Source organism: Chiloscyllium plagiosum, unplaced genomic scaffold (genome assembly GCF_037043375.1).
Source record: "Chiloscyllium plagiosum isolate Xiang-an unplaced genomic scaffold, Cpla_swu_hap1 HiC_scaffold_36, whole genome shotgun sequence".
In the NCBI taxonomy this organism is placed as follows: Eukaryota; Metazoa; Chordata; class Chondrichthyes; order Orectolobiformes; family Hemiscylliidae; genus Chiloscyllium; species Chiloscyllium plagiosum.
Genome location: NW_028270174.1, coordinates 41,913,139 through 42,018,256, shown reverse-complemented (window position 1 = coordinate 42,018,256; position 105,118 = coordinate 41,913,139). Strand labels below are relative to the sequence as shown.

General features: G+C 42.4%; 1 protein-coding gene across 1 annotated transcript; it reads right to left on the bottom strand.

Annotated features, from left to right (window-relative positions):
• Positions 1 to 14,415: 14,415 nt before the first annotated feature.
• anxa5b (annexin A5b) lies at positions 14,416 to 82,760 on the bottom strand. The gene is made up of 13 exons (XM_043674025.2): positions 82,664 to 82,760; positions 82,358 to 82,383; positions 68,219 to 68,303; positions 53,216 to 53,310; positions 51,391 to 51,504; positions 37,482 to 37,572; positions 31,134 to 31,213; positions 25,196 to 25,252; positions 22,275 to 22,368; positions 19,825 to 19,920; positions 19,416 to 19,474; positions 17,235 to 17,357; positions 14,416 to 15,040 (listed from the first exon to the last, which is right to left on the bottom strand). Exons 2-13 carry the CDS (start codon positions 82,373 to 82,375, stop codon positions 14,978 to 14,980), a joined length of 975 nt encoding a protein of 324 aa, XP_043529960.2. The 5' UTR covers positions 82,376 to 82,383; positions 82,664 to 82,760; the 3' UTR covers positions 14,416 to 14,977.
• Between the last annotated feature and the right edge of the window lie 22,358 nt (positions 82,761 to 105,118).

The following is a 105,118-nucleotide window of genomic DNA, read 5'->3' as shown; positions in this document are numbered from 1 at the left end:
CCATTACGTCGTGTGGCACCATCACCATGTTAAATGGGACCGACTTCAAACAAATCTACCAACTCAGTATTTGACATCCATGAGACACAGTGGGCCATCAACAGCAGCAGGATACTGACTGCATTATGCTGTTGTCTCCTTTCTGCCAGCCAGCCAATTTTTAATGCCTGTTTATATGTTACCTCTACAACACGTGTCCCTACTTTTCACAATAACCTTTCACATTGCATTTTGCTGAGTGCCTTCTGGAATCCAAGTACACTACATCTACAGAGTTCCCTTTAATTTTCGTGCATGTTATGCCTACAAAGAACTCCAGGAAATTGGTTAAACATAATTTCTCCTTCACAAAATCATGCTGATTCTTTAAATTGGTTGGAATTTTTCTAATCGTCCAGCTATAAATGAAAGTGAAACTCAATCATATAATGGTTATTGCTACTTAAGGATGCTTTTACTATATGATCGTTAATTAATCTTTGTACATTACACAATACCATGATGGTATAATCTTTTCTTTGGCTGTTTCCAGAACATATTTTTTAAAAAGGTTAACTTGAAAGCATATGAATGCTTCCTTCAGGCTATCTACGGTCTGATGTTTCCTGTTTAAATGTAAATTTAAAATCAATCATGATTATTACTGTTCCTTTAGTACTTTCACTCAATAGTCCTTTTCACATATTCATCCTAGAAATAGTGGTTTACTTCCCTGACTACAGTGAGGGATGAGTACTGGAGAAATGCTTTATACTTCTCCCCTTTTGAAGAGGGTAAGTTGTTGTTGTGTCACCACAGTCTTACCAGACCATGGGGCTGCTCTCTCGAATGAGGTGGTTTAACCTGAGGGCCACCATACCTCAGGCAAGGGGAGAGGATGAGAAGGAGAGTCTTTCATGGGAACCTCAACTGATGATGGGAATTGAACCCATATGATTGGCATTCCACTGCTTCGCAAAACAACCCTGCAACTAACTGAGCTAAACCGAACCCAAGATGGAAAGTAACACCTTGGGGAAGTACCATGGTAGCACCATGGTGTGGGGAGGGGCGGGAAGGAGAGATAGTCATAGAGTCATAATTATTGTTATGATTGTGTAAACACATGCATGTGTGTAAGAAGTGCATAAACCAATTGAAGTTGGCAAAGTTGTCAGGAAAGTGCCCAAATAAAGGAAATGTCTGCAATAACAAAATGGTGCCAGGCATTTCAGAGTGCCTGTTCACATGAAATCATTATAGGATTTGAACTGCTCAGGTGCAGGATGGTTAAATGGGCATAAGTATCCTTCATCAAAATGTCATTCAAATTATTGGTGTGTCTGTGTCAAGATATCAAATAATCCTTGAGACTGATGCATTAATTAGTCATCCAAAAATGGGAAGTCTGAACATTCAAAGGAACAAAGGATGAGAAAAAGCCATTTGCTATACTCTGGTTTATTATCTGTTTCATTTTTCACCAACTCGCGGTGGCACAGTGGTTAGCACTGCAGCCTCACAGCGCCAGAGACCTGGGTTCAATTCCCGCCTCAGGTGACTCTCTGTGGGGAGTTTGCACATTCTCCCCGTGTCTGCGTGGGTTTCCTCCCACAATCCAAAAAATGTGCAGGTTAGGTGAATTGGCCAGGCTAAATTGCCCATAGTGCTAGGTGAAGGGGTAAATGTAGGGGAATGGGTCTGGGTGGGTGGCGGGTTGGTGTGGACTTGTTGGGCCGAAGGGCCTGTTTCCACACTGTAATCTAATCTAAACTTATCCAGGCAGGTTTTTGAGATCATCTCTGTTGGTCTAATCTTCCTCTCAGCTGGGATGTTTATAATCACCACTAGATGGATACAAGCCAATGGTAAACATCAAACAAAACTTCCTACAAAAATACTAGTTAATAAACTTATTCCTATTTAAACTCCAGTTGAAATATTAGTGAATAATGGATTTAAATATCTGAGTAATTACACTATACTGAGGAAGGCCTGCAGTAAAGCATAGTAATACACAACGTCCCCTCCATCATGTTAGCAAACTTTGTTAATGTTTATCTTATTTTCAGGTTTTATTGCTCTCTCCGTTAAATCTGCCATTTTCACCCTCTTCTAAAATAAACAACTCTTGACCACGCTCATTACCATTGCAAACTGTTGCCCATCTCCATAGTACCAACCTCTCCAAAGTCCTTCAATTTATTGGCAACTTCCAATTTCTTCATCCAGAATTCCAAATTTAAATTTCTCTAATTAGGTTCCAATCTTGATGGAAATGATTGTTATCAAACTCAGGATGATATTCAACATCATTGGGATAAAGAAAATATTCCTCCTCCTTCCTAACCTGTCTGCAACCTGTGACGTGTTTGAATACATCATCACGGAAGCTCATTGGTTAGCACTGCTGCCTCACAGCGCCACGGACCTGGGTTTAATTTCACTTGGGCGACTGTCTGTGTGGAGTTTGCACATCTCCCCACATCTGCATGGGTTTCTTCCAGGTGCTCCAGTTTCCTCTCCTAATCCAAAGATATGCAGGTTAGGTGAACTGGCCATGCTAAATTGCTCATAATGTTCAGGGATGTGGACGCTAGGCGCATTAGTCAGGGGTAAATATAAGGTAAAGGGGTTTGGGTGGGAGACTCTCCTGAGGGTCAGCATGGATCTGTTGGGCCAAAGGGCCTATTTCCACACTGTAGGGATTCTAAGATCCCCCACCAATGCCTCTTTACTGTCGTCCAACTGGGTGGGACGACAATTGCAGGATTCCATTCTTATTGTTCTAATAGATGATTGGGACAGTTAGCTCAGTTGGCAGGACAGCTGGTTTGTGACACAGTGTGAAACCAACGGTATGGGCTCAGTTCCCATACTGGCAGAAATTACCATGAAGGTCTTACCTCCTCAACCTCATCCCTCGCCTGAAGTATGGTGACCCACAGGTTAAACCACCACCAGCCGTCTGTAATGTCGGAGGGACACTATGGTGCCAATATATTGGAGAAGATTGGGATGATGGAGATGGGCAGCAGGGTGCAATAATAATGATAATAGTCAAGAGTTGTTTTTTGAGAAGGGGGTGAACATGGTAGATTTAAAGGAGAGAGTAATTTGACATGAAGAGAAACATTAACAATACTTACTAATATGATGGAGGAGAAATTATCTATTACTATCTTTTACTATAAACTTTAGCCAGTATAGAGTAATTACTCAGATATTTAAATCCATTATTTGTTCATATTTAAACTGGAATGAAATGGTAATAAGATTATCAAATGGTATTTTTGTAGAAGGTTGTCTTTTATATTTACCAGTTGTTTGTTTCCATCTAGTGGTGACTATGAAAACCTCAGCTGACAGGAAGATTAGACCAACAGAAATGGTCCTTTTATCTCGTCATATATGAAAACATCACTTTCAATGACCTCTTTTCCTGTTCCCTGTTCTGAGCTCTGCTGTCCTATAAAGATTTATCCTGGTCACTCTCTTGTTTCCCATCTACATGGTGACCTCCAGCAACACCTGAAAGCACAGTAATAGTTTACACATGGATGCTGATGGCAGTCAGTTCTAACTTACCACGTTAGTCCACCCTTCCATTTCTGCTGAGTTATCAGTCTGCTTCTCGAACAAATAGTCCTGAAGGAACAGAAACTTCTGCCAATTAAATTTCTGGGAAAAAGATGAAACCATTATTTTCAGTCACTGAATTCCAAGCTACTGACAACATCCTTTCTCCTGGCGACATTTTGAGTGTAAACCATACTGTTCATTACTTTGGTGACATGGGTGTTAATCTACTGACAATACATTCACATCATTACGAAGACTACCTATCTCTACTCCCTTAACAGTGTTGGAATTCACCCTGTTTCAACTCATCTGCTGCTGAATTCCTTATTCTTATTTTCTGCACATCTAGGGTTGACTACTCAACATACTGCAGGCTGAACTCCCACGTTCCTGAGGTAAATTTGAGGTCATCTAAGACTCTGTTACTTGTGTCCTAACACACAAAGGCCCTTTCACTTTACATCTCTGTGTTCGTTCACCTGCATTGATCAAATAATGTCCTCTTAAAAAATTCGCTCACTGTCTGGGTAATCTCCAGCTGCCCCACAACCCACCTCACACAAATATCTCTGCTAATTAAATCTGGCCCCGGAGCTGCTCCAATTGTAATCAGAGAGTCATAGAGATGTACAGCACGGAAACAGACCCTTTCCACCTTTTTTCTTCCTTTAAGATATCTTGTAAAACCTACATTCCCTTAAAAGTGCTTTAGTAATGTTATGTTTTATTTTGCTGTGGTTGGGTATAAACATTCCTGATTCAGTTGTTAAATAGGAGGTAAGCCCTAAGGGCATTTTGACCCAGTCCTATAGTGATGAACACAATGTTAAATGACCCATTCTATCATTTTAAAAAGAATCACAATGTGATCAATCAAAGTAAACAGGTCAGACACAAGCATTTAACAAAACCTATTCCAACACCTGATCAGAACAGATCATTACTGGATCATTTGATGCTATCAACAATAAAATCTCTATTGCAATCATCATTTGGCAAAGAATTTATTGTACATTTTAGTCAAATATTGGCATTAAATGACAATTCGTTAATGTCCAAATTGTCAGGAATCTGAAAGGGAATCGATTGGCAATCCTGGATCCATCCAGTTGGCTTATTTTGCTGACCATGTAAATGTGCCTTAGTGTCCACTTTACCCACATCTTTGATCTTCCAGCAAACATTCTGAAGTCTTGGTCATTACTATCATAACATATACATTTAAAGCTTCTGTTGGTACACTAGCAGTCTATTTAGGAACATTCAGTCATCTCCTTTCTGTGCTTCATTATACCTTTTGCTCCAATTTAGATGGGAATCATCTCCGATTGGATTGTCACAATATTTTATTATGTGGCATCAGTTCCACTTTATTAACAGAAATAAGTTCTAATCTCGCATCTCAATTTGAACTAATTAATCTCCTGTCTACATCTTCAAGTACAACCTGCAATTTTAATCTGCCCTGATTTTGTGGTTATTGGGAAACGAATGGTGATGAAGGACCTCATGTGGGATTTTTCACCAGAAATTGCTGTCAGACAACTACAAATCTCGCAGAGGCGCGTGAACACAGCATGCGGCTATGCGCTTTCTTAAGCAATCGTAACCAATTATATTGAGGAATCGGTAATGGATAGCAGAGACTGAACAAGGTGCTGTCAGAATAATATATTCAATGTCAATGTATGCTCAAAAAGGGAAGTTAAGAGAGGAAGAGGAAGATATATTGAGAGATGCCACTGAACCCAGAAGAATAAGTCAAGGGCATTTAATTTTTTGTTCAAATCTCCAATAATTGAAATCTGAGGGAATGAGACTCCACAATTACATAAGTTGATTTTCAACACCAGAGAGGTTACTTGGCAGTAACCAAGATTATCATGCTGCAGTAAGGGTACATATACAGGAAACATTGAAAATTTAAGGCACAGAAGAGGTCATTCATCCCACTGTGTCTCATCCAGTGAAAAAGAGCTATCTAACCTTTTTCTAGTGCTTTGTAAAATAAACCTGTATGTAACCCTAATTCACTGTTTATAAGTGGCAGAGGATGATACAATGTATCTGGAGGGTGGTGGGATGGAATGTGAGGATCAAGAGGTTTCTGTCCTTGGTGCGATTGGATGGGTGGGGTTCGAGGGCAGAGGGGCAGAGATGCCTCACCTCTATCCAAGGCCCCAAAGGATCCTTCCACATCCGACAGAAATTTACCTGTATTTCAATATGCGTCCTCTACTGTATCCATTGTACCTGATCATCTCCACCCTTGAACCCCACGCCTCCAATCGCAACAAGGATAGAAACCCCTTGGTCCTCACCTTCCACACCACCACCCTCCAGATACATTACATCATCCTCCACCACTTCCGCCACCCACAGACTCCACCACAAGGGATACACTTTCCTCCCCACCCCATCTGCATTTCAGATTGTTCCCTCCATGACTCCCTTGTCAGATCCACACCCACCACCAGCCTACACCCCACTCCTGACACCTTCCCTTACCAATGCAAGAAGTACAAAACCTGCACCCACACCTTCCCCCTCACCTCCATCCAAAACTCCAAAAGATTCTTTCACATCAGCAGAAATTTACCTGTACTTCCACAAATGCTATCTACTGTCTCAGCTGCACCTGATGTGGTCTCCTCTACATTGGGGAGATAGGACGCCAACTTGCAGATCATTTCAGAGAACATCTCTGGGACACCTGCACTAAACAACCCCACCACCCTGTAGCTGAACACTTTATGCCCCCTCCCAATGCGCCAAGGACTAGCAGGTCCTGGTCCTCCTCCGTCACCAAACTCTAACCATCCATCGCTCGGAGGAAGAAAGTCTCGTTTTCAGCCTTGGGACCCTGCAACCACATGGGATCAACATGGATTTCACCAGTTTCCTCATTTCCCCTCTCCCACCCTATCCCAGTGCGAAGCCTCCAACTTGGCACCATCCTCTTGACCTGTCCATCTTCCTTCCCACCTATCCACTGCATCCTCCTCTCCAACTTATCACCTTGTCCCCACCTTTACCTACCTATCCAGCTGTCTTCCACCACCCCCCTCCCATTTACCTCTCAGCCCCCTATTCCTGAAGGGCTTATGCCTGAAACGTTGACTCCCCTGCTCCTCGGATGCTGCCTGACCTGCTGTTGTTTTCCAGCGCCACATGCAGCTCTTTGAACCTGTTCTGTTATTCTATACGATCATGGTTAATCTGATTGTGGTCTCAACTCCACTCCTGTCTGTCCCACACAACATCTGACTCTTTAATCCAGCAAGAATCTATCTCACTCAGCCTTGAACATATTCAATAATCCCGCCTCCATTAGTTCTTGGGGCAGAGAGTTCCATAGGTGACCTCCAGAGAAGAAAAATTCTCTCCCTTTGTCTAGAGTGGGAGGCCTCTTATTTTTTAACTATGTCCGCTAGCTCCAGTCTCTCCCATTAAGAGTAAACATTATTCAATTCTTATTGGAATCTTATACGTTTCAATAAGATCACCTCTGATCGTTCTAAATTCTAATGAGTATAGGCCTAACTTGCCCAACAAGTCTTCATAATATATGTCTTGCGCCCCAGGAGGGAGCTAACCTTCTGTGAACTGTTAAGAATGTAATTTATTCTTTCCCAAGTAAATAGACCAAACCTGTACATGCTACTCCTCATGTGATCTCATCAAGACCTTGTACAATTATACCATCCCATCCCTCCTTTTATATTCCTTTCTCTTTATAAAAAGTGCTAACATTCCATTTGCCTTCCTAATCACTTGCTGTACCTGCAAACTAATTTTTTACGATTCATTTCGCAGTATGTCCAGATCTTCCTGCAGCATTAAGTTCTACAACTCCTCTCCATGTTGCTTTTCTATTCGTCCTGCCAAATTGGATAAATGTACATTTTCCCATGTTTCATCTGCCAATTCGTTTCCCAGTCACTTAATCCATGTATATTCCTCTGGAGACTCCTCAGCTCTTTTTGACAAATTCCTTTCCTTTGTGTCAATGGTAAATTTACCCACCGGACATTTGAGTCCCTTCATCAAAGCCATTATTCTAGGAACAGATGGAGTAGTCCATTCAACCCCTGGAACCTGTCCCACAATTGATCTGTGGCCTAACTCCATCTACCTGCCTTGGGCCCATATTCCTCAATATCTTTGCCAAATAAAAAATTATCTATCGCAGATAAAATTAACAACTGATCTAGCATCTGCTGCCATTTGTGTAAGAGAGTTCCAAACATAAGACCATAAGATATGAGTGGAAATAAGGCCATTTGGCCCATCAAGTTCACTCCACCATTCAATCATGGCTGATGGGCATTTCAACGCCACACACCCGCACTCTCCCCATATCCCTTAATTCCTTGCAAGATTAAGAATTTATCAATCTCTGCCTTGAAGACATTTAATGTCCCGGCCTCCACTGCACTCCGTGGCAATGAATTCCACAGGCCCACCACTCTCTGGCTGAAGAAATGTCTCATTTCTGTTCTAAATTGACCCCCTCTAATTCTAAGGCTGTGCCCACGGGTCCTAGTCTCCTCACCTAATGGAAACAAACTCCCAGCATCCACCCTTTTAAGCCATGCATTATCTTGTAATAAACATCTACCATCCTTTGGGTATACAAGTGTTTCTTAACATCGCTCCTGAATGGTGCAGCCTTAATTTATACATTCTGCCCCCTAATTATAGAATTCACAACCAATTGAAATATTTCACCTTTATCTGCCCCGTCCTTTCCTGTACTAGCTTGAAGATCTATGCACCAAAATGGATAACTTCACATTTGATAATGTTGAACTTCATCTACCAGTTTTGCCCATTCACTTAGTCTATTAATATTCTTTTGTAATTTTATGCTATCATCTACATGGTATTCAATGCTGCCTAACCATGTGTCATCAGCAAAGTTAGGTATATGACTTTCTGAGCTATGTCACTAATAGTCATTAATACATAACATGAACAATTGAGGCCCCTCCACAGATGTTTGTGAGACACCACTGGTCCATCCTGCCAATCTGAGTACTTACCCACTATCCCTATTTTCTGTTGCTTGCTGCTAATCAATTTCCAAGCCAGACCAATAATTTGCCCTCAATTCCATTGGCTTCTATTGTACTTAATCTATTATGTGGAACTTTATCAAATGCCTTCTGGAAGTCCATATAAACATCTATGGACATTCCCCTGTCCACTACCTTAGTCACCTCTTCAAATAATTCAGAGGTTTGTCAGTCATGACCCACCAAACATCAGGCTCCCCGATTAACTGAGAATTTTCAAGGTGCTCAGTTAACCCATCCTTGTTTACAGACTCCAACAATTTCCAAACCACAGATGGTAGGCTAACTGGTCTTTAATTCCCTGGCTTTTTTCTTTTTTGCCCTTAGGGTCATAAAGTCATAGAGATGCACAGTACGGAAACAGACCCTACAGTCCAATTCGTCCATGCCGACCAGATATCTAACCTAATCTAGCCCCATTTGCCAGCACTTGGCCCATATCCCTCTAAACCCTTCCTATTCAATACCAATACAGATGCCTTTTAAATGTTATAATTAGATCATAGAACATAACAGCGCAGCACAGGCCCTTCGGCCCTCGATGTTGCGCCTGACCTGTGAAACCAATCTGAAGCCCATCTAACCTACACTACTCCATTTCCATCCGTATGTCTATCCAATGACTACTTAAGTGCCCTCAAAGTTGGCGAGTCTACTACTGTTGCAGTCAGGCTATTCCATGCCCCTACTACTCTGAGTAAAGAAACTACCTCTGACATCTGTTCTCTGACAATGATACCAGCCTCCACCATTTCCTCTGGCAACTCATTCCATACATGCATCACCTTTTGCATGAAAATGTTGCCCTTGGAGGTCTCTTTTAAATTTCTTGCCTCTGACCCTAAACCTATGCCCTCTAGTTCTGAACTCCCTCACCCCAGGGAAAAGACCTTGACTATTTACCCTATCCATGTCCCTCACCTCTATAAAGTCACCCCTCAGCCTCCGATGCTCCAGGGAAAACAGTCCCAGCCTATTCAGCTTTTCCTTGTAGCTCAAACCTTCCAACCCTGGCAACATCCTTGTAAATGTTTTTCTGAGCCCTTTCAAGTTTCACAACAACCTTCCATAGCAGGGAAACCGGAATTGCGCACATTCTAAGCGTGGCCTAACCAATGTCCTGTCCAGCCGCAACCCTTCTTAAAAATGGAGTGACAAGTGCAATGTTCTAATCTAAAGGCAAGACTCCTGTATAGGAAACTTTTGTGCTTCCCTTAACACTCTCAGATGGAAACCATCAGTTCCCAGAGATCTCTCACTCTTTGATTCCATTCATTTTTTCGTTACTAATGTCCTACTTATATTAATCAGTCCCTCCCCTTATCCAGTATGAATCTCCTCGGGACCTCCAGCAAACTATCCTCCTTTTCTATACTGAGTACTGAGGCAAAGTTATTACTTAACATGTCTGCCATTTCCCCATAGTCATTGACAAGATCCCCCTTTGAGTCTTTAATGTGCCAACATTGCTCCTGACCACCCATTTCTAATATATCTGGTGATAGGCAGTATACATTGCTACCACAGTGCATTAGTGAAGGATTACTTACAAATGAAGCAGTCCACAATGTTTTGGATGTTGCAAGTTTTAGGTTAGATTAGATTCCCTACAGGTCCTTCGGCCCAAGTCCACCCCGCTCTACTAACGCAACTAACACTATGGGCAATTTATCAATTGACCTGCACATCTTTGGACTGTGGGAGGAAACCCACACAGACATGGGGAGAATGGGCAAACTTCACACAGTTGCCTGAGGCTGGAATCGAACCTGAGACCCTGGTGCTGTGAGGTAACAGTGCTAACCACTGAGCCACCATGCCACCCATCTTGGTTTCTCGAGTGTTGCTTGAGTCATACCCAGCCAGGCAAATGAAGAGAATTTCATTGCACTCCTGATTCATCCCTCACAGAGTGGACACACAAAGCTTTGGGAAACCAGCAAGTGAGATACTCTCCGCAGGATTGCCGGATTCACTAAGTGTTTACAGGACCGGCCCAGGTAAGAGTTTGGTGGACGGTAAGCTCGGAATGTTGATGTTTTGGGGCTGAGTGATGGTAACACCAAGAGAAGTCAAAGAAATATATTTAGATTCTCTCTTGTCAAAGATGGTCATTGATTGGTACTTGGGTGACATGAATATCACATCCCAAGAGTGAATGATGAGGCCTTGATGCAGGTGTTAGAGGAAAATACAAAGCACTGTAAAACAAAGAGACCCTAGGGATTCAGATACATAATTCTTTGAAGTTTGCATCACATGCAGATAGGGTTGTTAAAAAGACATACTGCACACGTGCCTTCCTTGTTCAGATCTTTGCGTATAAGAGGTGAGAAGTCATGTTGAGGTTGCATAGGACACTGGTGAATCCACTTCTGCAGTAGTGTGTGGAGTTCTGGTCACACTGTTATATTACCAAGCTGGAGAAGGTGCTGAAAAGACTTATCAGGATGTTGCCAGGACCGCAAGGTTTCAGTTATAAGGACTGGCTGGATAGACTGGGACTTTTTCCATTAGAGCATAGAAAGTTAAGGGATGCCCTTATTATAGAGATTTCAAAATTGTGAGGGGTATAGATAAGGTGAATGGCAGGTCTCTTTTCCCTAGGGTGGGGGAGTTCAAGCTTAGGGGCCATATATTTAAGGTGAGGGGAGAAAGACTGAAAAAGGACTTGAGGGGCAACCTTTTTACACAGATAGTGGTTCATGTGTGGAATGAACTAGTTTAGTTTGGGATTATGGTCAGCAGGGTATATTTCCGTGTTTGATGACAGGATGACTCTCACCTCCTCCTCTCTCACACATTCTTGTTTGCAGCATCTTTATGATGCATTTTACGCCAAGCACCAGATCAGGCAAGTCTTACCATTCTGCAAATATGCCACATAAACGCAAGGAATAGATGCTGCTATAGAAATTCTGGAAATAGTGAATTATTCAGAGTGACGATTATCACACAGACTTTGAAGGAGAATTTTGATCTATGATTTGTGCATGCAAGGAGTTTGTTGATCAATTGCCACATAAATAACAGCGAACGTTGTTAGCGTCACCATTAATTTTACACCAAAATCTGGCCTAACAATACTGTCTAACAGTGAATCAATGTTCACATTATTCTGGGTGAATGGAGTGCATGATTCTTGATAGGGAAGTGACTACAAGGAGTCAATCAAAGTATATGACACTGATTGGACTCTTGGCCAAGGCATAATCAGAGTCACATATTTTGATTGCCTCCTTGAAAATCCAGTGTGAAATGTTGTCCAATGCAGAGTCAGCGTAACAAACAGCATTCCTTCATCAAATGTGAAAGTTAACTATTACATAAATTATTTTCTGCTCATTCACAGTAGGCAAGGAATTAAATGTTAACTTCACATAGCGGTCTGCTAAATTAATCTGCAGGTAACATGCTATAATTGTATCAAGAAGCAACCTGTATAAAGTACATAGCTCAAATTGTATTGACCACAACATTGTTCTATCAAAAACAAAACCAAAAACAACAATTTCACTGGCCCAAACTTTCAGCACACCTGAGGTCCTCTCTGTAGTGTGAAACCCAGGCAGTAAAACCATGAGATGTGAAAGCAGAAATGTTCCCTTCAGCCCAATCAGTCTACCTCACCATTCAATAAGATCCTGGCTGACTTCAGAACTGGTATACAATGACTCCCATGTCTTGTTGCACCTCCCCCTTTCCCAAATCTCTCATCATTCAGATCATAAGCTGTGTTCCTGCCTCTGCTACCGAAGTGGATAACCTCTCAGTTCCCACTGGTGGGGAGGAAATGAGAACTAGGGGCTACAGCCTCAAAACAAGACAGAGCAGATTTAGGACTGAGTTGAGGTGGAACTTCTTCACCCAACGGGTTGTGAATCCGTGGAATTCCCCGTCCAGTGAAGCAGTTGCTGCTTCCTTGTTTAATGTCTTTAAGGCAAAGAATTTCTGAATGGTAAAGGAATTGAGGGTTACGGTGAGCAGGTGGGTAAGTGGAGCTAAGTCCAAGAAAATATCAGCTTTTGTGCTGATAAATTCCAATCTAACACTTATTAAAGCATAGATGCATTAGCTTGGAAAATAAAGTCTTTGAAAAACAAAGTTTTTGAATAAAACCAATTATTATTGGCTTCTTAGATTGGAGCTGCAAAGTGAATTTGTGATCTCCCCTTGTTGCACAGTCAGAGTTTTGGAAATCTGTATCCTGGTGTGTTTGTCAACATTCATTTTAAACCGAAATATTCAGGGAAACGAAATGGGCAGAGCAAAACCTGAAGAATGTTGGAGTGTTATTTGCTTACAATTATTTTTTTAATTTTAATTATATTTTATAAAAGGGGCTGCAAATGTGACACTCAATTCTGATAAATTTGCTTTATGCTCAATAGTTAGAATTTTCAATTTGGATTTAGAGAATGAAAGATGTATTTATCATAATTTAATTAGAATCTGGAAATAAAACATTGAGATAAATGTTGAGATTAAAGTAACATAAACGTAGACAAATACCAAACCACATCATTTAATGAATGAGTTAACAAGATGAAAATTTCAGGAATCCTAGGAAAATATTCTTTTGCCCTTTTCTTCGAGAGTTATGTAAAGTAGCGAGGTTAAACAAATCAGGATAATACTCTCTGGAATTTGAATGGTTAGGGCTATGTGAACTTTGTCCCTGTGCTCCTCTCACTTTCTTCATCCCATTGGCAGCCCTGCAAAACCCCAAAGTCTGAAATTCCCTCTAAATCATGTCTCTTCCTTCAGTCTCTCTCCTTTTTCAAAGTTTTTTCTAAAACCTGCCTCTGACCAAAGTTTTAGTCATCCCTCCACCCATTTCCATCATTCATCATCATCTTCTTCTGTCATTGTTGTTTGATTTCTTTCCTGTGGTACACGAAAAGGCACAGCATTAATGTAAATTTTTTGTTGTTCTTGTAAACACCCTTTCCCCAACCTGCATGCAAGACAGTTGATCCCAACAGCCTTATTCAGTAGTTGAATCCCCTTTGGCGCACCGGGATTAGTAGGGGGATGATAGTCGCTTCAGTCATCAAATGGCTTTTTACTCTCCATTGGTCATTAACACATCAGTTCAGATGCGGATCCGCCAGGAACAGTTGGGCGAGTGCACTTGGCTCACACTGCATCCACCAACTGTACGAGGTTTCATTCACTGAGGTCACTGGTGCAATTCCATGGGCCCATGCCAGCTCTGTGGTAGTCCTAACCTCCTAACCATTATCATACCACGCTCCAATCTCTAGCTACTACAAGCTGTGGTCTATTCAGCAGTGGTATTCATGTTCATTTAACAGGATGTACATATGTAGGAAAAACATCAACATGAAATCAGCAAATATTTGTGGCAAAGTTATTTGTAAAATAAGTGCAACCATGTATTTGTTGTTCAATCAACTGATTGAATTCCAGTGTTAGACTCAATAACAAGATCTTTAAACTGCTTAACTTAACATTGATTCAGAACAGTTAAAGGGAAGCGACTGCTTCAAGTTAAGCTCAAGATGCATATTGGTATTCTCTCTACCCGTCTGAGCTCACAGACCTGGATTCAAGTTCCACTTGCTCTAGAGATGCGTAATAATATCTCTAGACAGGAAAGAAAAATAGCTACTTGTTGACTCCCCTTCTTGCAACTGCATTACAATGTCCAATGCTAATTATTTGCAGGCTGCAATAGTGCACCTGATTGACATATTAAACAATAAAGTAACCCTGAAGGTTAATCAGGACAAAGAAAAACACAACGCCTTGGTCTATTGCTATGACAGAAATGGGTATGTTTAATACTGATTGGCCTCCTTCATTTATTTGGTTCCCTCAGGAGCAAAGCAAAGACAATATCTGGTACTTAGTTAATCTCAAAAAGCTCCAAATTCAACCTTATGACATTTACATTTAGTTTCAAATTACTCATTATATTTCATTGACATACCGCTATGGCAATAATAAATTGTTAAATTGGCAGCTGCATTAACTACTTGATTATGGTGAATAGCAAGCTTACATTGCAAAGTCAATAAATGCAATAGAATGAACACCTTTGAGATCAGAGAGGAATTATTCATCTCGGTGACAGTCTTCTGCCATGTAAGGCAATGGTTTGTGTCATGGTAGTCAATATTAATTATATAAATCACAAATGAAGAAAGAGGAACTATCAGAGACCTCCCTCAAAAGTGCTAGAAATAATTTCTTTTGCATGCTTTACAAGCTTTAGTTCCTAAAAAAATTGCATTACAATAATATCTGCTTAATTAATCATACAGGCCAAAGCCTCAAATCTATATGTGGAATTGATTAAATCATAAGTGGCACTATTTATCTTCACCACCACACATGCTGAGAAGGGCATTCCTGTAATCGCCCGATGTATCGTTCTGCAGAGAAAGAAAAGGTTTGTTAATATAAATCGCACAAGGAAACATATGGTTGTGTGAATTAAGCTATATTGTTCAAAAAGACAAAAGACAAAATCCTAATAAGGGGACAAGTCCTCCTCTTGACAATTTTAGAGATCTTATGTATTAAAACATGGAAGCACGAGAGGTTTTATATAGCAATGATTCCTTGAACAAGCTTAAATGACAGCATATACAAAGAGAGTGAGCAAAATGGAACCATACAAGGTAGATTTCCACTGAAACTATATACACTGAAAATCCATCTCAAGGTCTCAAAAACAGTTAGTTCTACAACATTTTCATAGAAAATTGAGAAAGAATTCACACTTAGTCAAACAGATAAAGCATAAAATCAAACACAAATACATTATGTTTTTAATCATTCATAACTGCAGAGTAGACGAATAATTTTCTCTCAGAGGTTGGGGTTTACACAAAGTCAAGAGTACAAGTCCTGCTTGGGAGAAGTTATTGACACCTGCATAGTGCCAATATTGCTACATCAAACTGGATTCAGAATATCCTCAATGCCTATGCCGATGAACCTACCTAATCAACTATAGTACACATTATACTGGCAAATGCTTCCTCGCAGTGTTTAGCTCCCTTTGTTAAAAACCCTTTGGACTTTTTGGATTTTGATATCCCAGCTTTTTAATAAAATAAAACCCTAAAGTTCCCAATCTTCTCTATTCAAAAAAAAATCTGTTTTAATCAGCCATTCTGACCATCATTTGACTTTATCCTGCATATTCAACCTGATATTTTGAAACTACCATTTCTCCTCAACTTGGATGCAGTAATACCTGTCAATCACTTTCTCTTAATCCTTCTTATTTCTTTGTAGTTTGCCTTTTCAAAGTCAGAGTTTGCCCTTGAGCCTTAGCTGTAGCAATTGTCAGAATATCTGAAATTGAATCATGTGATTCATAACATTTAGAGGCTGTAATACTATTTAAAATATGAATGCTGCATTGATTCCATGCAAGGAGGTGTTCATGATAAAAGCATTACCCCTAGCGACGTCTCCAGCACTGGGTCAAAAAAAGTAATCTTCTACCACATTAATAAATGCCAAGACATTTCCTATTTAACTGCATCTTTTTTATATTAAGTTGATTGAAGTTATTTTTCTATCACATTATTGCCTTTCTGACCCTTCCTTAGATATTACTTTTATCTTATTCAGAGGATCTACCCCACCCCCTTTCCCAAACTATTGTTACCCCATCTATAAATATGAGTCAAGTCAAGCCTATTGTTTTGTGTTCTAAGACATTAAGAATAAATTATGTTTCTACAAAACTCTACATTCTCAAAATGTCTTAAAGTACTTCACAGCTAATTAAACATTTTAAAGAGGAGTCATTGTAATAACACAGGCAACCTAATTTGAGTTCAAAGGTATCTGTACACAGGACTTTGCCCGATTATCCTGCCATGTATTTCATTACTAACCATCCTTTTTAATCCACTTATCTTCCAGGGTAAGACATGAAATCGGGAATCTTTAAGTTGTCATTTTGCTGGCATCAGCTATACCCTCCAGATTTGAGCCATAGGGAGAGGTTGAATACACTGGAGCTATTTTCCCTGCAGTGCCAGAGGCTGAGGGACGGCCTTGCATAGAGGTCTATAAAACCATAAGAGCGGTTTTATAAATAGGGTGAATAGACCAAGGCTTTTCCCTGAGGTTAGGCAGTGCAAAACTAGAGGGCATAGGTTTAAGTTGAGAGAGTAAAGATTTAAAGGGGACCTAAGGGGCAACGTTTTCACGCAGAGGGTGGTGTGTGTATGGAATGAGCTGACAGAGGAAGTGGTGGAGGCTGGTACAATTACAGCATTTAAAAGGCATCTGGATGGATACATGCTTAGGAAGGGTTTAAGAGGGATATGGGCTAAATGCTGGCAAATGGGACTAGATTAATTTAGAATGTCTGATCGGCACTGACGATTTGGACCGAAGGGTCTGTTTCTGTGCTGTACAAACTCTAAGACATTAAAAGTACCTTATTTCAAATATTTAAATATTCAGGTCAAGATGTTTGTTTTTTTTGGGCTTGTTTATTTATCGGTCATATCTACTGCTATTACATCTGGGTAACAACCACTAAGCAGCTTGTAATTTTATCTTTCTCACAAAGGAGCCCTTTCTGTTCCATAGCCATACCTTGATCATACTGGAGAGAGTTTTTCCATAATTGGTGTAGAACTTCTCCCGTATGTCTAGCAAATCGACTTCACTCCTTGAAATCATTACCCTGATAAGTGTATCATCATCGGTACCAGCTCCCTAGTTGCAAAAGAAAATGCAAAAATACTTCACTCCTTTTGTCAGACTCTGTCAATTCAAAGACAATGCAATACTGTAGCTGTCTGCTTTTATTCAATATCCATTAAAAAGGTTTCCTCTACAAAGTCAATTAGTTTTACATTTTACATGGATCTGTTAAACAGTGAACAAATTATAGCTTGATCTACTGAGCTCTTTAAACACCGGACAGAAAAGTGAGTTGTAAAGTCAATGTTCAAGTGCGAACCAGTTAAAATAATCTTCCTTGCCATTTTAAGAATTGCACACTTGATAAATTACAATTTATTCAACTGAAGTGCACCTTTCGACTGAAACAAGGACCGTTTTGCTCACCAGTGCCCAGAAGGAAAGAGAGCAGATGAATTCTGCTGCATAGGACTTAGGTGAGAGCATCTTGATGGCAAGCCTACCTTGGCATGCTGATGGACACATGGGCGGCACGGTGGCTCAGTGGTTAGCACTGCTGCCTCACAGCGCCAGAGACCCGGGTTCAATTCCCGCCTCAGGCAACTGACTGTGTGGAGTTTGCACATTCTCCCCGTGTCTGCGTGGGTTTCCTCCGGTTTCCTCCCACAGTCCAAAGATGTGCAGGTCAGGTGAATTGGCCACGCTAAATTGCCCGTAGTGTTAGGTAAGGGGTAAATGTAGGGGTATGGGTGGGTTGCGCTTCGGCGGGTCGGTGTGGACTTGTTGGGCCGAAGGGCCTGTTTCCACACTGTAATGTAAAAATGACACACACACACACACACACACACACACACACACACACACAAAGAGATGCTGGGGCCATTGGCTCTTCAACCAAGTACTATGGCATCAAACAGTTTTAACAGTGCTGTCTCAAAGGCTTCCAGCCCTCCTGGGTGCCAGTTTGAACAGAAGCAGCTGCTGGGCATGTCCCAGCCTTAACTTCACATCTTTTGGCCTGAAATAACACATCCTTAAAAAAATAGGACATGTTTTGTAATGATGCCCCTGCATGCCATTCAAGTACACAAATGTAAAAGGCTGGTCACTTTAGCATTAAGAAGTTACCACGGTCTGATTAGTAAGTTTGCGAATGACACCAAAATTGGCACAGTTGCAGATACTGAGGAGGATTGTCAAACGATACAGTGGGATTAAAGTGCAGATTTGGCCAGAGAAATGGCAGATGGAGTTTAATCTGGACAAACAGAAGATCAAATTCAGGTGCGAATTATACAAGAAATGGCAGAACCCTTAAAAGCGTTGACACACAGAGAGATCGGAGTGTTCAAGTTCACAGAATCCGGGGAGTGGCAACACAGGTGGATAGGCTAGTTAAGGCGGCATACAGTGTGCTGTTCTTCATTGGCTGAGGCATCGCATATAAAAGTTGGCAAGCTCTGTTACAATTATATAAAACTTGAGTTAAGCCACATTTGGAATACTGCATGCAGTTCTGGTCACCACACTTCCAGAAGGACATGGATGCTTTGGAGGGTGTGCACAGAAGATTTACCAGGATGTTGCCAGGTCTGGAGGGTTTTAGTTATGAGACGAGGTTGGATAAACTTGGGTTGTTTTCACTGAAAAGATGCAGACTGAGGGGCGACTGGATAGCGGTCTACAAAATTATGAGATGCATAGATAGGGTGGGCAGTCAGGGGCTTCCCCCCCCACCCCAGGGAAACGGTCAACTACAAGAGGGGACAGGTTCAAGGTGAGAGGGAGAAAGTTTGGGAGAGAAGTGTGGGAAAGATTTTCCACCCAGAGAGTGGTGGGTGAGAGAACACACTGCCAGTGGACAGGGTGGAAGCAAGCACATTAGCAACTTTTAAGGCATGTCTTGATAGACATATGAACAGGAGGCAAACAGAGGGGTAGAACCCACACTTGGGCAAGAAGTAGCATGTCAAATTAAGGATTAGTAAATCAGCGCAGGCTTGGTGGGCTGAAGGGCTTGTTCATGTGCTGGGGGTGTTTATGTTTAAATTATTGAATTGTATTATTAAATTGTATTAAATTTATTAAGTTCACCACCTAAACCAAATCTACCAGCTACCTTTGACGTACCCGCATGGCATTGTGTAAAGTCGTAGCAAAATACTCAGGAACGCTTCTTATACACTTCACTGAAACAGAACACAAATATCATCATTTTATACATATATCCCATCTATGGCTCCAAAGGCAGCATTCACAGAACAAATTAGTAGGCCATGTTTCAATTAATATTACAAAACATTTGAAAATGATTTGCAAGTCAATCAACCACTAGTTCAGGCGACTGGCATAGATGCATTTAAGGAAAAGTCAATAAACAAATGAGGGAGAAAGAACTAGAATAGGTTGATGGGTTAGAAAGGTAAAAGTTTTGAGGGGAGCATAATTACTACAAATCTTCCAGTTGGGCTGAAGGGGATAGTAGTATACTGTAAACACTATATAATATCATGTCACAAAACACTATCTTGCTTCTTACCAACTGCTAGTAATGCAGTCCTCAGATTTCCAGACGTCTCAGAAGAAACGCTTTCTTCAATCTGATAGCCTGAGATTCTCATGTACTCAGAAAAAACTGTAAAAGAGTTCATATTAAATATTATTTCCAAACATTACTGAATATTGCGTTCCTTTCTATCAGTGGGCATAGATATTTCAAATCTGAAATTCAAGTCATGTATTTCTATACAATCAAATAAAAGTTCTACATTCTTCAGCATCTCACACGACCAGAAATTCTTGTGAAGAATATGGTTACTGATTTCTCAACAAGTAATGTTAACATGTACTTTTAGTATCCTCACAAGGATCACTCTTTTATACGTGAGGAACAGACATGGAGCACTGGACGGATGTAGAAGCTGATCATAACCTGGTGGGCTGGGTTGTAAACGCTCCTTCCGTAGGACAGGAAGGTGTGTGGCATCCGATGTGGAAAGGAACTCCCACCCCCACCTTCCTGACTATTGGCCCAAGCTGGGTGACCATCCTTTGCCCCTAAACTTCTCCCATCATCCTCAACATAAAAGGTTGCTACGGCCCCTTAACACAAGGGAGGGCTGATAGGATACCTCCTGGGAAATTTTACAAGCAATCCCCATTCCCACCTGCAAACCTGCCAGCTGGGGGGCCATGAAATCCTGCCCCTGGAGTGGGACTTACACCATGATTTCTGCTGCAGAGACAGGAGAGTTACGAAGCGATCCACAGGATCGCCTAGTACTATTTCTACACAGTCTTAAGGCAGCTACAACAACAGCTTCCTCAGGTCCTTAGAAGTCTCCACTATTTAGCAAACAAACTCACAGAAATTTATATCTGGACAGGACAACCCAGCGTAAGTTCTTACAGACCCCTGCAACAGCTTACCCAACCTGACCCACCTCCATTTGTCTGAAAGACACATACATACACAGTTACGACCCGGACCACCAGCTCCTTGTCTCTTTCCCAGTGCTCCAAGCCCAATTATTCTATACCTGTCCAACAAACTGACTTCCGGGTAGGGAACCTGTTGGTGATGCCACTGCCTGCTGTGCAATTGAAATTCCCTGTATTGTGAGAACTTGCAACTGCAGGACTTCCTTTATATTCCTGGTGGCACACTCACTTGGTCCCAACCTACAGTGGATGAAGAAATTAACAATCTCCCCAAGTCATTCACTAACTTCATTGACAACTGAGGAGTTGGGGAGTGATGCGATAATACGATGGATAGCACTCCTCTCCTCCCACCAAACATGTGAACTTCAGACAAAATGAAGTTTCAGCCAACTTTCAGTCAGACCTTAAAAATGAAGATTATTACTGTTTTGCATAATATTAGGACAGTTATTTGGCAAGGCATTGGTTTTAAATGTGCCGATATAAAAATAGTCTTGGCTTCAAAAGTGGCCTGTAGGCAGTGAACATTTTAGGATGTCCTACTAGAAAAGGCAAAACTAAAATTGAAAACCATGTGAAAACAAGGAGTTTGAGAATTAATGTTAAACAAAGACCTAATCCCAGAAGTGAAAAGTGAAAGAAGTGCATGAATCCTGGATCAAGTGAAAAGGTTCAGGCACTTTGAGCAGATATCACAGATGATGAGGTGTGATTGTGACTTGAAGAAGAATTGACATAGCTAGGACCAACTTTGTCTGAATTGAAGGGTGTCTTAACATCAAAGAAACTGAACTTAAATCTTAGGATAAGGATACAGAGATATTTACATTTTATTACGCATTTTAAATGCTTCAGAAACATAACAAATAAAGGAAACATGGATAAGCTGACTGTATTAGAGATGTGGACATGTTCAAGAATGTTCTACTGATTTACACGGAGAGAAATGCTTATGAAGAAGTGTTGACAATAGCTGGAGAAGGAAGAGAGGACATCAGTGTTATCAAGGAGAACACCTTGGTCACAGTAGACAGTTAATGGAGAAGATCAAAGGAAAATATTGGAGAAGGAAGCAGAGGAGAAAACAGATGACGGATGATTTTGTGGAATGTGTAAGGGCAGCGTGGGACAGACAGAAATGGAGATCCATGCTATTTAACACTCTGGGAAAATTATGACAATTGATGAACTACAAATGCAAGCTTTCTACTGTTTAACACCTCCCAGTTAATGTGATTGGGACCTTGGCTCTCAATTTTAAAAATGTTCCATTCACAGTATACCAAGTAATCAGATGTTTAACGCATACCCATTGCGACTTAGGTCAAAGTCAGAAGGAGGAAACGATGACGGAGAAAGAAAGCAGAAGAATACTAGTATCTCCAGCTTTTAGTCATTGCAAACATTAATGTTTGAAATTAATTGCATTATTCCCAAAATATTCTTTTAAAAGGTTACAGTTTAAAGTATTTGACCAATACTACAACATTTAAATCATAATTATAATTTATTGCCAGTAATGAAGGTGAAACCAGCACAGCTCACCTTGCCGAAGGTGAGCAAAACTCTTGGTCCCGATGATCGTGAGGAATGTTGACTCATCAGTGCCGCATTTCAATTCTCCAGCTTGAAACAGTTCCTGTTGTATAAAGATGTTACTCATTCAGCTCTAGAAGAAGTAATGCAGTGCAATACAATCCCACATACTGACTTTCTCTGTATTCCAGTCCACTTCATGTCCAACTTTTCAAAGTTCTTACAGATTTTACTTCCACATATTTTTCTCAGGTTGTGCTTTAGTCAGGTTAATAAACTGTGCAAAGAAATTCAGACCTATTTTGTTTTGCTAATCGTTTTATGTCTTGTTACTGACCTATTTGCCAGAGGAAATAATTTCTCCCGATTTGTTTTATCAAAATCCTCATCATTTGGAGTACTTCCATTAGGTACAAGGCTCCCACCAAAATGCGCAGCCGCATAGAGGGTCTGTGCATGTTTGCAGACACATAGACTTGCACTTTTGGGAAGAGGTCACGGGGGGTGTCCATGCAATGGCACGAAAAATTTTAAAAAAAGGTAATGTTGATTGAAGGGTAACTTAAGTAAGGAGAACAATCCCAGTTCCTCCAATATTTCCATATTTACATGATACAGTAGTACCAAATTGGAGTGGTGAAGGCTGGCATAGTCAATATTGAAGAGGACTGCAACAAATTATAGGAGGATGTTAACAAATTTGCAGGACTGTCAAAGAATTTGTAAGTTTAACACAGATAAACTGTGAGTGAGTACATTTTTGAGGAAGAATCAGGTGGTCACTTGGATAGAGGATCAAATTGATCCTGGAGCACAATATTTCAATCACTGAAAGATGCGCCTCGAATTAGAAAAACCAAGCAATAGTATAGAATTGAAAAGAGTTGAAGTTATGCTAAATTAGCATTAAACACTGACTAGACCTCACTTCAGAGTACTGCATGCAGTCTGGCCCCGAAGAACCTATAGAGGCACTAGAGACTGTTCAGAGAAGATTTACAAAGATCAATCCAAAAAATGTGGCAGTTTTCAAATCAGGAGAGGAAGGAGGGCTTCTCCTGATATATGGCAAAGGGATGATCCGATAGATATTTTTAAGATTTTGCAAGAATTTGATGCATGGATACAGAGAGATATTGCTAGTAGATATCAATATACAACATTAATGAAGAAATCCAATTGGGGCAATTCAGAAAAAAAAACATCTTTACACAAGGAATGGTGAGAGAATGTGGAACTCATTACCAATGGGTGTGATTAAAGGATTGATTTAGATGCATTCAAGGTAGGCTAGACAAGCATTTAAGGGAGAAGGGAACAGAGGATTATAATGAGAGGTTTCGATGAGGAAAGTTCAAGGGAGGAGGTTCAATCAGAGAGTCAACACTACCAGCATGGACTAGTTGAGCCAAATGGCCTGTTCCTGCATCATACATTTTGCTAAATTCAAACACCAAGTATCATTTTGATTTCATCAACCTTCTCCAACTTCAAACAAAAACTCAACTGGAATACTCAACTGCACAATCCACATTTTATAAATCCATGCTGATTCTTTTAATTAGCTCAAACCTCTCCAAATGCTTGCTGATGGTTTCTAAAATCTTACCTAACACTGACATTAGATCTTACTTCAGAAAGACTATCTCATTTGCCACTCTTAAATCCTGTGCCACCTCTCCATATTTAGAACAGATTGGAAAATTATGGCAAGTCCTTCTATATAAGCTCCACTAATTCCAACAGCAAGCGGGGATGCAACCCCTCCAGATCAGGTGACTTATCCACTTTAAGTACAGATAGCCTTTCATATACATCTTTCTTTTGAATTTTCACTTTAGCCATTACATCTACCCTCACCATTTCCATCAATACCTTGTCAACATCCTCTGTTTTAGCAATCACTAGTACAAGGTACTTACTAACTATTCTAGCCCTGTTCTGCACCTACAAGCATACAGTCGCTGATTGGCCCCACTCCACTTCTCACTGCCAGAAGCTTCTGTTTTATACTAATGATTTTCACAACCTTATTTTCCTTTTCACTTCCTTCTCAGTTTATTACATTTGACCTAATTCTCACGCAAAGAATTCATTTACTGTGCATCATTCACCCTCTGTTTTTGGGTTCACCATATTCCCTATCTCCCTCATCGTTCAAGACAGCCTGGCTTTGGTACACACCTGACCATTCTACTTTTTTGGAATGAACTCAGCCCGTATCCAAAACAAGGCATTCGCAAAGGTCACCCATTGCTCCACTGTAGCTTTTTCCTGTCAAACATTTGCTCCATTTAACCCAAATTAAAACTCTTCTCATCCCATTAAAATTCTGTCTCTCCCAATTTTGAATCTTTCCTTCATATTGTTCCTTATTCTCCTCCATTACTTAGTTACACCTTTTGACACAATAGTGTCTTGCCCAAGTGTTACCCAAGCATGAAATAAAGTTCGTATAGTACAGGTACACAATCCTTTATCCGAAATCCTAAAAGCTCTAAAATCTGAAGCTGTTGCGTGAAGATTTTTTCTCCATATCAAGGTTGTTTGGTGTGCAAACATTTAACTCCTCACCCATTCGATGCATGTCACTCAGATGTGACATGATGGCATGGCCCAGCATTGGCAAGCCTCAATTCTGTCTCAGCACTCACAGTACTCACAGGTGCGTCTGCTGTTCAGTAAGATTTTTATTTCACCGTTAAACTGTCACTTATTCAGAAATCTGAAAAATTCCGAATTCCGGAAACTAGCTGGCCCCGAGGGTTTTGGATAAAGGATTGTGTACCTGTAACAAAAATGCCTCAAAATCACTTGAAAAATGTGGAAGAGTGAAGAACTTTTTTAGTTGTTTAAAGAGAGTTTAAAGGGAGTTATTTAAAGAGAAATTGTAATTTTTAAAAAATGCAAACATAAATGCTTTAACTGACCTGTGCATCTTTTTTAACTGATGCATCATCATATACCGTACTCTCATCTCTGTTGGCCTGAAAAAAGAGAAAGAAATTTCACCTTTTATAAATGAAGACTCTCATAGTTGATCATCAACTGAAATCTGTTGCTACAAGTTACTGATTATTTAATTATCACTCATGGTAACTGAAACAGTAGCACAGAATGGCAGAAGTTACAAATTGCTGGCAATTGATTATTACACAACATCTTCAATCTCACATCTGAGATCTCACTAACATTGCTTCTCTCTCTAAGAATTTGTTTCATTTACCAAACGAAAGAAACACAGCAAATAACAAAAAGGAAAAAGTGAATTATAGCCAAACTTTATGGGCGGCACGGTGTCACAGTGGTTAGCACTGCTGCCTCACAGCACCAGAGACCCGGGTTCAATTCCCGCCTCAGGCAACTGTCGGTGTGGAGTTTGCCCATTCTCCCCGTGTCTGCGTGGGTTTCCTCCGGGTGCTCCGGTTTCCTCCCACAGTCCAAAAATGTGCGGGTTAGGTGAATTGGCTATGCTAAGTTGCCCGTAGTGTTAGGTGAAGGGGAAAATGTAGGGGAATGGGTCTGGGTGGGTTCTGCTTCGGCGGGTTGGTGTGGACTTGTTGGGCCGAAGGGCCTGTTTCCACACTAAGTAATCTAATCTATATAGATAGAAACAGACTGAAAGAGAAATAAAGAGTAGGGGGACAGTATGTGTGAGAGAGAGAGAGAGAGAGAGAGAGAGAGAGAGAGAGAGAGAGAGCAGATAGAGAGAGAAAACAAAAGAAAAACAATGAGGAGAAAAGAAAAAGGCACTGCAACCCAGGATTGCTCGCGTATCATTAACCAGTACATGAAGTGAACGGCATACAGAACAACCTCAGTTATCCAACCATCAATTATCCGAATTTCCGATTATCCAAACAAGATCTCAAGGTCCTGTAAAAATGTTATCCAAACAATCAGTTATCCGAAGAAAATATTCCCTGCCCGTCTCATTCAGATAATTGAGGTTGTTCTATAGTAGGTGTGAGAAATGACCAAATATTCCTCCTTAAACATCATGTGTCAAAATTTACTTTTGAAGAAATCTTTATAATTTGCTCTTCAAAAGTTGAATTCAAAACCATTTACACTGTAAAAATTGTCTCTGATACTAACACGAGAATGGATAGCAGAACATTTAGAAACCTTCTCGAACAATTAGCTAGCTACCTCAGTGAAATTACATGGGTCAACGTGCTTTCTTTCTGCATTTAGCAAAAGTGAACATACACATCAGGTTAACTGAGGTGCAGAATCAATGTACAAATTTAAGATGATGTTTCAGAATACTCAGAAGGGACACATTTCAACAAGTAGAAAGGGATTGACATACCATCCCTGGCTAAATAGAAAGGTTAAAGATAGCATCAAACTAAACAAGAAAGCATTAATTGTGCAATGACAGGTAGTACATCAAAAAGTTGAACAGAATACAAAAAAAAGCAAGGAGTGACCAATAAAATGTAATGAAAAAGGACCATTTAGATTATGAAAGAAAACCTGCCAGAAATATGAAGAGAGAGTAAGCATTTGTTAAATCTTCTTTCCATATTTATAGAAAGTGAGTGTTAGCCTTATAGAAAGTGAAAACTCGAAAATCAGTGGAAAATATAGAAATGAAGGTTTCCTGCCCGAAACATCGATTTTCCTGCACATCGGATGCTGCCTGTGTGCTTTTCCAGCACCACTCTAATCCAGACACAGATGAATTGGTCATGTCTTTTGCAATAGACGATTCAAATAACATTCCAGAAGCAGTGATAAATCAGGAAATGGAAGGGAGGAATTTGAAAAGAAAAACCGCAATTATCACAACAGAAGTGATACTAAGTAAAACTGTTGGAGCCAAGGGCTGAAAAATACCCAAATTAATGTTATTCCTTTATTCCGAAAGCAGGAAACTATAGGCCAGTTGGCTTAACTTCCAACATCTTCCCTATGATAGATATTATTACTAAAGAAGTTACAACTAGAGACATGTAGATAAGTCAAAGAGATTCAAAGTCAATATGCTTTTAGAAAAGGAAAATCAATCACCAATTTATTGGTGTTCTTTGAGGGAACACATTCTGTGGAAAAAGAGGAGCCAATGGATGAACTGAAAGAAGATTTCCAGAAGGCATTTGGGAAGGTGACAGATGTAACTGGTGGGGAAGTATATTAACATAGATAGAAGATTGGTCGGCTCATATGAAGCTGACAGAAGGTATAAATGGCATTGGAATAGGCCTTTGAATGAATGCAGTTACTGCTGGACACTGAGCACCAACAGAAGCTGCATCTTTGAAATTTTCAACCCTTGAAGGGTGCAGAGGCGAGGTCATTGAGTATATTCAAGACCAAGAAGGATAGATATATTGATATTTGGACATCATTGTAAATGGAGATCAGGGGGAAAAAAGTTATTTTAAGATCAAAGATCAGTCATGATCTAATTGAGTGGTAGAGCAGAGACAAGGGAGTTCTATGGCCTCCTCTAGCTCCTATTTCTTAGCTTCTTAATTCATTTATCCTTAAAATAGCTCACTGTGATCTTTTGAACATATCAGAGCTCCCGACATTCTTCAGTTCTGCATCCCTTTCCAAAGGGTGACACCTTTAGCAATGCAGCATTCCCTCCGTACTGCATTGGAACATCACCTGTTCACATTTCTGAATGAGATTTGGTCCACGCAGCCGACTGATCCACTAGAGAGAATGGTACTGAAGCAAAACTAATATCCAAGTTTCCCCATATCCCCAATCTCAATAATCGCCAGGCTGCTGGAGCCCAGAGCTGATAACAAGAGTTTCATTATACTAAAATAATCCCAAAGCATCTCATCAATACAATCTTACACATCAGATTTCTGAATGCCAGAGTACTTTAATAAAGCCCACAATTTCACAAGTAGAACCCTATCTGACAGTGGTAATAATAAACTATTCCTCCACATCCTTTCTGACCTGTCTGAAGGCCAGCTTCATCCAGCTGCCCACAGCATCCTTCGCCAACACACCTCCTCTGTTACCCAGCTGGCTACTTATCAGCTCCTGAGTTGTTAATTCTGTTAATTCTGTAGATCCTAAGGATCTATCTCTGTAACTCTCCAAATTCTGAACTGAATGCTGCCCCTTGACAACATCTAAAATCATATCCTCATTTTCCAAATGTACCACCAATGACACCACTACCCCAACACCACCTCTATTACCCTCTTCACACACTCTGATTAATCACACAAGTTATCCAATACCCAAACATGGGATGAGGTAGTGTCTCCAATTATGTACTAGGGCAAGGTCAAATCTACTGTCTCCAATTCCTACACAAAATCTGTTCCCAAACTATGAACACCCCGCCTCTCTCTGGCCACTGAGTTAGGTTCTTCCCAGTTTTAATGTCCTTTTATCCCAAAGCTGATCTGCAGGAGATAATTCCAACTTTGTCCAACTCTGCCTCAGTTCACTTCCCATCAAAACCCTTATTCATGTCATGAGTTACCCTAGACTGCTGACAGGACCACATTTTCCTGGCCAGTAGATCTCCCCAAAACCTACAGTAGTCACCATGCCTGTAGCGATCTCGATCCTTATCTTTGTAATGCTCTCCTTAAACAACCTCATCTAACTAGCCCTCTTTCTTCCCTCAAGACATGCCCGCTTATTTTGCGAGATTTTTTTCACCCATCTTAATATTGTTGTGGTTCTGTTCGCCGAGCTGGAAGTTTTTGTTGCAAACGTTTCGTCCCCTGGCTAGGCGACATCATCAGTGCTTGGGAGCCTCCTGCGAAGCGCTTCTTTGATGTTTCCTCCGGTGTTTATAGTGGTCTGTCCCTGCCGCTTCCGGTTGTCAGTTTCAGCTGTCCGCTGTAGTGGTTGGTATATTGGGTCCATGTCGATGTGTTTGTTGATGGAGTTTGTGGATGAGTGCCATGCCTCTAGGAATTCCCTGGCTGTTCTCTGTCTGGCTTGCCCTATGATAGTAGTGTTGTCCCAGTCGAATTCATGTTGCTTGTTGTCTGCGTGTGTGGCTACTAAGGATAGCTGGTCGTGTCGTTTCGTGGCTAGTTGATGTTTATGTATGCGGATTGTTAGCTGTCTTCCTGTTTGTCCTATATAGTGTTTTGTGCAGTCCTTGCATGGTATTTTGTACACTACATTAGTTTTGCTCATGTTGGGTATCGGGTCCTTCGTTCTGGTGAGTTGTTGTCTGAGCGTGGCTGTTGGTTTGTGTGCCGTTGTGAGTCCTAGGGGTTGCAGTAGTCTGGCTGTCAGTTCTGAGATGCTCCTGATGTATGGTAGTGTGGCTAGTCCTTTTGGTTGTGGTATGTCCTCGTTCCGTGGTCTTTCTCTTAGGCATCTGTTGATGAAGTTGCGCGGGTATCCGTTTTTGGCGAATACCTTGTATAGGTGTTCCTCTTCTTCTTTTTGCAGTTCTGGTGTACTGCAGTGTGTTGTGGCCCTTTTGAATAGTGTCCTGATGCAGCTTCGTTTGTGTGTGTTGGGGTGGTTACTTTCATAGTTTAGGACTTGGTCTGTGTGTGTGGCTTTCCTGTATACCCTTGTAGTGAATTCTCCGTTCGGTGTTCTCTGTACCATCACATCTAGGAATGGGAGTTGGCTATCCTTTTCTTCTTCTCTCGTGAATCGGATTCCTGTGAGTGTGGCATTGATGATCCGGTGTGTTTTTTCTATTTCCGTGTTTTTAATGATTACAAACGTGTCATCGACATATCTGACCCAGAGTTTGGGTTGAATTTGTGGTAGGACTGTTTGTTCTAACCTTTGCATAACTGCCTCTGCTATGAGTCCCGAGATTGGTGATCCCATGGGTGTTCCGTTGATTTGTTCGTATATCTGGTTGTTGAATGTGAAGTGTGTTGTGAGGCACAAGTCCAGTAGTTTAAGTATGCCGTCTTTGTTGATAGGTTCAGCGTCCTGTTTTCTGTTCTGTATGTCCAGTATGTCCGCCAAAAACGGATACCCGCGCAACTTCATCAACAGATGCCTAAGAGAAAGATCACGGAACGAGGACATACCACAACCAAAAGGACTAACCACACTACCATACATCAGGAGCATCTCAGAACTGACAGCCAGACTACTGCAACCCCTAGGACTCACAACGGCACACAAACCAACAGCCACGCTCAGACAACAACTCACCAGAACGAAGGACCCGATACCCAACATGAGCAAAACTAATGTAGTGTACAAAATACCATGCAAGGACTGCACAAAACACTATATAGGACAAACAGGAAGACAGCTAGCAATCCGCATACATGAACATCAACTAGCCACGAAACGACATGACCAGCTATCCTTAGTAGCCACACACGCAGACAACAAGCAACATGAATTCGACTGGGACAACACTACTATCATAGGGCAAGCCAGACAGAGAACAGCCAGGGAATTCCTAGAGGCATGGCACTCATCCACAAACTCCATCAACAAACACATCGACCTGGACCCAATATACCAACCAATACAGCGGACAGCTGAAACTGACAACCGGAAGCGGCAGGGACAGACCACTATAAACACCGGAGGAAACATCAAAGAAGCGCTTCGCAGGAGGCTCCCAAGCACTGATGATGTCGCCTAGCCAGGGGACGAAATGTTTGCAACAAAAACTTGCAGCTCGGCGAACAGAACCACAACAACGAGCACCCGAGCTACAAATCTTCGCACAAACTTTGAACCCACCTTAATATCTCCAGTTGCTATTGTTTGGTGGCGCTTCTATGAAATATTAAGTTATTTTACTGCATTTAGAGTATTATTAAATGCAAGTTGCTTCACAGATTAAAACAATGGGGAAGCTACTTACATAAATATTCCTCAAAACATTTGCAATAATTTTGGTGGTTTGCACTTTAATTAAGAAATTAGTTTTACCTGGAGAAGAATCACCAAAATCCTTTGGAAATGACCAGAAGTGTCACTAACAATACTTTCTTCCAAATCTTTGCCATATTCTGAAAGAGTTATAAATGAGTTTGTCAGCTGATGATTGCAGTGTTCAGTTCTATTTACAATTCCTCAGATAATAAAGCTGCCTGTGCCCGCACACAGTCAGACCTGGGCAACACTCTGACTTAGGCTGATGTATGGTACAAATGTTACTTGCCATTCAATGACCATTTCTGGTGAAAGAGAAACTCTTCCTTTTGACTTAAGGTCATCGTCCATCAGCAAAGTCACTACACCACAGTCACAGTCATAAACATAACTGGAATAATCACAAATACTATGGTCACCAGAACACTTCAGATACTGGGAATGCTGCAGTGACACATCATCCAATTTCCCAAAGCCTATAAGGCATAACTCAGTCTGATAGCATTCCCTCCATTTACTAAATGCTAGCAGTTCTAAAACCAAAGAACATAGTCAACTACAAGACATTGGTAAGGCCACATTTGGAGTGAGTGTTCTGGTCACCATACTATAGACAGGATACTATTAAACTAGAAAGAATACAAAGAAGATTTACTCGAATGCTTTGGACTGGAAAGTTCGAGTTATAAGGCGAGGCTGCATATGCTGGGACCCTCTTCCCCTGGACAGTGAGCAATATAACAGGAATAGAATAGAATCCCTATAGTGTGGAAACAGGCCCATGCAGGCCCAACAAGTCCACACCGACCCTCCGAAGAGTAACCCACCCAGGCCCATTCCCAAACCTATTACTCTACATTTACCCCTGACTAATGCACCTAATCTACACAATCCCTGAACACTGGGCAATTTAACAGTGCCAATTCACCTAACTTACACATCATTTGGATTGTGGGAGGAAACCAGAGCTCCCGGAGGAAACCCACGAAAAGCATGGGGAGAATGTGCAAACTCTGATCTTATAGAAGTCTGTAAAATCATGACAGGCATAGAGAAGGTAAGGGGTGTAGGTCTGCTCGCTGAGCTGTAGGTTTGATATGCAGACGTTTCATTACCTGGCTAGGTAACATCATCAGTGGCGACCTCCAAGTGAAGCGAAGCTGTTGTCTCCTGCTTTCTATTTATATCTTTCTCCTGGATGGGGTTCCTGGGGTTTGTGGTGATGTCATTTCCTGTTCGTTTTCTGAGGGATTGATAGATGGTATCTAGATCTGTGTGTTTGTTTATGGCATTGTGGTTGGAGTGCCAGGCCTCTAGGAATTCTCTGGCATGTCTTTGCTTAGCCTGTCCCAGGATAGATGTGTTGTCCCAGTCAGAATGGTGGTTTCTTTCCTCCGTGTGTAGGGCTATGAGGGAGAGAGGGTCGTGTCTTTTTGTGGCGAGCTGGTGTTTGTGTATCCTGGTGGCTAACTTTCTTCCTGTTTGTCCTACGTAGTGTTTGTGGCAGTCCTTGCATTCGACTGGGACAACACATCTATCCTGGGACAGGCTAAGCAAAGACATGCCAGAGAATTCCTAGAGGCCTGGCACTCCAACCACAACGCCATAAACACATACACACAGATCTAGATACCCTCAGAAAATGAACAGGAAATGACATCACCACAAACCCCAGGAACCCATCCAGGACAAACATATAAATAGAAAGCAGGAGACAACAGCTTCGCTTCACTTGGAGGTTGCCACTGATGATGTTACCTAGCCAGGTAATGAAACGTCTGGATATCAAACCTACAGCTCAGTGAGCAAACCTACACCCTAAGCCTCAAGCTGAGCTACAAACCTTCAAAAACCTTGCAAAAGTAGAGAAGGTAAATAGCCAACTGCTTTTCCCCATGGTAAGGGAGTCTAAAACTATAGGGCATAGGTTTAAGGTGAGAGAGGAGAGACACAAAAGGGTCCAGAGGTTACATAGAGGCTGGTCAGTGTCTGGAACAGATTGCCAGAGGTAAACAGTGGAGGGAACTACAACTGCATCATTTCAGAAACATTTGGACAAGTACATGGATGGGATAGATGTGGATATGGACCAAATGCAGGCAAATGGGACTACATTTACTGTGGAAATTGGGAGGCATGGACACATTGGCTCAAAAGACCTGTTTCTATGCTGTAAACCTCTATGGCTCGAGGTCAACACAGCTCAATTGATAGCTACCTCACCGATCATGGCCTTCAATACCATCGTACCATGGTGCATTGTGTACCGTCTACAAGATGAAATACAGTAACGCACCAGAGCTCTTTCAACATCGGCACCTTCTAAATTTCCGGCCTCTGCTGCTGTGAAGGACAAGGGCAATACACACATGACGATACCATCACTTCAAGACACATCACATCCCAAGCCGGAATTATATCCTTCTTTCTTTTACCTTTACTGGTTCAAAACCTTTGAAATTCCAACCCTACAGCGTGGGAACACCTACACCGCAGAGAATGCAGGGGTTCAAGTAGGCAGGTCTCCACTACCTCCTCAACCGAAAACAGAGGTGGGCAATGATGCCCACATTCCAAGATTGAGTGAAAAAAAATACAAATTTGGGGCACATTTTAAAACCAGCTATGGACGTTTTAGAGTCATAGATCTGTACAGTATGGAAACAGACCAACTCGTCCATGCTAACCAATATCCTAAATTAATCTAGTCCCATTTGCCAGCATTTGGCCCAACTCTCTCTAAACCCTTTCTATTCTTATACCCATCCGATGCCTTTTAAATGCTGGCATTCTAGCAGCCTGCATCACCACCTGGCAGCTTGTTCGACACATGCACCACCCTCTTTGTGAAAAAGGTGCTCCTTAGGTCCTTTTTAAGTCTTTCCCTCTCACCTTAAACCTATGACCCTCTAGTTTTGGACTCCCCTACTCTGGGGAAAAGATCTTAGCTATTCACCCTATCCATGGCCCTCATGATTTTATAAACCTCTATAAAGGCCCCCTTTAGCCTCTAGGGAAAACAGCCCCAGCCTGTTCAGCCTCTCCCGACAGCTCAAGCCCTTCAACCCTGGCAAAATCCTTGTAAATCTTTTCTGAAAACTTTCAAGTTTCACAACATCCTTTTGAAAGCAGGGGACTAGAACTGCATGCAGTATTACTAAAGTGGTCTAAATAACTTCCTGTACAGCCGCAACATGACCTCCTATATCAATGCACTAACCAATAGAGGCAAGTGTACAAAATGCCTTCTTCACTACCCTGTCTACATGTGACTCTACCGTCAAGGAACTATGAACATGCACCCTAAGGTCTCTTTATTTGGCAAACTCCCAGGACTCCACCAATAAGTGTATAAGTCCTGGCCTGATTTGCCTTACCAAAATGCAGCACCTCACATTTATCTAAATTAAACTCCATCTATCACTCCTTGCCCTATCTGATCAAGGTCCTGTTGTACTCGGAGATAATCTTCTTGGCTGTCCATTACACCCCCAAATTTGGTCTCATCTACAAACTTATTAACCATACCTCCTATATTCACATCTAAATCACTTATATAAATGAGAGAAAGCAATAGCACAGGCCTCCAATCCAATAAACAACCCTCCATCACCACCCTCAATCTTTGAGCCAGTTCTGTATCCAAATGGCTAGTTCTCCCTATATTCCACGTGATCTAACCTTCCAAACCAGTCTACCATGAGGAACCTTGTCAAATGCCTTACTGAAGTCCATATAGATCACGTCCATTGCTCTACCTTCATCAATTGAGTTAATAGCCCTTGATGCTTACACCAAAAAAAAAGTTGAGATCTGAATAATAATCCTTAATCCTCAAAGCACAAACCACATTTTGGCTTTTGCCACAGACATTACAAGGAATCACCAAAATAATCATTTTACCAGGCTGTTCCTAGCTGGTTCTAATGGAAGATCACAGACTTGAAATGTTGGATTGTATTTTACACACCAAGTGGGAGATCCCAGTGATAATCAGAAACCCGGGGTGAACCTGCAACAGCAGTTTCAGGGATCACCCCAACCACATTTTCCTCTGGATTAAGCAACTAATTGGACAAAAAGGACGGCCGTGACAACAACAAAATACGTGTATCTGTCCGGGAAGAGCTGCTGGCCAATTGGAAGATCTGTGGCTCAGCGCTGCCACCATGCTTTTCAGATTGCCTCACCCACATTAACTGCCCATTTAAGGTCCTCCATGGGAGACTGGGTGAGATATTAGAAGGTTAATTTGTTCTGCTGACCTGCAGGAAATTGGATGGCCTGAGGTCGTGGTCTCTGTCTTACAAGTAGAATGTAAGGAATTTACATTCCCATCCATTGCTATTCAGCCATTTGCATGGCCATTTCCTAGCTATTCAGAGTAAAGGAATTACATTATCGTCCCCTAATCAGAAATCAAGAAGAATATTGCAATTTAAATTCTAATTACTTACTGCAGTTAAAAAAAATATTCACAACAGATTTAACCATTAAGGGATGATTTACATTACACTGTTTCTGGAAACAATGTAATCACTGCATTGTGTCTTGAGTGGCATGTGACTGTCGGTGGTGGTGACTGTCGGGGGGGGGTGACTGTGGGTTGTTGTGTGGGCATCACTGACTGTGATGTAAAAGTTTTGTATAAAGGAAGGCCTGTTCCTTTGTTCAGAGAGATCTTTGACACAGCTCCACAAGCATTGCAAAGAGTATTAGGGGTTCCTCCACAGCTTGTACTTGCTTAATAAAACTTGCTTCTTCACAGAAGTTGCAGTTGTATCAAGTGTGCAAGAATTTCAAGAAAAAGAACCTAGCATTGGGAGGGAAGCAGCATGTGCCCTAAAACTTCAGACTTAATTGGGTCAGAGGCAGGAAAACAGCAGCACCTCCCACTCAATTAAATGCCCCAATTTCCAAACCAGTCACAGACGAGGGCATTAAATTCCATTGTGTTGCTGATACCGCAGGACCAGGAAGTGTGTTGGTGATGCCATTGTTATTGCAGCCTGTGGTCTGACTTGCTCCTGGAGATCTGATCACAAGACATGATCACAAGACTGTGGTGCTGAATCACATGACTTTTGAGCATGTAATTTACCCATTACCAAGATGACTACATTTTCCAACTGGATGATGCAGACTAACTGAGCCCCCACCCCCAAAAAGAGTTCCCTTTTTATTTTAGTGAAATAAACTGAATTTATAGAAAGGAACTCAAAATGATGTTACTACAATTAGATTTGACTGATTCATCACTGCATGCAATTTCTAACAAAACTTTACATGAAGCTTTCTGACCTTTTTTTTTAAAAAAAAAGAAACAAGATACAAGTTATAAAAATAATGCAAACTCAGATCTCAATGGGCAATAAACACTGGCCAACTAGTGATGCCCACATCTCACAAATGGATTAAAAAGCAAAGCACTGTGGTAGGATGAATCAAAAAGCAGATAATTATTTCAATGGAGAGACACGCCAAAAGACTGTAACACAGAGGGGTCTGAGTGGTTATGTGCACAAAACACAAACTATTAGCATCATGTTCCTAACAGGTAATAAAGGTGACAAATGGAATCTCTGTTTTTATTGCTTGGATGCTGGGAGTTTGAAAATAGGGAAGTCTTGTTACAACTGTACAGGGTGTTGTTGGGAAGGCCACACTGGGACTACTGTGAGCAGCGTTGGCCCCTGTATTTGAGAAGGGACATGCTGGAAGCAGTTCAAAAAAGATTCACCTGGCCAATGAATGAGGGGTGGTCTTTTTGAAGAATACAATATTCTGAGGGGAAATCACAGTCGGACTCAAAATATTAACTGTGTTTCCTCTCTCCACAGATGCTGCCAGGCCTGCTGAGTTTCTCCAGCAATTCCTGTTTTTATTTAAAGATTCCAATGGGGCTTGACAGGTTAGACATCAAGATGTTTCCAGTAATGGTGTATCACAACCTATGGGACAGAGTTACAGAGTTCAGGGGGCACTCTTAAAATGGAGACTCAAATGAACTTATTCACCCAGACTGAAGTGAATGGCCTAAAATGTTGTGGAGATAGATTACTGAGGAGTAAAGAGGAGATAGATTTTTGGAGTATCAGAATTGAGGGCTATAATGAGCTGACAGTAAAGAGGAATTGAGGTCAGGGGCAAAATTAAGCATTATTTTGTTGAATGGCAGGGGCAGGCCCATTCCTATTCTTACATAAATGTTTCTCTAGTCTGGATCGTGCAAACAGAAGCAATCAGAATTTTAAAAAGAGCTTGCAACTTGGCTAACATGATCCTAGAATTATAAATCATTAACCCCAGAACGAACGTGTCGGCCAATCAAATGCTTCCACACCTGCTTTACCAATCATCGTTGTTAAACAGTAAATTAGGTACAAAATGGACTACAATCATTACCTTCCTTATATGCTTTGATGATTGCTCTAAGTTCCTGGTTGGTTCTTGAGGCAAGAATTTCGATCAAACACTTTTCATCAGTTCCTGCACCCTGCAGAAGATACAACAAAAACCAACAAGTTGGATCAACCATAAGTTGGCAGAGCTACGCCGCCATAGTGTCTAGTGACTTCCATGGGAGCTCCAGACTGTCTGAGCAATTTTATTCCAGACACATTGAACAAAAACCTGTTCAGCAACAAATGATATTTTAAAGCTACTTGGGTGCTTTCTCTATCAAGCTGACACTTCCACATCAGATCAGCTCAAAGCTGGTGAACAGCAGATTTATAAAATAAAATGCATTTTTAATTGTACATTTCTCAGAAAACTCACTCTGTTTCTGAAACTGTGAAAAAAAAATCTGACAGTTGTGAATTCCGAGAAATTTTCAGTCTGAAAGAGATCTGTGTTAGAAGACTATATTTTAAATTCAAAACAAGTTATGGTTAAGGATACAGCACAGCTCAAGTCAAGGGATTGTCATTCTCATTTTAATTCAGATATTTCAGTGGATTCACGGTGCTATTAAAAGATTAGAAATTTGATCAAAGCAATAAAAAGGTCGAAGAGCTTTACTTCCAACTTTATACCAGAATGAAAAAGGATTGGATTGATATAATGTCTTTTGAAATCAATCTCAGTTATCTTTGAAGTGGGACTCATGGTTGTAATGTAAGAAATATATTTAGACAGTACAGGCCTTTTAATGCGCTTAACTTACACACAAAACTAAACACAGTCTTCAGAAATCTCATTCTACATACTCAGAGCTTTCTTTACTGCAGCTTCAAATTTGTGGCCTCCAGAACTGTAAAGGTTTATTGTACAGAAATAAGTAATTTGGTTCATCACATCGATTGTTTTTTTCTGCAGCAATCCAAATCTAATCACTCCAACTTACCCCAGCTCATCATCTGCATCACATATTGAATTTTCCCTAAAAAGGTGTAATGTTCTCTGCTTGAAACAGTCCCTGAGGCAAAGTATACCCTCCTCCACAGAAAGACATTTCTACCAACTTTCCTCCTCACTGAGCAATTTAAATTAAATGTTTCCTCAACTCAGTGGAACCAGTTAGACATAGCATACAGGGTTTTAGTGTGACAGAATATTTGGCACAAAACATAAATGGTCCATACAACAGTTAAAACAAAAGATACACAGAAATTACCAAAGAGAAACAGAACTTCCAGCTCAATTCATCCATATTGACGTTTATCCTCCATAAGAATATGAGGCCTAACCCACTGTGAGGCTCCCACATTTCCCCTTTCTTTAAATATCTTTGTTTAAATGATAGCAATGGCAATGCTGCAAATCAATAACATCAGTAAGCTTTCTCCCAGTCTCAACCCTCCACATAAAAATGATTTACTCAGCTCTCTATCCCAGGTCACTGCTTACTTTAAACCAATACCATCTTTGTCCAGACCTCTCTAACTGGGAACAGTAATTTTTTTTATCTAGTCCATGTCACACTTACTCCATTAAATCAATGTAAATCAGGCAATACAGAGAACAGTCACTTGTGTGAGGCTCCTGGGATGAAAAGGTTTACTTTAAGCAGACAGGCTGAGTACATTGGGGTTTTTATCTAGTGTTTAGAAGTGGGGCATTCTTATTAGAATGCACAAGATTCTGAAGGAAATTAAGATGATATTTGATGTCCATCCCTAACAGAACAGATGGCATTTAACAGTTTGTAACTTCAAGAGAGTCAGGAGGCAGAGGTGAGGAAAATGACTATCACTAAGGAGGAGTGGAGAAGCTGAAAGGTCTGAAATCACCTGGACTACACACCAGAGTTCAAAAGAAGGCAGCTCAGGAGGCAGAAGGGGTATTGGTTCAGGAATCACTGGAGTCAGGGAGGGTCCCACAGCACTGGAAAATGGCTAATGTAATACCCCTGTTTAAAGAGGGAGGAAGGCAGAAGACCTGACATGACCTTGGTCATTGGTAAGATTTAACAGTCCATTAAGGATGAGATTGCAGAGGACTTGGAACTGCATGGTAAAATAGGGCTGAGTCAGTACAGTTTTGTCAAGAGGAAGTCACGTCTGACAAATCTGTTCAAATACCTCCTCAAAGAAATGAGTACATCAGGCAAAGGAGAGCCAGTGGACGTGATGTATTTGCATTTCCAGAAGGCCTTTGACAAGGTGCCACACAGAAGGCTGCTAAATAATTAACAGTCCATGGTGTTAGGAACAAGGTACTGATGTGAATAGTAGAGGAAAAGGGATCTTTTCAGGATGGTGTCTAGTGGAGTTGGAACCACTACTATTCACGTTAAATGCTCTGGATGAAGGAACTAGGACATTGCTGCTACATTTGGAAATGACACAAAGACGGGGGGGGGGCAGGTAATATTGAGGAGGTGGGGAGACTGCAGATGGACTTTCGAAATGGGAAAAGGCTTCAGAAATCTGAAGCACAAAGAGACTGATTTCAGGACTCTCTTAAGGTTAACATGTAGGCTCAGTTAGCAGTTGGAAGGCAACTCCAATGTTAGCATTCATTTCAAGAGAGCTAGTGTAGAAGAACAGGATGTACGACTGAAGAAGTATAAGGCACTGGCCAAACTGCAAATAAAATATTGAGAACAGTTTTGGACTCTGGACCCCGTTTCTAAGGAACGATGTGCTGGCAGAGAAGGGGGTCCAGAGGAGGTTTACGAGAATGATCCTGGGGATGAAAGGCCTGTCACATGAGGAATGGGTGAGGACTCTGGGCCTATACTCGATGAAGTTTAAAAGGATGAGGGTGACTCACTGAAATGTACAGGCCTGAATACGGTGACATGGAGAAGATGTTTTCCACCAGTAGGAGAGACTAGAAACTGAGGGCATAGCCTCAGAGTGAAGGGACAACCTTTTGAAATGGAGATGAGGAGGAATTTCTTCAGCCAGAGGGTGGTTAATCTGTGGAACTCATTGCTGCAGAGACCTGGGTCGGCCAAGTCGTTGAGAGTATTTAAGACAGAGATAGATAGGTTCTAGATTATTAAGGGAATCAAGGGCTACTGGGAGAAGGCAGGAGAATGGGGTTGAGAAATATTTCCAAATGATGACTAGTGGAACAGACTTGATGGATTGAATGGCCAAATTCTGTTCCTGTGTATTATAGTTTTAACCATATTGCTGTGGGTCTGGAGTTTTGGAGGACAACTGATTTCCGCCCTTAAAAGGGGGTAATGAACCAGCTGGATTTCTAAATGGCGAAAAATGATAGTTTCATAGCCCCATTACTAAGGCTAACTTTTCATTAGTTGGATTGATTAATTGGTTTGAAATGCCATTGTGGGATTTGAACACTGTCCTCAGAATACTTGAACACATTACCGTTAGTGCCACCACTGGCCGTGGAATCCATCTGCCCATCTGATGTAAAAGATCAATTTGAAGAATAAAGAGTTTTCTTGGTGGGTTGGCCAACAATGATCTCACACCCAGCATCACTAAAAAAACATCATCTTGACATTCATTTCTTTATGCTTGCAGGACCTTGCAGTGCACACAATGTCTGCTGTGTTTACTACAACAACTTCAAAAATGTCACGGACAGTAAAACACCTTGAGGTCCCGTGGTCACAAAAGTCACTATAAAAAGTGAAGTTCAGACATTAAAAGTACTAGCAACTCTGTTCAACCTCTAACAGAGAGAGAGCATGCTGGATATATACAGCAAGTCTGATAGCAATTGCAGACAGAAAACAGAGTGAATGTTGAGTCCAGTGACCCATCAGAGTTTGTTGTTTCTCTATCACTCTTTGTTTCCGATTTCTAGTATCTGCAGTTCTTTATGTTTATCTCCTATTCAACAAAAGCCGAATTGCAATTGAGAAAATTAATTGCACATCTCGAGAGCAGCTCTCCCACTGCTTCACTCCAGCCAGGAGCATCATTTGCTCTGGAAAGCTGAGCACAACAAACTTCAAGTTTACAATGATCCTTACACTGGGAAGTGAGAGATTTTACTCAGTCAGTGCAGCACATTCCATCTAAACAAAAGCAATAGGAGCTGGAAATCTGAAATTAAAATGAAGAATTCTGGAAGGATTCAAGCAACATTGTGGTATTCTGCTCCAATGTCTCCTGGGCTATCCAGTCACCTTCGCTAGAGATAGCATATGGATGGCAAGTGAAAACTTTGAAGTAGAGCTCTCTGTCCAGAAATTCTGTATTGCTCACTGACACAACACAGCAGGGAAATGCGAGAGAGAGTAGAGAGTCCATGTTACCATCACAAAAATCACAGATTGTTACAGGACAGAATGAGGTCATTTGGCCCACTGTGTCTGTGCCAGCTATCCCTAATTGCCCTCAAGGTACTGGTAATGAGCGGCCTTCTAGAATTGCTGCAGTCCATGTGCTGTAGTTATACCCACAATGTTGTTAGGTAGGGAATTCCAAGATATTGACAGCAACAGTGAAGGGATGGTGATATGTTTCCATGTCAGGATGTGAGGGGCATGACAGGGAGCTTGTTCATGGTGATGTTTCTATGTGTCTGCCTCCCTTGTCCTTCAATATGGTAGAGGTCACAGGTTTCAAGAATACTGTGTAAGGAGCCTGGGAGAATTGTTGCAGTGCGTCTCAAGTGGCATGAATGTACACCTATCAGCTCAAATTTAATATTGTCCATCTCTGATTTTTCACCACTTCACCAGACACCTTGGCAGAAAGGTTGGCTGATACTATTTTTGAGACTGAAATGTTAGTAGTAACTGGGCCTCCTACTGCCAGGGCTGTACCACTAAGCCAGTTTCCCATCTTGTGGATGATACATTAAATGAAGCCTATGCCTACTCAGATATACACAGAGAGTCACAGAGATGCACAGCGTGGAAACAGACCCTTCGGTCCAACCCATCCATGCCAACCAGATATCCCAACCCAATCTAGTCCCACCTGCCAGCACCCGGCCCATATCCCTCCAAACCCTTCCTATTCATATACCCATTCAGATGCCTTTTGAATGTTGCAATTGTACCAGCCTCCACCACTTCCTCTGGCAGCTCATTCCACACACGCACCACCCTCTGCGTGAAAATGTTGCACCTTAGGTCTCTTTTATATCTTTCCCCTCTCACCCTAAACCTAGTTCTGGACTCCTCAATCCCAGGGAAAAGACTTTGTCTATTTATCCTATCTACGCCCTCATGATTTTATAAACCTCTATAAGGTCACCCCTCAGCCTCCAACGCTCCAGGGAAAACAGCCCCAGCCTGTTCAGCCTCTCCCTATAGCTCAAATCCTCCAACCCTGGCAATATCCTTGTAAATCTTTTCTGAACCCTTTCAAGTTTCACAACATCTTTGCAATAGGAAGGAGACCAGAATTGCATGCAATATTCCAACAGTGGCCTAACCAAAGTCCTGTACAGCCGCAACATGACCTCCCAACTCCTGTACTCAATACTCTGACCAATAAAGGAAAGCATACCAAACGCCTTCTTCACTATCCTATCTACCTGCGACTCCACTTTCAAGGAGCTATAAACCTGCACTCCAAGGTCTCTTTGTTCAGCAACACTCCCTAGGACCTTACTAAATGCTGAGGGATTCTGACCCACTAATTCTATTGATCTAATAGCAACAATTCAATGTGTATTCAAGGAACAAATTTTTTTAGTGTTTACAATAAACAAGGCATTCAAACAGCCATCGTATGAGGCTAACCTTAATCTTGATTTAGATTACTCCCCAAAACATCAACATTAACTCAATGCAATTTCTAAAAGACCAAATGAGGATTTTGTTAACGTCCAGAATCAATAATTCCGATCCTTTCCCGATGAACCTCTGATCACTTCAGTTCGTCCCAAAGTCAGCTATCCATATCCTCTTTTGTATAGAGTCTTACACACTGAGCACCACTGTGCACAGCCCATCATCACTAGAGCTGAATATTCCCATCTTCATTTTCAAATTCCTCTAACCCCTCCATACTGGCCCTGACCCTCTCCATCTCTGGTTCTAAAATTCTTCAAATCCCCCACTCTCTCTCCCCCTGCAAGTTGTTCCTGAAAATCCCTTTGACCAAGCTCATGGTCAGCCATTCTGGGGCTTCACTGGCTTTGTTTCAGTTTTTATTTGACAGCACTCCTGTGATGCATATTGTAATGTCTGCAGACGATAAAATCGCTGGTTAATATGCATGTTGTTCTTGTAAAATCAGTTTTTAAACTTTTTTTTAGAAAACACGTTGTACCATAATTCCAACTCCTACTGAACAGAATGAGCAGGGAGTGGTTAACAGTTATGACTCTGGTGATTCATTTCAAGTATTCTGGGCTCAGTTACTTCCTTCCTGCCACATAAACTGCACAGATGTGAATTCTAAATGAAAGCAATAACGGGAATTCTTTTCATAGTCGTTAAAACATTGAATCCATTTTTAAGACAAGAGCTTGATGACTAGAAGATAAATGGAAATTTGTACATGTCCAACAGGGGTATTAAGAATCTAATGCGATATTTTTCCACTTAATCTACAGAAAAAACATTTATTTGCACATAAGCCTTTAAGAGGTACTTTAACTATTGCTACGACACCAACGGCAAAGCATAGAGTCATAGAGATGTACAACATGGAAACAGACCCTTCAGTCCAACCTGTCCATGCCGACCAGATATCCCAACCCAATCTAGTCCCACCTACCAGCACCTGGCCCATATCCCTCCAAACCATTCCTATTCATATACCCATCCAAATGCCTCTTAAATGTTGCAATTGTACCAGTCTCTACCACATCCTCTGGCAGCTCATTCCATACACGTACCACCCCTCTGCGTGAAAAAGTGGCCCCTTGGGTCTCCTTTATATCTTCCCCCTCTCACCCTAAACCTATGCCCTCTAGTTCTGGAATCTCTGACCCCAGGGAAAAGACTTTGTCTATTTATCCTAACCATGCCCCTCATAATTTTGTAACCCTCTATAAGGTCACCCCTCAGCCTCCAACGCTCCAGGAAAACAGCCTGTTCAGCCTCTCCCTGTAGCTCAGATCCTCCAACTCTGGCAAAATCCTTGTAAATCTTTTCTGAACACTTTCAAGTTTCACAACATCTTTCCGATAGGAAGGAGACTAGAATTGCACGCAATATTCCAACAGTGGCCTAACCAATGTCCTGTACAGCCGCAACATGACCTCCCAACTCCTGTACTCAATACTCTGACCAATAAAGAAAGCATACCAAACACCTTCTTCACTATCCTATCTACCTGCGACTCCACTTTCAAGGAGCTATGAACCTACACCCAAGGTCTCTTTGCTCAGCAACACTCCCTAGGACCTTACCATTAAATGTATAAGTCCTGCTAAGATTTGCTTTCCCAAAATGCAGCACCTTGCATTTATCTGAATTAAACTCCATCTGCCACTTCTCAGCCCATTGGCCCATCTGGTCAAGGTCCTGTTGTAATCTGAGGTAACCTTCTTCGTTGTCCACTACACCTCCAATTTTGGTGTCATCTGCAAACTTACTAACTGTACCTCTTATGCTCGCATCCAAATCATTTATGTAAATAACAAAAAGTAGAGGGCCCAGCACCGATCCTTGTGGCACTCCACTGGTCACAGGCCTCCAGTCTGAAAAACAACCTTCCACCACCACCCTCTGTCTTCTATCTTTGAGCCAGTTCTGTATCCAAATGGCTAGTTCTCCCTATATTCCATGAGATTGAACCTCGCTAATCAGTGAAGTCCATATAGATCACATCTACTGCTCTGCCCTCATCAATCTTCTTTGTTACTTCTTCAAAAAAACTCAATCAAGTTTGTGAGACATGATTTTCCATACACAAAGCCATGTTGACTATCCCAAATCAGTCCTTGCCTTTCCAAATACATGCACACCCTGCCCCTCAGGATTCCCTCCAACACTGATGTCATAACTTCAGTCACCAACCATAAATCCAGTAAGTCCTGTCTTGTCATGACATGGGGTGCTTTCAGCACAGTCAACCCATTTTCACCCACTCATAACACCCATTATCATTTACTGAGCTTCTCTACTTCCATGGCTTATCATCTTCAATTCCTCTGTCTGCTTTTTTGGAGCTCTATTTCCACCTATTCCACTCCCCACCTCCCCCCTCCCCCTGCCCACCACCTCCCCACTCCTCCACCATCCACCGCACCCCCCCCCCATCCAAACTATCCTCCACGACCCTACTAGCATTAATGCCATATTTTCCTAGTTGCTATCAGTTCAGATGAAGAATCACTGGACTTGAAACATTAACCATTTCTCTCCATAGATGCAGCCAGACCTGCTAAGCTCCCCTAGCAACTTACGGAGTTTTAGGATTGAGCATCATGGAAAGAGACCCTTCCGCCCACTCATCCATGCCGACCAGATATCCTAAATTAATCTAGTCCCATTTGCCAGCACCTGGCCCATATCCCTCTAAACGGTGGTTAGCACAGCTGCCTTGCAGCGCCTGGGACCCAGGTTCAATTCCCACCTCAGGTGACTGTCTGTGTGGAGTTTGCACATTCTCCCCGTGTCTGTGTGGGTTTCTTCTGGGTGCTCCAGTTTCCTCCCACAGTCCAAAGATGTACAGGTCAGGTGAAGTGGTCATGCCAAATTGCCCAGAGTGTTAGGCACATTAGTTAGGGGTAAATATAGGGTAGGGGAATGGGTCTGAATGGGTTACTCTTCGGAGGGTCAGTGTGGACCTGTTGGGGCAAATGCCCAGTTTCTATATTGTAGGGAATCTAATCTAAACCCTTCCGATTCATGTACACATTCAGATGCTTTTTAAATGTTATGATGTGGAGGTGATGGTGTTGGACTAGGCTAGACAAGGTTAAAAATCACCACACCAGGTTATAGTCCAACAGGTTTATTTGAAAGGACAAGTTTTTGGAGTGCTGCTCCTTTGTCAGGTAACTAGTCGGGTAACCTGACAAAGCAGCAGCGCTCTGAAAGGGTGTACTTCCAAATAAACGTATTGGACTATAACCTGGTATTGTGTAATTATTATATTTTAAATGTTGCAAATGTACCAGCTTCCATCACTTCCTCTGGCAGGTCATTTCAGACATGCACCACCCTCTGCATGAAAATGTCCCTTAGTTCCCTTTTGAATCTCTCTCCTCTTACCTTAAACATATGCCCTCTAGTTTTGGACACCGCTACCCTATCCTGGGGGACAAAAAAACTTGGCTATTCACCCTATCCACACCCCTCATGATTTTATCAACCTCTATAAGGTCACTCCTCAGCCGACGATCCTGGGAAAATAGCCCCAGCCTTTTCAGCCTCTCCCTAGACGTCCAACCCTGGTAACATTCTTGCAAATAGTTTTGGAACACTTTTAAGTTTAACCTCCTTCTTATAGCAGGGAGACCAGAACTGAATGCAGCAATTCAAAAGTGGCCTAACCAACGTCCTGCACAGACACAACATGACATCTCATTTCCTACGTGGAGGTGGGTACTACAGATTAAAGTCAAGATTAGAGTGGTGCTGGAAAAGCACAGCAGATCAGGCAGCATCGGAGGAGCAGGAAAATCAAAGTTTCGGGAAAAAGGAAACCCGATGAAGGGCTTTTGCCCGAAACGTCTATTTTCCTGCTCCTCGTATACTGCCTGACCTGCTGTGCTTCTCCGGCACCACTTTAGTCTTGACTCTGATCCCATTTCTTATATTTAATGTACTGACCAATAAAGGCAAGCAACACCAAACACCACCTTTGCGATCCTATCTACCTGCAACTCCACCTTCATGGAGCTATAAACTTGCACCCCAGGGTCTCTTTATGTGGCAACACTAACCAGGACCCTATCATTAAGGTGTAGAAGTCCTGCCCTGATTTGCCTTTCCAAAATGCAACACCTCACATTTATCTAAACTCCATCTGCCATTCCTCAGTCTATTGGACCATCTGACCAAGGCCCCATTGTAATGTGAGATTACCTGCACTATCTACTACACCATTAACTTTGGTGTCATCTACAAGCTTACTAACGTTTCATCCTATATTCACAATCAAAGCATTCATATAAATGACAAAAAGCAGTGCACCCAACACTGATCCTTGTGGCACACCACTGGTCATAGGCCTCTAGTCCGAAAAACTCTGCACCACCAGCCTCTGTCTCCTACGTCAAGCCAATTTTGTACCCAAATAGCTAGCTCTCCCTGATCTAACCTTGCTAACCAGTCTACCATGTGGAAACTTTGCCAAAAGCCTTGCTGAACTTGTTTCAGATCTCCAACACCCGCAGTTCTTGTTTTTTTTTGTTGCTGTCAAGATACACTGTTCACAAAGTTCCACTAACAAAGATTTCTCAACAAAGTCAGAGCTCTCGTGATGACTCAACACGTTGCAGGAGTGGAAGCAGAATATTACAGATCAGGACAGTCCTGGATGCAATCCCTCGTGCCAATGAGACCATTGGTCCCCGGGTTAATGGGGAGGCTTTAAGGAAAAAAAGAAATTAGCTGAGATTTCCAACTGCTGGCTGTGTCCAGAGGTGGACATTGGGTATTCTGAGAACAAGAATACCCACAGTTTGGAAACAGGCCATTTGGCCCAACAAGTCCACACTGACCCTCCAAAGAGTACCCCACCCAAGCCATCCCCCTTACCCTATTACTCTTCATTTACCCCTCGCTAATGCACCTAACTTACACATCCTTGAACACTATGGGCAATTTAGCATGGCCAATTCACCTAACCCGCACATCTTTGGATTGTGGGAGGAAACCCACACAGACACAGGGCAAATGTGCAAACTCCAGACAGACAGTCGCCAGAGGCTGGAATCGAACCTGGGTCCCTGGCGCTGTGAGGCAACAGTGCTAACCACTGAGCCACCATGCCACCCTCTTTGTTGTTTCTTATAGGAAAATAACCTGAAGATCTTGAATCATAAACTGGGTTCAGTCGTGCCCAATGTTTATGTGTTACAAGTGCCAATTAATATGGACATTATGCTGTTGGAATCAAACAGATTTCCTATTATGAAGGTGTTAGAACAGACAGATCTTGACATTGATTAGTGTGCAGATTTGGTCATGCCCACACACTTGGTGGGTATGTTGTGTGCAATAGTCTAATTACATGATTTGTGATCCCAAATCACAACCCCTCGCACAGGTGGCCAACATGCAACTAATGAAAGCCTACCCGAAAGTTTCAGCCTGTACGATGGCAAAATAAGCATGTAAACAAACAGCAGGCTGGTCTTGTGCTGCAGAGCTTACTAGTTTTGGTGAAAGCTTATTATGCACTGGAAGCTAGAATTTCAGTGAAGGCTGCATCGTAATTAGACCCAGACATCTGCCTAGCATCTGCCCCAGCCATGATGCACCACTCCTCTAAACAGTCAATTAGTTTAACTAACATTAAGCAGCAAGACTTTTGGGCTCCCTACTGATACAGTCAATCAATGATCAATGGGGTGAGTGTCTGGTGCACGCAAAACACATGCTAGTAAGCAGCACAAAGGTGGTGTGATGCCTGGACTTCAAACAATGGGTTAATCATACATTGCCATTTCGTGCATACATTCATTTACCAGCTTCCCAATTTAGCATCTGCTAGCTTGGCACGCATGTCAAAAAATACTCATTGGAAAGGCCATTTGGCACACCACACACAGTATTTGAAGTGTCAGTGTCAGGGGCCAGGAGGAAAATCAGTAGAGAAAGGAAAATGAAAAGACAGCTCAGAACATTAAATTGGTATTTCAACAAAAACTTTAACCTTGAAACGAAGCATTGAAATTTAACAGACTTTAGAAGCCCCTGAAGTCTACTGCAATCAAGTAGTAATAATTTAGGGATTTGGTTCCCTATGCTAACCTCAATTATCTCCAGTTTAATGGAGTATTCATTGTGGGATGCTGACAGCTAACAAATTGCTCACTGGTTTTCGTTTTCTCTAATTAAGCCATGTTAACATGTTCTATTGACTCAGAGTAGCTGCACTGAAAATTCAACGCTAAATAAATACAAATCAGAAACAGCAAGCTCAAAAGGACGAGGGAAACTGGAAAGTAGGGGGAAAGACAAAAGAAGGAAGGGAAAAAAAGTAGATTAAGGTTCGGGGATAAATGGGGAAAACTGGGGAATGAGGTGGTACTAGCTAATGGCTGGAAGCTACAGCATCATGAGGAGTAAGTGCAAAGCTGGGAGAGGAAGGGCCAGTCAAAGATGCAGATGGAAGTGCCGTAAGTTAATAATGAAAGATTATCTTCACTGATTGCAAAATGGAGAATAGAGGAATAAAGCCTGATGATTCGCACTGGAAAAGAGAATGAATGTTCTTGCGTAGAAAGTTATCAAAACCTGGAGATGCTTCACCAGAAGGTGAACTGAAGTTGCAGAAGTAAAAAACGTTAGATATAATTTAAGAGGGGCAACATTAATTATTTGAAAAGGAGAAATATAAAAGAATCTGAAGGGAAGGGGTTTATAGCTACTGGTTATGCTGGAATTCCTAAGATTCTATGAAAATTCACCTTTATTAAGTCAGAGCTAAAGAACAGATTAGAAATGTGATACTGAACTGAGTTTAGGCGATGCTCCCCAAATGCCAAGGCCTCTGCCCACTGTTTAACTCAGGTCAATGCCACTTAGTTTCAACAAGTTAAGGCCCGCTTGATATCGGCTCTGCCTGTGGCTCCCAATGCAAGTCATCAACTTCTCAAAAAGCTCAAAGAGAAAAGCAATGACTGTCAAGCCCTTGTGAAGGGCAGGTGATTCCAGCTCTAGGGTCAGCACAAAAATTAACAGATTATAGGATATTACTAATTATTGGTAGAATAATTGGTCACTGAGCAATTGTGCTGTCATTGGCTACAATGACAAACTGAGTGTTGTCAGTATTACTATTAGCTATGGGAGCAATTTCATAGAATCCCTGCAGAGTGGAAGGAGGCCATTGGGTCCATCGAGTCCACACCAACCCTCCAAATAGCATCCCACCAAGACTCAGCCCCCTACCACATCCTGTAACCCCACATTTAACATGGCTAATCCACCTAGCCTACACATTACAGGGCAACTAAGCACGACCAATCCACCAAACTTGCAAAATCTTTGGGCTGCGAGAGGAAACCCAGGCAGACACACGGAGAATTTGCAAACTCCACGCAAACAGTGGCCGGAAGGTAGAATCAAACTTGAATCAAAATTGGAGGGTAGAATCAAACTAGTGTTGTGAGCCACCATGCTGGTCCAATGTGAGACACTTATTGGCGGAAGCCACACTTCATTGTGTTCTGCAAAATGGCTTACTGGCTTCAGATTCCCTCCTTCAGCCAGCCTTCCTGCTTCCCAGAACTTATCTTATGATAACTGTGATCATTAAATCACGAGGACAAGGACTGATAATCATCTGCAGTTTAGAGGATTTGGAATGGAACAACATTTGCAGATAATACACAGTTAAAAGAAATATCTAGATTTTATGGGGTCTTGTAGCCTCTACCCTGCAACTCAGAAGTCATGAATTACTCTAAGACAAAAGAATGGAATTCTTGCCAGGAGGACATCCCACCTTTAGAGAGCTGAGCCATAGCAGGGAGTGGTGGCCACTGCTGGGACTATATAGAGGCAATCCCCAATGCTGAGAAGCCTAGGTAAGCATATGAATATCAAAGAATGGAAGGATATGGACTGAGGGCAGGCAGAAGCGATTAGTTTAATGTGGCATCATGGTTAGCACAACATCGTGGGCCGAAGGGCCTGTACCTGTGCTATAAAGTTCTATCTGCCAGTCACCTCTCTCTAATAACACTATGGTCCAGGAGGATTGTGGCAACTTTACCTTACTTCTGTGCATCTAAAAGGTCTTCATATAGACAAGGTATTACCATAAAAAGCAGGAGAATTCAATTAATAACTTACCTTCAGTGCATTGTGCAATTGGGAAACATCATATTGTAGAGGAGTCTTCATCAGCCCAACAATCAGCTTTTCAAACTTGCCACCCAATTCAGATTTTAGATCCTCAACAAGATCCTGTTGCATTTAAATAAGATTACTGTTATATTTCACATTCCTTCAATACGTCTCTGCCAAGTTTTTACAAAGAATACAGTTGACACATGGTTTCACTTAGTGAGATTCCTTCCACAAAATCAAATTGCAGAATTTGGAGACAATTTTTCCAAATGGACATTAGCCAGATCTTAATAGAAATGACTAATGCAAGTGGGAGGAAGCAGCTCAGAGACAAAAATGGACTGGATTATCAAAGCAAGACTGTTAAAGACTGCAATGCCTTTCCCTTCCTCTCTACAGCCCAGAATAAAGAAACTTCAGAAAATCTGTGGCTGAAATTGCCAACTAACTTAACATTTTAAAAGGATTCTGACAATTTATTTACTAGATTTCATGTGGAATATAAGAGAGCAACGGAAAACAGCCAACTGATTACATGTGAGTGGTTGAGAATATCTTACACCCACTTTTATAATTATGTAAGGTTAGAAAAAGGCCAACAATGTTTACTCCAAACACAAGACAGGAAAGATGAATTTGAAATATTTACTATCCCTTCCATATGATTTTACAGAACCATTATTATAGACCTGATAAAGGATTTACTGGAAATTTATCAGGATTGAAGGGTGATTAAAGCCTGAAAAACTTCTGGGTTTTTTTTCAAGTTATAAATTGAAGTGTGAAAGTAAATAATGAAAAGTTTGTTTCATCAGTTGAAAAATAACTCATTTATACACGGTACCTTTCATGACCTTGGAATATTCATGATCCTGAATTAATTTGTAGATGTTTTTTCTGGAAGTGTTGTGATAAGGTTAGTTCTACACTCACACAAGAGTGAGCATTACAGACTTTAGTTGACCTAACTACATATCAGGATGGCTCTCTGCCTCTCTCATCTCCAGTGTCATAAAATGCAGACCATCTGGCTATAGGCTTCTCGTTCAGTGAAATCAAGGCCCTCCTGCTTCTGTGAGCAATGCCATTTGGTGTTCGGCAAAGGCATTATCTCAGCTGTAGCTCAATGCCCTAATGCTGCAGTTGCCAGAGCCACAGCTTGGTATCCATTTCCAGTTAGGGCTATCCATGAGCCTCATGTCTCTGGTTGAAGGTGTAAGTAATATGTTATTATTCTTGTTCATTCCCACCTGTGACACTCAGCATTAGCACCAAGAAAGGGAGGGAAGTTGGATTTGCAGCCTTTGGCCCATTAAAAGTTGACATGGGGTAAAGCTGTTTTGTAATGGCGTGGTGCAGTACTTGAGCAGGGTTTAATGAAAATAGTCATTCTTTCTCAGATGTAGTCTCGCTCCAGTCAGTCCCTCTTCCATCCATCCTGGGGATTAAAATTTCCTCAATATTTCAGTGATCAGATAGTATTTCAATGAAACAGGCTAGTTAGAAAGGTGTTGAAGCTCCATTGTTGCTCCAAATGCCAGTTGGATATTTGGAATGAAGTACAATCATTTTAAGGCACACTCAATGATCAAATGACTTTGGACCTCTGGTTTATTAAAAGGTATGCACCACTGGGACTTTTCCACGTCTCTCATTTCCATTATGACGAATGCATAACTGAGAGTTACATGCAGTCAGCACGACTATCACGATGGTGAGAAAACTAGATGGAGCTTGATCTTCTTTCGACTAAAGTTTGTGTTTCGAGCAAATGCATTAAAAACAAATTGAATGCTATAATGAAGCATGCACATCGATGTTTCCTTACCCGGCCAAACAGAGTTTTGTACTGAAGGTTGATTTTCATACGCTGGGTACTGCTTCTAGTTGTCAGGATATGAAGAATGGCACTTTCATCAGTACCTATAGAACAAGAAAACAAAATCTAAAATTTTAAAGAATTATTAAGGGGGGGATTCAAGATGGCGGCGACCCAGCAAGTCTGAGTCTATAGTGCTCTTCCCAAGACTGGGGTAAAGTGGGTCACCCACCCCCACCACACTCACCAAATCATTCATAATAGCTGTTTAATTTAATTAGCTGCTTAGTATTATATTTAAACAGTCTAATATTTAGTAAAAATGACGAAAGGGAAGGGAGCCCGCAGTTCTCAGCAAGCAGGAACCCCTCCCCCACCCTCTCCAGCTGCAGCAGAGGCGTCCACAGCCGCCCCGGGGGACTTACCTACAGTGACAAGCCTTGTGGAGATGATCTCCAAGCTGGTCGCGAAGATCGATGCTTTTATCGAGGAGCCCCGAAGTCGATGGGACTCACTCTCGGCCGCGCTGCAGAAGCACGACTGAGACATTAAAGAGATCGAGCGCCGAGTTGGAGGGGCGGAGCTGAAGACCGCGACCTCCGAAACTACAGCGCAATCGGCCGTGGATCAAGTCCGGACTCTCGAACAGTGAGTCCAGACCTTAGAGAATCACATTGATGACCTCGATAATCGAGGTCGTCGAAAAAATATTCGTTTGCTGGGCCTTCCCGAACGGGAAGAGGAAGGCCAGCTTACAGTGTTTCTCGAACAGTGGCTGCCACAGCTTTTAAATTTGGAGGCTGGATCAGGCCAGGTAAGGGCAGAATGGGCCTACCGGGTCGCAATACGCGGGCCCGGCTCAAACCAGCGCCCCCGCCCGGTCCTGTTCCGGCTGCAGAGCTATAGGGAGAGGCAGATACTCCTAGAAGCTTCTAGAAATCTTGGAAAAGACCCCCAAGCTATGATCTATAAAGGATCCAAGACCATGTTATTTCAGGACTTTTCCCCAGCTCTGGTCCGAAAGAGGAAGGCATTCGACGAGGCGAAGAAGCGAATGTGGGACTTAAATATTCAGTACTCCTTACGCTACCCAGCGACGTTATGCTTTAACCATGAAGGATCCGTGTATAACTTATATATATATAAGCCGGGGGGTTTGGTTAGTATTGGTGGGGGGAGGTGGTTACCTTATTCTATTTTACCTCTGTCTTTAGGAGCGGGGTTGTTTTTCCCTTGTTATTTTGTATTATTTAATTATTATTTGTTGAGGTTATAGAACATAGAACATAGAAGAATACAGCGCAGTACAGGCCCTTGGGCCCTCGATGTTGCGCCGATCCAAGCCCACCTAAACTACACTAACCCACTATCCTCCATATACCTATCCAATGCCCTCTTAAATGCCCATAAAGATGGAGAGTCCACCACTGTTACTGGCAGGGCATTCCATGAACTAACGACTCGCTGAGTGAAGAACCTACCCCTAACATCAGTCCTATATCTACCCCCCCTTAATTTAAAGCTATGCCCCCTTGTAATACCCGACTCAATACGCGGGAAAAGGTTCATACTGTCGACCCTATCTAACCCCCTAATCATCTTGTACACCTCAATCAAGTCACCCCTAAACCTTCTTTTCTCTAGTGAAAACAGCCCCAAGTGCCTCAGTCTTTCCTCATACGATTTTCCTTCCATACCAGGCACCATCCTGGTAAACCTCCTCTGCACCCGTTCCAATGCCTCCACATCCTTCCTATAGTATGGCGACCAAAACTGCACACAATATTCCAGATGCGGCCGTACCAGAGTCTTATACAACTGCATCATGACCTCAGGACTCCGGAACTCAATTCCTCTACCAATAAAAGCCAGTACGCCATATGCCTTCCTCACCACACTATTTACCTGGGTGGCAACTTTCAGAGATCTGTGTACATGGACACCAAGATCCCTCTGCTCATCCACACTACCAAGTATCCGACCATTAGCCCAGTACCCCATCTTTTTGTTATTCTTCCCAAAGTGAATCACCTCGCACTTAGCTACATTGAATTCCATCTGCCACCTTTCTGCCCAGCTCTGCAGCTTCTCTATATCCTGCTGTAACCTGCCACATGCTTCCTCACTGTCAACAACTCCTCCGACTTTCGTATCATCCGCAAACTTGCTCACCCAACCTTCTAACCCCTCTTCCAGGTCATTTATAAAAATGACAAACAGCAATGGTCCCAAAACAGATCCTTGCGGAACACCGCTAGTGACGGCACTCCATGAAGAAACTTTGCCATCAACTACTACCCTCTGTCTTCTTCCATCCAGCCAATTCCTAATCCAAACCTCCAACTCACCCTCAATGCCATATCTCCGTATTTTCTGCAGTAGCCTACCATGGGGAACCTTATCAAACGCCTTACTAAAATCCATATATACCACATCTACCGCTTTCCCCTCATCAACCTCCTTCGTCACCTTTTCAAAGAATTCAATAAGGTTTGTGAGGCACGACCTGCCCTTCACAAAACCATGCTGACTATCCTTGATCACATTATTCCTATCCAGATGTGCATAAATCCTATCCCTTACAATTCTCTCTAAGACTTTGCCCACAACAGAAGTGAGACTCACCGGCCTATAGTTACTAGGGCTATCCCTACTCCCCTTTTTGAACAAGGGAACCACATTTGCTATCCTCCAGTCTTCTGGGACTACTCCTGTAGACAAAGAGGACATAAAAATCAAGGCCAATGGCTCTGCAATCTCCTCCCTTGCTTCCCAGAGAATCCTAGGATAAATGCCATCAGGCCCAGGGGACTTATCTATTTTCACCTTTTCCAGGATTTCCAACACCTCTTCTCTACATACCTCAAAACCATCCATTCTACTTATTTGTGCCTCAGTATTCTCATCGACAACAATGCCCTGTTCCTGAGTGAATACTGAAGAAAAGTATTCATTCAGTGTCTCCCCAATCTCTTCCGCCTCCACACGCAACTTCCCCCTACTATCCTTGACTGGACCTATTCCTACCCTAGTCATTCTTTTATTCCTAACATACCTATAGAAAGCCTTAGGGTTTTCCCTAATCCTATCTACTAAGGACCTTTCATGTCCCCTCCTTGCTGCTTTTAGCTCTCTCTTCAGGTCCTTCCTGGCTACCCTATAACTCTCAATCGCCCCAATTGAACCTTCACGTCTCATCTTGAGATAGGCCGCCCTCTTCCATTTAACAAGGGATTCCAATTCCTTATTAAACCACGGCTCCCTCGCACGACCCTTTCCTTCCTGCCTGACAGGTACATAATTATCAAGGACACTCAATAGTTGCCCCTTGAACAAGTTCCACATATCATTTACACTCTTGCCTTGGAGTCTACTTTTCCAAGCCACACATCCTAAGTCATGCCTCACCGCATCATAATTTCCCTTACCCCAGCTATAATTCTTGCCCTGTAGTACACACTTATCCCTCTCCATCACAAGTGTAAAAATCACCGAATTATGGTCACTATCCCCAAAGTGCTCACCTACCTCTAATTCTAACACCTGGCCTGGTTCGTTACCCAGAACCAAATCCAGTATGGCCTCACCTCTTGTTGGCCTGTCTACATATTGTGTCAGGAAACTCTCCTGCACACATTGAACAAACACTGACCCATCTAACGAACTTGAGCTATAGCTTTCCCAATCAATATCAGGAAAGTTAAAGTCCCCCATAACAACCACCCTATTACTGTCACTCATCTCCTGAATCACCTTCCCAATCCTTTCTTCAATGATTCTAGGACTATTAGGAGGCCTGTAAAAGACTCCTAACAGGGTGACCTCACCTTTCCTATTCCTAACCTCAGCCCAAACTACCTCAGATGGCAAGTCCTCATCCATCGTCCTTTCCACCGCTGTAATACTATCTTTGACAAGCAATGCCACACCTCCCCCTCTTTTACCCCCACCTCTGACCCTACTAAAACATTTAAATCCCGGAACCTGCAACAGCCAATCCTGTCCCTGTTCTAGCCATGTCTCCGTAATAGCCACAACATCGAAGTCCCAGGTACCAACCCACGCTGCAAGTTCACCTACCTTATTTCGTATACTTCTTGCATTGAAGTATACACACTTCAAGCCACTTCCCTGTTTACAGGCACCCTCCTTGGAAATTGATGCCATGTTCCTCACCTCCCTACACTCCAGGCCCTGCACCCTGAAGCTACAATCTGGGTTCCCATGCCCCTGCCGAGTTAGTTTAAACCCCCCCCAAGAGCACTAGCAAACCTCCCCCCAAGGATACTGGTTCCCCTCAGGTTCAGGTGTAGACCATCCTGTTTATAGAGGTCCCACCGTCCCCAGAAAGAACCCCAGTTATCCAAAAAGAACCCCAGTTATCCAAAAGGTTGTAATTTTATAGTTATATGTTTATATATGGTATTAACATTACCAAATATATCCAGGTGTGGGTGGGGGTAGGGTGCTCACTGTTAACTCTAGCTTGGTATTATATTTGAATTATATATTGAGGAGCGCCTGGGTCAAGGGAGGGGCATTGGTTGGGGGAGGATATGATGGGCCTTTGGAAAGGAAGTGACACCCCCTGGGAACAAGGGGGAAAATCTCCACTTAAATATGTTATTTTTTATTATTTAGAAATAGTTTTTTATTATACTGTTGTGAGTGTATTAGAGAGCCTTTATTTTTGTAAATTTTATATGCTCTATACTCGGGATGTTCTGGATAGGGTTTCCCCTCCTGAGGGGTCTCGGATTTGCCCGGCTGATTATGGCTGATCAGTCGGTTAAGTGGTGCACCTGGAATGTGAAGGGGAGTAATTCGCCAGTCAAAAGGAAGAAAATATTATCAAATCTTAAGAAGGAAAGAGTTGATATAGCTCTCCTACAGGAGACACACCTGTCGGATAAAGAACACTTGAAATTACGACAGGGTGGATTTAATCAGGCCTTTTTTTCTTCTTTTAGCTCAAAAAGTAGGGGAGTTGGTATTCTTGTTCGGAAGAATTTCCCTTTCAAAATCCTAAATCAGATAAAAGATGAATCTGGACGATATATTTTGATTAAAGCCCTTATAAATGGAGAGGAATATGGGATTTTAAATTTGTACTGCCCCCCCGGCACACCCCTTTAAATTTATAATGGAAGCGTTTTCAAAATTGATGGCTCTTGGTGCCCGTCATACAATTATAGGGGGAGACTTTAATTGTATTATGGATCCGGAAATAGATAGGATTCCCAAGAGTACTGCAGGAGTATCTCCCAGATCTAGACAATTGGTGGATCTGAACAAAGAATTAGGATTAGTAGATGTATGGAGATGTCTTCATCCACAGGGCAGAGATTTTTCTTTCTATTCCAATCCACATAAATGTCATACCAGAATTGATATGTTTTTTGCCCCCTCGATTTTTTTAAATTCCGTATCATCCTGTAAAATAGGTAGTATAGCAATTTCCGACCACGCTGCTGTATATATGGAAACTAAGGCGAGGAACAATGGGGACATCCCCTCGGCATTGGCGTATGGACCGCTTCCTAATGAAAGATAGTAAATTTGTAAAGTACTTCTCTCAAGAATTTAAAACTTTTCTAGAAATTAATTCAGGTATGGCTAGCAACCCATCAATGATGTGGGAGACCATCAAAGCTTACGCGCGAGGTTTGATCATCTCCTACTCAGCGACCCAGAAAAAATTGAAGGGAGAACAACAGCGTCTGCTTGAAGCTCGCTTAAAAGCAGCTGAAATAGCATACACTGATAGACCTTCTATTATTAAATTGCAAAGGATTACAGCTCTTAGGACAGCTCTAAACACTACGCTTACTCAAACGGCTAAGAGGGAAATATTATTTGCAAAACAAAGGTTATATGAATATGGCGACAAACCGGGTAGATACTTAGCATTTCTTGCAAAGAAAAAAAAGGCCCCTCAAACTATCACGTCTATCAAGGAAAGTACGGGTATTTTGACTCATGATCATAAAAAGATTAGTGCAATCTTTAGAGAATTTTATTCTGCATTATATAAATCGCAGGGTTGGTGAAGACCGGACTAGGAGGATGCAATCATTTTTTAAAAATTTGACCTTTCCGGGCCTAGCTTCGGAACAGGTATCGGTCCTAAATGCTCCTCTAACAGTCCAAGAAATACTTGATGCAATTAGGCAACTTCAGAGTGGTAAGGCACCGGACCCAGATGGTTTTCAAGCTGAATACTATAAAGAATTTACAGAAATATTGGCTGGTCCACTTATGGACATGTATAACTATGCATATAGTCAGGGCTGTCTCCCGCCTTCGCTGACAGAGGTAAATATCTCTCTTAAAAAAGGAAAGGATCCAGAAGATTGTGCGTCATACAGACCAATATCCTTGCTAAATGTAGATTTTAAAATCCTTTCTAAAACATTAGCACTGAGACTAGAAAGGGTACTGCCACATATTATAAAGGAGGATCAGACAGGGTTTATTAAGGGCCGTAGATCATCCAATAATATTAGAAGGGTTTTGAATATGATTCAAGCCTGTCATCAGGGAAAGATACCAGGAGTAGTAATTTCATTAGACGCGGAAAAGGCATTTGATAGGGTTGAATGGTCATATTTGTTTTACACATTGGAAAGGTTTGGCATTGGACAGGTGTTTACCAAATGGGTCTCAACATTGTGTGGTGATCCCAAAGCAGTTGTGGTTACCAATGGATTAGGTTCGGATAGCTTCAGTGTGGGTAGGGGCTGCCGTCAGGGATGTCCTCTCTCGCCATTGTTATTTACGTTAATAATTGAACCACTAGCAGAAGCTATACGGGCGGAACCTAATATAACGGCCCTGAGGATTGGTACAGGTAAACATAAAATTACCCTGTATGCAGATGATGTTCTTCTATTCCTCAGTAATTCTCTGATGTCCGTACCTCACCTAATCCAAGTTATTAATACATTTAGCGCATTCTCAGGCTATAAAATTAATTTCTCAAAATCGGAGGCTATGCCAATGGGTGGCCTTGCTATGATACCCCATTTAGTGGACGGATCCCTTTTTCCCTTTCATTGGTCCCTGGAGGGCTTCTTATATTTAGGCATTTTTATTACCCCAGTATTTGGTCAGTTGTATAAGGCTAATTTAGTGCATTTACTGGAAAGAATAAGACAGGACCTTCAGCGATGGGGAGACCTTCCAATTTCCTGGTTGGGTAGAATGGCACTAATTGAAATGAATGTCCTGTCCCATCTCCTATATCATATGAGAATGCTTCCGGTGATGCTGCCGAGGACAGCTTTATGTAAACTATATGGCTGGCTGGGTTCCTTTATCTGGAATCATTAAGCTGAAGAAGCTACAGCTTCCACAGGCAAGGGAAGGATTGGACTTTCCAGATTTTAGGAAATATCAGTTAAGTTCCCTATTAAGTTACATAGCTGATTGATTGTGGATCAGACAAGACCCAATCTGGTTGGACATCGAGGCCTCTCAAGTAAAATACCCACTTATTAACCTTTTATTTTCAGACAAGAGGAAAATCATTACTGATCACTGTAAAAACCCAATAATACTAAACACAATTAAGGCTTGGAATATAATGCGGCAAAATGAGGGTAATTCAAATAAAACATCCCCCTAGGCACCGATAGTGGGAGCATGGGGATTCCAACCGGGGTTTACAGATGCCACTTTTAAACTCTGGAGATCCAGGGGTATCTCATGTCTAGGGGACCTATTTAAAGATGGGGTCCTGATGTCTTTTGAACAGCTGCGTCAGAAATTCGGATTACCTAATGGAGACCTCTTTTGATACTTCCAAATTCGAGACTATATACAGAAGAAGACTACATTATTAGATAGTCTTTATAAATCAGATAGAGAATGTAGTGTCCTACGACCAGTGGGGGTATCTTCCGGCAGTACTATTTATCATTTACTACATGATGAAGTATCGGGAGATATGGATAATCTGCTTAAAACATGGGATCAGGATTTGGGACTAGAAATCGCTATAGAAACATGGAATGATATTTGGGAAAACACTAGAAGAATTACTATCTGTAACAGAACCCAGGCTATCCAGCTGAAGATACTTCATAGGGCCCATATAGCACCGGATCGATTGGCAAAATTTAAGGCAGAAACATCTCCAACGTGTCCCAAATGTAAAATAGAGGTGGGCACTCTTGTACATTGCCTATGGACCTGTCATAAGACCCGTAGATATTGGACTAAAGTAGCAAGTACCCTGACAGAAATTTTAGGAACAGAAATTAAAGTGGACCCTGTATCTCTCCTTTTGGGCTTTTCAAACTTTCCCTCCCTGGACATGTACGGGAAGAGACTATTTTCTATTCTCTCTATCTGTGCAAGGAAAAATATTTTGGTGAACTGGGTGGTTGAGGACTTGACTTTCAAATTGGTACAGATTAATTATGGAATGTATTCCCCTTGACTTCCTTACAAATATGGCAGCCCTTCTTGAATTACATAAATACAGATATTTCGGCTATCCTAACAAGGGCTTTTATTTAACTGAGATTACAAACCTGGCTGGTCCGGGGCCCCTCGGGAGAGGAATCCCACACGAATATGGGTTTTATTACATTTGATGTTAACACATTCCGAGCATGTAAGAGACTTAAATATACACTCTGGTTAGTTGTAGGTTAAATTAGTTTTGTTTTTTTTTTCTCCTTTTTCGGTATTTTTTCTTTTGTTAAATTTTGGCTATTGTATATTTGATTTAATTGTATATTAATGTTTGTATTTGAGAGTTTTGTTTATTTTTGTAAACTTGTAAAAATGTTAAATCTCTAATAAAAATATCTATTAAAAAAAATTATTAAGGAAGTCAGTAACACTTAAAGAAAAAAGGTCAGAAGTCACACACCAAGTTATAGTCCAACAGGTTTATCTGAAATCAAAAGTTTTCGGAGATAGGAACAGTGCTCCAAAAGCTTATGATTTCAAATAAACCTGTTGGACTATAACCCAGTGTCACGTGACTTCTGCCTTTGTCCTCCCCAGTCCAACACCAGCACCTCCACATCATTGCACTTAAAGGAGACAGAGGTGTGCCAGGAGACTTGCACATTATCTGAGAGTTTGGATGAAAGATTGCTATTTCAAATGCAGACCTTTGTGTTTAATGGTATCAAGAAGGGAATATCCACCTGACACAGCAGTGGAGAGTACCATGTGGGAGTTTGCACTCAAGTATCAAATTTTGGGAAATGCAAGTACGGATTTGGGAGGCAGCGTCACATTCAAGGACAGGAGGATAGCAAGCCTGAAGAAAGAGCACTATGTTACATGGACAAAGCAAATGAAAACGGTGCTTATGTTTGGAAGTAATAACAGACATTTTGAAATGGCTGAGGAAAACAAATTAAAAGATGAACCAAAACTTTGCAGGATTACACTAAGACTATATGCTATTAAAGTTAATCCAAGTCATTAAACCAAAATAACCAGCTATCAATTTCACTCCTAGATGGTTTAGTTCTAATTGTGAGATTATGCCCTCTGGTTCTGGGTTCTTCCAATGAAAGATTTCTACATATTTAATGTATCCAATTCCTTTCGTCATGTGATAAAACTATGATTCAATCACCTCTCTAAAGTTACAGGGCCTACAGGCTAGGTTTGCCAAGCAACCTCTCTCTTAAGGGTTCTGAGGGAAGGTCACTGATCCTGAAAATGTTAACTCTGATTTCTCTCTGCAGACACTGCCTGGCCTGCTGAGACTGTCCTGAAGAAGGGCTTATGCCCGAAACGTCGATTCTCCTGTTCCTTGGATGCTGCCTGACCTGCTGCGCTTTTCCAGCAACACATTTTCAGCTGCTGAGACTATCCATCAACCTGTTTTTGTTCCTGATTTCTAGCATCTGCAGTTCTTTCAATTTTTAACCTCTTTCTTAATTAACTTGTTAGGCCTTGGCATTTTCTGTTGTCCTCAACCCTGAAAAATCTATCTTTCCCAAGATTCAATGCCCAAAACTAAATAAATAGTGTTAATTGGTTACAATGGGCACATCTGGAAACTTTTTATTTTGCAACTTCTCTGTTCTGTAAAACACATAGAAGGCATTAATTGAGTTAGGAACAGCGTTCATTTTTTTCTAATAATGGTACAAATTCACAGTTTGGCAAGTGCAAGTAAAATACCAATACAAGATTAGTTATCTGGATATCAGAAGTCTAGAAAATATATGGAGCCTCAGGTATGCAATTCGAAAGAAACCACAGTGCAACAGGCAATGTTCAAGAGACATATCGTCTCTTTTGCAAATGAAGCTAAATATACAAGTTTCATTAGGGGAAGTGAAAAAATAGAAAACAGAGTATGAAAGAGAGACTGGTAAGCAATATAAAACAGAATGTCAAGCTTTCATCAGGCAGATCAAAAGGATAGAAAACATAAAAGCAGGACTAAGCATAGACCAAAAAGGTGACTTACAGGAGGAGACATGGCTGAAGTATCGAAATAAATACTTTGCACATGCCGTTCCAAGAAAGAAAGTGCTGTTCAAACTATGGCGGACTAGCAAGTCAAACACTTGAAAGGATTAAGATTGATCAGGAGGAGCTATTGGATTGGCTTGCCTGGACTCAAAAGTGGATAACACACCAGGTCAAGGGATGATGCACTCAAATATAGATTACATTAGATTCCCTACAGAGTGGAAACAGGCCCTTCGGCCCAACAAGTCCACACCGACCCTCCAAAGACCAACCCACCCCCCTCTGATAATGCACCTAACACTATGGGCAATTTAACATGGCCAATTCACCTGACCCGCACATCTTTGGACTGTGGGAGGAAACCCGAGCGCCCAGAGGAAACCCACACAGACACAGGGAGAATGTGCAAACTCCCCACAGACAGCTGCCCAAGGCTGGAATTGAACCTGGAACCCTGGTACTGAGGCAGCAGTGCTAACCACTGAGCCACTGTACTGCCCACTGACAGAAATGAGAGTGGAAATGTGCAGAAGCATTGACAGTGATTATTCAGTCTTCCTTAGATTCAGAGGTGATGCAAGAGAAGTGGAGAATTGCAAATATTACACCTTTGCCCGAAAAAGTTTAATGATGGGTTCAGCAATTAGAGGTCGATCAGTTTATTTTCAGTGAAAGGGAAGTTTCTAGAAACAATAAATCAAGCCAGAAGTAACAGTCACCTGGCCAAATATGTTAAAGAAAATCTAGCACAGATTTTCTTTTAAAATGGGGAAAATCTGTTCCAAGTAATTTGGAGCTTCTTTGATGAGGTAAGAGAGAGAGGGTTGATGAGGATAACAGTGTTGATGTAGTGCACAGGAACTTTGTTAATGTATTTGACATGAGTAAGGTTATAGCCTCTGGAATAAAACAGACAGTAACGGCATTGATAGGAAATTAGCCGAGTGACTGGAAATGGAGAGTAGTGGCTAATGGATTTTTTTCAGGCTGGAGAAAGATTTGTCGTGGAGCTTCCAGAAGTCAGCAGTGACCTTGTTTTCCTTTATATATATTAAGGCCCTTGGTGTACAGGGCCCCATTTTAATGCTTGTGGACAAGACAAAATTTGAAAGCATTGTGAACTCTTATGAGGGTAGAACTTCAAAGAGGCACAGATCAGTTGGTGGAATGGACAAATAGACGGCAAGTTCAATACAGAGACAACATAAAAGAAAATAATTTTAAAGTAGATGCAGGAGCTGAGACTGGATGTATATTTACTCTTAGTCATTGAAGATGGCAGGTCAGTTTATTAACAGAGGCATAGAATACATCAACAAAGAAGTTGTGTTGAACTTATACAAAATGCTAGTTTGGTCTCAGCAGGAGTACTGCATCTAATTGGGCACCGTATTTTAAGAAGGATGTGAAGGCATTGGAGAGAATGCAGAAAATAGTCACGTGAACGGCTCCAGGGCTGAGGTTCTCCAGTTAGGAAGATAGATTGGAGAACTTGGAGCTGGTTTATTTGGAAAGAAGCAAGCCAAGGGGAAGTCTTATGGAGGTGTTCAAAATCATAATGGATCTAGTACCTCATGGAGGAAAGAGAGAAATTGTTCCCGTTTGTGAAAGGATTGAAAACAAGATGGCGCTGATTTCAAGTATTTGGTAAAATGGTAAAAAGCAAAATATGAATAATACCTTTTTACATAGCAAGTGGTTAAGCTTTGGAATGGGCCTGTTGTGGAGGCAGGTTCAAAGTATTCAAAAGATGGTTAGACAAAAAAAAAGGAAGAGCGTATAGGATTATAAACTAAAAATGGGGAATGGCGCTAAAGGACGGCTCATTTGGAGAGCCAATGCAGACTGTACTGTTAAGCTATAAAATACTTAATGAAACAAGAAGAAATCATGTGGTTTAAGCTATATCTGGAATATATGCATATCGCTTAGATTTAAAATCTGGTCTAACACTGAGGACCAGGTGCATTGTTAGATCTTTTTGGACCATTTGAACAAGATGGCTAAGTCCTGTAAATCCTGGATAAAGACTCAGTTCACTTATAAAGAACTTCTCATACTACTTAGCACAAGCAAACCATTCTGCTGTATTCATGTTTACATTCCTCCCTCAGCTACAGCCAAATAGTTTAACTTATGAAGTTTGGGGAGTGTGCTAAATACCATCTTGCATTTGCTTTTTATACAAGTCACTGCACTTTAAAGTAATTAATTACAAGCAAAGTATTTGGAGACCTTGCCAAGATGGAAGTAGGTCTCATATAAATGGAAATTATCCACTACAATTGTCATCAAGATCAGAAACAACAAAAAGGAGGATATAGTTTGAGGTGATCTGCAGATTAAAGTAGAGGACCTTAAACCCAAAGGATCACAGTTCCTTTACCAAATAACCTTGAACTCCCAAGATGCCAGAGGCCAGTGCACAATCTGGGCTTTGTGGGATATTGTCAACTGAACTGGTCTCCAATAGCAGGACAGTGACAAACTGGCTAGTAGAGACTGATCTGAAAATGTGTTGCTGGAAAAGCGCAGCAGGTCAGGCAGCATCCAAGGAGCAGGAGAATCGACATTTTGGGCATAAGCCCTTCTTCAGGAATGAGGGGAGTGTGCCCAGCAGGCTAAGATAAAAGGTAGGGAGGAGGGACTTGGGGGAGGGGCGTTGGAAATGCGGTAGGTGTTAGGAGGTCAAGGTGAGGGTGATAGGCCGGAGTGGGGTGGGGGCGGAGAGGTCAGGAAGAAGATTGCAGGTTAGGAAGGCGGTGCTGAGTTCGAGGGATTTGACTGAGACAAGGTGGGGGGAGGGGAAATGAGGAAACTGGAGAAATCTGAGTTCATCCCTTGTGGTTGGAGGATTCCTAGGCGAAAGATGAGGCACCCTTCCTCCAACCGTCGTGTTGCTATGGTCTGGCGATGGAGGAGTCCAAGGACCAGCATGTCCTTGGTGTAGTGGGAGGGGGAGTTGAAGTGTTGAGCCACGGGGTGGTTGGGTTGGTTGGTCCGGGTGTCCCAGAGGTGTTCTCTGAAACATTCCGCAAGTAGGCGGCCTGTCTCCCCAATATAGAGGAGGCCACATCAGGTGCAGCGGATGCAGTAAATGATGTGTGTGGAGGTGCAGGTGAATTTGTGGCGGATATGGAAGGATCCCTTGGGGCCTTGGAGGGAAGTAAGGGGGGAGGTGTGGGTGCAAGTTTTGCATCTCTTGCGGTTGCAGGGGAAGGTGCCGGAGTGGAAGTTGGGTTGGTGGGGGGTGTGGACCTGACGAGGGAGTCACGGAGGGAGTGGTCTTTTCGGAGGGATAGGGGAGGGAAATATATCCCTGGTGGTGGGGTCCGTTTGGAGGTGGCGGAAATGACGGCGGATGATGCGCTGTACATGGAGGTTGGTGGGGTGGTAGGTGAGGACCAGTGGGGTTCTGTCCTGGTGGTGGTTGGAGTGGTGGGGCTCAAGGGCGGAGGAGCGGGAAGTGGAAGAGATGCGGTGGAGGGCATCGTCGAACACGTCTGGGGGGAAATTGCGGTCCTTGAAGAAGGCGACCATCTGGGTTGTACGGATTTGGAACTGGTCCTCCTGGGAGCAGATGCGGCGGAGACAGAGGAATTGGGAATATGGGATGGCGTTTTTACAGGGGGCAGGGAGGGAGGAGGTGTAGTCCAGGTAGCTGTGGGAGTCGGTCGGTTTATAGTAAATGGATGATGTGTGTGGAGGTGCAGGTGAAGATGATGTGTGTGGAGGTGCAGGTGAAGATGATGTGTGTGGAGGTGCAGGTGAAGATGATGTGGGTCCACTGCACCCGATGTGGCCTCCTCTATATTGGGGAGACAGGCCGCCTACTTGCGGAATGTTTCAGAAAACACCTCTGGGACATCCGGACCAACTAACCCAACCACCCCATGGCTCAACACTTCACCTCCCCCTCCCACTCCACCAAGGACATGCAGGTCCTTGGACTCCTCCATCGCCAGACCATAGCAACATGACGGTTGGAGGAAGAGCGCCTCATCTTCTGCCTAGGAACCCTCCAACCACAAGGGATGAACTCAGATTTCTCCAGTTTCCTCATTTCCCCTCCCCCCACCTTGTCTCAGTCAAATCCCTCGAACTCAGCACCGCCTTCCTAACCTACAATCTTCTTCCTGACCTCTCCGCCCCCACCCCACTCCGGCCTATCACCCTCACCTTGACCTCCTTCCACCTATCGCATTTCCAACGCCCCTCCCCCAAGTCCCTCCTCCCTACCTTTTATCTTAGCCTGCTGGACACACTTTCCTCATTCCTGAAGAAGGGCTTATGCCCGAAACATCGATTCTCCTGTTCCTTGGATGCTGCCTGACCTGCTGCGCTTTTCCAGCAACACATTTTCAGCTCTGATCTCCAGCATCTGCAGTCCTTACTTTCTCCTCCTAATAGAGACTGATGGCTGGTTGACAGCTTTCAAATGTTGTCTTTACACATATCATGCAGCAAAACTCTAAACACCAAAATGATGACAAAATAAACGGATATAGTTTGGGTTCATGCATATCCAAAATTGGTATTAATAAAGAGAATACTTACCCAGTCCTTTCATTGCTTTTCTAAGCACCTCAGCATCATGATTTGCATCAAAATTTGGATAGTCCTTAATGGTTCCCCTTGTAGTCTAGACAGCAAAAGGAATTAGTTACTTTCTCTTAATATGTAGAAGGCTTTGGTTTTATAAAAATTATAAATTCAAAGCTACAAACACAGCCCCTTTTTGTTCTTTGCCTCTAACAACCAGCTTTAAAGTAATACACGCTACAAAGTTTAGGACTGCAGCTGAGTTATTTCCAGATTGATTTTTCAGTGTACACCTTAACAGTACTGGACAGACGCATAACTTCACCCAACTGAAATGCACTCCCTTAGTTCTATAAAAGACAACCTTTTCAGATATATGATTCATATTTAGTACAGGGCAAACGGCTTAATCTTTGTGGTGGTGAATTTTGGCTAAGTTTGCATAGTTCCATTAAAGCTTGTGCCAGCACGCCAAACCCTGCTCCCCCAACAACCACCTTTTAAACACACCAAACAAATTAGACATTGTAGCTAATCTGTCCCTCATGTCAATGCTCTTGGCGATTCTGACCAGCCACAACAAAAGAACAATCCTCGTATATTTTGCAAATTTATTGCCAACAGATTAGCACAAAAATATAAATGTTTAAAAATTCATTCATGGATGCGGCCATCGTTGGTTAGATCAGCATTTATTGACCATCTCCAATTTCCCTCAAGGTGGTGCTACTAAGAATAGTGATAAGCTTGAAGAGGAGAGAAACAGACTGCTGAAGTATTCGACAAATTATAAATTAAATTTAATACACAGGAAAAAGGTGAAGTGATCCATTTTGGCAGGAAGAATGAGGAGAAGTAACACAATATAAAAGATAAAATTTTAACAGAAGCAGAGGAGCTGGAGGATAAATGCACATCAACCATTAAAAGGTGGCAGGACAGGTTGAGAATGCAGTTAATAAAATGCACAAAAAGCTGGGATTTGGAGTCTGATAAAACACTGGTTCAGCCCAACGTTTTGTTTGCTTTTCACTGGAGTAATAAACCTGCCTCACCAGTTGTAATAAAACAAAGGATTGTGGATACTAGAAATCTGAAAACAAAACAGAAATTGCGAAAAACTCAGTAGGTCAGGCTGCATCTGTGGAGAGAAAGCAGAGCTACCATTGAGTCCATTGACCCTCGGTAAAAGTGGCATTTATGCTAAAGATAAGGGAGGTGAAAAATAATGGATGTCTGGTGGTGGAAGGAATGGTGGCTTATAAACCTTTGGATGTGGATGCTGATGGGCGGAAAGTGAGGACCAGAGACCCTATCAGTATTGGAGGAAGGCAGTTAAGGGGTGAGGGCAGATGTGCGGGAAACGGTCCAATAGGGGTTAAGGGCTGTGTCAGCTACGGTGGTAGGGTATCCTTGGTCGAGGAAAAAGTTGGAAAGGATCGAGGCCACCCCCCACCGTGGAAGGTGACATCATCAGAACAGATGTGACAGAGTTAGAGAAACTGGGAGAATGGAATGGAATCTTTACTTCATTCAGGGGGTGAGAATGTACAGTCCAGGTAATAGAGGGCCTGGATTTGTAGTGAATATCGGTGGCTAGCTTATCCTCAGAAATGGAAACACAGAGATGTCGAGGAGGGGAGGGAAACAGTCAGAGACGGATCAGGTGAAGAGGAAAACTGGGAGGTAAAATTGATAAACATTTTTCAATTCCAAGAGAGGGATGCATCTATGTCATTGAAGTACTGGAGAAAGATTTCCAGCATGCGCAATTCCTTATTTTAGTGTTTAACGCACCAATTGTTCTGATTTGTGTACGTGTAACTTTATAAACTTTGGCCTGGAGCAGTGCGTTCAACTCTGGGCACACTGTAGAAAGAGGACGCCGAAAAGATTCTTGAGAATGGTTCTTGCAATGAGGGAGTTCAGCTACTAGTTAATTAAGGAGGTTGAGAGAGTTTGATGGAGGTTCAAAATTATAGGCCATCTGGACAAAGACGACAGGTGTAAACTTATTATTACTACTGACTGCTGTTATTACTGTTGTTCTTCACCAACATGTCATGTTACCAAAATTTCATTTGAAGTGGGAAGCCAGAGTTTTGGGAATCCTTTAAAAAACCCAGCAGAGGATAACTAAAAAAAAAACAATAAAGGATGAGAAGATAAAATATGAGAGTAAGATAGCTAATAAAAGATATAGCAAGAATGTTTTTAGATATCGAAATGGTAAGACAGAGGGAAGTGTGGGCATTGGACTGTAAAATAAGAGGCTGGAGAAGTTGCAATGGGGAAGAAAGAAATGGTGGAGGAGCTGAATAGGCACTTAGCGTCAGTCTTCATGATGGAATACACTAGCAGCATAGCAGAATGTCAAACTATTCAGGGGCACAGGTCAGTGTAGTGGCCATCATTGAGGAAACGATGCTGGGGAAGGTTTGAAGGTGAGTACGTCACCTGGACCAGATGGCCTACACCCTATAGTTCTGAAGGAGGTAATTGAGGAGATTGTGCAGGCATTGTTGGTGACTTTTCAGGAATCACTGCAGTTAGGGAGGGTGCCTGAGGACTGAAAAATAGCTAACGTAACATCCCTGTTTAAAAAGGAGGGAGGGAGGCAGAAGACAGGAGATTATAGGCCAGTTAGTCTGCCAGTGCTGTTGGTAAGGTTTGAGAGTCCAATTATTAAGGATGAGATTGTGAAGTGTGATAAAACAAGGATGGGGTCAGCATGCCTTCATCAAGGGGAGGTCATGCCTGACAAATTTGTTAGAATTCTTTGAGGAGTTAATTGATGGAGAGCCAGTAGATGGGTGCAAAACCATCTAGGACAAAACAGCCCACTTTTTTAGGACCACATCCACAAGCATTCACTCCCGCCACCACCAACACTCAGCAGCAGCGGTGAGTACTATCTACAAAAGTCACCAATGACAGCACATTCCAAACCTATTTGGATATCCTGAAGGCTTTTGACAAGGTGCTGCACTGGGGGGGGGGGCTGTGAAATAAGATTTTAAAAAAGCCCATGGTGTTCAGGGCAAACAACGGGCATGGATAGAGGATTGGCTGACTGGCAGAAAGGATTGAAGGAGTCATTTTCAGGACGGCAGCTGGTGATGAGTGAAGTTCTGCAGTGGTCAGTGTCAGGGCCAAATTATTTGTGCTATAATGATCTGGACCAAGGAATTGAGGACAATGGTTGTCAAATTTGCAGGTGACACAAAGATAGGTGGAGGAATAGGTCTTGTTGAGGAAGTGGGGAGGTTGTAGAAAGACTTGGACAGGCTGGAGAATAAGCAAAGAAGTGGCAGAGTTTTTTTTAAATCATTTGTGGAACATTGACATCACTGGCTGGTCAGCATTTATTGCCTGTCCCTAGTTGCCCGTCAGAAAGTGGTGGTGAGCTGCCTTCCTGAACTGCTGCAATCCATGTGGTGTAGATTGACCCACAATGCCTTAGGGAGGGAATTCCAGAATTTTGGCCCAGCTGTGAAGGAACGCTGATATATTTCCAAGTCAGGATGGGCAGGGTTTTGGGGAAGATCTTGCAGTGGGGATGGTCCCATGTATCTACTGCCCTTGTCCTTCTAGATGGAAGGTTTGGAATGTGCTGTCATTGGTGACTTTTGTAGATAGTACTCACTGCTGTGGATGTGGTCCTAAAAAAGTGGGCTGTTTTGTCCTAGATGGTTTTGCACCCATCCAGGCAAGTGGGCAGTATTCCATCATACTCCTGCCTTAGGCCTTGAAGATGTTGGACAGGCTTTATTAGTCAGGAGGTGAAAGTCACTTGCCACAGTATTCTAGCCTCTGGTTTGCTCTTGTAGCCACTGTGTTAATATGGCAAGTCCAGTTGAGCTTCTGGACAACAGTAACCTCCCAGGATGTTGATAATGGGGAGTTCTGAATATCAAGGAGTGGTGGTTTGATTGGCTCTTATTGGAGATGGTCATTGCCTGGCATTTGTATAGCATACATGTTACTTGCCACTTACCAGCCCAAGGCTGGATATTGTCCAGATCTTGTTACATCTGAATATGAACCGTTTCAGCATCCGAATTGTTGCAAATGGTACTGAACACTGCAATGATCAGTAAACATCCCCACTTCTGACCCATTACGGAGGGAAGGTCATTTATGAAGCAACTGAAGATGGTTGGGGCCTTAGGACACTACCACAAAAAGCCCCTGCAGAGATATCCTGGAGCTGGAGTATATGTCAGGGTCGAAAAGCATGGCGTTGGAAAAGCACAGCAAGTCAGGCAGTATCAAAGGAGGACAGTCGCCTCTCCTGCTCCTTGGATGCTGTACTTTTCCAACGCCACACCTTCTGACTCTGACTCTCTAGCATCTGCAGTCCTCACTTTCTCTGGAATATAAATGTGGGGAAGTGTGAAGTTATGCACTTTGGTCGGAAAAACAGAGGCAGAGACTATTTTCTAAATGGAGAAAAGCTTCGGAAACCTGAAGCACAAAAAAGGCCTTCAGCCTCCGAGTTCAGGATTATCTTAAGGTTAACAATGCAGATTCAGTTGGCAGTTAGGAAGACACATACAATGTTAGCATTCATTTTGAGGAGGCTAGAATACAAGAGCAGGGATGCACTGCTGAGGCCGTATAAAGCTCTGGTCAGACCATATTGAAAGCATTGACCTATTTTGGGCCCCCAATTGAAGGAAGAACTTGCTAGCATTGGGGAGGTGGGGGGGGGGGGGGGATCCAGAGGAAGTTTACAGTAATGATCCCAGGGATGAAAGGCTTGTTGCACTCTGAAGTCCTGACGGTATTTCAAAAGATGGTGGGGTGGGTAATCTTGAAACTTACAGAATACTGAGAGGCATGCAAAGACTGAACATGGAAATGATGTTTCCATTGGTAGGACAGACTAGCGCCCAAGGCCACAGCCTCAGAGTGAAGGGACAACCCTTTAGAACTCAGATGAGGAGTAATTTCTTCAGCCAGAGGGTGATGAATCTCTGCAACCCATTGAGGCCAAGTCATTGAGTATATTTAGGACATATATTAAATGATTCTCTTATCAATCGAGAACCGAAGGCTCCTGGGGAGAAGGTAAGAGAACGAGAGACATATCAGACATGACTGAATGGCAATCGACTTGCTGAATAGCCTAATTATACTCCTTTGTTTTATGACCTTATGGGATAATTCCATTCAAAGGCGGACTTGAATCAACCTCCCATTCTTCTAGAATGCAAAACATGCAAGTTAGAACATAGAACATTCCAGCGCAGTACAGGCCCTTGATGTTGCGCCGACCTGTGGAACCAATCTGAAGCCCATCTAACCTACACTACTTCATTTTCATCCATATGTTTATTCAATGACCATTTAATGCCCTTAAAGTTGGCAAGTCTACTACTATTGCAGGCAGTGTGTTCCACGCCTACTGCTCTGAGTAAAGAAACTACCTCTGACATCTGTCTTATATCAATCACCCCTCAATTTAAAGCTATGTCCCCTTATGCTAGCCATCTCCATTCGAGGATAAAGGCTCTCACTGTCCACCCTATCTAACTTTCTGATTGTCTTACACATCTCAATTAAGTCACCTCTCAACCTTGTTCTCTCTCACAAAAAATAGCCTCAAGTCCCTCAGCCTTTCCTCATAAGGCATTCCCTCCATACCAGGCAACATTCTGGTAAATCTCCTCTGAACTCTTTCTAAAGCTTCCACATCCTTCCTATAATACAGTAACTGCATGCAAAACTCCAAGTGTGGCTGCATCAGAGTTTTGTACAGTTTTCAGCATGACGTCGTGGCTCTGAAGCTCAATCCCACTACCAATTAAAACTAACACACCGTTTGCCTTCTTAACAACCCTATCAACTTGGGTGGCAACTTTCAGGGATCTACGCACATGGATTTCTTTCAAGATCTTCCTAGTTTAACAGCAAGCTACTTAAAAGTGCAATTCTATGCGGAGGATCTTCATGGCTCAACATGATCTTTCACACTCAGTTCAGTATTTAGTTCTTTCTTACTTTCTAAATTAGCAACTGCAAAATTCAGAGAATGACTCTCACTAATGCTATATCGGATAACTCAGATTACTCATGTCGCTGTCATCTTACCAACACACCCAGTAAGACTGTAGCAAGTCTGGCAAAGTAGTCAGTAATTTATGATAAAGCTGTTAATGCGATCAAAACATATTTAATGCTGCTTAAAATCAACAAGCTTCAAGAGTACACAAAGAGAGGAAGTCGTGTGGCTTTCAATATTTAGGTACACGAAGACCAGATAATTCATTCCAGATATCAGCAATATTATAAAAGATGCCAGTGTTTGGGTTTAGGTTGTAGCTAACTCTAGAACGAGCACTTGAAGTAAGATAATCTGAATCCAACTCATTTCAAACAGAATAAGGTTTTAAGCAGTCATTTGGTAGTACAGAACTTGAACATTTCAGTGTAGCAATAAGACAGTTCAACGCACAGCTAAGTTTTTTATAACATAGTGGTGAAAAAAGACAAAACTGCCAGTTTTCATTTCCAAATGTTTTGATAATGAGACACAGATTGGTTTTAATAGAAACATGTACATTCATGTTGTTGCCATGGGATCCCCAATTAGATTCCATGAGAAACACACCTTCAGTGGAATTGCAGCCACCTTTGGATCTTTTGCCACTTCCAAAATGTTGGTGGCATATTTGGTTGAATGCGTAGCTGAATATAAGAATTTCCTTACATATCTTAATGGATTTCACCTCCTGCTTAAATTCACATTTAAACTGGAACAGTCAAATGAGTTACCTTTCTTCAATGTTCTCATTGCGAGTTGGACAGGGGATTTTCTATTACAGTGTACCCTCACTGGTCAGTACACACATTGGGATTCCTACTATTTCTCATGATGCCAGAAAGATCTTATCAGAAACATTACAACTAGGGCCTGAGCCATGTGCTCCCTGCAAACATGATGCTGAAGTAATGCACATCAAAAACTTAACAAGGCCACCCTGATCTGATCATTTCTTTCTATATATCACACAAACTCCTGAAAGGTCCTAAAGTTGGTCACTCTTGATCCTGAAACCTTGGTTCCAACTCAAAATAGGAGAATTCGTCTCTGCCACATCTGCTCCCAGGAGGACCAGTTCCAATACCGAACAACCCAGATGGCCTCCTTCTTCAAAGACCACAATTTCCCCCCCCAGACATGATCGACAATGCCCTCCACCGCATCTCCTCCACTTCCCACTCCTCCAATCGCCAACAGGACAGAACCCCACTGGTCCCCACCTACCACCCCACCTACCTCCATATACATCATATCATCCGTCATCATTTCCGCCACCTCCAAACGGACCCCACCACCAGGGATATATTTCCCTCCCCTCCCCTATCAGCGTTCCAAAAAGACCACTCCCTCCGTGACTCCCTCGTCAGGTCCACACCCCCCACCAACCCAAGCTCCACTCCCAGCACCTTCCCCTGCAACCACAAGAAATGCAAAACTTGCACCCACACCTCCCCCCAAGGCCCCAAAGGATCCTTCCATATCCTCCACAAATTCACCTGCACCTCCACACACATCATTTACTGCATCCGCTGCACCCTATGTGGCCTCCTCTATATTGGGGAGACAGGCCGCCTACTTGCGGAACGTTTCAGAGAACACCTCTGGGACACCCAGACCAACCAACCCAACCACCCCGTGGCTCAACACTTCAACTCCCCCTCCCACTCCACCAAGGACATGCTGGTCCTTGGACTCCTCCATCGCCAGACCATAGCAACACGACGGCTGGAGGAAGAGCGCCTCATCTTCCGCTTAGGAACCCTCCAACCACAAGGGATGAACTCAGATTTCTCCAGTTTCCTCATTTCCCCTCCCCCCACCCTCGAACTCAGCACCACTTTCCTAACCTGCAATCTTCTTCCTGACCTCTCCGCCCCCACCCGCACTCCGGCCTATCACCCTCACCTCAACCTCCTTCCACCTATCGCATTTCCAACGCCCCTCCCCCAAGTCCCTCCTCCCTACCTTTTACCTTAGCCTGCTGGACACACTCCCCTCATTCCTGAAGAAGGGCTCATGCGATTCTCCTGCTCCTTGGATGCTGCCTGACCTGCTGCGCTTTTCCAGCAACACATTTTCAGCTCCAACTCAAATTACACTGGAAAGGCAAGGTATCTCAAAGATTTCAGCAGCTGTGCCATCATGCTACTAAGCAGTTGCAACAAGTGTGGGGTCTACCACAAACAGGAAGCTTCTGTCAAGCCACAAAGATATTCTGCTTACCAGACAAATGAGTGAATGTCAGTGCCAGTGTGATGTCACAAATGTGCACAGTATGTCCCAAAGACTGGCGCATTTTATCAAACAACATCACCCTTCAGCTGTGAGCAACAAGCAAAGTATGGGCCATATCCAAACAGCCTAAACATCTGCAACTCACAAGGCAGTGCGCAACTTTTGAGAAGATCGTACAGTTGAACATCATCTGCTGGATAATACTAAGTGTGCTAACATTTACAGTGACAACCAATTTAGGATCATCAATCAGACTCAGCAGTGGTGCCCCTGAAATGTACCGAAAGCTGCTAGACTCATCTTTTCAGACAGAAAGAGAATGTGTTTACTCACTGGCTCTGATTCAGTTCGAAAAACAGCTTTTTGTGTATTTTATTTGTTGCCTCAGGCAATACTCTGACCAGAGTCAACCTGTCTGGTTTATAAACTTAGACAAAGCTTAGCTGCTCACGATCAAAATCATTAATTGGCACATTCTCCACTACAACACCTTTACAAATCAGAATCCACTTGCTGAAAAACCAGCACTCCTTCATGCCATACAAATGCTGGTTTTTCTCTTAACTTCGTATTCTTGCAAACGGTTGTGATGAATGCAAGAAAAAAAAGCTTTGACAAAATGTCTTTTTTTTTCAGCAACACTCAAGGTTTTAATTCTTGTGTCTAAACAGAACCTACATTTGGCATGGTAAGCAGCCCATACAATCAACAGATCTGCTGCTGGGAAGGGGAAAGAGATTATAACTCAGGGCAAAAAGATTCGAGAGGGGCGGATTCCACTTGTTCCTATGAATGAATACACACATGACCTCAAAGAACAATGGAGCATTGGGCTTTTACATTTGTTCAGAGAGACAGAAAGAGCACAATAACAGAGGTGAACAAGGATGTAGAATTATTATTAGTTAATTATTATTAGTGGAATTAACAACTCAACTGAAAAGTACTGTACATGGCTAGTATCTTCTGTAGTTTCCTGTCCAAACACCATACCTTGTTGATCAGAAGCACTAATCAGGATATTGCTCCGTTACAGACATACAGTCATAGAGGTGTGCAGCACAGAAACACACCCTTCCGTCCAACTCGTCCACGCTGACCAGGTATCCCAAACAAATCTAAACCCATTGGCCAGCATTTGCCCCATATCCATCTAAGCTCTTCCTACTCATAAACCCATCCAAATGTTTTTTAAATGTTGTAATTGTACCAGCCTCCATTATTTCCTCTGGCAGCTCATTCCATACGCATACCACCCTCTGTGTGAAACATTTGCTCCTCCGGTCCCTTTTAAATCTTTCCGCTCTCACCTTTAACCTATGCCCTCTAGTTTTGAACTCCCCTACCCCAGGGAAAAAAAATCCTTCGCTATTCACTTCATCCATGCTCCTCAAGATTTTATAAACTTCTATAAAGTCAGCCCTCAGCTTCTGACATTCCAGCCTATTCAGCCTCTCCCTGTAACTCAAACCCTCCAACCCTGGCAACATCCTTGTAAATCTTTTCTGAATCCTTTCAAGTTCAACAACATCTTTCTGATAGGAAGGAGACCAGAATTGCATGCAATATTCCAAAAGTGGTCTAATCAATGTCCTGTATAGCTGCAACATGACCTCTCAACACCTATATTCAATCCACTGACCAATAATGGAAAGCATACCAAATGACTTCTTCACTATCCTATCTACCTGCAACTCCATTTTCAATGAGCTATGAACCTGCACTCCAAGGTTTCTTAGTTCAGCAACACTCCCGGACCATTAAGTGTACAAGCCCTGCCCTGATCTGCCTTACCTAAATTCAACACTCACGTTTATCTACATTAAATTCCATTTGCCACTCCATCAGATCAAGGTTCCATTTTACTCCGAGGTAACCTTCCTGACTGTCCACTACACCACCAATTTTGGTGTCATGTGCTAACTTACTAGTTATACTCCTGTATTCACATCCAAATCATTTATAGAAGTGACAAAAAGCAGTGGACCCAGCATCTATCTTTATGGCACACCACTGGTCACAGGCCTCCAGTCTGCAAAACAACTCTCCATCATCATCCTCTGTCTATTACCTTCAAACCAAATGATATAAATTAATTGATTTACAGCCAAGGTTTATAGAGTACATCTCTACATGATTTAGATTATTTGTTGTCCAATCCTCTGACTCTTTTTAATTCAAATAATAGAATAGTTAATTCAATTTGAAGAAGCAAACACGATTCAACTTAATTTAATGTACTTTAAATTCTGAAAAAGCTAGAAAGCTAATCTGATATTTTCAGGAAGTGTGTAAAAAAGCTGACTGAGATCAATAAGAATATTAAATGTACTTTTATTTATGCTCAGTAATCTACTTTGAAATCCCAATTCTGTCCAGCTTCCTACATTACGTGAAATTCATTAACTCCTGGACAAATACAGTAATACTTTTTCAACATAGTAACATGTTGTAGTTGTGACAAGTCTCTGTCGGTGAGCCTGGCATTAATTTGTAAATAACTGAGTTTTGCAAATTAAGTACAGTCAAATTAAATGTAATTATGCACAGAATCTCAGTGCAGGTACTGAGGAGAAAGATAGAAACAGGGCAGAAAAAGAAATCCAGATATAGATGGTATCCTCTCTCTGGAGCCCGATAATTTGGGGTATCTTGGCTATAACCAGAATAAATTGGACAATTCAATCCATTCATTCATTTAATTCCTCTTTTGTGATCAACAACAGAATATAGGTTGAAGAACATTTGGTGTTTGATTTCATTAGTTCGATTACTGTCACATGTACCGAGGTAATGTGCAAAGTGTTGTCTTATGTGCTTTACAGGCAGATTCATACTGTACAAGTGCATCAGAGTAACAGAACAGAGTGCAAGATACAGGTTACAGCTGCCGAGATGGTGCAGAGAGAGCGAGATCAACAGTAACATTTAAGAGGTCCATTCAGAAGTCTGAAAATTGCAGGGTAGAAGCTGTTCCTGAATCTTTCCAAACGTGCATTCAAACTTTTATCTTCTGACAGATGGAAGAGAGTCTAACTTGGGTGGGAGGAGTCTTTCGTTATGAAGAAGTCAATGGATGGGAGACTGGTTTGTGTGATGGACTGAGCTGTGTTCACGACTCTCTGTAGTTTCTTTCAGACTTGGGAATAGCAGTGGCCATACCACGCTGATGCGTCCAGTTAGGATGCTTTCTACGGTGCATCTATAAAAATTTGTAAGTGTCTTTATGGACATGCTGTGTTTCCTTAGCTATAGTGTCAATGTGGGTGGGGGACCAGGGCAGATTGTTGGTGACTGTGACTCCCAAGGACTTGACGATCTCCACCTCAGCGCCTTTGATGCAGATTGGGGGCATGTCCTCCACTCTGCTTCCTTAAGTCAATGACCAGCTCCTTCATTTTGCTGGTGTTGATGGAGAGATTGTCATCTTTGCACCATGCTGTTAAGCACTCAATCTCCTTCCTATATTCCATCTCATTGTTGAAATCTAAACTAAATGGCGGTGTCATCAGCAAACTTGTGTATAAGTAGTATTGTACAGGGCTGAGTACACAGCTTTGCGGGGCACCAGTGTTAAGAATTGTCTCTCATAAATATGGCTCCATGATTAACCATCACTTTAAACAAACTGCAAAAATTAAACATACGATCTCTCACACCAATTTCTATTCATGAATCTGACTTGCTCAGTATTATCATCTACTGGGATCATAACAATATACACTTTACTTATACAAGTGATTGATGATTGGGGCAAAATCACTAATGGTAGACAACATCACGTGCTTCTTTTTAAAAAATTGTAGCTACGAAATTAGATGCGTGCATTACAATATGAACTGTAGTCCATATTTAAATTCATTGAAATAGGAGCATAGTTATTATTAAACAAAATGTTACTAGAAAATAGAATGACTGGCCTGAATATCATTGTTACAGTGACTTGAAGATTTACCAAACTGATAAAAACCACAAATATTCGCATCCAACCTCCACTTACTGCCGCCCATCCCACAGTCTCTGAGCTCCACAGAACATCAGTTCCTACTTTCACTTCCAGATCTACTCTCGGTTGGTCATTTCCACTAAGGATGGCAATACAACTGCTCTCAGCACTTGAGGCTTCTAGAAGGGAAAACATCAAATCTGCTCCTGACTACTTCCCAGTGGCTTCTTCTAGATTGGATCTGCTCATGTAGAAATTGAGTTTGGCTTCTATACTATCTTGTATAAGCTTTTAAATCAAATATATGAGGGATAGGCTCTTTGGAGAATTACTGGACTGTTGCCAGACCAATTTGCATCTAGCATCTTCGAGAGAAAAAAGGTGCCAGTAGAATAGTTTTTAAAAATTATAGCCCCTTTTGAGGTGAGAAAAGTGGATGGAACGTGGGATGAGTGGAGATCCGCACCATGTTTTCAGTGAGAGGCTCAAGCTGTTTTCACTCCACTGTAGCCAGCAGCAAGGATGTCAGATGCAGGTGAGAGAACAGGAGCCAAATATCAGGAAGCAGTTGGAACCATCCTTTTAGTCAGGAAGGAGGGATACACAAGTTGAGAAAGCACGAGGACACTCTTGCACCCACTTTAGCTGCTGGTTTATGTCAGCATCTAACTAAGTTAGGGTCCTAAAGTGCCAATGATTATAAAAGTCCCCCCTGCCCATATCTGGCTGAGCCAGGAACTCAAACCAAAATCCCCAGTATTGATAAAGGCTGCATAGTTCCAATATGGCAAGCCCAGTTAAACTGGCAGTTCATCAATCAGCTTCAAAGGAGGTTAAACGCTGGAGAAAATAAGTGGATTTCTGTTTAGAATGTCACAAATATCCCTTGACTCTGCAAATGTAGTATTCTTTGACCTGCTACTGTATTGACAAGTAAAGCTCTGGCTCAAATATTAGGGATGACCTAAATTTATGATCTATATTTTACTAATTCACAACTTAATAAAAGCAAGAAAAATTATACCTCAAATCCTTGCTTTGGAGGGACTACACTGAACAGCAGAGGAGATTTGGGGCCAATAGCCAAGCTGCTAGATGAACCAGTTTACAGCTGCCACACACCAACTGACACTTGGTCCGACTTAGTCTGTAAGCTGCTCTGGTAAAACATCAGGCACAACGCTCAGCTGAATAAAAAATGTGGCACCAGTTAAGTGAAATCAGTAATCGCAGTAAAACAAAACCTCAAAAGAAATGAATTCCAGAGTTTTTTTTTTAAAAAGCAAACTGTAACAGCCCCACCCTCACGGGACCACAACCTCCCAGCACAGGCTGCATCCACTCTGTATCCGAGCCAAGCTGATCAAAGTGGTTTCGGGTTCGGTCTCCAGGCAGGGCTGATCTGGAATTGCAATATTTTAACCAGCTTTAATTCAACCAACTAAAGTGGAAAACAGGACAGGAATCCATCTTCGTTGGACCAGATTCCAGCAGTTTTTGTTTTGTGCTCCTTTGTCCATTAAACGTTCCTCTAATACTCACCAAACACTTCCATCATTAGAAAGTCAGACCGTGGTAAGTTAACAGTTGGCAAAATGTAAAGCTGGTTTGGGAAAAACAGCGAAGCAAAAAATGAACACCAAAAAAAATTCTATTCCGGGAATTCTAGAAGCGCGCATCCTATCGGGATTCAAGTTTTCTTGAACTTTTTCAGACATTTGGAACTAATTCAACAAATTCCCCATTTCAGCTCAATATTAGCTGGGGGGGGAAATAGGGTCTCAAGACCACACGTATTCAGTTTCGTATTATCAACATAACTTATAGTTTCCTACGTAAAAAGTACAGTTAAAGTTATGCCTTGACATGGCCAGTAAACGAACAGCAGCTTTTTCATTCAACTTGTTGTAAATATTGGACCTACCTTCCCTTTCGATGCCATTTTCCAGTCTAATCAAAACAAAAAATAAAATTAGTGAAGCAATCACAAGAGCGTCTGGAATAAAAACACGTCGACAAAATGTAACTTCAAAGTTTCATCTTGGTCATGATTTACTTTTTAAAATCCAAATATATAACCCAATTCTAATCAAGACAATTTTACATCTGTTCTGTGAAACTGAGCAAAGCAGAGACATTCTGTACTTTTCCTCCTATTACCAATTCCACCCCCCCACACCGACGTTTCGTTTTTGAAAAAATATTAGGTATAGTAACAATGAAGGCATACTGTTTAGCCGAGCTTCTTCGGGGTTTGTGAGGCAAAAGCACAGCTCAATATCAAAAACCACTACAAGTGTGAGCTCATACTTTCCAAGTCGTACAACCCCACCCTGCCTGAGGAAACAGTGTAAGATGAAGAGCTCAGAATGCTGGGAATTGTAGTTCTATTCGATGAAAGATTTGACAACCTTTTCCTGGAGCTCCTCATTTTCCACTTGTGAACTCTGCAGGCTCCTGGGCTTGATATCGAGTTCAGCAATTTCAGGGCTTGAGACCATGTCCTTATTCTCACCCCCACACACCAAGCCGTGTCATCACAAGGACTGCTGTCACACATAAGAGGCAGTGAGGTCTGCAGATCAGAGTTGAGAGTGTGTTGCTGGAAAAGCACAGCAAGTCAGGCAGCCTGCTCCTCGGATGCTGCCTGACCTGCTGTGCTTTTCCAGCAACACACTCTCAACAACTGCTATCACACACAGCCTATTGTCAGCTGCTAATAGCCCCCATTCATTCCCCAACTGAATTTTAACCACTCCTTTGTCTGTCTAAATTTTTCTCTCTCTTTAGACTCTATCTATATCTATTGTTTACTCCTCCATCCTCCCCCCCCACCATCTTCTGTATAGATATCAACCCTTTCTTAGCAATTATCAGTTCTAAAGGAAGGTCACCAGACCCAAAACGTTAACTCTGATTTCTCTCCCTAGATGCTGCCAGACCTGAGTTTTTCCAGCAATTTCTGTTTTTGTCTTTGTGCCCTCCTCATCATCATAGACATGCAATCCCTTTACACATCCACCCACCCCCACCCCCATCATCAGAATGGTCTCAGGGCTCTCTGCTTCTTCCTGGGAAAAAGGCCTATATCATCCCCATCTACCAACACTGTCCTCTGCCTGCCCATCCTTGTCCTCACTTTGAACAACTACTTCTTTCACTCCTGCCACTTCCTTCAAATCAAAGGCTGGGCCGTAACTACATGCATGGGAAGTTATTCCTGTCTCTTTGTGGGGTACGTAGAGCATTCCTTGTTCCAGTCCAACTCTGGTCTCCCCCCACAACTCTTGGCATGGTGGCTCAGTAGTTAGCACTGCTGCCTCACAGCGCCAGGGATGTGAGTTTGATTCTAGCCTCACAACTGTCTATGTGGAGTTTGCACATTCTCCCTGTGTTGTGTGGGTTTCCTCCGGGTACTCCTGTTTCCTCCCACAATACAAAGATGTGCAGGTTTGGTGAATCAGCCATGCTAAATTGTCCATAGTGTTCAGGGATGTGTAGGTTAGGTGCATTAGCCAGGTGTAAATGTAGAGTAATAGGGTAGGGGAATGGGTGGGTTATTCTTCGGAGGGTCGGTGTGGACTTGTTGGGCCTAATGGACTGTTCCCACACATAGGCATTCTATGATTCTCTGAACTCTTCCTCCATACATTGATGACGTTATTGGTTCTGCTTCGCTTTCTCGTTCAGAATTAGAAAAATTCATCAATAGTGCTTCTAATTTCCATCCTGTTCTCACCGTCACCTGACTCTTCCTTCCTCAATATTTGGTTCCATTTCTGAGGATAGGCTGGCCACCAATGTCCACTACAAGACTCCCGACTCCCAACACCATGGTTGGCAGTGCCTTTAGCCATGTCCGACCCTCTTCCCCATTTCTGCCTTCACCCCCCCCCCTCTTCCCTCCCACAATGCCAATAAGGCCTCCCTTGGTCTTCATTTTCCACTCCATCAGCATTTGCATCCAAAAGATCAGAGGCTGCTCGTTCCCGCCACTTCCTGCAGGATGCAAACTCCCCTCCCTTGTCAGCATTCCACAGGCACCATTTCATCCAGGACCCCCGGCCCACTCCTCCTCCACTCCAAAAACCTCCCCGCACTACCTTCCCAAGCAACTGTAGAAGGTGTAACAGTTTCCCATTTATTTCCTTCCTTCTCATTATGCAAGGCCCCAAGACACATCTTCCAAGTGAAGCAACAATTTACCTGCACTTCACTCAATCTAGTCTGCTCATTGCTGCTCACAATGTGGTCTCCTCTACATTGGGGAGATGAAGTGCAGACTGGGTGACCACCTTGGGAACACCTATGTTCTGTCCATGGAAAGAACCCCAAGCTTCCAATTGCCTGCCCCTTCAACACACCATCATGTTCCCTGGCAACATCTCTGTCTCAGGCTTACTGCAGTGCTCCAGGCAAGGGTCAGCGCAGGCTTGGAAGAACAGCATCTAATTTTCCACTGGGGACCCTGCAGCCTTCAGGACCTGATATCATATTAAATAATTTTAGATCCTGAACACCTTCTTCCATATCATTTACCCGCTCCAGGTCCTGTTATGCCATGGATTGCTTTGCAGCACAGCCAACCCATTTTCACCCACTCATTGTCTCCATTATCAGCTTTTCTTCTTCCCTGTTTACTATCAACCAACGTTTGTCTAGCTGACTTTCTTTCTGTCCGTCTCCACCTGTCCGCTCACTCCTTCTTCACCCCACCCCACCCTCTGCCCACTAGTCTTAGAATAAACTTTACCTTTTCCTAGCTGCTATCAGTCCTGAAGAAGAAACACTGGACTCAAAACATGAACTCTGCTTGAGATGCTTCTCGACCTGCTGAGTTTCTCTAACAATTTCTCTTTTTGTTTCAGATTGTCAGCATTTGCAGTTTTTTGTTTAATTATATAAATACAATGCTGCTAGTCTTTCCATTATCAGAACATTTGTTTATCTGACTTTCTAATCCACCATCCAAACTGTTAACAAAACTGTTTCTGGAAGCACAGCCTTAATCTTGTCATGCTAATTGGTCTATCTGCCTATTACAACCACTGTCTCCAACCATTCAAACAAATTCTGAACAGGTCAATAATTTACCTTCAATTCCATGTAGTCCAACTTTATCTAACAGTGCTCTGAAAAGGGACTTCATCAAATGCCTTCTAGAAATACATAAAAAATGATATCTATAAATAATCCCCTGACTACTACTTGAATTTAAAAATACATTCGGTCTCTCATCAAGAAGGGAGGAGACAGAAAGTAGGAAACTATAGGACAATTTGCCCAACATTTGTCATTGGGAAAATACTAACGATCATTATTAAGGAAGAATGGCAGTACCTTGCGAAAAGCTTACCACAGTTAAAGAGACAACATGGTTTGTGAAATTGTAATCATGTATGACCAATTAATCTGTGTTCACAATAGAGAAGAAATCAAGGGAGTGGACTGTGATATATTGAGCAAATTATAATTGAGATGAAGGAGAAGTTAGTGCTTTAGTGAGCTTAAAGTTGGAGAAATCCTCAGGCCTAGATGAGATGTATCTAAGTCTGTTGTGGAAGTTAAAGAGGACTACAGGGGCTCTGATATTAATTTTCGAATCCTCTCTGAACACGAGTGATGTTAGAGGCCTGGAGGACAGCTAATGTGATACCATTGTTCAAGATGGGTAGTAGGGATAAACCAGGGAACTATAAGTCAGTCAGTCTAATATCAGTGGCAGATTAACTATTGGAAGGAAAGTTCTGAGAGACAGATTTCATCTCCATCTGGAGAAGCAAGGATCAGTCAAAGAAAGTCAGTGTGGCTTTATGTGGGAGAGAACATATGTAGTAGGTTTGATTGAGTTTTTTATAAGTGTAGGGATTCTTGGGTAATCCAAGATGGAGGACAAGAGAAAATTATGGCTGTAAGAGCTGCTCCATTTTTTGAGGATTTTTCAGTGTTGGAGCAGATTCTCTCTTTTTTGGAGCTGTTTTACAAACTGTTGTGTTGTTTTGGAACTTTGGAAAAAGATCAAAACAAAGTACTTCAAAACAAGAGGGAGAGTGGGAGGTGAAAAAAATGCTGCCTGACCAGGCAATGAACTTTCACAGCTGACTGTCTCTACTGTTTAGTTTCAAGTATCTCTGGACATTGGTGTTAGTTGTAAGAAAACTAAACAGTGACATCACAGCTGACCTTGGAGAAACTTTGTGTCAGGAGCTCCTCACAGCAGGGAACAGTTTTATTAAGTCTAATCATACTTTGTTTGTAAATCCATAATTATAAATAGAGCAATATTTTTACATGTTTATTGAGATCTGTTTCTAGATTAAACTGTTTTATAAATATAAAACGTTGGTATCAAGTTAGCCTAGAGCAGTAAGACTGTGGTAATGTCTGGATCTGTAAATTGTTAAGGTGCAAAAATGACCTTTACTGGAGTGTTATGCTCTTCCTGTAAGTTGTGGGAGATAAGGGAAAATTTCACTTACTGATGATTATGTCTGCAGGAAGTCTGTTTGGTTGTGAATCCTATCAGATTGCATAGAACAGCAGTTAGAGGCAATAAGGAATTTACAGGAGCCTGATGGATGGCAGGAAGGTAGAAAAACCACAGATACAGCCAGGTGGATGGGTTCACTCCAGGAAAGGGAGGCAGGTAGTGCAGGAGTGTCCTGTGGTTACCTCCATCTCAACAAAGTATGCTGTTTTGGAAAATATAGGGTGTGATGGATTCTCAGGGGAATGTAGCACAAACAGCCAAGTTTCTGAGATTGGCTGTAATGTAAGGAAGCATACACAAGGTTCCAAGAAATCGATTATGATAGGGAACTCTCTAGTCAGAGGCACAGACAGACGTTTCTGTGGCTGGCAACGAGAAATCAGAATGGTGTGTTGCCTCCCTGGTGCCAGGGTCAAGGATATCTCAGAGAGGGTGCAGAATATTCTCAAAGGGGAGAAGAACCAGACGGCGGTCATTGTACACATTGGAACTAACAACATAGGAGGAGAAAAGGACATGATTCTGAGGAAAGAATATAAGAAATTAGGCAAGAGGTTAAAAAGTAGGTCCTCGAGGAAAGAAATATCTGGATTACTCCCGGTGCCATGTGCTAGTAAGAGTAGGAATAGGAAGATAGGATGTTTGGCTGAGGAGCTGGTGCAAGGGAGAAGGATACACATTTTTGGATCATTGGAATCTCTTTTGGGGTAGAAGTGACATGTGTAAGAAGGACAGGTTACACCTGAATTGGAAAGGGATTAATATACTGGTGGGGAGATTTGCTAGAGCTATACAGGAGAATTTAAACTAATAAGGGGGCAGTGGTTTGGGATCCAGAGAGGTAGTGAGAAAAGGATCAGTCTGAGGCTGGTGCAGTTGGGAAAAGGAGGAGATCAAATAGTCAAGGCAGGCAGGAGCAGTACAGAGGATGAGGTAGGACTGATAAATTAAACTGTATTTATTTCAATGAAAGAGGCCTGACAGATAAAGCAGATTACCTCCGGACATGGTTGGGAACATGGGACTGGGATATCATAGTTACGACAAAAGCATGGCTCAGGGTTGGTCAGGACTGGCAACTTAATGTTCAAGGGTATAGAAGGATAGAAAGGGGGGACAAGAGAGGAGGGGGAATGGCATTTTTGATTAGGGATAACATTACATTTGTGCTTACACAGGATATTCCAGGGAGTACATCCAGTGAAGTTAGTTGAGTGGAACTGAGAAATAGAAAGGATGATCACCTTGTTGGAACTGAGCTATAGTCTTTCTCCAATAGTCAGTGGGACATTGAAAAACATGTTTATAAGGAGATCTCCATAATCTGTAAGAATAATAGGATGGTTATGGTCGGGGATTTTAACTTTCCAAACATAGACTGAGACTGCCATAATGTTAAGGGAGATGAAAGTGAGGAGATTGGAGATTGGAGTCAAGATTAGAATAGTGCTGGAAAAGCACAACAGGTCAGGCAGCATCTGAGGAGCAGGAAAATCGACATTTCGGCAGGAGCCCTTCATCAGGAATGTGTTAAGGGATCAGATACAGAGGAATTTGTAAGTGCCAACAAGAAAAGTTTCTGATTCAGTATGTGGATGCTCCTGGGACATAAGGCAGTGCAACTGACTGAAGTGTCAGTGGGGGAGCACTTTGGGGCCAGTGATTATAATCCTATTAGTTTCAAAATAATGATCTAAAAGTCACAGTTCTAAATTAGAGGGAGGCCAATCTTGATGATATTCAGCAAGAACTTTCAAAAGCTGATTGGGGGCAGATTTTCGCAAGTAAAATGATGGCTGGAAAATGGGAAGCCTTCAAAAATAAGATAACAAGGGTTCAGAGGCAATATGTCCCTGTTAGGATGAAGGTTAAGGCAGGTAGATGTAGGGAATACTGGATGACTGGAGAAATTGAGGTTCTGGTCAAAAAATAGAAGGAAGCATGTGTCAGGTATGGACAGCAGCGATCGAGTGAATCCCTGGAGGAGTGTAAGGGTTGTAGGAATATACTTAAGACAGAGATTGGGAGAGCAAGAAAGGAACATGAAATAGCTTTGGCAAATAGGGTTAAGGAGAATCAAAGGGTTTCTACAAATACATTAAGGACAAAAAAGTAATGAGGAAGAGAAAAGGGCCCCTTAAAGATCAGCAAGGCCACCTGTGTGTGGAACTGCAGGAGATGGGGGAGATATTAAACAAGTATTTACTGTGGAAAAGGATATGGAAGCTAGAGAACTTGGGGAAATAAACAGTGATATCTTGTCCATATTACAGTGGAGGTGGCACTGGATATCTTAAAACGTATAAAGATGGATTGATCCCTGGGACCGGATCAGGAATACCCTAAAACTTTGTGGGAAGCTGGGAAAGGTCCCTTGCTAAGATATTTATATCATCGATAGCTACAGGTGGGGTGCCAGAAGACTGGAGGTTGGCTAAGACCGGTGAGCCTGACATCAGTGGTGGGCAGGTTGTTGGAGAGGATTCTGAGGGACAGGACTTAGATGAATTTGGAAAGACAAAGACTGATTAGGGATAGTCAACATCGCTTTGTGTATGGGAAGTCATATCTCACAAACTTGATTGACATGATTTGGAGGTTCTGGTGTTGGACTGGGGTGTACAAACTTAAAAATCACACAGCACCAGGTTATAATTCAACAGGTTTATTTGGAATCACTAGCTTTCTGAGTGCTGCTTTGAAACCACCTGATGAAGGAGCAGCGCTCCGAAAGCTAGTGCTTCCAAATAAACGTGTTGGATTATAACCTGGTGTTGTGATTTTTAACTTGATTGAGTTTTCTGAAGAAGTGACAAAAAGAATTCATGAAGGCAGAGTGTTGGACATTGTTTATATGGACTTTAGTAAGATGTCCAATAAAGTTCCACATGGTAGATTGGTTAACAATGTTAGATAACATGGAATACAGGGAGAACTAGCCACATGGATAGGATAAATAGACAAGGTCTTTTCCCTGGGATGGGGGAGTCCAGAACTAGAGGACATAGGTTTAGGGTGAGAAGGGAAAGATTTAAAAGGGGACCTAAGGGGCAACTTTTTCACACAGAGTGGTGCATATGTGGAATGAACTGCCAGAGGAAGTGGTGGAGGCTGGTACAATTGCAACATTTAAAAGGCATCTGGATGGGTACATGAATAGGAAGGGTTTAGAGGAATATGGACCAAGTGATGGCAAATGGGTCTAGATTAATTTAGGATATCCGGTCAGCATGGATGAGTTGGACTGAAGGGTCTGTTTCCATGCTGTACGTCTCTATGATTCTTTGACTCTGAGGTTACTAGGTGAGGGTAGTGATGAGGATGTACTCTATTTGAACTTCATTAAGGTTTTTGACAAGATCTCTCATGGCAACCAGGGCACTTTGGCACTTTGGATACAAAATTGGCTGAATGGCAGGGGGTAGACAGGAATATGTTCTGTAGCTGGATGCCTGAGTCCAGTGGCATGTTTCCTTGTGGTGTACATTAATGATCTAGTCATGAATGTATGAGTTTTGATCTGTATGTTCACAAACTACACATAAATTGGTGGTGTGATAAAGAGCGAGAAGAAAAGCCTCAGACTAAAGGATGATGTAGATGGACTGGTCAAATACGCAGAGTAATGGTCATTGGAACTCAATTCTGAAAAATGTGAAGAGCTGAATTTTGAGAGGCCAACAAGGCAATGAAGTATACAATGAGTAGCAGGACCCTAGGGAGTGCAGAGAATGAGAGGGACTTTAGTGCGCGTGTCCTCAGACCCTTGAAGCCAACAGGACAGGTGGATAGCGTGGTTAAGATGATAAGTGGCCATACTTTCTTTTTTAGTTGCAACATTGAATTCAAGAGTAGGATGGTTATGATGGAGCTATATAAGATGTGAGGGCATGGTTAGAGTACTGAGTGCCATTCTGGTTGCTATACTACAGGAAGGAAATGAGAAGGTGCAGAAGAAATCCCCCAAGATGTTGCCTGGGCTGGAGGTTTCAGCTCTGAAGAGAGATTAGATAGGCTGTGGTTGTTTTCCTTGGAGCAGGAAATGCTGAGAGGAGACCTGACTGAGGTGTAAAATGTTACTAGAGACATGGTTGGAGGATTTGAGCTACAGGGAGAGGATGAACAGGCTGGGGCTGTTTTTCCTGGAGCATTGGAGGCTGAGGGGTGACCTTATAGAGGTTTATAAAATCATGAGGAGCATGGATAGGATAAATCGACAAGGTCTTTTCCCTGGGCAGGGGGAGTCCAGAACTAGAGAGCATAGATTTAGGGTGAGAGGGGAAAGATATAAAAGAGACCTATAGGACAACATTTTCACGCAGAGGGTGGTACGTGTATGGAATGAGCTGCCAGAGGAAGTGGTGGAGGCTAGTAAGATTGCAACATTTAAAAGGCATCTGGATGGGTCTATGAATAGGAAGGGTTTGGAGGGTTATGGGCCGGGTGCTGGCAGGTGGGACCAGATTGGGTTGGGATATCTGGTCAGCATGGACAAGTTGGACTGAAGGGTCTCTTTCTGTGCTGTACATCTCTATGACTCTGTGACATAGAAATGAAGAAACATTTTTAAAAACTGAAAGAACTGTGAATGCTATAAATCAGAGACAGAGACAGGAATTACTGGAAAAGCGTAGCAGGTCTGGCAGCATCTGTGGAGAGAAGTCAGGATTAACGTATCAGATCGAGTGAGCCTTCCTCAGAACAGAAAAGAAACTTTTCTCCTTGAAAGAGGGGTCAATAACCAGGAAGCATAGATTTAAGGTAAAGGGCAGTAGGTTTTGATGGGATTTAATGAAGAATATTTTTCAGCTAGAAGGAGATGAGGATCTAGAAACTACTGCCAGAAAGGGTGGAGGCAGCAGCCATCATCAATATTTAAGAAATATTTAGGCAATCACTTTCAGTGCCACAGCATACAAGGCTATAGGCCAAGTGCTGGAAAATGGGACTTAAATAGATAGATACCTGATGACCACCATGGACAAGATGGGCTAAATAGTCTCTTTCTGTCCTGTAAAACTCGATGACACTAATTTGCTAGAGCTCTTTGAGTATAGAAGAAGCAGAGTTGGTAATGGGGAATTGGTAGATGCACCGTATTCAGATTTCCATAAGGCATTCAAAAAGGTGCACAAGACAGGAGCTCCTGGTATTAGCGTGGACTGCAGATCGGTCTACACACAAAACAGAGTTTGGACTAATCGTCTTTTTCAAGTTGGAAAAGCATAATTAATGGAGTATCACAAGGACCAATCCTAGAGCCTCAATTATTTACTATGTGTATTAATGTTGTAATGAGGGTATAAGGAGTCTTCAAGGGATATAGATAGATTGAGTGAGCTAGCAAAAACTTTGGCAGATGGAGTTTAATGTAGCAAAATCTGAGATAAACAGCAGACTTTTATTTTAAATGAAGAGAGACACCAAAAAGAATCTGCAGTACAAAGGGATCTGGGTGTTTTTGTACATGTGTAAGAGAAGAATCTCCCATACACACACACATAAGTGTGTATCTCCCATACACATGTAGTAGAATAGATATGAATTAGTTGACTGAGAATGCTTACGTAAGGCTCATTCAAGTAGAGCAATGTGGTCCACTGACTGTGTTGAAATGGCTGACACTCTGTGATATTTCAGTTAGGCCACAGTACCTTTGCAGCCTGACCATTAGATAGCTGGTTGACAAGATTAGACTGGACGAGAATGAGTACTGCAGATGCTGGAGATCAAAGTCGAAGAGTGTGGTGCTGGAAAAGCACAGCCGATCAGGCAGCATCCGAGAAGCAGGAGAGTCGACGTTTTGAGTATAAGCTCTTCACCAGGAAGAGCTTATGCTTGAAACGCTGATTCTCCTGCTCTCCGGATGCTGCCTCACCCAAGGTTAGACTGGATGATAGGACAGGAATAGCTGACAAAGTAGATAGCTGATTAAATTATTAAACTAAAATGACAGCACCGTAGAACGGGGTTGGTGACAAGCTGCTGACCATTGCTAGATGAGTTGTTTATTTCTGTCGAAACGTTGTAACTCGTGCTCGTGAATTAGTGAGCTCAGTATTCCTGCATGTCTATCTGGTACTCCTCTCCCTGCATTTACCAATCACCGCTTGTAATAAACCGTTCGATTCGCTTTAACGAGCTCCTCTGCCTCTGAGTTGTGACTGCCTCTGTGAAGATCGCTCTTACAGCATGTAACACAGAAAGTTAGCAGGCAGGCACAGCAAGGAATGAAGAAGTCAAATGGATGTTGGCCTTTATTGCTTGGAAATTGGAGTTGAAAACAGGGATGTCTTGTTACAATTGCATAGTGTTTGAGTTGGCCACACCTGGGGTATTGTGTTTTGGTTAAGAAAGGATATATTGGCATTGGAGGCAGTCTAAAAGAGATTCACTCAGCTGGTTCCTGGGATGAAGAAGTTAACTTTTCAAGAATGACTAGGCCTTCATTAGAGCTTTTAAGAATAAGGAGAGACATGATTAAAACAAAGAAGATTATGAGGAGGCTTTAGAGGGTAGATGTAGCCAAGACATTTCCACTTATAGGTAAATCTCATCCTAGGGACCATAGTTGCAACACAAGTAGACACTCAAAACTGGGATGCAGAGCATTTTTTCTCTCATAGAGGGTACCAAATGTCCGGAGTTCCCTATCGCAGAGAGTTGTGGGTTCACTACAAGTATATAAGGGGAAAAGTTTGTGCGAAGATTTGTAGCTCGGGTGCTCGTTGTTGTGGTTCTGTTCGCCGAGCTGGAAGTTTTTGTTGCAAACATTTCGTCCCCTGGCTAGGTGACATCATCAGTGCTTGGGAGCCTCCTGCGAAGCGCTTCTTTGATGTTTCCTCCGGTGTTTATAGTGGTCTGTCCCTGCCGCTTCCGGTTGTCAGTTTCAGCTGTCCGCTGTAGTGGTTGGTATATTGGGTCCAGGTCGATGTGTTTGTTGATGGAGTTTGTGGATGAATGCCATGCCTCTAGGAATTCCCTGGCTGTTCTCTGTCTGGCTTGCCCTATGATATAAGGGGAAGGTGGATGGATTTTTGAAGTATTTGAGAGAGTTGGGGTTATAAAGAGGTGACATAAAAGAGGAGTTGAGGCCTGGGACAGAGCCTGTTGAGTGGTAGCTGAAAATGTGTTGCTTTGCTGGAAAAGCGCAGCAGGTCAGGCAGCATCTATGGAACAGGAGAATCGACGTTTCGGGCATAAGCCCTTCTTCAGGCTTATGCCCGAAACGTCGATTCTCCTGTTCCCTGGATGCTGCCTGACCTGCTGCGCTTTTCCAGCAACACATTTTCAGCTCTGATCTCCAGCATCTGCAGACCTCACTTACTCCTGTTGAGTGGTAGGGCAAGTGTAAGATTCCGAACAGCTTACTCCTGCTCCTATGATGTACCTATGTTCATCAGGCATGATGTACCCAGTTACAGTCTTTTCCTGACCTTTTGGGATCAGCTGAAAGATGTTCTGTCACTCTATCATTTGTTATAAATTCTAGAAATGTTTCAGTAATAGATATTTAGCCTAATTGGTGTCCCAGTCCCTAATTTCCTTCCTTTTAAATAGGAGTATACCATGCACAGTTTTTAAATCTAGAAGTAGAATTCTTGAATCAAAAGAAATTTGGGAGTTTGTATTTTTCTCACCTATGCCGTGGGATTGAAACAGTCTGATCCTAGGGGATTGACATTCTTTAATGCCATTAATGTCTTTGTTAATATATTATTTTGCTTACATTAATTTTGCTGAGACTTTGTTTGGTTATTAATTTCCTTGGTACTTCTGGCATGCCGACCTCTTCCTGTACTGTGAAAAGAGATGCAAAAGTAACTATTAATTAAAATATCTTTTCTAACTGATTTGGCTGTATTGGACATTGGTTAGATCACTGTTGGAATATTGCGTGCAATTCTGGTCTCCTTCCTATCGAAAGGATGTTGTGAAACTTGAAACTGTTCAGAAAAGATTTACAAGAATGTTGCCAGGGTTGGAGGATTTGAGCTATAGGGAGAGGCTGAATAGGCTGGGGCTGTTTTCCCTGGAGCGTCCGAGGCTGAGGGGTGACCTTGACAGAGGTTTATAAAATCATGAGGGGCATGGATAGGATAAATAGACAAAGTCTTTTCCTTGGGTTGGGGGAGTGCAGAACTATAGGGCATAGGGTTTGGGTGAGAGGGGAAAGATATAAAAGAGACCTAAGGGGCAACTTTTTCACGCAGAGGGTGGTACGTGTATGGAATGAGCTGCCAGAGGGTGTGGTGGAGGCTGGTACAATTGCAACATTTAAAAGACATCTGGATGGGTAGATGAATAGGAATGGTTTGGAGGGATATGGCAGGGTGTTGGCAAGTGGGGCTAGGTTAGCTTGGGATATCTGGTCGGCATGGACGAGTTGGATCGAAGAGTCTGTTTCCGTGCTGTACACCTCTATGATTCTCTGACTCTATAAAATCTGAGGATACGTTCCTATATTCAGTAAACTGTCAACAGATTAGTCAAGCAACAGCCGATTTCCCAGACATCACCACCATCATCCTTGGGCATATTCTGTTGCACTAAAAATGCTGTCCCTCTGGAGATAGCAAGTTAGTGGTAGAGAGTTTCTTTTTCTGTGCAGTATGACTGTGATTGGCCCTGATCTGGTCCATGGCCATGTTTTCCGAGGTTCACAATCCCTGGAATATGAAACTGCAGGCCCTAGCGGCACAGCTGCAACTTGTTACTGATGCACGGGCCTTAGCAACTCACCAAGCTATGTCTGCTCTGGGTTTTTCCAGACACTGTTCTCATTTACATACACATACAGACACACATACAAACACACAGAGACAGACAGACACGCGTGCACACACACAGACAGACACGCTCGCATGCACACACACGCAGACACGCGCACGCACACACACCTCTAATCTTGTGCAGCTACATCAAGCAAATACTGCTTGTGAGCTCTTCAACCCCCATTGTCTCAGTTTTGCTGAAGTATTAATACTTGCAGGCTTCTTCTGAGCTCTCATATCTTCCCCAAACAAAAACTCAACAATTTCCCCACTCTCAGTAGCTCTCCCATTACTTTTAGTGTTGACTCCAACTCTTAGTTGCTTACTAATTATGAAATCCGCTGAGTTTGTACTAACAGAACAGAGCCACCCACCTCCTCCAGACTTCTCACTAAATTCTCCCCTGTGCAGAGATCTGTGTAGTTCAGCTGTCTTCCCAATAGTACTGCTAACTGCTACATTCCCAAAATGGAGTCTTTTTGTCTTTCTTTCCCTTGCTTACAGACCTCAGTTCTTCTCTGTCTCAAATGTTTTATAAGACATTAAGTTCTTGAGGGAATTTACATGTACTTAATGATATTTCACAAATGGAGCTATATTTAATGCAGTGAACCATAGAACTGTTATGTTTAAACTTAATTTTGCTTCATCTTAAATTGGCACCTGTGGTTTGCCTAGGTGAGGTGAGCTCGTATGGAAAGTATAAGGGTAGGGAAAGGGGAGTGAAGTGGCTTGACTTGGCACAAAGTTGGTATAAGGAGCTATAAGAGGCTAAGGGATTAGTGGGAGGTGTGTTGGTATAGAGGGTGTGAGCGGGAGATGGGTACGTGTAGAGGACACAAGTTGGAATGCGGGATGGGGTGCTCATTGGGGACGAGTGAAGGCCATGGTTTAGCATGAGAATATGAGGCCGCTCCAAGTGTGAGGGAGACTTGGATTGGCACAACATGGCATGTATGTTCGAGGAGAGTTGATGGCAGGGAAACTGATAGTGTATGAGTGAGGACGAGAGAGCCCATTGGTTTCCTAAGAATTTATTGCAGTTGTTCCCATAAACAATGAAGGCCATTTAAACAACCCATTCAGCAGGCTTTGTGGCTCTCTCCATGTGTGCCTTAAGACATAGCACAGATTGGATTTGGGCCCATTCTCAGGTAAGGAATGTACCCAATATGGACTGCCCTGCCTCAGCAACAAAATTCCAGCCTTTCACACAATCCAACAATAAACTGCATTGTCAGACCATATGATTCTTTACCAGTTCACAATTCACTATAAGAATTCAGGTACCAAACTTCACAATGCCAGCATGACTATAGCAAACAGCAATTTACTCAACATTCTATCTTTTTATTTATACATTCCATGAATACTATTGTAATGATGGATCAGAATCTGAAAATACTTCCAGATGTACAGAACAACCTCAATTATCCAAACGAGACGGGCAGGGAGTAACTTGTGTGGATAACTGATCGGGGTTTCCCGTGGCGACGGCAACAGCAGGAACAGGGTTCCCGTGGCGACGGCAATAGCAGGGACAGGGTTCCCTTGGCGACGGCAATAGCAGGGACAGGGTTCCCGTGGCGACAGCAATAGCAGGGACAGGGTTCCCGTGGCGACGGCAACAGCAGGGACAGGGTTCCCGTGGCGACGGCAATAGCAGGGACAGGGTTCCCGTGGCGACGGCAATAGCAGGGACAGCGTTCCCGTGGCGACAGCAATAGCAGGGACAGGGTTCCCGTGGCAACGGCAATAGCAGGGACAGAGTTCCCGTGGCGACAGCAATAGCAGGGACAAAGTTCCCGTGGCGACAGCAATAGCAGGGACAGCATTCCCTTGGCGACGGCAATAGCAGGGACAGGGTTCCCTTGGCGACGGCAATAGCATGGACAGGGTTCCTGTGGCGACGGCAATAGCAGGGACAGGGTTCCCGTGGCGACGGCATTAGCAGGGACAAGGTTCCCGTGGCGACGGCAATAGCAGGGACAGGGTTCCCATGGCGATGGCAGTAGCAGGGACAGGGTTCCCGTGGCAACGGCAATAGCAGGAACAGGGTTCCTGTGGCGACGGCAATAGCTGGAACAGGGTTCCCGTGGCGACGGCAATAGCAGGGACAGGGTTCCCGTGGCAACGGCATTAGCAGGAACAGGGTTCCTGTGGCGACGGCAATAGCAGGAACAGAGTTCCCGTGGCGATGGCAGTAGCAGGGACAGGGTTCCCGTGGCAACGGCAATAGCAGGAACAGGGTTCCTGTGGCGACGGCAATAGCTGGAACAGGGTTCCCGTGGCGACGGCAATAGCAGGGACAGGGTTCCCGTGGCAACGGCATTAGCAGGGACAGGGTTCCCGTGGCGACGGCAATAGCAGGAACAGGGTTCCCGTGGCGACCATGTTCCTGCTCCCACTGCCAGCCCAGGCTGCCTGGTCTCGCTATGCTTTGATTTAAATTTAATAAAATTTTTGCGGGACCTTGATATATTGTTCGGATAATCTGAAATTCGGATAATTGATGTTTGGATAACCAAGGTTCTGTATTGCACTACTAATTCCCACTTAGTCTTTTTTAAAAGACTAATACAGTAAAAGGTTGTCAGTGAATGTAAATTCAGAAAAGGTAAAAGGAAGAGATAACTAAAAGCAGACTACACCTCCCCCAAGGAAGCCATCTCCTGCAGACATATTTTTGTTTTAGTTGAAAAATGTGGTACTGGAAAAACACAGCAGGTCAGGCAGCATCCAAGGAGCAGGAGAGTCAATGTTTCGGGCATAAGCCCTTCATCAGGAATTAAATATTTGTGTTTTTCCTTCCAGGGTCAAATAGATGGCATTAAAATCTGACTCTAACCCTGGTCTGTGTGTATGAGTAGCCTGAGATATTAGAATGTGGACAAGTGTGCTGTGAGAGTCATACGTTGCGAACAGCCATTAAACATATCTGCAAGTGAATGAGGAAAACAACATTTCTCACTCTGAAAGCTGCCTGCCAGCCACCATTGAAAAGAATCAGGTTGAGAGAATTTCAATCTGTAAAACCAAGAATCTTGAAATTGAATATTGAACTGTCAACATCAATGCTACCAATACCATAACATTTTCCTGTCTACTTTTCTTGAACAACCCAGAAACTGATCCATGTATTCTTTTAAAACATTTTTTGGACTCTTATTCCTAATCTGTGTATGTGTGATGCTTTATGATTTCTTCTTGCCAATTTTTCAATGACCTCAGACACATGCAGCTAAGTAATTTTTTTTGCTATTCAACTTCCTCTGCCAACAAGATGCATTGCAGAAATTCGCCAAAGATCCTGAGACCGCACTTTCCAAGCCCCTAACCACAGCCATCTAGGGCAACAGACCCTGCATCTAGGAACGCCAGACCCTGCAAGTCACTCACCATCCAGACTCTGAAATACTGTATATTGCTGCTCTTTCAGTGTCGCTGGGTCTCAATCCTGGAGTGCATCTACTTGCAGCACACTTTCTCAAGGGAGGCAAGCATCGGGCAATAAATGCTGGCCCAGCCATCCGTACCCACATCCCATGATTGAGCAACAAAATTTTAATAAGTCATAGAATCATCAGTTGCAGCACATAAAGAGGCTAGTTAGTCCATCGTGACAATGCTAGCTCTCTACAAGAGCAACTCTGTAAGTCTCACTCCTCCTCCTCCCTATCTCCATGCCTTTACAAATAATTTATCTTCAGTTGTTTATTGAATTGTCTTTCGAAAGCGCCATTTCCAGCTGCATCTGTCACACTCTCAGGTACTGCATTCCAGATCATAAACACTTGCTGTTGAGAAAAGTTCTGCCTTCTGTCACTGGTGCTTCTTTCATTAATAATCTTCAATCCGTTTCCTCCAATTCTTTGCTTTTCTGCAAATGGCTGCCGTTTTACTGTGTCTGTCCTGCCATCTCATGATCTTGAGTGGCTCTATTAAATCTTCTCTCAGCCTTCATTTCTCTAAGGAGAAGAATGCCAGCTCTTCAAATCTAGCCACATAATTGAGGGTTCGTCATCTTTGGAATTTTCTCATAGACCTCTTCTGCAGCATTTATTAAAGCTTTTGCATCATTCCTTAAGCGCACTGCCCAAATTAGACATAATGATGGAGTGCAGCAATTCAAGAAGGGATTGGCAATAAATGCTAGCCTAACTCAGCAATACCTACTTCAGGGGAACCCACTGAGCCTTAGATGACATTTTCCTTAACGTCATTACGACTCATTGGGGTAGTGCACTGAAAATCAAGCTCCACGATTCCTAGCGCTATCACACATGTGAAAATTTGAATCAAGTACCAAATTACCCCATTTTATCTAAAAGCCGAATTCAGGTTTAAGAATATGCACACCTGATTTTCCTCTAACAAGAAAATAGCTACTTATTGTTTTTAAACTAAGGGCGGGAAAGAAACATGAATTACTAACTTATAATTGGAATTTAAACTCTACACCTTTTTAAAATTCACATACAAATATAAACAGACAAAGAGACAAGATGAGTCACAGGTATTATGAGAGGGGGAGGAGAAACAGAGTTATTGTTCTGAGATCAGTTTGGCTCATTGCTGCTTATGAGCTGTTTTCTTTCAGTTCCGTTTATTTCTTTTCAACTCTTTGATGAGCAGACAAGGTTAATCAGTGTGCTGATTCTCAGGTTAAGAATTTGCAGTGCCAGATCTCTAAAGCCTTTGTTTTTAATAAATCTTTCCCTCTCATTAGGAGATTTGCAGACACAGCATTTTAAAGGGAAAACAATTAGTAGGAGATTTTATGTTGCTTCTTCACACACAGACAGAGAGAGAAAAAGAGAGAGAGATGTACATGCTTTCTCTTTGCATGGGAAAAGCTGTTCCACTATTTCTCAAACACAAGGTTGGAGCCACTTTCTGAGGAACCAATCAAGAAGTTGTTACTATGCTGCACTCTCTTGAATGCACAACAACAACTGAAAACTAACTAGGGTTATTGAGTCATGGAAACAGACCCTTCGGTCCAACTCGTCCATGCCGACCAGATATCCTAAATTAATCTCGTCCCATTTGCCAGGACTTGGCCCCTTTCCCTCTTAAACCCATCCTATTCAGATACCCATCCAGATGCCTTTTAAATGTTGTAATTATACCAGCCTCCACGAATTCCCCTGGCAGCACATTCCATACACCCACCACCCTCTGTGTGAAAACGTTACCTCTTAGGTCTCTTTTATATCTTTCCCCTCTCACCCTAAACCTATGCCCTCTAGATCTGGACTCCCCCAACCCAGGGAAAAGACCTTGTCTATTTACCCTATCCATGCCCCTCATGGTTTTATAAACCTCTATAAGGTCACCCCTCAGCGTCCGACGCTCCAGGAAAAACAGCCCCAGCCTATTCAGCCTCTCCCTATAGCTCAAATCCTCCAACCCAGGCAACATCCTGCTAAGATTTGCTTTTCCAAAATGCAGCACCTCACATTTATCTAAATTAAACTCCATCAGCCATTCCTTGACCCATTAGCCCATCTGATCAAGATCCCATTGTACTCTAAGGTAACCTTCTTCGCTGTCCACTACACCTCCAATTTTGGTGTCATCTACAAACTTACTAACTAAACCTCCTATGTTCACATCCAAATTATTTATACAAATGATGAAAAGCAATGGACCCAGCACCGATCATTGTGGCACTCCACTGGTCACAGGCCTCCAGTCTGAAAAGCAGCCCTTCACTACCATCCTCTGTCTTCTACCTTCAAGTCAGTTCTGTATCCAAATGACTAGTTCTCTCTATATTCCGTGAGCTCTAACCTTGCTAACCAGTCTACTATGAGGAATTTTGTCTAACACCTTACTGAAGTCCATATAGATCACGTCTACCACTCTGCCATCATCAATCCTCTTTGTTACTTCTTCAAAAGACACAATCAAGCTTGTGAGACATGATTACCCACACACAAAGCCATGTTGACTATCCCTAATCAGTCCTTGTCTTTCCAAATACATGTACGTCCTGTCCCTCAGGATTCCCTCCAACTTGCCCACCACCGATGTCAGGCTCACTGGTCTACAGTTCCCTGGCTTGTCCTTACCACCTTTTTTAAACGGTGGTACCACGTTAGCCACCCTCCAGTCTTCTAGCATGTCACCTGTGACTATCGATGATCCTATTATCTCAGCAAGGGGCCCAGCAATCACTTTCCTAGCTTCCCACAGAGTTCTAGGGTACACCTGATCCTATTCTCTCTCTGGTTACCCTTTCGTCCTTAATGTATTTATAAATCCCTTTGGATTCTCCTTAACCCTATTGGCCAAAGCTATCTCATGTCCCTTTTTGCCCTCCTGATTTCTCTTATAAGTATACTCTTACTGCCTTTATACTCTTCTAAGGATTCACTCGATCTCTGCTGTTTACAACTGACAAATGCTTCCTCCTTTACCTTTAAATGAAACCTCAATTTCTCTAGCCATCCAGCATTCCCTACCAGCCTTGCCTTTCACCCGAGCAGGAATGTACTGATTCTGGACTCCCATTATCTCATTTATGATGGCTTTACCTGTGAACATCTGCCCCCAATCAGCTTTTGAAAGTTTTTGCCTAATACCATCAAAATTGGCCTTTCTCCAATTTAGAACTTTAACTTTTAGATTGAGTCTATCCTTTTCCATCACTATTTTAAATCTAATAGAATTATGGTCGCTGGCTCCAAAGTGCTCCCCCATTGACACCTCAGTCACTTGCCTTGCCTTATTTCCCATGTATAGTTCAGGTTTTTGCACATTCTGTTGTAGGTATCTCCATATACTGAATCAGAACATGTTCTTGTACACACTTAACAAATTCCTCTCCATTCTAAACCCTTAACACTATGGCAGTCCCAGTGTATGTTTGGAAAGTTAAAATCCCCTACCATAACCACTCTATTATTCTTACAGATAACTGAGATCTCTTTATAAATTTGTTTCTCAATTTCCCGCTAACTATTGAAGGATCTATAATACAATCCCAATAAGGTAATCATTCTTTTCTTATTTCTCAGTTCTGCTCAAATAACTTCCCTGGACGTGCTCCCAGGATTATCCTCCCTCAGTACAGCTGTAACATTATCCCTTATCAAAAATGCTACTCCCCCTTCTCTCTTGCACCCCCTTCTATCCTTCCTGTAGCATTTGTATCCTGGAATCACAGGTTGGCGCAACATCGAGGGCCGAAGGGCCTGTTCTGCGATGTATTGTTCTATATTCTATGTTCTATGAATATTAAGCTGCCAGTTCTGTCCATCCCTAAGCCACATCTCTGTATTACTATGATATCCCAATCCCATCTTTCTAACCGTGCCTTCAGTTCCTCTGCCTCTTAAATTGAAATAAATGCAGTTTAATATAACTCATTCTCTGCTTTGTTCCTGCCTGCCCTGACTGTTTGACTTGCTCCCTTTCCAAACTATACCAGTCTCAGACTGATCTCTTTCCTCACTGTCGGAAATGTTTATCATGAGGGAGCATAATTTTAAGGTTGGAGGAAGGTTTAGGAAGATGTCAGAAGTCGATTCTTTACACAGAGAGTGGTGGGTAGGTGGAATGCACTACCAGCAGTGGTGATAGAGTCAGATACATTAGAGACATTTAAGTGACTGTTGGATAGGCACATGGAAGTTAGTACAATGAATGGTATGTAGGTTAGTCTGATCCTAGAGTAGGATAGAAGGCCAGCACAAAATGGTATGTACTGTGCTATACTGTTCTATGTTCTATGTTCCAAAGACTACTTTTGCACCTTAAGAATTTATAGAAAAGAGCACAGTCTTACTGTTCTAAAAATACACTGCAAAATTTTAGTCAAGAGTCAGATCTCAATAAAACATATAACCAAAAACAACCCACTCAGGAATAAAAGAATGACTAGCGTAAGATGAAGAAGTGGGAATTTGTGTGTGGAATCTGAGGACATGGGGAAGCGCTTAACGAATACTTTTCATCAGTTTTAACATTGGAAAAGGGCAATGTTAGTGAGAATACGCAGATACAGGCTACTCGATTAGATGGGATTGAGGTTGACAAAGAGGAGGTTTTAGCAATTTTGGAAGATCTGAAAATAGATAAGACCCTGGGCTGGATGGGATTTATCCTCAGATTCTATGGGAAGACAGGGAGGAGATTGCAGAGCCTTTGGCTTTGATCTTCATGTCATCATTGTTGACAGGAGTAGCGCCAGAAGACTGGAGGATAGCAAATGTTGTTCCCTTGTTTAAGAAGGGGAGTTGGGACAATCCTGGTAACTATAGGCCAATGAGCCTTACTTTGGTTGTGGGTAAGGTTTTGTAAAAAGGTTATCAGAGATAGGATTTATAATGGGGAAAGGAATAATTTGATTAGGGTAGTCAACACAGTTTTGTGAAGGGTAGGTCACGCCTCACTAACCTTATTGAGTTCTTCAAGGAGCTGACAAAACAGGTGGATGAAAGTAAAGTGGTTAATGTGGTGTATATGAACTTCAGTAAGGCGAATGATAAGGTTCCCCACAGTAGGCTATTGCACAAAAAAAAACAGTTTTGGGATTGAAGGTGATTTAATGGTTTGGATCAGAAATTGGCTAGCTGAAAGAAGACAGAGGGTGATGGTTGATGGGAAATGTTTATCCTGGAGCTCAGTTAATAGTGGGGTACAGCAAGGATCTGTCTTGGGGCCACTGCTGTATGTATTTTCATAAATGATCTGGATGTGGGCATGGAAAGTTGGGTTAGTAAATTTGCTGATGATACTAAGATAGGCAGAGTTGTGGATAGTGCCGAAGGATGTTGTGGGTTACAGAGGGACATAGATAAGATACAGAGCTGGGCTGAGAAGTGGCAAATGGTGTTTAATGCGGACAAGTGTGAGGCAGTTCGCTTCGGAAAAAGTAACAGCAATGCAGAGTACTGAGCTAATGGTAAAATTCTTGGCAGTGTAAATAAACAGAGAGATCTCGGTGTCCAGGTGCATAAATCCCTGAAAGTTGCCACCCAGATTGATAGTGTTGTTAGGAAGGCATATGGTGTGTTGGCATTTATTGTTAGGGGGATTGCGTTTTGGAGCCACGAAGTCATGCTTCAGCTGTACCAGACACTGGTAAGGCTGCACCTGGAGTATTGTGTGCAGTTCTGGTCACCGCATTATAGGAAGGATGTGGAAGCTTTCAGAGGAGATTTACCAGGATGTTGCCTGGCATAGAAGGAGGGTCTTATGAAGAAAGGCTGAGGGAACTGAGGCTGTTTTCGTCAGAGAGAAGAAGGTTCAGAGGTGACTTATAAAACGTATAAGATAATCAGAGGGTTAGATAGGGTGGACAGTGAGAGCCTTTTTCCTCGGTTGGTGAAGGCTAACACAAGGGGACATAGCTTTAAATTGAGGGGTGATTGATATAGGAAAGATATCAGAGGTAGTTTCTTCATTCAGA

What these genes read in the sequence shown, in the direction of transcription:
- anxa5b (XM_043674025.2), bottom strand. An exon ending in ACAAAACTCTGTTTGGCCGG is followed by an intron (nt 51,505 to 53,215) that starts GTAAGGAAACAT and finishes TAAATGCAACAG; the next exon opens with GATCTTGTTGAGGATCTAAA. An exon ending in TTTTGCTCACCTTCGGCAAG is followed by an intron (nt 19,921 to 22,274) that starts GTGAGCTGTGCT and finishes ACTCTTTTACAG; the next exon opens with TTTTTTCTGAGTACATGAGA.